We start from the raw sequence: 125058 nt of genomic DNA, 5'->3' as shown, positions 1-125058 counted from the left end.
GATCATGTAAAAAAAAAATAAAAAAATAATAGTAATTTAAATAGGGGAAATGTGACCTTGTATTAAAAATAAAATAAAATATAAAATAATTCATATTTAATGACCAATACTGACCAATAATCAAATATGATATACTTTGCAGGCCTAAGAAAATGTCTAGGCTTTCATCAAACCTTTGAAAATTTTATACTGAGATTTCAAAGGGGTATTTCCATTAACACAGCTGTGTATGAATGCTGTCCCCTTACAAAAGCATGTGACACACTCACTCAGCACTCTTTGATGGCAAAGTGTTTTAGCTGAAAAAAGCCACTTGTTGAGGATAGGACTTCAGGGACAAATGAAAGTCCAATCTATGGAAATGTGGAAGCATTAGCAGATGTAGCGCCAATCTAAGACCTTGTGTGTGAGAGAGACAACAAGCTTCTTATCAAATCAAACCAGCTGGGATTTCCCTAACACAGGCAGAGATCTGCACATTACAGGCCCTGTGCTTGTAGAAGTGGGAATACACTGAAAGAAAAAAGGAATGTCTGGCTTCATTTCCGAGTGATACCTGACCCTCCGGTGGGATCCGCAGAGCGTGAATGAAACAGGCAGATGGATTTCAATAAAGTCAGAGAGCCAGAGGTGGCCTTTTACTCAGACTGAAAAGACTGCTCAAGTCATTCTTCGCATGTCCCACTGATGATGACTGACACATCGAATGGGAAAGGGTCACTACTGAGAAGAATTTTGAAAAGATAAAAGGTAAAAGCAGTGGACTCCTGCTTGCATTGTTTAGTGAATAGAAGCATAGGTAAAACTAAACTGAGAGAAGATGTCACTCAAATCAAAGTAACTTGACTTTTTGTTTTTTAGCTGTAAAATGAACTATAGTGTCCTTCACCCACTAGTAAAAAAATATATCAAATATTATATCTGGTGTCTGAATAATTTTTGGTTTGACTGTACTTAATAAACAGTTCACCCAAAATTTAAAGTTATTATAACTCATAATTTGCTCATCTTTATGATGTCTCAAACCTGTATGACTTTCTTTATTGTCTGTACTGGTCACTCTTTTCCATGCAGTTACAATGAACAATGATTTCAAGCTTCAGAAAGGATGCAAAACTGCCATAAAAGTATTATAAAATTACCATTACAGTAGTTTATACAACTCATACGCTATATTCAAAGTCATCTGAAATCATAAGATAGATTTGTGTGATAAGAGTTATTTACTGAAAATTTTCCACTTTTGTGAGCTGTCAACAACAGAGCAAGCTGAGCATGAGAACTGATTCAGTCTGATTCATGAATTAATCATTCTAACCGGTTCTGAGAACTGGATCAACTGGATCATTCATTGAAAAGACCTGAGTCAAGAGAATGATTCATTCACAAACCAGACATCACTGCTTCTCAGTGTTATTTTAGTATTATTTATATACTATTCAAATATTTATTAAAGCTACAGTATGTAACTTTTGGCTCCTTATAGTGGCTAATAAATAAAACTGTATGCTTATTTTTGAAGAACATAGGACAAAAACACGATTTGGAAGATTTTTTTTATACTTTTTATTTTTTATTTTTTACAAAACATTAATACTGCAGCTTTAATATTTTGAATTGCTTTAATTTATATGTGTTCAGTTTTCATATTAAATTTAGTTAATTTTATTATGCACTTTTGTAAATTTTTTTTTTTTTTTTGTATTTTAGCTTTATTTTTATACAGTACTTCAGCTTGTTTCATCATATTAAGTTAAGATTTTATTTTTTTCCAATTAACATTCTATTTAATTTTCAGTTACTGAAAACAATTATTGCTGATTTTAGTTTTAGTTAAAAATAATTCTCCTTCTCTCATCAACTTTCAGCAACATGCCAAGGAGAGCTAGGATGGATGTCAGTGAATTTTTTTTTTGTTGTGAAAAATGACTTCCATTTCATTCTGTTTCTCAAACAAAACTATCGTATGGAATCAGAAGACTTAACATATTCATCAAATGAACCACTGTCACTGAGCTTTTTCATATCAGTCCTTATCCACTTTCATTATTTTTCAGTAAAACTGCATAATCCTCAAACCTTCACCATTTGAGTTCTGTTGTGGGTTTGGAGAAACACGAGGGTGACTAAATACTGAAAGAATTCCTTTTAACCCTGAATGAGGATACCGTATCAGACTCCATATTTAAAACATATTCCTCCTCCTCACACCCTGAGACAACAATGTGAGGGATGTGGAGTAGGATTTACTTGAAAAAACTTTGCTAATTTTTTTCACTCAGAAAAGGCTAGTAAATTTACAAACATTTGCCAAGTAAAAGCCTAAACATAATTATTAGTAGGTTTAATTAGACATATTTAAGTTAAATTTACTTGGAAATTCCCAGTTAATTTTGTTGACTCTTTGTTTGTAAATTTTACATCATGTAATGCTTATCACTGTAAAAAAGTGTACAAATTTTTCCTTCTTTTGCACTCATATATTTTAAGTAAAACTCAAACATTGAATTAAATAAAATCTGCAAGTTTATACAATTTACTTTAACAAGGCAACACTTGAAAACCACCATTCTACTACAGCATGTAATTCACTTGCAAACATGCAAGTAAGCATGTAGACAGGCTGTTATCCTTTTAAGATAATATGCCTACTCAATAAAATGAATAGTCAAATGAACACAGAGACCTCAAAACCTTGGTACAACACACACAATGACGGTAACAATCAGTGAATAGTGTTTGAGTATGAATGGGTCATTTTGAGTAGAAAATGAACTCCAGGTCTCACAAAAACAGTATGTTACTAAAACAAACAACAACTAACAACTAAACTAAACAAACTAACACACAAAGCAACCATAAAACAGTGTACATTTTTAATTATTTATGCCCCACTGCATGATGGGGAAATATGGGATCATAACTTTGATATTTACTTAAAGAATCCTTGTAAACATAACAAACGGTTCTAAGTAAAATATACTTGAGTTTTTTAACTTTAATTTCTACTTAGGCAGTTCCATTTGAATTTACTTATGTATTTAAGTAAAATAAATAAAAACGAAACCTCAAGTAGCTTATTGAATTAAACGTTATATTTGGAAGTAAAAAGACAAAATAGTATTTGTTTGTAAAATTTACTTAACTGATGCTATCTTTATTTACAAGTTCAAAAAATCACTTTTTACAGTGAAGCTTCAGAATTAAACTGTACCTTTTTAGCCTATCCTCTGTATTAAAATATCTCCCCATCCAGATCTGCGCTCTGCACCAAGGCACCCCATAACATTTGAGCGAAGATATTATGGCGCTCAGAACAGTAAGCAGCTGGTGTCTGTGTAGTCATGTCATGGGTGAGTGCCTGTGACCTTTTTATCCAATATGGTAGAAAAGCACCACAAGGTGACCACGACTCATCCAGCGAGCATCAAACACGACAGAGCTGCAAATTACCCGTGGCACAGAACCAGCCCCTGTCATGCCATGAAAGCTGCTGTCATTTCTTTCTGACTTCTCTCATATCATTACTAATCTATGAGCTAAACACTGCTGACACAGAGAAATGATTTATTGGTTGCTTGATGCGTTTAATAGCTTCCTTATTAAGATTTACGACACCTGTCAGGCCTATGATTCATTAGTTTGAACTGCTCTTCTAAGCACAACTTGGACTAACTCACAGATCTTAGAGTGGGAAGTGTCTGTCGAGACTTTTTTAAATATATATATATTTTTTTTGAGTTGGTCTAAACTTCACATTTACTTTACATGCTCTGATATCACAGGGCACATTTCTTTCTCTTTGTTCCAGTGCATTTTTGCCATATTGCCGGCAGTGAGCGAATGAACGGTGAGGCTCAAGTTCTGGAGGGTCTTTATGGAGTCAGGGGTCAGTGCCAGACTCCTGATGCGTGGCATAATAATGAGCTGCCTCTTCACTCACCCTGTCAGGATGCATTAGCGCTGGAACACCTCACACTCTTTACTGCACTCTCTGCCTCACTCTCTCTCTTCGGTTAGCACCTACAGGGTCCCATTTTAGCCAGCCAAAGCCAGTTGGCTGGCTTGGCATCATACTGGTTTGTATCAAAGATTAATTGGCTGTTAAATGAGTGAATTATGACTAATCCCTGCTATATGATCTATGTGGCATTTCTCCCTAATCCCAGAAATGTACTAGTAATCCACAGTGCAGTAAACATGGGGAGGTGAATTAATTGTCCAGGCCTGTATTTGAGGGTGGCCTGGGGAGCCTGGACATTGTCAGGTCGCTATCATTCCGTGCAAGGGTTGTTTTAAAGGGTTTTACTCTCTCACGATAAGTAAAGAGCAGGGTTATTGTTGTAAATTACTGCATAACTAAGAGACAACTAAAGGCATTTTTAATAAGCTGAAATACAACAATTAATGCAGTACTTTTAGACCAACAAATGGGAAGGTGAAATGGAACAAAACAATAAAAAACAACAAAAATAAATTACTTAAATCATATAACAAAATTATAAAATATTATTTATTATATATTTTTTCATATATAAAACTAATACAATATAACAAAAATAAAAATACAAATAAATAAAATAAAATAAAATAAAAAATTAAAATTAAAATGTAAAGTACATTTTAAAATAACATTAAAAGGATAAATGCATACAGTGCATATTCACTGTAAAAAAAAAGATTTCTCGAAATTGCAAATAAAAGATTATTGGAGTACGTTTTAAAACATAATATTTCAGTTTTTCGACTTTAAAATTTCATGTTTAATTCAATGTGTCACTTGCCTTTTCTACTTTTTTGATATTTGCTACTTTTATTCATCACTGACGCAATAAAATGATCAAAATTAATAGTAAAACATTTATAATTTTTATAAGATTTATACTTAAAAATGCTGTTACATTCTTTCTATTCATCATAGTATCCTAAATAAAATGTATTACTTTTTCCACAAAAAAATTTAAGCACTGAATATTACATTTTCAATATTGATAATAACAGAAAATATATCTCACCAAAATCAGCATATTAGAATGATTTCTGGAGGATCATGTGACACTAAAGGCTGGAATAACAGCTGCTCAAAATTCAGCTTTGCAACACAGGAATAAATTGCATTTTAAATTATATAAAAAAAAAGAAAAAAAAAAAGTGATTTTAACGTAATATTTCATGATATTATTGTTTTTACTATATTTTGACCAAATAAATGCAGTATTTTTGAGTATGAATTGTATGTGCAGAAAATTAGATTTTTATTTGATTTTTTTAGCCAAAGGCAGGGGAAAAAAAACTGTTCACATATGGGAAGGCGATGGTAAGTGAGTGCTGACCTAATGCATCAAACATGCTCAGCTCAGCGGGGAGAAAAAAAAAATCACCTTAAGTTGCACAGGTGACAGTTTAACTCACCCAAAGCAAACAACTACACCATGTGTGTGCCAAATACTTTCACTTATATACATATTGCATATATGATCTAAAGCAAACACACATATACTTCCACAAACACACCTTGAGCTCACTTTCATACTGTAAACCAGTTTACGAGCACCGGCCGTGCAGCAGGCGAGTTTTAGTAGCGGTGAAATGGTCATTCTCCATCTGTGGTCCCAAGATACCTTCCAACAGAGCTGGAAAGAAGGTGTTTTTTTAAGTGCAGTGCTTTTCTTCAAGCGGTAACTGCAGAAATGTGCTCTGTGGGATTATAGAGACATTCTAATGAGACCAGGGGGCCGACACTGGATCACATCAAGGGCCCCTCTCACTTCACAATCCCATTTTTTTTGTGGAAACAACTGCGGTCAGAAAAATGGCTTTGATATGGAAGTAATGCATGTTGAATCTGGTGGTTAAAAGGTAGAGGAAAAGAAAGGGTTACTGTGATTAGTGCAGGAGATGAGATTTATGGTCTCCAGAGACCTGTCCATAATGATATGTGAGAGGAAGAGCACCTCATTACAATGCAACACACCACCAGTCTGGTCTAGCTCCACCATCTTTCACAAATCCAATAACAGCCCAGAAGTGAAGGCACCAGGTTTTACTTGCTGTATGCGAACATGAGTGGAAGAATAAAAACTGTGAATTGCATTGCACGAAAAAATTATTACAGGAGCTGAATTCAAAGAAATCACAGGCGAATGAAAGATGGGTATGATTAAAAGAAAATAAGCATGCATTAAACAAACAGATGTTATCAGAGATGCAGGAGCGGTTCTTTGAATAGCTTGAATTTCTGAGCCAAAAGCAACATTCGATTCCAATATTAGATCTAGAAAGGAAATGAGAAGGTAATCTAGATCTAATCAAACTAAACAGATCTCTGAAATGGAGTGTGATTCTGTTTTATAGAGGACCAAGGAACTGTAAATGAAAAAATGAAAACAATAAAAAATTTAATTTACTAGTGTAATGAATGAAAACAGCATTGTTTAAAGCACTGCATTACGTAACATAAAACTACAAGTGGTTAAGTTTAAATACATTCATCTGATTTCCCCAAAGAAAGTTTTCATAATAATGGAAGATTTTGTCAATCAACAGACAAAACAATAAATAGCTAATCATTTCCAAAAAGTTTATTGTGAATATCAAAAAAAAATAAAAAATAAAATGAAATAAAATAAAACTATTTGGTGACATTTGGAAATTCAGATTATTATTATGCTAAACAATGGAATTAATATATTTCTATAATCGACTTTTTTATGTGAAAAAAAATTATTTTAGCTATTACAAAATACTTAAGGTAAACTAAATTGTTGATTATTTTAATTAATTATTGATTTTAATTATTATTTTGAGTATTTTGGTCCTCCATACCCTTTACCTTTTGGAATGTGTGTGTGGAAGGAGTAAATCTTTCAGAATGAGCAGGATATGGACAAACAGACAAGGTCAGGAGCTCTGATGAACCATCACTAAGAGGAAATCACTGGAAATATTCACATAGTGTGAATAAGAATCACATTCAATGGACTCTGGCGATGCACAGTTTATGATTGCACTCAATCTACCCCATTTACTCTTTATGAATACGCTGTTCTTTCCCATTGCAAATGTGATCCAATGAATAAATTATAGCAATTTATGAAGATTGTTTGGCCCAACAAGCTGACAAAAGGCTTACAATTCCAACTGGCAATTGTATAAATTTGCCAAATATTAACAAAGCAATTACAAATGTGCTTTTAAATGTTCTCTTGTAATAAAAAAAAATGCCAGAAAAAGTTTGAAGGGAGGTCATGGTAAGTTATTTATTTTTATCGTGACAGAGATGTTATAACGTTAATGCAAAAATAGCCTTTTAATGCAATGGTTATTTCTTCTCTGTGTTATTGTGGTTTTGTTAAAGCCCCATTGGCAAGCAGGGCAAATAGCAAACATCTAAAGACAAATATCTATCATCTTGAATAACAATGAATGACAGATCCTCATGTGGACGACCAAGGCAAGAAACAGATAATAAACCCCTGATAACTGATTATAAAAAAGAACAACCAGTCAGGTAACTAAAAGCATGCATTTGTTCTTAATAAAGAAGACTGAGACATCTTTTGAAGCAATTTCACAGTTCAGATGTCTCACAGCCAGTCAGTATGAAAGGAACCCCATGCCCTTTACCATTCAGAAATGACCCAGTACTATTTGCCCACTTGGCACAGCGATGACCCCGGTGGCATTTACCCCCCATCCCATCGAGAGCAGCGGCTGCCATTTAGCACCACCATAATGACCATGGTATTTACCCAGGGTTGTAGGATTTTATAATGGCTGCAAGCTGTTTATTGGGCAAGATGGATAAGAGACTGGCTGCAGGCCGTCGTGATGTCATGGCCTCCCCCGAGAGGAGAGACAATTATTTGTTAAAGGGACGTTCGAGTCAAGCTGAGCATGTAAGGCAGGAAAAAAATGCTCCCTGGCACCCAAGCTTTGAGTGATGGACAGTTTCCCCTGCCTCCCTGAGGTCCCTGATGGATGTGGATTGGTTTAATGAGCCTTTACAGACGAATCCGATTCATGGCCACATATTTTATTCACATACCCGGCGCTTTCTCTGATTCATTCGTCACAATCCACAGTGCACCTTGGCATGGACGCATGTGCTTTAAGAGGGGGAGCAGAAAAAAAGAAATAACGCACCAGATAATGCATGGAAAATACATTTGAGTTCATAGAATTTTCTCATCTTCGCTTTGAGCTTTGGTGTCAGGGACACACATTCTCCATTCAACTGGGCTCCTCTGAACTACTCCTGCACCAGATTGGCAGATGAAACATCTCAATGATTACAATAATATGCGTCTTAGTCTGGAACAATGAGATTGGGCCTTGAGTAAAGACACTCTTCGCGATCAATATCGCCCCTTTGTTAAAAAATGATCGTATTGATCTTGGCTACCTCAAGCTGTTTTACACATTGAGTCTGAACAAATCTTCAAGTGTTGAAGATCCAGGCTGAATATTGAAAACTTTTTGCACTTATTTCCAGAGCGCAGCACGCAACGGGGGCTCCTGTTGTTTTTGTCCCTGTAAAAAAAAGAGGATTTATTTGACAGTTATTTGAAGTGTGGCGCTCAGCCAAGTTGTGGAAAAAACTGATATATCACAAGCAGACAGGGGTTATAAAGCCATCCATTGAGTGACATGCTTGTTAAACATCCATTACTCGTCTACTCAGGAGAATAACATTTCATTTACCTTCAGCTCGGCAGAGATGCAGCTATGGAAATAGGAACTCCACAATTCAGATATTTGTTAGTGTTTTTTATGACAGTCGAACCACGTTGAACATGTGTATAATGACAGAAAGCACACACAGCAGGCTAAAGGATAATATGTAGAAATTAATTTGGTTAATTGGATAGTATAGGGACTTTAACACATTTTAGGATCTTCAAGTCGATGTGTGTGTTTGTGTTTAAGTCTACGGGTGCTCATTACTGCCGGCGAAGAGAGACAATTCTCCAAACTGACACTTGAAACAAGGTGCAAAACAAAGAGCTCGCTCTCTCTTTCTCTTGTAATTAGAGTGTGAGAGAGCAGTGAGCAGAAACAACATGTCACAGGTATGCTTCATTTAGCAGGCTGTCCTCTAATTAACAGGCCATCACGGTACTCCAGCCAAATCTCACCACAAGGCAATTAAACATTCCGTCTGATATTCTCCAGAGTTTAATCCTGAGATCTGTTTGACCTGTTGATTTCACACAGTGACCTAATCAGTTCAGGTATTTATGTAGCATGACAGCAATACGGCACCAATAACTTCTCTGTTTGCCTCTCTGTAAAAACAAGTCAGAGGTTTTGATAAGTAAAACTTACTATGGAGTATATTGAAATACTATGCAATACTTTACATTTTCATATCTTAAAATTTTGGAAAAAAATAAATAAACATCTATCTTTAAAGATTTGCACAATTAATTAAAATGGGTGTAAATTTTGAATAATTTCACTACTTTGGTTTCTAATATGAAAAACTGGTAATTTATAAAGAAATAGTCCACAAATATTATATTTTCCTTTGTTTAATCAAAACAGAACTGTGAAATCTATGAGAAACATAAAGAAATAGGTATGATAATAATTTTTTTTTTTTTAAATCACAATTTTTATTGGTCTCAGTTCTTCATTGAACAATGAATTTTGCTCTTTATTTTCAACTGGTTAAGCATCCTGTTCATTTTATTATTATGGATGAACCAATATTAATATTCTGGCCAATGCCGAGCTGATAATTTTTTTCAAGCTAAGGTTGATTTATGCTAAATGGCTAAATACAATACTATTTTGTCTTAATAAATTAAAAAGTTTTATGTTAAATTATTTTATATGGTATAATTTAATGTTATTTTTTCTTGATAAGTTTGATTTATGCTAAATGGTTAGGGCATTTTTCTGATGAGTCTATGTATGCTATTTTATATACATACCTGAAATAAAATACAATCTTATTAATACTGGCAAGTAAAAGGAGTATATATATATATATATATATATATATATATATATATATATATACTTTGTTTGTAATCACGAGTGTATCTGTTCCCATGGGCAAAATTATCTGAATGTCCCGCTGACCAAATGTGTGTGTGTGCATGACTAAGCATTGGCATTAGCTCATATCTGACCCGAAACTCATGTTCTGGATGTGACGGTTGGAGCCAGGCTGCTATTTCATAATCGCTGTGTGAAGCAACTACAGATCTCTCAAACAGAAAAAGCCTTCTTATTCTAAAATGTCCTTTTTCTCTCCAGTCATATGCTTCTGGAGCTTCCGGACTGTACAAAAAGCACAGTGATTAGATTTGCATGATCTTTAATTTAATGATAAGATCTGATTACCTGCATCACTATTACCAGACATCATTTGGAAGTGAAGTATGCCAGTCAATGACTACATCTGCCCCGGTCACTCTGTTCAGTCAAATGAAACTCGTTCCCATGAGACATTGCATCTTGCACAGAACCGGCGATATAAATAAAGCTGTCATGTTGGAGAGAAATACAGGAGAATATTCTCAGTGATAAAACATGCGTCTCCCTAATCTGTGCGCAGTCCGAATTCATTCGTCTGCTGTCTGCCCAGAGTAGATGCTCTGACTGATAACATTCACGCCGAGGAGGGTTGGATTAAACAAACTCACCTCATTCGCTCACCAACCTGAGGTGTGAGGGTACAAGGGTCACAGCTGAATCCACAGATTAGTTCACTGCTCTCCGTTAGGTAAAACTGATCATTCTTAACCCCTGAAAAGGGAGGCAATTCATCATAGGCGCCTATAAATCACACAGGCTTGACCCACTGAACACATTCCACAGCCTCAGGTCCCCAAACCTGTTTATCTTACAACTCAAACAATCTATAATACTCCAGGAGGGCAAATTAAAGGCTGCATTCTGTGTAGAGAGTCATTTTGTGTCTAGTAAAACAATTATTGTAGCACAAATTGCAGGGACAAAAAAAGGAAGAGATCCATAAATGGGGGCTATAAATGAGTAAGAATGTCTACCCGCGTCCCCCACCGAAGGGCAATAGAGGCGAGCGGTCACTGTGGGTTTTCTCAAAGCATGGCTAATTTAGATAAGCTAAGCTAACATACTTCAGGCAGTGGTGCTTTACTGCCTCAGACAGCGGAAGAATGTAAACAGAGAGCTAGTGCTGAGGCCCCGTTCAAAGCAGAGACCCTCGGACTCTGAGCACCTGCGTGACTGCAGGAGACGCTCTGTTCATGCTAAGCATTTAATAACTGACTTTAATTGGACTATCCATACTGACCACAGACGCGCTGACAGAGAACGGAGTTACTATCCATGATCTTATTTCATTAGCCGGCTTCTCAATGACACACAGCTTCCTGCAGAGTAGGGGAAAAACAAAGGTTGAGTAAAAGAGGGAGGAGAGAAAATGACAGTGCTATAGGAACATGTCATATATTTACTCAACCTGTATGACATTCTTTCATCTGTGAAACACAAAAGAAGACATTTTGAAGAATGTTGGTAACTAAATAGTTTCAGTTTCCATTGACTTGCATTGTGTGGATAAAAAATGCAATTGAAGTCAATGGGAACCAAAACTGTTTGGTTACCAGCATTCTTCAAAATGTCTTCTTTTGTCACACATACTGTTTTGGGTAAGTAAATAATGACAGCCTTTTTAATTTTTGGGAGGACTAATTCTTTGAGAGGAAAAATGTAAATTTTTGACTAGCTTACTTATGAAGTTGACTTATAATACAAGTACTTCTTAAGGAAATCTTAAAATTATTCACCTTATTTTTGTCCCGTAGGAGCGGATAAAGTCATTTGTAAATTTAATGTGTCTGGCTTCCGGATCTTTTCAGCTATACAAAAAATCTTGTTTGCTGCTTGATATTGCAAATTGGTGTTTCTTACCATATTATTTTAATGTATTGTCTTAATTATAAACACACTGGTTTGTAGTGCAAACAGTTTTATCGTTTATTGCACTTTGTTATTCTTTTTGTTATTTCCCTATAGTAGCTAATGAATCGAAAGCCTCACACACTGACAGAAAACAGCTTACTTCCGCATTGAAAAATAAGGTGAATACAGCTATTAACATTTTTTTTTAAGTAGCTTTTTTTAAGGCCTTGAATCAATTTTCAAATGTGCATGAGTTTGTTTGTTTTTATTTTTTGCATTCCTCTTAAGTTTTCTTACTATGAAACACATTTGGGAATACAAAATATTATTAACTTTTCAAGTTAAATCAGTAGTTTTCTTACGAATGTTTTGTGAACCCAGCCCCTGGAGAAAGGTCCATTCCTTCCTTTCTTTGTCATCCTCAGTGTAATTTACATTTATGGACTGCTGTATGTGTTTACAAGTGAGTCTGTTCTCTCAGCACTTAAGCTGTAGTTGAGTCAAATTGAACATGTGTACTGAAGTCTTATTGGTAGCTGAAGCATATTCTAATTAGCCAAATATTTAATTAATAAATGAATAGGCAAGGGCTTGTGATTGATGGGTGTTTTAAAATCTGCCGAGCTTTTTGTGGGTGGCAGGCGCAAATTCCATATGAGTCTGGTGGGTGGAAGAGTTAAAGGTGGGGGCAGGGAAGGAAAAGCAGGATCCAGGGATTGTAAAGGAATCCTGCTTCATTTCAGTTTGTATACAGCTCTGTCCAGGATGTCCTATATCACTGTATACTGAGTTAATGCTAATGTGCCTGCAATGCATGGGAAAAGGTTACAGACTCCAGACGCATGACATCATACACACCATGATGTTTTGACAGCATCTTACACAGAACAGAGCGTCCCCTTGTGGAGAACAGAGACTGTGAAGATCAAGCCTTTTTTTGGTAAAACTATGTCAAATCAATGACATGTTTTTGAGTGTGAAGATCAAGCCTTTTTTTGGTAAAACTATGTCAAATCAATGACATGATTGATTGGAATGTCTAATTATATCTACTGATATTTGTATGTCTGGTCGACTGATATGTGTTTTACAATGATGTATGGAAGCCTTTGGTGTATTTCTGCCTTAGAGTAAAAAATAAAAAAGGCAATTGTGAAATAGATTAAAATAAATAGATTATGAATTATAGGCATAAATTGCAGTTATGAAATATGAAGTTGCAATTGTGAGATGTGAAGTGCGATTACCAGAAAGAAAGTCCTGATTATGAGAAGTTGCAATTAGAAAAAAATCAGAAGTTTGAGAATTTAAGCTGCACTTACTATACAAAGTTATAAATGTGAGAAATAAAACTGCACTTAAAAGAAAAAGTCACAAATGTGAGAAATAGTTGCAATTATAAGCAATAAAACCGTGATTATGAGATAAACCTAATTAATAATCAAGTTGCAATTACAATTACGAGTAAAAGTCAACAATTGTCACAACTGTGACTCTCATAATTTAAACTGTTTCTCATATTTTTTTTTTCATGATTACAACCTAATTATGAGAAATAAAGTGGCAACTGAGAGGTACAGATGCAATTACAAAATATATATCTAGCAATTTTGCTATTTTTCATTGCATTGTTCCTTTCCACAAACAAATACACTTTCTATTACAGACACTGTATGTAAATCTCAAAGCAGGTTTCTAAATTTGCAAAATGTGTGCGCTGGAGTGATAAAAGCAGGCATAATTATCTTCTCTGAACAAAGTGATAATAAAACTGCACATTCCTCATTGTTGGAGCCCTATGGCGAAACCAAATGGGGGTCTTATTAGCAGCAACCCTCTCACTAACAGCTCTTAATACTCAAAGAGACAGCATGGCCCCTTGAATCACAGGGCCAAAGGTCTGAACCTCCATCTTTTTGGTAATGTGTAGAGACACTGTGTCTTTATGAGCTTCCAGTGATTTAGCCCCAGCCAAGCTTTCCTCCCTCAAAAGACTTCTTTTAATCCTCTGCTCTAGTTCAGTTTATCCAACCCTGACACCCCACTCCTCTCACCCTGAATGGGAATGACGCTTCCGTCTGCATCCAGGGTTGAGACCACCGCTTGGCGTTTCAGCTTGAGCACTCACCATTAAACTCATTTCGGAGTAGACAGCAGACGTGCAGGTGGAGCCGTGTACAGGAGGACTTTGTGTTACGAGATGTTACGAGATGGAAGACTTGGAAAAGGGGTGCCAACAAGAACATAGTCAAAGCCAAAAAACATCTGTAAGCATATGCTAAAATGGTGATGATTGCAGGGTGTATAAGTCATGTTAAGCCCACATACATATATTAAAAAGTTCCCTGTTGTTACAATAACACAGAGGGGTTAGAGATATAGAGGAAGAATAGAGCGAGACTATTCAGCAAATAAAAAATGCTTGACTTTTTATAAGTAATGCCAACATTCTTTAAGCATTTTGTTTTTGTCTCCACAGCTTGAGAGTAATGCACTAATGTTGTTTAAAATGCAGAGAGCCAATGTTATTAAGGACGTGCTAATACAGAATGCATATGTTCACTCAGATAGGCAAATGCAATTAAAATGGTTAAGTGGTTGAAAGATAAAAATTCTTCATTCTTTCATTTCAAATCATAATCAAAGTTCTTCTTGTCATATGTTTCTATTTTCGAAATTTGGATTTACAAGTGCTCTGCGTCACAATTTTCCTACTAGTGGGGCCCTGACCCTAAGTGTGATTCCTTCATGCCAATATGAGGCAATTATATGTTAAATTTGCCTATTTAGAACAATTCTGCAAAATGTATGGCAAATAGGAGCCGCATTAAATTAACACAAGAATCACAACCACTGAAAACAATAGTCTGCTTGCTCATATATTGAATTGTGTTTTAATTTTTACAGAATGGTTATGACATCACGTGGAGGACAGAACCCTAGAACAATAAACAGAACAACAGACAGACCTGCAGAGCAACAGATAGAAAGACAGATAGAAGGACCAAGATTCACAGTACGCCACTGAATTTCCCATAAATAGCCTAAAACCCGAAAAAGTACATCGTATTACTAGAGGTTACCAAGCATTTGCCTCATAAGAGCCTGCATTAAAAGCTCCTCGTAAATTTCCTGCCAAGATGTTTAGTGCTGTAAAAGCACCTGAAAGATGCAGCTGTGTAAGCTGAAGCTCGGAGGAGTGGTAACAGAAAAAAATAATCGTTCTGTCAGCCTTTAAAGCAAAGCTTACCATTAAAGATCACCAGCAGTGGATCAAAGCATGGGTCAGAGCCTCTGAAACCAGCCCAAGCTCCACACAATCCACAGCAGCCCACTCAGGTCTGCCAAGCCTTAGTGTGCATAGCATGATAAAAGAGCACACAGAAACCTCTGATGGAAAGTACGCTCACACAGTTAACACAGCAACAGAGCAGAGGTATGAAAGATTAAAAGGAAATATCCAGATCTGAAGAATATTGCCACTTAGAGGCATCAAAACTTTATGAATAGAGAGCATATGTGGTAAAATCATAGACTATCTCAGAATGTGAGACAGACCCTATTGGCTGACATGCACCTACTTTTCTAAGGGGACATCAGTGGCAGCTAACAACTTAGTAGTTCACTGCATACTATTAGTCTAGTGTTTTTATTTATCAGCAAAAGTTCAAAACTTGAACTAATCTTTATTAATTAACACATTTATGTTTTTTTTTTTTGTTTTTTTTTTTTTTTTTTTTTTACAAATGCAACAGAGTTTTTTTTGTTTTTTTTTTACAAATGCAACAGAGTAAAAAAATCAATAAATAAAATTACAAGTTAATGGTGACCTTTTTATTCATTGGTGAATGGCAGTGTGCAAGATACAATAATTTGTGTGTGTGTGTATATGACATCACAAACCCAGACAAACCCCGCCCCCGGGAATATGTAACAAAGGGGGCGAGGCCATTTAGCATTTACAAATAACAGCGTATCTAAAAGTATGAGACAACAACAAACAAACAAAACATACAATTAAGAGCCGTGCTTGCACAGGTTCTGCGCAATCCTCTTCAGTAATATCCTCTGCGTCTTAATCAGGCTCAAATTGATAAGCAATATAGACAATGCCATTGTTTACATACAACCGGAGCACATGCCGCTGAGGTGAGGAGCGGGACATTTAGAAGCGCACTAGAGGTGGTTTAGCCAATAACAACACACTGGACTAGCTAAGCAATCAGAGCCCGTTGCGTATTTCTGAGGGAGGGGCTTCATAAAAGCAGGAAATGATCAGCATGTTTATAGGAGAAGGGACAGAGCTGTGTGGAATAAAGTTAAATTATGTGAAAAATAATGTGTTTTTTAAAAAATGAAGCATTGACACATATTAGACTGCACCCCATAAACAGAATCAAGCCTAGAGAAAAAAGACAGTCAACCACCCCTTTAAATAAACGTCAAAATCCATGAGGGTAAAAGTAGGCATTTGAATGTTTGAATGGGAATGACCCGTTGGTAAATATTTTTGATGATAAGCAGACAGACATGGCCTGTTGAAGGCATTATTTCTCAGGGGCAAAGCTAAATATTCACATGATGTAAATGTCAGTGTGAGTCCAGAGGTTAAAAGGTCACCATGGTCCAATGACTGCAGAACAGGTCAGCGGGTTAACATGTCAGCAGATTCAGATGGCTGTACATCATCTCAAAACCAGCCCTCATTAGTGTCAAGGGAATTATAAGTTCAACACAATCTATTGTCCTACTGAAGTAAAGAATAACGCATTGAACCACATTGGAAAGATCCATTTTAAACTTGGGAAAGGGTGCTACTAGTTCTGTTGTGAAAGGAAAAAAAAACATGCCAAAGACATGTCAAAATACTGTGGGAATGGGTGCTTGAAATTCAAAGGGAGGCAACAGGATGGATGCAAAAACAAATGAGGAAGCTCTTGAATGGGCTCCTCTAATGCATCCAGCACATTAACTACTGGTGGATCCACCATGAAATTGCAGCAGTCCATAATTTTTCTACAAAAGTGGGACTTCAGCAGAGCTTCCAAACACTCAAGTCCTCCCACTCATCCTTCACTCTGCTCTTTCTCTATCACCCCCAGTCTAATACAAACATCTCCCCATCGCCTGGCGGCTAAGAGTCTGAGGAGAGAGTCATTTTTTCCTTTGCTTCTCTTTTGAGTTGCTCTTAAATCTCAGGCGCTGCTCTTTGTACTGCTGAGTATCGCCGATGTACTCCTTCTCAAGGTTCCCTCACTCTTATCCCCAGGCTTCGGTCATGGATTCGGGGACATTCACATAAGCAGGCCGTGTAATTCTGGATTTGCTGGAAGGATATTCCACCATAATCAGTTCAGAGGGATGAAGCTGACGGACACTGCTAGCCACTGCTGGAGTTGGGTGTACCACAGAATCATTTGAGGAAAGCTGTGGTTGGATCTTTGGCTCTTTCTTTAGTATCTCAAATGCTGATGTACAGAAGGGGATCAGAGGGGACATTTGTAATCAGCTTGATCACCAAGGAATTAATGTTTACTTTTTATTGATGACTGAATATTGCAAATATGGTGCCCCTATTTAGTGAAAAATGTAATCAAAATAGTGGAATCACTGAAATCAAATAGTGAAGTCAAGCCAAAATATGAAGGAGCATAAGATCCCTATATATAATTATCAAAGATAATAAGCTAACACATGTATTTAAAGTATAAAATTATCAAAGATAAACGCACAATAAGTTTAGTTGGTCCAATCACTTTGAACAAATCAGTTGCACAAGTTTCTTTAAAAGCACCTTTTTCACATTGAACACAGAAGTAGTTATCAAAATGTCAGTGTTGTTTAATGTTTATTGGGTTTAGTTGTAATTTGTTTTTTATTTTTTTATTTTTTTTTTTTTAATTTAATTTCTATTTAAAACAATGGTTAAAATTATTTAAAAAAATAAAAATGAATACATTTAAAATTAATGTAATAATTAATAAGATAAATCTGGCTTTTTTTGTACATCAAGCAAAAACTGTATTGCATGACAGACATTTCTAACACTAATTTAAAACTACTAAGCAGTTAAAAAAAAAAACTATTTGGTCTTGTTTAGGAAAATAGGTGGCCTAAGGAAAAAAAAATTTACACGACCCTAAAATGGGTTTGTTCTAAGAAGGTTGAAGACAGAATTAAAACAAAAAAATTAAATGCTGTATGCAATACCAGAATGGAATTAACCATATAATCATGCAGAGTTAAACATGTTAATAATTTTGAAAATTGTTCGGCCCATTAAGTTCATGATAATATTAAGAAAACTAAATGTTTAATATTAAGAACATTTTTGTGCAGTGCTGTGTTGGGTAACCACTTGATGTCTAATGTAAAATCTCAGTCCTGAAGCAAAATTAATTGAGAACCTCTGTTCAGTGGCAGGTTTTAGAGTTTCAATGGTATTTCAGAGTTGCTTGAAAGATTATACATCTGCTTTCTGCTTTTCAGCGTCTCTCTCTCTTTTTCTCGCTCTCAGGTGCTGAATGATCGAGAGTTCTCTCTTTGAGTGTTTACTCTCATTTGAAACACTAACAGGGAATGAATGTGTCCCATTTGCACAGTGTCAGGACTGATGCGGTCATGGCGCCTGCACCCACAACACATGATAGAGCACCTGCCGTCTGTATCTATCACACACGCACAGTGCATGCACTCCCTCAGTGACACTTAGTTAATGAATATGAGCCATAACCGCAAAAACACCCTTTCAACCAAGTGCCAGTGTGTGGGTTTCTTTGCCCATGACCTCACGCTAACAGGCAGACCGCATGACACATCGAGCAAATAATAAAACCAGGGCCCCACTCGCTGCATATATGATTCAATTATAAACAAATATACAGATGCCGCATCACCAAATGATCATTATGAATTCCAATGACCCCATCTATGCCAGTGCACGAGCTTGTTAATGTGTTTACCTCAGTTATAAAGAATGAGAGTTCATCTCCACCTCGTTTGTCTTCCCAGGAGGATCATGGGAAGTGTGATGGGTGTGTGCTGGGAGCAGCAGGGGTGTGCGCTTACCTGCGCAATAGGTCAGATTTAAGGTCAGCTATGCCCTTGAGCCACTATCTGCAACTCTGCAAGCGATTTTAAAATAGAAAATCAGCAAAGATTTGTGCTCTGCATTAAAATTAAAAGCACAAAGCATGTGTTTTTTTAAGAAATTAATACTTTTATTTATCAAGGATGCAATAAATTGATCAAAAGTGACAGTAAAGACATTTATAAAGACATTTATTTCAAATAAATCAAATATGCATTAAAAGAATCCTGAAAAAAGTATCACTGTTTTTAACATTGATAATAAGAAGAAATGTTTCATGAGCACCAAATCAGCATATTAGAATGATTATTAGAAGGATCATGTGACACTGAAGCCTGGAGTAATAACAGCTTTGCCATCACATGAATAAATTTCATTTTAAAATATATTAAAATAGAAAAAAAAGTTTAAATTTTAAATTTTTGTAACTGTGAATAGAGGTGTAAATTCAGTCCGTCTCACAAAGCTATTGTAAGGCTTCAAAAGACTTGAAAAGTAGAACAAGCCATATGAACTATTTTTAATAATACTACCTTTTTTTTGACACTATGAAATATCATTGTACGACAAGACTCTGTGTTGCGTTAAAATATAACACTGTTACTAATGAAACAATGTCAATTTTTGGGGTGAACTGCCTCTTTAAGGTTTAGTTTTATAGCATAAATAACTTCATATACAAATGATTAATATAATAATAATCACCACTATGAAGAGCTCAAAATGGCTCTGGTTTTAAAAAGAGCACTTTTTAAAAATATCTCAAATTCGCCCCATATTTAGAACAGATGGTTTAAGGTGAACGTAATGACATGGTTTGATCAGCTTCACATTCTCTCATATAAAAGCTTCTCCAATTTGCTCTCTCTCCCTCCTCTTCTCTCATTTGGTCTGTTTTGTCTCATTTCACCCTCTCTCTCTCTGCTCTGTTAATCATTGTGAGCAGGAGACAATCAAACACAGCACAGGAAACCAGGCAGCTTGTTATTACTGGCAGCTAATGCCACACTAGTGTTTTAATATTTATTCACTAAGCCCCTCGTAGCACATAAATCATAAACTGAGGTGCAGTACCAACTTTTATACTCCATAGACTCTAAAAGCCTTTGACTGTTTCAGGAGGTAAATACTTTAAATGAAGCTGTAGGGTTAATGCTATCTGCGCTGCCAGGAAAATCTGGTCAGCAAATCAAGAGTAAGTGAAGAAATGAGCAGCCTCTGAGGAAAAGAAAATGTTTTGGCTTACTTACAACATTTCAAAATGACACAAAATGCAGAGCTGAGAGTCTGAACAGCTTATTTCAAATGCCTTCCTGCTAGAAGCTGTAATAGATTTCTATAGGCTTTCATGAAACGGAATATCCTCTCGCTATTACAAAATTTTTACTAAATGGGAGGGTATGATTTTTAATAGACTCAGTGTATTTAACTAATATAAGTTCAGCACACTTTTCTGCAAGTATTGCGTGTCCTTGTGTGCCGATTTAAATGTAAGCTATTTCAGAGGAATGAGGTGTGGTGAGAGGGTGAAATTTAGCCCGCTGTGTGAGAACTAACAGCTCACATCTCTCTCCCCATCTCCCAAAGATGAAGTTACTGTGGGAACATGCCTTAAGGGATCATTCACATTCATTCCTTTGTGAAACACAAAAGGACATATTTTGTATATTGTGTGGGTCACTCTTTTCCTGTGCTAGGTAATTACATGACACTGACGCATTCAAGCTTAAAAAAGGACACAAATCAACCATAAAAGTATCATACAGGTGGTCCATATGACTTGTGTGCTATATTTGAAGTCTGCTGAAGTCATACAATATTTTTGTTTAAAGAGAAAAAGGAAATTATCCTCTGATAATCCATTTTAGTAGGCTGATAACTGTTGTGACCGAACGAGTTAATTGGTTAAACTCAATAACAGGATCTGTCCAATTCCGTTTGTTTACAATTTTTTCCAAATAATTAGATCTGTTATGAATATTAGTTGTTTGGTTTATATTGAATATCCAGCAGATAACTTTTTTTGCAATGAGGCACAACAACAACAACAAACATCTAAAATCGGACTGTTTCTACATTTCATTGGGTTTTTTTAAAAAAAAAATAAGATTTTTTTTTTACTGGTATTAGATATGTGATCCCAAGGATTCATATTTTGTACTGCAGGTAAGTGAAGCTACAAACCAAGACTCTGATATGTATCACTGGTAGCTTCGTTGCAACATTAACACACGTGTAAATAATGAATGATGTTTTGCATCGCCCTGTGCAATATCCCCAGTGTTGATAAGTGTTAACAGAGGCCACATATGTGTGGCAGATGGGTGCTGTAAATCATTTATATCCTTTAATGTTTGGTTTTGTTATATCAGCTTGAGCCTCCTTTATCAAAGTGCCGGGCATAACCTCAGCATATGCGGATCAATGCTTCAACAGCGTGTGAGAGGGTGTGAACATATTTGATGTAGTGAAAGAGGACAGCCTACAGAGATGCATTACCTCAAACCTCAGGCCACACTGTTTCACCCTGTTATTCAGCTAGAGGAATGGACAGATACACAGAATTCTCCTAAAACCCATCAGGGGCAGATGGAGTGTGATGAGAAGCAAGGCAGAAAATTAGACGTCTCTATTATATGATGGTGAGATGTAATCCCTTTAAACCTGGGAATAGCAGCCACAGAGAAATGAGGTAAACACTCAAAACCACAGCTCAGTACCTGTGCATGAAAGAAGGACAATGCAGCCCTGTAGGGCTGTCCTTACACACACAATCAGTCTCATTACATGAAAAGAGTGCTGGGCTTTTGTGTGGAAAAACAGACATGTTGTATTATTGTGCTCAGTATAATTGACATGTTCAGTTTGGGGTCTAAGAGACCACAAGGCTATTTAATAGTTTTAAAAAATATACTTAACACTTACTTTTTCTAATCTTATGAAAATTTTTCTTGCCCTAACCAAAAAATATTACATTCAGTTTGAGGTCTCAGACATCCCAGATATTAAACATGAATAAATGCACTACAATTTCACATGTTAACATTAGTGTACACAATGTACAGGTATACTCCTAACAGCTATTTATTGTGATTTTTTATTGTATTTTTCTACTCTCTGTTTTTACTGGGGGTCAAATTGAACTCAAACAGAAACAACGTCACTAGAATAGATAGCATGTACACTTCTGAAAAAAAAGACTACTTTGTGATAAAATACAAGGTTAAAGCTTTAATAATATTTACCAACTTATTTGATTATGTAAGATGAATGTATTAAAATTGTCTAAAGGGAAGCTAATTTCAAAATTAATATTTTTAAAGTAACTCGTACATCATTGGGGTCTTTGGGACCTCCAAAAAAAAAAGAAAAAAACTGAAAATGATGGATATGAATTGATATTATTCTTGCATTTTCTACATTTATAAAGGTTTACAGTTAAACAGGCTAAATGTTCAGATTTACTAGCTTGATTTTTATTATGCGGCTTATTCAACATAAATTGTTTTCTTTAAAACCTAAATTAATGATGTTCTTCAAACCTACATATACTTCTGAATCAACCTGCAGCCAAGAGAGCTGGCACCATTATGGGCGATTGTTCTGTATAAATGCATTTTTGATTTGGCACTGTTATGGGCGATTGTTCTGTATAAATGCAGGAGGTTTAGAGGAGAGAGAGCCGTGGAGAGGAGAGGGGAGAATTTTTGATTAAGAAAAAAGAGAATTTTTGATTAAAGATCGTCAGAGATCTATATGAACTCACACATCCCGCTACACATGGGCACACATGTACAAGGACGAATGCTCTGACAGGCAGCCAAAGTTTTGGGGAGATGAGAAAAGGACAGCAGAGAGGAGGGAAACACATGAGACAGCCCATGTCAATAAAAAGACTAGAAAAGGGATCACTCATGGGTGGTCACAGGCACCATAAAGGTACAAAGACATGCCATTCAGGTACACTGACAGCGCTACTGCAGTCCAAACACACAGAAGATGAAGGATATGTGGGTCAATGACAAACAGAGAAAAGAGTCCAATGAAGAAAAGGATAAATCTTTTTAAAAAGAATTTGTTACATGAATGTGCCTTACATTCATGTTGGTTTTATACGGTTTTGAAAAAAAAACAAAAACATTTAATAACTCTAAAAATGTCATGCATGTATGAATTGCATTTTTTAATTTTTAATACATTAATATATCTAGATCGTCATGTCATGGACCCACACTGCATTCAAATATGTCTTTTAATTGCTCTAAATGTTTTTAAAATCATTCTGTGCTTTTGTAGAATTTTATTGTTCCTGAAATCTGCTTACAGTGTTTAAAAATATGTAATTTATATTCACATAACCATTTACCACTCTTTAAACCTAGAACATTATTAATACCATTAATATGTCACACAAAAATGAAAATTTGCTGAAAATAATATGCACAGATCAAGCACAGTTTACAAACGAAATAAGTCTTATTTATTACAAACACACAACTTTTTGGTTCAAAAGACATTAACTGAAGGACTGGAGTCATGTGGATTACTTGTGGATTACTGTGATGTTAATTTGGACTCTTATTCTGATGGCACCCATTCATTGCAGAGGATCAATGGTGAGCAAATGATTTAATGTTAGATTTCCCAAAATCTGTTCTGATGACGAAACAAACTTATCCACATCTTGGATGCCTGAGGGTAGTTAATGTCATACAAATTTTTATTTTTGGGTGAACTATACTTAATATAAACAACCTCTTGAATGATTGGCTCACATGTTAACATCAACTAGAAGGCATACTATACTATGTAGACGAACAGCTATAAGGTATATATCTACATAGGACAATTTTACAGTAAAAGCAAAGAAATAAAAATAAAATAAAAAATAAAAAAACATGAAAAACCATTGAAAGCTCTTCAAATTCTAAAGCAGGAACTCCATTAGATTCTATGAGCTTGTCAGGGGAACAAATATAATCCAAAGTGAAATCACTAAAACAAAGCCAGGTCAATGTTGTGTTTAAAGAATCTCCAGCTACGACCTCCCATTTACAGAACACACTGACAGAATATGCTGTATTGATCTGGTCCCTCTCAAATCTCTCTTCTCTCCTGTCTGCAGGAAACTCTTTAATGAAATAATGCTATGGAAAGGGTTCAAGGACAACCAAGCTCTAACTATCACAATGTCTCTGTAACAGGAAGAAAAAAGATCTCAGTATAGACTTGCATCAGTTAAAAGAAAGAGAAAAACAGAGGAGAGATGGAGAGCGCATTCTTGTGGGCAGCACAGCATAATTCATAAAATCTGTTTGATAGTTTGCTGTCGGAAGATTGAAGACAATGCATTAGAGAAGTCACAGTAGGTGCATCAGCACTCAATCTTATTGCAGTGAGAGTCACTATCACATTCTGTGTGATCTTCCCTCCATTACGACACTGGCAGAGATGACAAACATTATGAGGACAATGGTTACTCATTTGAACTTGTGCTCATCCTTTCTCTGTGAATGGTGCCGTCACTATCCTTCGTGAAACTAAAACTGAGTAGTCAGGCTTCAGGCAATCTGGCTACATCTTTTTGTGCCCTTTAATGGGTCTCTGAAACCGTTCCCATGCCAACAAAAATACTCTAAAAGCTACTGTGGGGATTGAGCGGCATTGCAGAGATAAACAAATGTTGAACTGCCTCGGCTCTATGTTAGGGAAGCAATAGACCTATTACGGACTCACATGGAGATATGAAAAAGACTGGACATTGGAAAAAGTCAAAAATCGAACTGGGCTTTTAGTATTTTCTGCACCATTTTATTGTGCTGATTTCTTTGCACAATGTCCCCATCCGTATTTTCATCAGTGCTCACAGTAATAAAACCTCAAAAGTCCCATGTTCATTTTGTTCAAGACAATGCAGTGGTTTTCAATTAGTGTCTGAAAAGACTCACAATAGTAGGTCAAGGGAGCCGAGACATGGCAGAATACAAAATGATAAAAAGAAAACTGAGACAGTATGCTGACTTGAATAACACTGCGTCTGATTCACAACCAGGGCAAGGGCAGCCTTTTCTTCAACTTGCATAGGGGACTAAGGTCTGAAGGACAAAATTACTTTATAAAGACTCCAATTAAGACTTAATTTCAAAATGCAATCAAAAATTAAGCTCCACAATGAGTTTTGGAATCTTAAAAGCTGTACATGTAATTTATGAACTAAATGGTGAACTATATTTGTTTACAAAAATAAACGTACTTAAAGCAACTGCATGTAAGTATTTTACCTTTAAAGATGAGATTCAAAATCATTCTGATGGTACACTGACTTATAATATAGCCACAAAACGTACCTAATATAAAGATAAAATATAAATTCAAGCACTTACCGTGTCTGTGTAAAGTTATAGTTCAAGCTAGATTATATATTGTGATTATATAGTAATTGTGAAACACCAACCATCTATAATAAATAATGCTGTGTTGGTCTGGCAGGCATTTTCCACACATTCCGAGCAGCTCTGCCTGTAAAACTGACAGCTAGTCATTAGTATCAAATTTCAAATAAAAGAATATTTTGTTTGCAGGTCAGACCTGGGCTGTGATGAGAATTATGAACAGTCTATTCTGCATCCAGATTTAGTGGTGCTGCTTGGCAATTGAAGAAATTAACCACCAGCGAGACAGCATCAACAAACCAGCAGATAAGACAGCATTTTCTGTACAGTCTCTTTCTATACAATTCCGACAGGGCCAGATTGATTTATAAGCTATTCGTGATAGTATTAACAGTATGAGCTGGTGTAGCTGTATTACTCCTGTGAGAAATTAATCATTGAATATTTCCTGTTTGCAAGCTGTGTTTTCCTCCAGCCATTTCACAGCCCATGCAGGGACCTTAATGTAGTCTGCCGTATTTACTATCATTGTGTTTCTCTGCAGTCAAGCAATCATTCGCTTAGTCTTACACCCCAAGGCCTCATATGGACCTAGTCCAATCTCCTCCACCACAGCTGTGAGAGGGAGTGGACCAGCAGATGATGGCAAAGCCACTGAGCATCCACCAGACTAACACCTGCGCTCACCATGCAACAGTGCACACCGGATCCATGTGCAATCACAGCGGCATTACAGCACTCAGAGCTGCTCCAGTGACGGAACCATCCTCTGCACATCACTGGTGACATACACATAATTGCAAAGGGGTTGATTCATGGAACAGAGTGACTCTTCTAGCTTGTGCAACCTAAGAAACATGTTAACCCATACAGGGAGGAACAAAAGACTGTGGGATTGTGGGCGAGTATCAGATACCTCTGGGCTTCTCTTGAGAGTTTCCTCAATGAGCCTGCAGCAACCAATTGAGGGAACATGAAAATTCTTGAAAAAGGAGTGCTGCTGGTGAACAGATGCGGACTATAAAACCGTGTCTTAAGACTCCTGTGGCCCACTTTAGAGTTGATATGTTGACCGTCTGCAGTTTTCTGGAAGAGCTCATAAGATGTTGCTGCTCAATGACTCTTTGACTCAGCACCATTGAGAATTTGGGATGACATTATTTGTCTTTGTACCTCAGAATTTGTCAGCTTGTTAGAGACAGATGACCCATTAAGGGGACATGCTCAAATGAGTTATATAGCACTATTTTAAACAAAAAATAAATGTGATATGTCTTCTAGACACATGGTCCTCAACTTGGTTTCAGAGCAGACTTTTGAACTATTTTGCCTTCAAAACAACATACAGTCACAGGGGAGATGCTAGGTTATTATAACTTAAATTTTTTATTATAAGTTTAAAAAGTTATAAAAGGTTATTTTTTTACCTTGTACCACCAAAACCCTCTAGTTTAAATTAAAAAGTTTTAGCAAAATTCACCAAGAATAATTAAGTACTTTGTGTGTGTGTGTGTGTGTGTGTGTGTGTGTGTGTGTGTGGTGTGTTTGTGTGTGTGTGTGTGTGTGTGTGTGTGTGTGTGTCTGTGTGTATGTGTGTGTGTGTACATTTCATTTGAAGTGATTTAGAGTAATTGAGAGCCTAATTTCTTTTGTTGTTTTCACAAAGAGACAACTTTACTTGCTGTTGCACACTGTTTAATTATTGTTACAGTAGGTGTATAATATAATACATAATATATCTGAATATTAATATAAAAATCTATTATATAAATATAAATAAAATATACTACTTAAAAGTTGCATTTGAGGCTATTTAGTTCAAATGAGAGCCTAATTTCTTTTGTGTTTTCGTAAAGTTTCACAGAGACAACTGTATGCTGTTTAATTATAGTGTCATTGATTTCAGATTTAAACTTCAAGAAATCTGGGTTTAAAATTAGATTTGAATGGATAGTTGATCCAAAAATGAGCATTCTGTCATCATTTACCCTCATGTCATTCCAAATCTGGATGACTTCAAGATGATACTTTGAAAAATGTTGGGGTCAATGAGGTCCAACTTTCTTCAAATCTGTCTTCATTCGTATTTCACAGAAAAATAAAACTTTTGGAATGATATGGCAATAATTTTGTACTACACAACCTCATTTCCTTAGCATCTACCCTGACTCAGATCTATTTGTGGTAAGATTTCACCAAGCATATTCACCAACACCAATTTCCATTCTTGTATTTGATGTACAGTTACTATTTTTGAATCCACATTCTACACAAGCATCTCAGCTATTTGGGAAATAATCTCAATGATGACCTTCTCGCTGATATTTCTTTCTGACAGTTATTTTTGTCCTGTCACATTGTTTTTATGTGCTGGCAAGGTACCCAGGTGTGCCGTCTGAAGAGCCCAGCTGTGAGTGCTCAAGCTTCAGTGTTTTTAATCAGAGAAAAACCTCCCACTGTCACAGTCTGTCACAGCCCACAGGACCTTCAGCAAGGCGTGCAAGAGAAGCGCACTCCTCGGCATGCAACACTGCTGCAGACTGGGATATGAATGCTGAGCCTCTCGCAGAAAAGTTTCCAGGCTCCGGCCCACTTCGGTCAAAGCTTTTATGTGAGATTCTGCATCTAGGCACAAAGCATCGTGGTCGGAATTTCATGTTAGGTCTGTACCACTAGAATTTGTTTTATAAACGATGCCGGTCAATCCTGATGTACACTTCATAGGCCGTGTGCCACAGAGGCTTTTGTTCCATGGCTCTTAATAATGAAGCCAGTGACCGGAACAGTGACGGTTCTATGTGGTCTCCTACTCAGCCTTTTAAACTCATATGCCCCTACAGTATATCTCTCCTCTTTCCCATTCTCTCTCGCTCTATCTCTCCCCTGCCCTCCTCCTCTGTGTGCTCAGCATTCATAGAGCTCAGTGGTGCGAAAATGGAAATACATTTGAAATTCAGCCTCTGCACTCCATGTTGTGTTGGAATGACCCATTATTTCACACTAGGGCAAACTGTGCGAATTCATAAATATAAATAAGCAGCTTCACACCCCTGCCTCTCAAAGCAGCATGCCGCACACAAAGCAGGCCTGATGAATTCAATCACAGAGAGAAAAATACTAGGGCAATTATACAGAGAGGGCTGTAACTCAGTTCACCCGCCAGACCTGTGGGGTGAAAGTTAGAACCGGATATTTTATTCAGATTTATGCATTCTGAAATCATATCAGGTGTGGGTTTCTTCTTATCAGCGAGAGTTTGAAGTCGATTAGGAGGGTATTATGTCTCCTGGTGTTAAGCTTTAGCTTTGTTACGGTGTAGAGGAATACTATCAGAAAAAGCATGAAATGTCATTGTGGTTTAAAAATAGCTGTTTTTGTGCATTACAAGATACCTGTAGCATTGATGGAGCGGAGACAATTAGTCAGAGTAATTTCAGAAGTGCATGCTACATCAAATCATTCATTCCATCAGGCATCATGACAACATCAGTATTTTAAATTGACGCATATGTCTGAGCCCAAAATTCATCACTCACCCTGATGGCAGCAGTATGGCCATTTGATTTGTCACTCAGGGCATTTGAATAAGGTACAATCAGTAATTATGGAGGGGAAAATCCATTAGTGAAATATGCCAATCTAATTATGCGCAAGGATTGCGAATTAGCAGGTTGTCTTGGAAGCAGATTGCTGCATGTGGAGACGCAGCTTGACTCATCATATTACACATTAAATCTGAAGTGATGTAACTTACAAAGGTCAAGCTGTTTTGCCAGATAACACTCATATTCTGCACATCAATTATAGTGCTCAGTGGCCAAAACAATTATGAGTCTTTTGCTTTCAGCCCTACCTCAGTTAATGTGTGTGTGGGTGTGTTTTCACAGTGGCCAAGCACAGATCAAACAATGTGTTAAAACAGTGTGTTAAGTGTTAAACACACCCACAGCCGAATGCTGTACCGATACAGTTCTTCACAATGACATTTGAATATTGTTATTAATGTGCTAACGCAGTGTTTACCGTTTTTTCTTTGTCACGTGAACCCCCACAGCATCTTCAATTAAGCTGAAGTGTCCTTTCATTGACACCAAACAAGAAATGTGTCAACAGAAACACATCAGTCACATATGTGATATTAAGAAATCTGGAGACATGAAATATACTATCTAGGCTAGTTTAAAGTATAATATTAATTAACTTCTTAATTTATTTTAAAAATGTTGATAACACTTTAAAATAAGTTTCCATTAGTTAATGTTAGTTAATGTATGAACTAAGATTAATAATAAGTTTCCATTAGTTAATGTTAGTTAATGTATGAACTAAGATTAATATAATTAGTAATTAAAATTTTTAAAGTAATTAAAAAATTAATTTTAAATAATGAAACTTACTGTAAAGCGTCACCCAAATTTCTTTTAAAAACCATGTGCAAATTCACCAGTCAACAGCATTACTGAGCATTTTTTGCCTTGAAACTGCAGTGTAAACCAGTGTACCAAAAGTGTACCAAAGAAAGTCTCAAAAATGTGGTTTGAAACAACCTGTTTCCTACCATCAAACATATAACCAATACTGTCAACTTGTGAGGTGGTGTTTCTACCTAAAGATGTTGATCTTTAGAAGGTAGCTGCCATAATTATATAAAGTTTCCATTAGTTAATGTTAGTTAATGTATGAACTAAGATTAATATAATTTTGACTATCAAAAATGAGTTTTATGGGATAAAATTAGTTGCTGCAGGGTGAGTTAAACATATTGAAACAAGACTTTTACTTTAGCAGAGAGGCCAAGTAAATGCCTCAAAACCTGTTCATGAAACAATCGGCACAGCCGTCCAGCCAGACCAAAACAAGCATTTCGGCAGAGCAGCATGGAAGAGGGCCGGGTCAATGGGAAATTGATTTTCTGTGCTGTATCTACAGAAATGCCAACCCTCTTCAAAGAGTCAGTCTGTGGAGGAGTGGGTTTGCATTGTCTGTTCATCACAGAAAGCCTCAGGAGAAGCCATAGAGGTGATAGACGGCAGTACAGAAAAGAAAGAAAACCAGTCACTAGAGCCAAATAAAACATTAAAAACCCAAGCGTCCTGGGCTCTCACCTTTTTCATTGCTGAGCATTACATTATTCTATGTTGTTGAATTTTCCGTGCTGACTTTCAGTGTTGGTGAATAACTGACCAAACTACTTAACTAGATTTTCAGTTAACTTTGTCATCTGAATGGTCTTCTCTCACGTACTGTATGCTACTACAGCTCCAAAAGTCCAAATGCATTCTAGTGAATCAGTTCATTAGATGATATATTTAAATGAACAGATGCACAAAAATTATTCACCAACTCCAGTCCCTGTACTTTGTACCTTGATTTTGATTCAGTTATGTAAATTAGGGTGTTTTGTTGTACTTTGTATAAATTTACTATCATAAAGAAATTTAGCATTACACCTTTTGCTAACCAATCTTCTGCAGTGAATGGGTGCCGTCAGAATGAGAGTCCAAACAGCTGATAAAAACATCACAATAATTCATTAGTGACCCACACAACTCCAGTCCATTAATAAATGCCTTGTGAAGTGAAAAGCTAATTGTAATAGTTTATTCATTCAAATCCTCTCATTTTTGAACAAGCAAAAGTACTCGCATTCAATTATAACATTTTAGCATCAAATAGTATAATTATAAGACACAACGTTTCAGTTTAGCTACTTTTTGTTTGTAGCTATAGCTATGAATTAAGATTAGTTTGTAGCCTGGCAAAGTAGTTTCCTTAACACTGGTAAGTCCTAGTATAGTTTGGGTAAACTCAACTCTTGGACATCATGGACAGGAAAGTGTACAAGTCTTCTCTCTGAATAAAGCTTTGTCAGGACGCCTGTGGCTCTTCATCGATTTATCAGCAAGCTGTATGAGAGCACACAGCACTCTCCGAGGAGCACGACAGGTCAGAAATTACTTGAAAAGAGTTTAAAGGATGTAGAGGAATGTTTCTGAGACTGAATACCAATTCCCATAACCAAGAGCTGTCTTTTCTTTGTTTTATAATGAGCATTGATTGAATGTGGCGGAGAAAAAAGAAAGGGTAAAAACAAGAGAAGAAAAATCATTTTTCAATTTTCTCTGTGTGACGGAATGAAATTAGACTGTGTGTGAGAAAGACAATATTATAATATTCATCAGGAATGATTAATTTGAAATATGAAGCATGATTCATTTGAAGTCGTTCCCAATTAACGGCCCCTCCGGGGGATAGGGATTTATATACAAACTTGTGCTGTTTCTGACAGACAAATAGATGAAGAAAGAAAACATATGCTGAATTTGTTATTGTAATTACATATAAGAGATGCCACAGGCATTTGTAGATCAGAAAAATGCCTCAGGCGCACCTCACAACTACAACTAGTCAGTAAAAGCATGTTCTTCTCTCTGACAGCATAAGCTACTTAATGTTCCTTAACTTTTTTCTGCATTCTCCCATCCAGCCACTGAATATGATCTTTGAATCAAGAGCTCTGAACCAAATTCAAATTTGCGGCCACCTTTCATCCCGGGTGACATACTGTGAAGAAATGTTTCCAGCTGCTCATGAATTCATTACAGACTCTTAAAAACCTCCTCCAGGTGCTGCAGAGATATCAGCACTCGTTAACATTCTGAAGCCAGTGTGCGCCATCTATCCAGTAGACCTTCCAGCAGCTTGCCAAGGGACTTCATATGATAGGTCTACTAAGGATGGGTAAGAAGCGCTGGGTTGGTTCACTCACCTTGTTATAACCTGACCAGGGGGCATGGGTTCCTCCTGGGAGTTTTGAGCCCCTGTCACATGCACTATGAAAACTATAAATGCAGAAGGCCGGATGTGTTGGTGAGAAAAGGCTTGCTGAATGGTATGGGATTATTAGAGAGCACAGGGAAGGTCACACAGCAGACATGTTCAGTGAGAATGAGACAAGGGGTCTATGGAGGACTGAGGATTCATGTCGATATTGTACTGGGATGAAATGTTGACATGTTGCACACATGTCAAGAAGGAAAAAAATTCATAGCATATAGAATGACAATGCACACACACACACACACACACACACACGGAAGATATTTGCCAGAAGCACCATACTCATGTGTGCCTGATTTCAGAGTCAAATGACTTTCAAAAACAAGTGTATTTTTGATCATTAATTTGCATAACTGTTGCTAGTAAAGGTACATGTAAAAATTTAATAAATAAATAAAATTCCTTTTGATACAATGAACAGTTGTTATTGGAATAAATACATTAGTAAGTAAATTAATAAATAAAAAAATACATATTTTTGACAATTACTGTTGGCAAAAATATAATTGCTAAAGAAAACCAGTTAACATGAAAACATGAATGTAAATAAATTAAATGTAAAATATCTTTAAAAAGTGTGGAAAATAAATAATATATATTCATTTACGCTATATATATATATAAATATAAATATATATATATATACAAATTAGACCTACTAAAAGCTACTAGGTTGTTTAAAAAATCCCTTTTGGTCATGTTTTATCTCACCTAGAGCAGTAAGTGAGCCAGGACCAGCATTAGTGCATGACGGCTCCGATCTCTGCCTCACACCTACGTCAACTGCACTCAACCCCAGACACACTTATTCCTTTTTATCAGTGGATTATATGGACATATTGCTCCATTATATGATACTATTTAAATCCTTCTAATACATATGAATTTTTCATTTTACCGTGATTTATGAGTACTCGCACTGAAAACATATTAGAGCTTTTTGACTGGCACCGGCATTTTATTTTTATTACACTGTCAAAATGTCTGATGACTCAAATGTTTTATGAGGTTCCTATCTAGAGGATATGCATTCATATAACAGATCATTTCATTTAAACATTTAAAGTCCATTATTTGTACTTTCAGCAGAACATTCATTCCACCTTTCAGCTCTGAAAGATTCATTGGTCAACATTATGACAAGCGAATGGTTAACTGTCAGCTAGGATATGGGTATAATCATGTATCATGGAAATCATGGAATAAAGGTGATTTTCAATTGCATTTTCCTTTGACGTTAATGAGTATTTCTTAAACTATGGGAACTTTTATGTCCCACGGCCTGATTTTTATTAAAATAAACTTTCTTTCTTTGTATTATATGAAGATCACATTATTTGAAAGTCTTGGAAACTTTTTACCATCCACTATTTTTGCCATTTTTCATTGCCTTTTCTTTGCATACATTTTATGTTACTCTTTGTCCTAGATCTAGACTTTTAATCTTAAAATATGAAAATACATCCCAAGAAAATGTATATTATTTATTTGTTTTATAAGCTATGATAATTTAACACAAAATGAAGCCATAATAAACCTTTTCAATTTCATTGTGAGAATTTATATAATTTTTACACAAATTACCACAGTCCCTCAATTGAGGCATAATTTCCACAGCCAATAACTTTGTCACAAATAAAGTTTTATTAAAACCTGCAACAGTGAAGAACATGCATGAGATGAAATATGAGAGTAAATCAGTGTTTTAGTATCACTGATGTTATTTAGATTAAAGCTTTTATTAATATTTTAAACAATTTTAAATATTTATATTTTACCTTTATTAGTTGTATTTTTTGTAAAAGTTTAAGAAACTTTGTTGCATACATAATTATATATATAGTAATATTTGTTTCTAGTAAAATTATATATAATAATTTTTTATTTGCAGTATTATTTTATTTTTAGTTATTTTAGTATATCAAGTTAAACTAAATAAAAATGAGAAGTGATGCCTTGGCAACTAACTAAAAGTTTATATATATATATATATATATATATACACATAATATACACATTATATATATATATATATATATACATACACACATGCACATACATATATGTAAAGAATCATCCTTTTTATTCCAGAAATATTAACAATGTCATTTCCACCACTGAAATGTAATGATGTTGTGGTTGAAAACATGTATAAGAGCCAAAAGCTGAAGCAACACCCTCCTATTATAGAGTGTCATCTGTCAGCGTGTAGACTGATAATGCAGTTTTGCTGCTCTCCTCAATTCAAAATACATTCAGCTTTTACTGTGTCATTTCCTCTGGCTATTTGCCTCTAGACTCTCAGCAACAAACAGAAGAAATGGGTATGAATGAGCTCAGTGTCTCTGTGGGTGCCGGCAGAAGGAAGCAGCACAGACGAGGTGGATGGCCAACAGCAGGGTGGAGCTGCTTTGAAACCCCTCTAGACTCTGTGTTTTCGGGTGCGGTGCTGCACTCATGAGGTGTTTCTGGACAGTGACAACAGTCTGGAGCTCATGCAGGAACATATCCATAAGCAATCATTTATATGAAGCCTGTTGCCAGGCTGCAATGTTCCAGTGGTAGGTTATGGTTTTTAGCAGCAGTGCCCTGGCTCCCAGAGTTAAATTATCCCTTCTGGATATTAACAGTATATTCAGGTTTCATGAGCTTTAATAAATATCTTTCTCAAGGTTAGTGCATTTTGTATTTTATTCATGCTGCTCCAACCTGTGACCTCTGTATTCAACGTCTCTCCAAGGACCAATGAAAAACTGAACTCTGTTTTCAAATAGATTTATAGCAAAGAAGAAGACCATTAAGGAAAGTTATATTCCTGAAAGATTTCAAAAGTTAAAAAGTTCATTTCAGGACTGCTATTAGCACTTCAGTTCAGTTGTCTGGGAGAAAAGTCATTTGTTTAACATATGAATAGGGAGCAATGTGTGAAGGACCCGCGGAGCACATAGCCTATCTCTGTGTGATGATAAGAAAACACCCAGTAGGGTTTCGAATCAGTGCTATGAGCAGCCCCAGGTCTCAGGGCCCAAATCTCCCTCTGAATGAAGTCCATTTTTCATCACAACACAGAGCTTTTGACATTAAATCAGTTCCTAGTTGACACTGTAAGTACAATATAAGACAGATGAATGATTAAATATTGTCAGTCAAGTTCATCTGTTTTTTAAAGGGATAGGTCAATTAAAAATTTTAATTCTCATCATTTACTCAGTTTATGATGCTATATTTACACCAAATATTTTATTCAATCTTTTTATCAACTTGTTTCTTTAAATTAGTACAGGTTTTGTATTTCTTTTTCTTTCTTTTTTTAAATTGATTTATTGTAGATCAGAGCTAAAAAAAAAAAAAAGAAAGCAATGAGACCTACGATCAATCAGAGAGAAAAAGCATTTTTGTGGATAATTTTGGCAATATTCACTCAAAAACTGAGGTGCATAAACTCAGATCAATGAGACCTTTGTTCAGTTCCAAAAATAAATAAAAAACCTGTACTACTTGAAAGAAAACAAGTTGATAAAAAAAAGATTGAATCCTAAATTTGGTAATAATATATATGTCAGTAGAGTGATAACACAGCATTTTCAGGAAAAAGAAAATCCTGTCTCGGTCAGAATGATGGAAAACAACACGAGGGATTAAAAAAAATATTACTTAGTTAAAATAATATCAATAAGATAAACTATCAAAAAAATAACTTTTTTTTATTTTTATTAATTTTCAAATGTACATTTTATTTTAAAATTGTAGTTTTGATTACTAAAATTTGGTAGAAATACAACATATTTCAACTGCAAACATTAGCAGCTTCAGATTTGGAATATAGTGTATAATAAGTCTTAGGGACTTTTATTATCTTTTTGATTTCTTCTTCTTTTTTTAACACACACACACACACACACACACACACACACACACACACACACACACACACACACACTCATACATATACATATACATATACATAGGGAAAAAAAGTGGCCAGTATCAGGGTTGTGACTGTATGATGGTGAGAAAATAATCAAAAAATTTTCAGTTTTGGTAAATTATTCCTGTCCGAGCTAGAAACTCAAGTCACCTTCTTCCTTCCACAAGGCTTGTTTGTCCTGCTGGCTAGCTGTCTTCATGTCACAAAAAAGAATCCACCAAGCAGCCAGGCTGAGATGCCCATGCTTTATCAAACTGACAGGACAAGATGGAACTCACAAGGAGGGAAGCACAACCCAGAACCTTTCAGACTGATATACAGACCTTATATCCAGTTTCTGCACTCCCATCACAAGCATCTGATTACTTCCATTCTCTATTAGGTCACAGAAATCCTTTTCCTACTTGAGGAGAGCAGGAGCCTGTACGTCCTCATTATATTCTCTGTTTCTTCTTAAAACTCTCCACGTGTGGTCTAATCGTATTACCAGCTCCTTATTACCGGTGGTATTAGACAGAACATCAGTTCTGATGTAGGGCTTAGAGCTTAGCTCTGTTTCTCAGCATTAGTGCTGAATAACAGGGGGTCTCTTCCACTACACCACGGTTGATATGCTTGATATAACTTAAAAGTTATTTGCTATTTTCTGTATTACACTTCATGTAACCCAGTAGGGCTTCAGTCCTTAAAACACACTGTTGTTTCTGTGTGTTACACAACCTTTCTGCAGTTCTTAACACTTGTGTCACTGTTTTAGAGCAGTAAGCCGGTGCTGTGAAAGACAGACACACACACACACACACACACACACAAACAAAATGCAAATGTTTTATGTTACACATAAAAATGAAATTCTGGTACTGACTATTTTTTTTAAATAATAAATGTGTTATATATTATAATATAATGTATAATAATAATAATAATAATACAACATTGCACTTCCTGTGTCCCCATAAACCAAAAGGCTTAAAAAAACATACTAAACTGTGTTTTATGAAATTAAAAAACAATGCTAAATTTAAAAAGATAAACTTAAATTGCCCCATGTCACCATGCATTCATGTAAAACATTTGCAGAAAGAAGCAAATTTAACACAGCGTCATTTAAAAATACGACGAACCTGACAGAGAGCTGACAGCAGCAAGCCAAGAGACTAGATACTTCAGCACAAATCCAAAGGCACAATGGACTGGCAATTTAATGAAATAATGAAAAATTAATAGAAGTCGCTTCAGGTTATCATGCCTGAGCTCAAGCGGCTGTACGATGAGGTGAGTTTCCAGAACGGCTGATGGAGTCTGTACCTGACTACAGGGGGAAAAGTGAGACGATAAGCAAAATTAAACTAATAGAGCCGCTTTGCTGTGAGCAGAAACCTGCTGCTGTTTTCTTACTGCCACATTAATTAGTCTGACCTTCTATTCATTACTGCCAGTGTGTTTCAGCTAAAGCAGCATTAAAGAGCCCCTCAGCAAGTATGCATAATATAACTTCCCACTTACTTTCCTGCTTGCAAATGGGGGAAGGGCATTTTAACCAAAACAAGTTATGGCACATTAAATTAAATAGTGCAGAAATAAGAGACTAAAGCATACAGTGGAATATTCCTGTCATCATAAAACTGTCTCTTAAAACACCAACACTCCTCATAATTAAGATGCTCATCAGATGTTCACAAAGCAGATTGTCCAGGATATAACACAGACAGCTTATCAATAAGTTGACCGATGAACCCATCATTGAGCCTTCATATAAGCTCCTGAATGAAATCACTGGTGAATTAAAAATGATGTCAAACATGACATCCTTACCATTGAATGCTTGACAAGAGCGACCAGCTCAGTCATAAGAGAAATATATTTCTTGCTAAATTGAAGCCAAAGTCATTGCTTGCCAACGTGATCTCATTAGTAATTAGAGGTATTTGCATGCAAAGCCTGGTTTTAACACACATACACTTTCACGAACTGAAGTGTAGCTTATCAACATATTAAAAGCATCTGAAACAAACATTGTTGTATAGGAACAGAGAGACGTGTAAATGTTTGTTAGAATTAATACATTGATTTTACTGTTATCTTCAACTAAATCAACCATATTGATTTTACTTTTATCTTCAGCTAGGCTATATCAACTATATCTACTGATATATTCACTGTTAATCTTTAATTAACATACAACAACATCAAAAAGAAAAAAAATAGAATTTACTATTTCAAATAGGGTCAGTGAGATTTTTAATGTTTTTGAAAAACGTTTCTTTTGTCAAGGCTGCATTTATTTGATCTACAATACAGTTCAAACTATAGTTTTGTGAAAAGTTAAAAATAACAGTTTTCTATTCTAATATAACAAAGCTGAAATTTCAAGTCTTCAGTGTCAAATGATTCTATAGAAATCATTTTAATATGCTGATTTGGTGCTAAAGAAGTATGTCTTATTATTTCCAATATTGATGAGAGTTGTGCTGCTTAACATTTTTGTAATAAAAATGGCATTTTTTTTCAGGACTAATTTTTAACAGATTTTTTGTTTTTGTTGGGTCAGTCATTTTTGATCAAATTAATGTCCTTGATAAATTAAAGGACCCCACACAAAGAGTACAAATATATATTTATACAAATATACATAAATATTCATATATTAGAAAATATAAGGGATTTGTAGAGATTTTAACTTTTTTTAAGTTATGCATATGTACTATAAATACTTTCAAGTTATAGATGCTGTCAGTACAAAATTGCTAAATATTGTATATTTCATAGTATTTGAAAATGTATGAGTAAGTTTTACATATTCTACCTTAAAATACTAATGAGATCAGGCTGTTTTTTGCAACTTTTATTAATACAGTAAGACAATGGAAAGATGGCTGAACCGTAGAGAGGGAAATGACACAACATACAAGCGCCACAGTGCAACGCACACACCACCCTTCCAGCTCTCCGACGAGACATTGTTTTCAAAGATTGCTATTGATTATTGCAGGGTGAAACCACCAGTTTGTCAGACTGATTTAATAAAGATGTGAGCGTTCAGCGCTCTCTAAACACTCTTAAAAATGTAAAATATGATGTTTTGAGTTCAATCAGATTTTTATCAAACATAAACTGCAGTAGAATTGATGCATTTTCTGTTTATATTGAAAACCACAAATTAGCAGACAGAAAAACAGGACTCAGACGGCATAAAAAAACAGCATGAAAGATCTGTGGAGACATATTATAACTTCAGAGCATGCACACTTTATGATGTGTTTTTATAACATACAAACCTTGTGAGGCAGGATGTCTCTGCACTCAGAGTATCAGAGCCCGAGTTCACTAATGTTAACAAACCTCGACCGACAACACAGCGGGGATGCAGGAGTCAGCCAGCGAACAGGCCAAACATCATATTACCATACCATAAAGATTAGCCAGAAAGCAGACGGATGTGTTTTTTGAATCCCAGCCTCTGTCATAACAGCACCCACATGGAGAGATTCAATCATGTCTCGTTCTGTTAATGTGAGAGCAGCCAGAGCTGATCCTGATTACCTCTCCAAACAAATCACCTGAGCTCCACATCCATGACGGCTGACTTGTGCATGAATTCACTTACATACTACACCTCGTAAACCTTTCATAGTATATTACGAGGTAGTCATAACTGTGGCAATCATCCCTCCGGAGGACGTTAACCTCTCCAACTGGAACGTTTCTGATAACACAAAGTAATTTGACTGGCATTTCAGAGTGTGTCCATAGCTGTTCATTACACGGCAGGCAAATGACTTCAAATACACTTAATCTTCAGCACATTTATGTTCTCTATAATACAATTTAAATGGAGTGATACACACTCTGAAGCACTTTTCGGATGGGAATTTTAGGTTTCTGCATAATGTTTTAGTTATAAATATTAACAGGATAAATCTGTGATTTCATAATTTCATAGTAAATCAAACAAAAGTGGGATCTGTTTGGATGCATCAGAAAACAAGACTTTAATTATGACGATATAAATGAGATATTAATTAAGGTAAGGATCATACCTGACATGATCAGACTCTTTTTATTGATTTTAATTTTTAATTGGAAGGGATGCCAGCAGTACTTTAATTTTTATCTGGAAAGTGGCTAAATCCACATACATACACACACACATATATATATATACAGTTTATATAGTTAACTTTTATTTCAAGTAACTACACTTTTTTAGGGTTTTAGTTTTAATTTTAGTTTCGGTAATGATAATAAACCTGATCCAGACAGGATTCAAGAAAAAAAAAAATTAAGTATCGTGCCCAACTGCATGTGTGTCGCAAAAATATAATGGTGCACAGCAGCACGAATATAATGGAGATACCTTAAAAATTATTAATTCACGCCTAATTCTCATGAAATATTGCCAATCTATAGGGAAAATTTATAGACAAGTGATTAAGATAGAAATCTGTCGAACAGACATTTTAAATGCCATTGCATAATAAGACAAGGACTTGACACAACCAGCCTGAGAAATGAGGCTCCTCATTAGCAAAATAAAAGAGCTGACATGATGAAGTGTTATATTAAAATAATGGTTTTATTGTTCCATTTTTACAACTGGACTGACATTTATTAAAATGTCACAGACAAAAGTGAAATACTGAGATGTTCAAGGACAGTCAGAGGACTAGGAGAGTTCAATAATTGCTTGAAATGTTTTAGTCTCGCCAGCAAACCGCAACTGTACAACCACAACAAATGTCACACAAAGTCTCTCTTCATATTTAATCTCCTTTGGCCTCTCTCACACGCCAGTTCTGGACGATGGCAATGAGCTGTTTGCCACGAAATTCTGTAATGACCAGAGACAGTCAACAGCACTTACAGACCCAGAGGCATCCTAACAAGTCTGTGCATTGTTATCATCTGTTTGCCGAAAAGACCCAATGTGCGGCTCTGTCAAAAGATAAACCCTAATTACTTTGGCTATCAGTCTTCTTCTGTTTGTCCACATTCTCCTGGGTTTTTCTATTCAATCTAATTGAACAAAAGCACCACATGTAAAGGCCATAAACATGTCCTCTGATACATGCTCAGGCCTAATGGTGAGCGAAACGGCTCCCTTGTAGCTCATTAAGTTCTTAACAGCCAAAACCGGAATATAATGAGAATAAAGGATGCCTTCAATCTAAATTGAGAGCACTTTAAATGTTGAGATGCATCTCTGCTGTAACTCACTGCCCAGTTCAGTTGCATGGCCAAACAATTGCGGTTATGTGCGATGTAATAGTCCATCCAGAGAAACTACTCTGTAATTCTTGTTGTAAAATAGGGCCTGGCAGATAGTGATGATTTTACGTGTTAATTATTAAATGAATAAATCCCTATTCAGCGATATTTCAAGTAATTACAATGTAACCAAGCTGAAAGTCACTAAATGAATGTCTAATTTCTCTCAATCAGCATAGCATCAATACCCCTGCTAAAAATAGCTGAAATGGCCTCAGCAGGTTTGTTGGATTAAAAGGGGTCTTGAGCACTAGTCAGCCGGTCAGACTGGAAAACCAGCTTTTCTTTTCTATTTATTTTCTTCAGAAAGAACATAAATATGTCACGTAAAATTGTCAGACTGAACAAGAAACGATGGTCCTCAAATTGCTGTACAAAGTACCTCCAAGATGATATGTGTAAAGCGCTATACAAATGAATGTTAATTTAATTTATTTAAATTTGCGGCACACCTTTGGAAATTTGGGGAATTTATATATATATATATATAGAGAGAGAGAGAGAGAGAGAGAGAGAGATTTATTATGATGAAATCAGAGATACGCTCTTTATAATTCACAGAATCATCCAACCACACTATACAGAACAACATGTCACCGGTGTATCCTTCAGGAAGGAGTTACAGTGACCATACTAGTGGTGATAAGCTTTCATTAATGCTGAGCAGTTCAGCAGGGATTGTCAAGCAGGGGATAAAAAGCGATCAGATGCAATTAGGCATCAGGAGAGCTCTGGTAATTGTATCATTTTTATCGTCATTTTCATGCTTTATTGCCCCATGTCTCTGAAAAGCAAGAGTCTGCAAATTACTGCATTAGAGCCGGTACTCATCTCATGGCCTGCATACTGCTTGCTTATTAAAGTACCTTCAGTGCAGCCACTCATCAGGCAGAGTTGATGAATCACCAGCTAATCACCTCCCTTTGCCCTGCTCCATCATCTCCATACAGACTCCATCTCCTTCCCTAAACAATCCAGCTGTTTCTGTCTTTTACCCTCAAGCATCCTGTTCTCCACACGATACTGTACAGCATCAGGGGGCAAACAGCTCTACAACATGCAATAAACCGCTGTTTCTCCACAGGTCTAATGACCACCAACGGCAGTTGCTTTGCAAACTGAAATCTACTCACTTTAATATTTAAAAAAGGCAAAAAGTATCGATGGCTTGCAAGTATTCTGATTGGTTTTGTTGGAAAACAACCCAATATTTAAACCAATTTACAGTAAATCATGAGGCCGTTATTGCTATCCTGTGTGCAATCACAGTCCAATCCAGCAGGTAGAAAAAAAGTGCAATTATTTCTTTTTCTGGTGTTGTAATAGCAATTGCCAAACCGATTTAAAAGGTTTGTTTTGCCATCTATTGGACTAAAGTGTCCAATACAGTAAAATTGTTTAAATAATGGGTTGTTGTTCTCCAAAAGACTTTAGAAAAATTATCAACAGCATTTACTTCTTTGTTGCTAGTCTTGTAAGAAGCAAGATATTTTCTTCCATATTGCCACTTACATCTGAGTGCAACGGATTAACAAAAAAGAAAAAAGTAGAGCGGGACTTGGTTCTATCCACTGGATGTTAAGATGTGGATGTTGCACTCAAAAATTAATGCACCAGAGGATTGGAGTTGACATTTTGATTAAACATTAAGAGGTTAAAATACATGAACATGGATTAACTGTTCCCAACAAGAACAATAAATTGCATTTACAAAATAGATAGGGTGAATTTTCATTTTCATTTAGGTGATAAAGTGAGGCACTATGTGCTTGTATTATATTAAACTCACCAAAAAGGACATTTATTAAATTATCTACTTTTGTGTTCTGCAGAAGAAGAAAAAAGAACTATAAATCAAAGTGAATAAATGGTACATTTTAAGTGAACTATTCCCTTAAAAACTCTCCAAAAATAATCCATTACTACTAGAAAAAGATTTACTACTATAGTAAAATATAATAAATATATGCTACCTGCAACGAAAAAAAAAGACATTTAGTCAGAAGACATTCTGGGACCTGGAGGCAGCACTAACCAGCCAAATCTTGAGCCCTAATGACAGCAACTTTTCTGAGTACAATGTCGAGTTACATTGTATCTTGTGGCATATAATACATCTAATCCAGTCCTAAGGGATCAACCAAATGGTGTCCCCACAAGGGGGCGAGTGCACAAGAAACCCAGTCTGAACTGTGACTCATAACTTTATGAAAATAGGCAGCGGGGAGACCTGGGGAGAGGAAATGAGATTTCCTCAGTCTGTCACCGGATAGACAGGGTGGCTGAGAGGAGAGCAGGGTTATGTTTTATGAGCCTTTCTTTTTCTCCAGCTTTCATCGCTCATGTGTCACTGTTGAAAGAGTTCATAAGAGGTGCGGCTTCTGAGTCTGAGTCCCATATACTGCCCTCCGCTTCCAGTAATCCTTGGGTCATCTGTTCAAATCCAACCAAATGCAGAATCAGTCTTGGGTTTGTTTAACGTCTTTTTGAGCGATATAAACAATGGTACGGAAAGTCCCCTCCTTCTCTCACTGTTTTGTTTGTGCTGGCACAATTCAATGCAACAATGTGTTATTCATATTGACAGATTGAATAAGTGCACGGGGGAAAGCAAAATTCATCCCCCATAAAAACTGCCTGAATTCCCACCATATAAAACTGAGCTTTCATTTTGATTTCCATCTTGTCAGAGGAAAGAGCTATGATGTTGTTTCTACAGTCTACTTTTCCTTTGGATTTCTGTTTTGGATGAATAGCAAACTTTTTTCCGGTGAAATTATCTCAACGTGCAGTGGCTGCAGGTGCTGGCTCCTGCTGACAATGACAGGCCATTTCATCTTACGCACTCCCGCACGTTCCTTGCAGTGGATGAAAGCATCATTTTCGACGCCCATCCATTTGCTGCAAGCCCTGCATGGTAAGCACAGCACTAAAAGGCTCTTGAAAACACGGGAGCAAATCTGAATCAATCTGTTTGTTTACCCTGGGTATGACAAACATAAATTCTCGTTTCCAAGCAATGGGATATTTTTAAGTGTATTTGTCCTCAACAAATAACAATGTCATGGTTACCTGGAGGGAAGATTTCCCCCGAAAACATTATGAATAACCAAACAAAATTTCAGAGGGCAAGTAATTACACTGGCTTGACTATGAAGCCAACATTAATATAAAATGGCATATACTCTTCGAAATGTCAAATATTTAGAACTACAATGTCATTAAAATGTGCCTAGACGCTATAATGTCACAGATATGTTTTAATAATCATATAAATAATAAAGTAATTACATAATCCACCCATTGAAAAAGAGCCAGACTGTATACAGGCATATAAAGTGACCATAAGCTTACAAACATGTGATTAAGAACATTCTTTACACATTTTATATCTTGATCTTGCATTTGACCTTGTGTGAACATGCCACATGACAATAAAGCAGTGCATAACAAAATGTAGACATAATTAGTCAAGTCTACTTTAATGAATCTACAGTTTATAGTTTGTGCACAGTAATGTCAAACAAAAGAAAAAAACTTGATTTGACTTCGATTACTATAGGATTGAGCAAAAATCAACCGCAGCATAAACAGACCTACATCTGGTTTGCTTTGCTAAATACTATAAATAACAGGCTGAAATAACATAAAATCATCAGACATTAAAAGAAAATGACCAATTATGTGACCGCATAACTTCACACACAGAGAAGAAACAATCATGCGAAAGTCGAACCTGTTCTGTGATTTTTCTCATTTCAGCAAATGAATCATTCGTGCAGATGTTTTATGCCTATATTAATCTGCAGAATCTTTCTTCACAAGAACAATGCAAGTCAACAGACCTGAAACATCACTTTCATACATAATACACATTTGTTATGCAAATTGAAACAAGCTGTTTCTGATGGTCTCATAACAGAAGTTGTCTTCACTATGCACATATTCTCCATTCGCCATCAAGTGTCTCATAAATACTCTCATTCACTCTACAAACTGACAACTACCGGTCTCCAATCAAATATTGATTGTTCAGAGAACAACTGAATAATTTCACTAATAGAAAGATGCAAATAGTAGCAAGTAGTTACTTATATTCTTTTTCACTCCTTTGTTTACAACGTCCTTATATTAGGTGAAATATGAATAGCCCAGATTAGCATTTAATCAGTTACTCTGATTCATTCTACAAAATCACTTTATTCAGACAATTTAATGTAATGAACTGATTCAGAACAATAACCGAATAAACCACCATCTGAAACTAAATATCTTTTTTTTTTTTAAATGCAGCTTTTCATTAGTTTTTGACTTTGTAACATAAATTAGGTTTACATTTAATGATATCTAATAACTGAATACATTAAAAGCTAAAAAAAAAATAATATGGTTCAGATAATTAAATATTTTAAAATATACTTCAGTGTATTTTGCAACTTTTCAAACCAGGCTCATTGGAAAACATGCCTGTGATCATATTTCTGTAATATTACATTACATATTACAACTAATGAACTTCTGGCAACAGTATATTACGTTGGTTGCTGTACATATCATGTTAGTTCAGAAATGAAATATCTGGTGAATGGCATAGATTAATGGTGTTTGAAAATAACTTGCCAGCTACACTAAACCTAATTGATAGTGTTAGCAAAATCTAATGTGAGATTAAAACAAATTTGCTGAAGCAACAATGTCATTTTAGCTTGTCTTTGAGCTCTTTTATTGTGACTCGTGGACTCTGGAAACACTGGTATTCACATCCCTCAGGCCACAGCGGTCATACTTATGCATGCAAAACAAATAGTCCTTGACCTACAGCTCACAGATTGTTTGTTGCTAAAAATCACATCCTAAATGAAATATTCATAGCTGTCACATGCATACACATATCTTAATATTGCACAACACTGCTCATGCATAGTTAAATAAAGATGTACGTGGTTGCAAAAAGAGCCACTGGAGTTGCAGCTTAGTGAAGAACTAGCTCCATGCTAGTAGGAACAACCATCTCAACTCTCAAAGGATCCAAGAGGTCGGTGCCTGGTGATAAAAGTGGCATAGGTTATTTCTGACGGTAAACACATCAAGATAAAGCAAGTGTGCTGAAGGGCCTTCTGGGTGTCTACCGTGGAGAGTGTGAACTAATTAAACAGCTCTAGTGATGTGTTTGGACTGCGCTTCCATAACCTGTCAGGGTCGTGTTGTATCACACCACAGGGAGATCAGAAGTTGACTAAAAGAGAATCACCTGAAGGCATTTATCCACATTCAGTAGGCTGATATGGTTGGGCCCGGCTAGGTCAGATAACACACTGTCTGTGCCCTTAAACCTAAAGGAATACAGACAATCTCCAGTGACCTACCTGTGTTTTAATAAAAAAAAAAAAAAAACAAGAATACGTAATTTGCACATTTCAAACAGTCCTAAGCTGGTGGCCAACTCTGTGGTGCTGGAATACTAATATTTTGATTAGTCTTCTCTGGAAATGTTCCAGACAAAGTTAGTCATTTTCATCAGAATGACAGAGAAATGATAAGAATTTTAAATAATAATAATAATAATAATAATAATAATTCACATTTAAATGCAACCATGGAAACCAGAGCAGGAACATTGGTCACATTAAGACTAGAAAATAATCACTAATGCTGTCATATACATCCTGATTTTATACACGCTTAGAAAAAAAGGTTCTTTTGGGTTCTTTATAGAACCCTAGGGTTCTTTACTCAATTCCAAAGAACGCTTTATGCCAAAAAGGTTCTAAATAAGGAGAAAGAAACCTTTTTGGCACAAAAGGGTTCTTTGGGCTAAACCCTGCTTTATGTATTTTTACATATTAGGCTATTTAAAAAATATTATATTTGTGTTTTTATTTCAATTTTACTTGAAACACCTTTAACTTAAAACTTACATCTGCACTGTCAAGTTTAATAGAAAATAATTGCCACGTGATCCTGTACACTGAAAAAGTTTGAAGTTTTGAAGTTTCAGTGTTTCATTTAGATTCTAAAAGGCTCTTATACCTCATCCCTCCAAACAGATACATACAATAATCTTTGACATAAACGGCAAACAACTTGAATGAATATCTATGTACTGATCAGTTTTGTCCCGTCTGCACAGCGCCGTATTTCAGTCACGCTCCTGTCACGAGAGTGATCATTAATATGAATGAACGTTATACATACAGGAAAAGATGAAACAAAGATTCGGTCAAATCACCTTCAGACAGCCGTTACAAACATGTTTCCATTTTTTTTCTGGAGATAATTGTGAGTATTTGGTGTTTGCAGTTATAGTATAGTAAATCATTAGTTTTGCTTAAGTAATTGTATTTGGTTGTTGTAGATGTTCCTCCTATCAGAGAGCACTTTTAAAGTTTTTACCACCACCTTATCAGCTGCTGAAAAGTGGAAGTCAGAGGAAACACGACCAACTTGCTACAACACAACACAAAAGGTACATCATTTCTTTTTCCTCACAGTACCAACTTTGGGAAACTTGTCATTGAAGTTACTGATATCTTTTTTCTTCTACTTTCCACATTTTATAATTGCAGGTTCTTATGATTGGCTGATAAATAAATATATATTTTGCACTGTCACTGCAGGTCTGGACTATGGAGTGCAGCATTACTTGTCTGGTCATCTACATTCAGATGAAAACACCACACTCATCTCTAATTCAAATAAGTTGTAAGATTTGATTTAATTGTGAGAGATTCCTTTCTCTTTTTTAAAGTGACATGACGTGACATACAGCCAAGTATGGTGACCCATACTCAGAATTCGTGCTCTGCATTTAACCCATCCAAAGTGCACACACACAGCAGTGAACACACACACCGTGAACACACATCCGGAGCAGTGGGCAGCCATTTATGCTGCGGCGCCCGGGGAGCAGTTGGGGGTTCGGTGCCTTGCTCAAGGGCACCTCAGTTGTGGTATTGCCGTGTGGTGTTTCGAACCCACAACCTTAGGGTTAGGAGTCAAACTCTCTAACCATTAGGCCACGACTTCCTGTTGTACTGTACTCTCTTTCAAATAAATTTTCAAATCACCAGGATGTCAAGTCAAATCATTGCAAGTTAATTTCAATCAGCACTATTTAGCCCTTCCCAGAGCTCAAATCGTCATGGGCCATTTGTTTTTATTGTTTAAATGCTTATCTGAATGTAAAATGAACATTTAATGCTTATAAATTTAAAAACAATACTAGTTAGTCTTTTAGCTCCCTTTCAGAAACATGTGGTTCATCATCTCTTATGGGTTACAGAACTGGCAAAAGTTGCAGCATACAAAAAAAGTCGACTACTTGGTTTATAGGAGAATGTGGAGTAAATACTTGACATTTATTTAATGTAAAGGGTAATGACCTGGTGGTGAGATGACAAACTTTTCACATTCTCATTTTACGTATGTATTTATTATTTATTTCTTTTTGGAAGTTAACTTTCAATTTATTTATTTATTTGAGCAAGTTAACTTTCAATTGTTTTGTTTTTTTGTGGATTCTAGCAACCAATATATATTTGTGACTGACATGTTGGATGGGTGATAAGGTGAAGAGGGTTGAAAAACAGCATTTCTAAAATGGAGAGTGCTATTCTAGAGAGGTAAAAATAATAAAAAGTATGAATAAAGAAAAATGGATTTATGTTAATCCCTGTAACTGTTGCTCTGTGAATTGCTGTGTTATATATTGCTTGTCACTGTAAAAGCTAATAAGTGTCTTAAATGATCACACAACACATTGATGTGGTATGCTTAGTTATTTCAGTTTTTAGTGATAAAATAGCTATATGAGCTGTTTAAGTCTTAAAATTTTACTAAAATAAATTAAATCCAAAGAATGATCCCATGATAAGAACCCCTAAAGGGTTCTATATAGAACCTTTTTTCCTGGCTACAAAGAACCCTAAAGAGGTCTTCTGATTGAACCCTGATGAGCGGCTGATGGAACCTTTTAAGGTTCTATATAGAACCTTTTTTTTTACATAACTATAAATAGGTTTGCTTGAAGATGACAGCTAATTCAAACACAACATTTTGTTTTCATTGTTCTATTTTCATGTATTTTCACATATATTGGTAAGACGCTACAGGTGAACATCGGGTAAAAACAAATACAAATTCCTATGAAAAATTATTGCAGTAATTTTCTGTTACAAGTCACTTATATTTGAGTAATATCACACAAGCAAAATTATGTTCACAGCCTTACTTATAATTGGAAAACAGCACAATCGCAGCTAATCAGGTTTCAAATAAATAGGTTTAATTGTTTAATGGCTTACTCATAAAGACTGTCACTTGTAACCATGTTACCTGCAGAAAGAGTCATTAAAAAAAATCCCACCACTGATGCAGACTGACAAAAAATTTCAAAATTTACCTTTGTGGTAATAACCATCTTGATTATTCATATTTACATATTATAAGTTTGCTTAATGACAGTTGATTCAGCCACTAGTTTTATATATCATTGCCTGTGATTTCATTCAACTCTAAACCAGAAAAAAAAAAAAAAAAAAAAAAAAAAAAAAAAAAAAACTAAACCAGCACTGCATCTCAAACTGATTATTTAATGCCTATAATTCTATATACCTATAATATCTCATGCATGTTAATTACCCACAGTGGTGATGATATATTATCGTTGCTTGAATATATTTAACATAGTAGACCAAATCAATACCAAAAAGGCCAAACTGTGATGGATGCATTTTGTGCTGACACCGAGCTCTAAACTCAGTGGGATACAGAGCCAAGAGCTCTCATAGCTACTGAATTAATAATGAACATGGGTACTGCTGATTGGCCCCCTCTTTCCCTGCAGGGCAAAAGCAGTCCGTGTCTCTAAAGCCCTGATTGATTAGCTGCTTATCATTAATAGATATGGGTTAAGACTTTGATATGACTGGGCTGTTTGAAAACACACATCAAATGTGTATAAAAATAGTACATATATATGCATATTGCAGTATGTATAATCAGTTCAGTGCAAACAGAGTCAAGATTAAAGTTGGTGCAGTTTGCCTCGTAGTAAACAATTGTTCTGATGTGAAGTAGAATTTCTTTGTGTGAGAAGAATAAAATTGAGTCCCAAAAGTAGCATGTAGTTTATCAGACCCCATTTCCTTAGTCAAAAAGTCTCTGCAGTACATGCTATGCAGGATTCAAGGTTGCTAAAGGCTCTAGCCTTAAAGCCCTAATCAATATGTTGGGTTTGACTCTTTAAGCTCCACACTTACTTACCGTGGAGCACAACCTTGAGGCACCACAAAGAAAAGAGTGAGAGGGAATTTAGGCTTCTAGAGCGGTATGGAAAAAGCAAATCTTGGCGAATGTGATTTTGTATTCTTCTGATATTTTTAAATTGCAAAATGTAATAAACTAAAAATTTAGTTTTCACATACATACACACTGCATATATAAATATGAGACTGATTTTAAGATTTGAGAGAGACTGTGATATATTAAGTATTATTTATATCATTGTGTTATTACATTATATTTAACTATTAAATTTGTTTTTATGCATTATATTGATTTATTTTCTATGTTCTCTAAGGGGGGGGGGGGGGGGTCACCTGTTAAAGACACACTAAAAGTATTACACACACGAAAACTATAACAAATGATTCTGGGAAAAATCCACGCAACATCCATGACACATTAACACTATTTTTGCAGTACAAAATAAATGTAGACCTGTAACATCTGTAATTTATATTTTTGTCCATGTTTACAAAATGGTACAAGTAATCAGGATGCAAATGTTATATTAGATCATTATGTAATATCTTTCATAACATCGTTTAGAAACTATATGCAACTGTTTAGAAGTTTTAATTTCTGTGCCAAAGTGATAAAACTCATTTAGATTTAACACTGCTAATTAATACATACTTCAATATTGTAATATCTTTCATAACATCGTTTACAATATTATATATATATATATATATATATATATAGTATATAACCAGTGTAGATGACTAAAGAAAATTAGAATAAAACCAATTTGGTTTAAATTTTTGTCATTAGTCTCGTCACTTTATTTAGTACCAAAGTCCTGAATTCTCTACATGCAAAGAATTTTTTTAAACAGTCATATATTTCTCCAAACACTATGAATGTCAAAAAGAGAAGAAAAAAAGAAAAAAAAAAAAAAAAAACTTAAATTCCAAAATGTTTTTTTTTTCTCTGGGTCCCAGGGGGATAACAAACAAATCCAACACAGATGAAATAGAAGCAGGTCCAAGACTTTTAATGTCATCTCATTCAGATCATCTCATATTTACAGTATGATCAGCTTTTACTTACAGGACCAACTGCTCCACTGCATCCACAGCAATGCTAAACAAAAGGCTTTGTCAATGCAATTCAATAATCTGAAGGAAAACAAGATCTTGTTTAAGGTTTAGCCTAACATTTGTTCAAGAAAAATAAAGGTACAAATGCTTTTTTGGGGTTATACCAAATTCAACACCACACTGAATCAATCACTCTTTGGGTCCCGAGGCCAACAATCAATCACCATTTGTTTCTATCCCCCAATGGATCTATATTAATTCAAAACAGTTGACAGTTAATTACAGTCACACGCAGTTCATGATCTCCCCAACAGCCCTTAAATACAGAGAGAGAGAGTAAGGAAAAGAGCGGATGAGAAAACAGAGGCCAAGACAAAGAAAACTTTGCACTTGGGTGCAGAAAATATTGTGAACATATCCTTCTAGTATCACTGCTTTATCCATCTGGATTCACTCTGTCAGCTACAATGAGCTCATGCCTGTGTTTCACCAGATCAACACCATCCACAGAACAAAAAACAACTCTGAGAATGCAGAAAGAACACTTAAGCCTAACATTTACAATCACCTCAGTGTTAACACAGCCACGAGAATCCAGCCCAATCCCGCTAAAAAAAAAACCACCAGACTCTCTTCAAAGACTATAACAGGGTGTATCATATGACTACACCAAGACAAGACTCTTATAGCTCAAAGATAAGTGTCAGAGCAATCAGGAGGAACAGGGACGTTTAAGGAAAAATAAATAAATTTAGCAGATGTGAGGTTCTCTCACTACTGTTCTCTCTGAGGAATCTGATTCAGAATTCACTGCTGCTAGGCTTGCAGGACTGAGCTCTGTGGTTCTTTTCAGTGAGATTGGCAGTACCGTCTAGCAAACTGCCAAAATTTATAGTGATACATGGTGAGTTGAGGAAACAGCCCATTGTAAATGTAATTTCTCTTCACTGTATGACTAGTAGTGTGACATTCCATCACCAGCCAAAGCACTGTGAGCTTCAAGGAAACTTGTCAACCCACAAAAAATTAAAACCAGTATTTTTTCCCCTGATATCAGAACTTTGTTTTTTTTTTTTAGTAACATTTTTCAAACAGAGTATAGCAGCACTGAATGATCCAGTTTTACTTCAAGACTCGCCACAGCTCACAGGAACTAGCAGAAGTAGAACGGACATCCTACTGGCAGCCACAAGAATCCGATTTCACTTATTATCTGGGGTATTTCGCCCCCTGGTGGTGAAGCGAAGCACTGAACTAAACAAGCTGAGATCAAATGTTTAGACCCTTCAGGCATTATAGGTGAAGACTCTCTTGGCAAGAGGCGGTTGTAAAAAGTATTGGATAAAAGGGTATGATTAATTGTGACCAATATGTATTAGAGAAAAACCATTTCATAATGAGATTTCTCTCCCATTTTAAATTCTTATTCTCCAGTGAAAGGTTAGATTTGCTATAGGCAATTGTATATGGATACATACCCAACCAATCAGAAGTTTGGGGTCCATAAGATTATGTTTAATATTTTGAAAGGTTTATGCTCACCAACTTCTGTTCTTCGTTCTTTTTTTTTTTCTCTATTGCCTCAAATGAAAATGGTGAGATACACACAGCCCAGAGTTTGATTCATACTACAGAAAACTAAATTTCAGTTCAAAGTCACGGTCACCTTGCTTAATACCCCATAACTCTTCTGGTCAATCAAGTAATTGAAGAAATGCAAGTCTACATTATGATTTTAATGCTTAACAGTGTTCCCACAGCATTGATATGCCTTTAACAGCATGCTTTTAGATCAAACTATTGCTCCATCCTCTTAAAAATAGTACAAGTGCTGAAGTTTTGGAATGATACACAAGATGACAATTACAGTAACTGCAAAGAAACAACTTTGTGCATGCTTTATTTTTTGACCATTAAGTGCACATTGCCCATTTCAGAGTTACCAACATTGGTTGCAGAAGAGTTTTCACTCTCTACCTCCAGAGGAGCTCTAGGCCAGTGCAGGGAAATCTTCTGGATCATCTGGGTTTGGAGCCTTAGGAAACACAGAGACATAATTTAAGCCCAAACCACCACAGGTGCACTTTCTAATACAGCATGAACACCTATCTGGCTTGAAAAGAGCCTAACACCATGTCCTGACAAGACACAACAAGCAATTTGGCTGTCCACACCAGACGAGAATGCGACGCGACAGAATCACTCAAATATCGCAGCCATTCAGAAGAGAGAAGCGCACTGCAATCCCAACAAAATTGACAAGTTTATAATCTAATTCATAAATATTAAACCTTTTTAACATTCTTAAAACTACATACTGAGTGACTGATTCCATCTTTGTCATGGAAAACACTTCACAGAGTTTTGCTTTAATAAAAGATCTGAGGTAAACTCTGTTGCTGCTTTCAGTATGGCTATGAGTGCAATATTACATAATGACACTTTTAACATTGAATAAAGCACATAATCAGTACCCAAGATCATCATTGTCATAGTTTGTATGTCGCTCCTCCAGCCACTATGTCACAGAAATAGAAACAGTTTCTAAAATAGAAACTTTGCATGTCTCCGTCACAGCTGGTTAGGACAAAAACTCCAACTAACATGGAAAATACCCTCTTATTGCGTGTAGTCACGTGAAGTACACGGTGTTAAACTAAAAGTCTTGCATTTCTCAGGACTGTGTGGGCATGAGCAATTGATGATGCAACCAATACAACTAACTTACAGATTCAAGCTTTTGTGGAGATCTTAGGGATGGCATGGATGGAGCCCCACGGCCACGACCACCTCGTCCTCCTCTCCCACCACGAGAGGGCCGAGCCAGGCTGCCAAAGTTGATCTCAAGTTGACAAGTGATGTCATTGGCCGGGCGGCGAAAAACCACATCCTCTTCATCCAAGCCATTAGGATGTTTCTAAAATGAGAACAACAGTTATAAGAGTGAATCTGTATCCAACATTTAAGAAAAAGACTCCTCACCTGAAGGAATTTGGACTTGTGGATGACCACGGCCTTAGATGGCACAGAAGTGTCTGCCTTGCGGATATTCAACTCTACTTTGGGCCTGCTTTGCTCCTGTTGAGCTTTCCACTCATCCAGTGTCATCTCTAGGGCAAGCTCAATCACTTCCTCAGTCGGTCTGAAAGAGTAATAAGAGGAGCAATCGTACATTCACATCCATTCTGAATCATAAAAGGAAGATCAAGTTCATAAAGTCAGCAAATAATAAAATTCACTGTCAAGCACCATCTGTGTTAAAAGATATTTCCTGCAGCTGTGAGAAACGGACCTGTTTTCTCCATCAGTCTCAACTGCCTCTCGGGTCTCCTCACTTTCAACGACCTCTTCATTAGGTGACCCCTCTTCAATTTCACTACAGGACAGAAGGAAAATGTCAACCATTTTAAATGGGGGGGGGGGGGGATTATTTCAATCTGACATAAAATGTGAAACACCTCATATGGTCTCTCATCGAGCCCCAGTTGCGAGATCCACTGCCGCTGCGCTTCTCTTCAGATCGGACACTCCTGATTTTAAAGCAATGTCTCATTTATCAGCTGATTGTGCACATAAAATATTCTAAGCTCAAAGCGGTGATTTCAACCAGTAATTTTCAACCCAAAAACTGGTGCCAGATCAGTTCTGAAAGGGTGATGAAAAAAGGCAATGCAAAAACAACTGCAATTAAGTACGTAATCATTAACATCATCCATCACTTAAAATATCCTAAAGTATTATTTCTAAAAATAATACATTGAATTACTAAATTACATTTTTTATAGCATTCTATAAAATGTATTGTAAATATTATAAAGTAATTTAATTTATCGTACACTTTTGGCCACTCATTTATACAATTATTCAACTTAATATTCAAATAAAATGTTTTAATATTTCAGTGCCGCATTTACATCTGTATATTTGTTTAATTAGATTATTTGTACATAAATTATAAGTGACACCCAGTATAAAGTTTGGGCCCTAAATCAAACTCAGTCGGACCATGAATTAGACTCTTAACATGACAGTAATGGGTTACAGCTCACGTTCGGTCACTGCCACTGTGTCTCTCGAACTCTCTCTTTCCCCTCTGGTCAAATCCATCACTGGATCTTTGATATCCTGGGCCTCGGGCTCCTCGTCCTCTTTCTGTACCTCTTCCTCTGACAGGCCTGTCCAGCACATCCACAGGCCTGCACACAGATGAATACTGATTGCGTGGCATGCAAAATAAATTCAGGAAGATGAATAAAAAGTAAAAGACATTCATTAACACGTAATTATAGACGTTTACCTCTCAACAGAAAAGCTGAGGGGGGAGTCTGCATCGGTGGGTTTGCGCTCAAAAGTCACGCTTCTCATTATTCGCTCAACTTCTCCACAAGCAAGACGGATTTGGCCTAGAAATTCGAACCAAATACAAGCCACGCACAAAATGTAAACACTTTAAATGCCTAAAACCTCAGCAACCACATTTAAAGTCATGATATCTTCTATGGATTAAGTTAGAAGATAATTTATTAAAAGAAAGGCACGTTGCGTCGAATAAAATGAGGCCGTCCTTCACATACCTTGTCCATCCCCACCTGCCGGAAGTACTATTTTCCTGGCCCTTTGAGACTCTTTCTTTCCAGCTGTAGTTGTGGTTGAAGTTTTCTTTGGTTCATCTTTCTTCTTCTTCGGTTTCTTTTCCACCCCTGCCGCGTATAAGATGTCGAACGGGTCGGACTCATCGTCCAGCAGCCGGCCGAAACGATTCGCAACGGCGCATCCATATTCTTCATCAGGCATCTCCTCTCCTAACTCCTTCATCTTTATCCACTATTGCAGGGGAAATTAAACTATCGAGCTGCTCTCATCGAAGGACTACAAATACAGCAGAGCTAAGTTCTGTTTATCTCCCAAAGAGAAAAATAGAGGCGATAAACCGTGGCCAAAGATTTAGATCTAGTCTGCGAGCCCCAATCAACGTATCCATCAGATGTGACGTTCAGGTGATTGAATTCAGGTTCATTTATAAGCAATTAGTCTCCGCCCCGGAAGTCAACTTAGTTTTAGAATGCACTCACCAAATTTTTTTTTTTTTTCAAAATACTTTGGCACTCACTCAAACGTTCGACTGTTTGCTGTCATAGTATAGAAAATATATGTTGGGTTATTTTCGGCCTTTTTTATTGCCGATGTTTGTGACTGGAAATGTGAACAAGGCTAAAACTATAAATCTATTATCATTCTGTTAAAAGTGGGTACAATTTCTGTTTATACATTTTCCTCATCACTACGCATTTCGTTATATATCTGTCCCATATGCAAAACTATAATAACTCGAAAGTTACGTGAAATGAATATCAAGCAAACTTAGAGTTATTTCCAAGTAGAAATTAATAGTTGAATTTACTTGAGTGACCACTCAGTCTGTGAAGCACGCACAGGATTGTGGGACATCATAGGCACCAGAAAAATACTTTTCAAACATGACTAATAATAATTCTATGCCAATTCTTTAATAATATATTTAATGCAAAAAAAAAAAAGGTAAGAGGTGGTTCATGTTTTATTGCCATCACACTCAAGCATTGATTTCCAGTACTGGTTTGAAAATATAATTGTTTACACAATTAAAAATACAGAAGCATACAAACGATTTTCATTCAGCTTGCCAAATAAGAATACAGATCATCAGTTAGGAACATAATGCTATGCATTACATAAAACTATTACATAAAACAGCCCTGGAAAAAAAAGATGCAGTGTTTAACTCAGTGTAACCTTTCGTCTTGTAAATATGTAAGCATTTACATGGTGTATTTACATTTATGTTGTTTAAGATTTCTATGATCCACAAACTTCTTCCCACAGCTCTCACAACTGAATGACTTCAGACCGGTGTGCACTCGCTGATGGGTCCTCAGATGCACAGCCTGGTTGAACGTCTTACCACAAACATCACAACCAAAAGGTCTCTCCCCCGTATGGATTCTCATGTGCATCTGAATACTGCTCGAATATCCAAACCTCTTTCCACAAACCTCACAACTATACGGCTTTTCTTTGGTGTGAACCCTTTGGTGTACCGTAAGGGCGGCTTGTGAATAGAACTTCTTTTGACAATGATCGCAACTGAACTTCTTCAACAAAGGACTGACCAGCCGCTCGTGATGCTTCTCTCCTGTATGTACAAGCATGTGCTGATTAAGAGAACTGGGGAATATGAAGGCCTTATTACAGATCGAGCACACACAATCCCTCCTTCCTGCGTGAATGATTCGCTTGTGTCTTTTCATGTAGTCTGAACTGGTAAATCCCTTACCGCAAACGTCGCAAAGAAATGGTTTGCTTGAAGTGTGTTTGTGCATGTGCATCTTCAGGGCGTACGCTGTGGTGTACCTTTTCAAACATATCGGACAACCGTACAGCTTCACACCCGTGTGACCGGCTTTGTGTCTGTTGAGGTTTCCAGAGGTGGCAAACTTCTTATCGCATACCTCACAAGCGTATCGCTTTTCCCTCGTGTGCACGAGCATATGAGCTTGCAAATGTTTGCGAGCGCTGAACCTTTTGTCGCAGAGTTCGCATGGATAATCGTAGGTTTTCTCGATGTGACTCTTCTGGTGATTTTTCAGATATCGCTCGCAGCTATAAAAAGCACCACATATTTCGCAACAGTAGGGCTTCTCGCCAGTGTGCAGTGTTTGGTGATCGAGCATGTTTTGCTTAATTTTGAACTGCTTGTCACATACTGGACAGTTGTAGAGCGTTTCGACTGCTTTGCATCTGTGTCTGCCGAACGAACGCTTGCCAGGAAAGACCTTCTGACAGTTCGAGCAGGTAACCGTCTTTTCTGCCGTATGAAGATGCTTGTGCTTTTCCAGGGAGGCCTGAAATACAAAAGACTTGGAACATATATCACATTTGAATAGCTGAGCTCCAGTGTGCATCGCTGCGTGTCTGATGAGGCAGCTCCTCATAGTAAAGCGCTTCTCGCAATGCGAACATTTGTAATGTTTCACATGAGCCCGAACGTGGTTAATGAACTTCCACCTGAGTTCAAAACACTTCCCGCAAGTTTTGCATCGGAACAAGCCATCATTCGATTTCTTGATCATATCTGTGTTAGGTGTGGTGTTGGGCTGGTTGTCTGTGTTTTCGATGGTAATATTTAAACCTTGCACAAGAGATTCGGTCACATACTGACTGCTTTCCAAGACAGCACAAGATACGTCTTCATTGTCCAAGTTATTCTGGAGAATTTCTGTGAGGAGAAGAACACAAGAGTATGTTTAAGAGAAACAACCTGAAAAAATGTCAATTAAATATTTATACGTTTTTTATATAAAATATTGGTCATTAAGGGTGCAGTCAGTAATTTTTCACTCACTGTGTTTTACATAAATAAAAAATATGAATTAACGTCTTTAAAGAAATAACACTCACCTGACATGGATATATGAGAGTTTTACATTCACTACTGTTTACAAGTTTGGAGTCAATACGTTTTTTATTTATACTTTTATTCAACAAGCAGACAATTAATTGACTGGATAAAGTGGCAATGAATACATTGATATTGTTACAAGAAATTCTATTTCAAATAAACACTGTTCTTTTGAACACCAAAAAAATCCTGAAAAAACTGATCATGATTTCCACAAAAGTATTAAGCAGCACAACCCATTTTTTTAAAATAATAATAGAAACAAAAACATTCTTAAACACCAAATCATGACAAAAAATTAAACCATATGCTGCATTTACAGTACACAGTCCAAGATGACTCCCATACTGTGCAGGGAAACATATTTCTAAACAGAACTTTAAAGGGATAGTTTACCCAAAAACTAAAATTACCCCTGATTTACTCACCCTCAGACCATCCAAAGTGTATATGACTATCTTCTTTCAGACGAGTACAATTGGACTTGTAGTTATAAATGTCTCGGCTCTTCCAAGCTTTATAATGGCAGTGAATGGGTGGTATTATTCAATAGTCCAATAGAAGTCCAATAAAGTGCGTCAATCCATCATAAAAAGTGTCCCACACTCTGGGGGCCAATTAAGGCCTCCTGAAGCGAATCGATACATTTTTATAAGAAAAATATGCATATTTTAAACTTTAGAAACCATAATCTTGTAAAACAAAAAACATGTTCACAATAGAATGCTGTTCTGGCAGATGATGTTCTGGAAGTGCTTGGAAGAGCCAGCACATTTTTTTAAAGTGAAGTGGGAGTCAAACTCTCTAACCATTAGGCCACGACTTCGCCTTAAAGGTGCTGTATGTAAGATTTTGACTCTATTAAAACATAAAAATGTCATAATATGTTTCCAGATATTTAAGAAACCTGCTAAGTTAACATACTTGTTTATCTGAAAAACAATGCTACAGTCAGTTATTCTCATTTGAAAATGTGCGTTCCGGGCCAGAATGTCGGTCTCTGTTTTGGTTTGTGAAACCCGCCCACTGCCAGTTTACCCAATTATATTTCGGCACCCCGGGTTGTCAGTTGGTGAAAACACAGCATATTTCATTTCATTCATCATTAAGTGCGCTCGTTTCTGTTTGTTTCATCAATCTGGCAACCTGTGTGTGGGTGTAGTCTGAGGAGGAGGAGCCGGGTGAAAAAAACCCTCTCCAATATTTTGAATTTGGACTGCAATACCTAGTTTAACCACTCGGTGTCAATCCTACACACAGCACCTCTAATATAACTCCGATTGGATTTGTCTGAAAGAAAAAAGTCATATACACCTAGGATGCCTTGAGGGTGAGTAAATCATGGGGTAATTTTCATTTTTGGGTGAACTATCCCTTTAAGCTGCATTTGAATTCATGTCTTACCTTGAGTGGTGACCTCTAGTGTTTCCAGTGATGTATTGACAGTGTCACAGGTTTCAAGCTGCACAATGAATTCTTCTTCATTCAGAGTGGCTTCGAACTCAATACTCAAATCCGGAGTCATGTGAAATCTCTGGTGTTTCATCAAGCATTTCATCATTTTGAAAGTATTCCCACATGTCAAACAATTGAAAGGTCTTTCTTTGTGTAAAGCATTGTGAATGTTTAACAGGGCCATGTCACTGAACGATACTCCACAGGACTCACAAATTAAAGGCTCCTGTCTCTCCTCAGCAGCTATGTTCATGCTTGTGGATGGCTGGCTTTCACTCAAACTTAAACTGCCTGCCAGAATATCTGTGGGTGCAGATGACAGCTGTTGGTACTGATTTGCTGCTTGTCCAGAGTTTTCATGATGTTCTGATTCCATTTCATAATCCTTGTTCTGTTCAGACTCAAGAAGCACATTATTTTCAGACTCCGATGTGGCTGCTTGACCCTCTGTGAGAATACAATAAGAGAAGAAAAAAAAAATGTTTTGTTTGTTTTTGAAATACCACACTGAAAATCTTAAATTCACAATACAAATACATAACATTTAATAAGTATTATTATTGACTGTACAAGCTGGATTTATTTAAGTAGTGATTTTTTAAATTTGATTTGGCATATTAATCAGATTTAAAGTGAAAGGGTTTTTTCTTTTTATTCTGATTTGGGGTCTTAAACAGATTTACAGAGCAAGGGTTTCTGCCTGGTCATCTTTTTTTGTTTTGGTTATTTTATTCTAGAGTACACTAGAATACGGAAATAACTTTCTGATCAGGCTGCAAAAATGTTAATACTTCCTCAGTATTTTTGACTTGCTTTCCAGAGCAAATGTCTAAAGATACATTTAATTGACATAAGATAAGAAGTCTTGTTTTCTGTCAAATCGATCAAAATGAAAGGAGTTTAATTTTAAAAGAAGAAAAAAATATCTGCCACATTATTAAAAATATCTTCTTTTGTGTTCAGCCAAAGAAAGAAACTCATACAACTTAAGGGTGAGTAAATAATATAGCCAAGACAAACACTGAATATTTGAGTGTAGCCCAGGTTTGTGATTAAGTATGAAGATGTACCATTTAGTTTGTCTTGTTTTGAGAGCTGAGACTTTGCTGTAGCTTCTGGTACTTGAGCTGAGATGTGATCATGAATCAGTTTCACCATCGTCTCTACTGTGGCTTTACTCAACATCTCCATGAAATCAGCAAACTCCTTCTGAAACACAAAAGAGATCATTGGAGATTTAGTTCATTGCATACAATTATTACAATTTCCTGCATGTAAAAAAAAAAAAAAACAGGTTTGATTATAATCAAATTCACTTATATTGTCTTAATAATCTTGTGCTCTATCAGAACTTAAGACCTACGATCATTACTTTGTACACACAAAATATTTGACTTCTTCAGACAACATATGACAAGTTATCTGCACTAATAAAATGTTTTACTAATGTCAAAATACCAAACATGGTGGAGCCAATAATGATTGTTGTGACAAAAATTAAAACCTTGCCGAGCACATACTGCAAGGTCATGTTTTTTTTTTATTATTATTATTATTATTTAACTTAAATCAGGTGTGTGTGTGTGTGTGTGTGTGTATATATATATATATATATATATATATATATATATATATATATATATATATATATATATATATACACCTGGTTTGTGAACTTAAATTTATGAACAGAACTTATTTGAACAGAACTTGTTTCGTATATTTATAACATAATTACATTCAATATGGACTTGTAAATAAATAGAAGTTGTAAATACAGCTGGTAACCAACATTCAGAAGCCTATTATGAACAGGAATGGACACCACAATCGTTCATCTACTCTAGAACTTACAGTTTTGGCTTGATTCGCCTGTTTAATTCTGTTTTTGTTCACTGCCGTCCCCTTATTGCGCTTCCACTCCTCAGATAAGACAGTCGTGAAGTCAGAGAGATGTTTGCTCAACTCCGACACGACACTTTCAACTAATACCCCCATAACGGAGGACAGTAACTCGTGAATTACTGCCGTCATGCTCAAGGATGATTATTCGGCACCTTCCTTCCAAAAAATATGCTTACTAACTCATCACATATACAATTGTGCCTTAAAAAGTACCCCAGCTAGCCATTTGCTTGTTAGTGGCGGGTGAACAACAAACGGAAGGGTTTTTTCTGCCACTAAAATTCCGTATAGAGTGTGTTTTGTTAAAGCAGGACTGCCGCCTAGAGGTTTGGAGTGATTAGTACAAGTATCAACGTCACTTGTGATCGGAGGGGATTTATTTATTTATTTATTTATTTATTTATTTATTTTTATTTATTTTTTTTGCTTCTGTACTGGAATCGAAATGGATGAGATTCTTGTTAAATAGATCAGTTTTGATATTTGCTTATTTTTCACTCCTACAAAAATGTTTTTGTGAATTTGTTAGATAATTGCATGCAACTATTTTTAATTATTTTATGCATGTTTGTTGGGACACAAAAACTAAAACCTTGCTGAAGAAAATATATATATTTTTTATGTACAAATATTTCTTTAAATTTTCAAAAATATCTAATGTGTGGACAGAAAGTAGGTATATTTTATTTTAGATTTTAAAAATGTTTTGTTAAAGCATCAATATGGATGAGATTCATATTAAAGAACTTAGTTCATGATTAATGCTGATTTTTTTTTTTTTACACCAAGAAAACAAATGGTTTTATGAATTTGTGAGATGCATGCAATTCTTTGCAACTATTCTTAATAATTTAATGCAAGCAACAATTCTTAAGAAATTGTAAAGACAAAAATGGAAGACGCATTTATTAAATAAATACAAATTAATATATTTACCAATTGAATAATATTTTGTGTAAATCTTGCAAATAAACATGGTAGCCATTCCAAACCCCAACCCACATTTTTTTTAGTTTATTAGAATACAAATTAATTTTTTCTCTCTGTTTTTACATCTTTTTGAAATGTACCAAAAATGTAACAATTTAACAAAACAAATTGAATTGAAGTATCTGACTTCTCTTCTGAATCGTAATTCAATAAACAAAATGTTAATACAATTCCACAAGGTAGGACCAATAATGATCTTTCACAAATTTGATTCTTTTACAATTTTGTAAGTTCAAGCTGTAAATGAATGTCACAGAGTCATTTGTTCAGTTGTGGGATATATAGTAGAGGCGAAACTCAATTATCCGTAGCCTCTGCCTCAGCTCCTTGGCTCTCAGGTTGAGGTTGAGGGCTCTGAGGAACAGGACTTTTCACAGCAGGAGTGTATGTAATGGGAATCACTCTCTCGTTGCTCACAGCATTGGCTTCTTTGGGTGCTTGTATCTGTAGCTGACCATCATTTATAGAGCAGGTCACCATCTCAGGATTCACACCTTCAGGAAGGTCAAACTCCTGCCTGAATTCTTGGCATCTGTACGAGAATGATCCTTTCCCATCGTCTTGCTTCTTCTCTGTCTTGCCGCTCACCCGCAACTTCCTGCCCACTTGTTTAACGGACAGCTCCTCTGGGCTGAAATCCTTTGTATCTAGCGTCAGTGCATAGAGGCTTCCTTCCTTTCCGAGCTGGAATGAGATGGGTTTGAAAGTCGTCATGGGTGAAACATGGTCAATCTCGTCGAAAATCCTTTGGTGCAAGCGTTCCATGAACTCCAGGTTGTGTCTCATCTCCTGCATGTGTCTCATCATTTCTTTCTCCATCTGAAAGAACAGAGGTCTGGTCTCCGGCCACAGACTGCGCACTGGCCAGTGGAAGTCCATGAATGGGCTGAGGTGAGGCTGAAATGTGCTTGGGCAAAGCATTTTTGGTGGATTTTCGGTGCTGTTTTGAGCTGGTTGAGTTCTTCTGTGCTTCTGTCCCAATGAACAAGAGCTGAGGCTTTTATATACTGTCTTGGAACATTCCAGTAACACTCCTCTATTAGTGCTATGGTGTGTGTCAGCCTGTCGAAGAGCTGCTATGACTGAGCACTTGCTGTCATGTTCCAAAACAAGTCGGCTGTATTTTTGTGATCCATCTGTTAAATACCAGAGAAGTACATCATTGTTCTATTTCCACTGACCACTCTGGTGCTCTAATGGGTCTGCATAACTTTCTATTAAGGGAAGAGGTTAATGCAAGAGGATGATACAAGGTTTATTTAACATACATTGACACATATATTAAATATAATAACTAATCAGGGTTACTGTGAGAAATAGTTCCGTGTCACATCAGGGCATATATTTTGTGTGTGTCATAACTTACTTCATATTCTCTCAGTTGTGTTTAAATTTATCTTACAAGCGTTCCAACATGCTTTCTAATCCTGCAGGTTTCTGAACCTGACACCTGTGTCGGCAGTGCCTCTGGTGAGGTCACCTCCTGAAATAGATTCAAAAGGAAGGAACAACTTTAACTCAGGTGGAGACATAGTGTACTCTAATGTTTAATCTGTGGCTATACCATCACTATGAGACTGATTTCAAGTATCTATTTAGGAAGTAGGCTTTAATGGAATTCATCTTTATAACTATAACCTGTCTTATCTAAGATTTTGTAATTATAGTTTTTTCAAAGGTTTACACAATTTGTCTTTGAATGACAAGGCATGATACATCAAAACTGATTTCTTTCTAAATCTTATCCACTGCTACTACTAAATAAATAAATACCCTATATTAATTGAGAGACCGTATGAAATATTTATACATAGATTAAAAAACTTTTTTTTTTTTTTTTTTACAGTGTAAGACTAAGTCAACTGGTTGTTAAAATTATAAGCAACAATACTACTACTACTACTACTACTACTACTACTACTATAATAATAAAAGGCCTAACAAATGAATGAATGAATGAATGAATACCCTATATTAACTGAGAGACTATATTAAGTGAACATCTAAAAAGGTTTAAAAGTATTATCATTATTGTTTTTTATTTAAAAATTTGGTGAAAAATAGGCAAAAAGCTGATGGACATAAAGGCTACAGTGTGACAGCAAGCAGAGCGCAGCGACTTCCTCCTCTCTCTGCTGAAGAGATCCGCTCGAAGTCAAACATGGTTCCTCCCGTGCAGGTCTCCCCGCTTATTAAGGTATACCTTCTCTTAGGAATATGACTCTCAAATTGTGTTTTATATTCAGTAACATCTAGTTTTTATAGTTAATATCAGCGACCTTCATTTATCCTCAGCAAATAGTGTGCTATACATAGCCAACGCTACTGTGTTAGCTTTAGCCGGTGGATAAGCTAATCGTGTTAGCCAGTTAGCAGCCTAACCACAGCACTGCAAGGTCACTAATGCTATCTAATGGGCACCATGACGTGTTGCTAAGAAAACCGCGAAGGAACGTGTCAAATGTGAATAGGGGTAAAGACTAAACTTAAGAGAGCGATAAGGTGAATTTATAAAAGTATAGATATTCCCTGTAACGTTAGTCTCTAAATTAATATGGTCATACGAAGTGTATACTTAATATTAACATATCTGTATATTTTAAAACTGTTTTTATTAATAGCTGACTATATTAATTATTAGCGTGCCGCACCAAAGGACATTGCTGAATGTCAAGTGCTCATTAACAAACTGTGATTTGCATGCTGTTGTCCTAAAGTTCGAGTACAACATCATTGAAACTCTATTTTCTCAAAGTGAATGTTCAGTTTTAGTCGTATTCAATAAAGAAATGGATTTGTAAAATATAAGAGTGGCCTGTGAAGTCCTTCCAAAGCTCACCAGTAAACAAACCAGCAGTTTTCGTTCTCTGATTTCAGACTGCAAGATGGTCAGCCTTGCTAATTGGATTAATTTATGGGAAGCAGAGATATGGTAAGTGTTTGTGTTTTTGGTATTTTGAAACAGGCTTTTGTGTTGTCTTTTCTGTCTCTGTCTTTCTATGTTGTTTTTTTAATCGATTTTCTCACCAGATTATCTGAAGCCCATTGCTGCTGAAGAAAGGAGGATTGAGGAGGAAGAGAAGAAACTCAGGGAAGAGCAAGAACGCATTTACAAACAGCTGTCTGAAGGTCTGTAACACTCTCTCTCTCTCTGTATGTATACACACACACACACACTTTTATACTACAATATAACAAGAATAAAATATAGCAAAATATATCGATGATGTTACAAAAAGTGTATTTTTTGTGGTGGTTTTTAACCCTGGCCCACCTGTTAGTTTCTAATCTTTGTGTTTTTAGTGAATGCGGATTTTTTACATTAACCAGCCTTATGTAGAGGGGAGATACAGTAATGTTGAAATGGTGTTTTTGATGAAAGAAATGAGCCCTTTTTTGATTTTGTGATACATTAACAGTGTCTCATTATGTAGCGTGCCAGTTTTCACCTACTTGAAAATTAAGTTTGGGTTCAAAGTTATTCATTGAAAATATTCAGTGAATCAAATGCAAAGTAGCACTGTTCATGGACAGGAATTTCAGGGGATGTATTTCTTCTCACAGGCTACAGGGTGTTAACTTGACCACAGATAATAAAAAATATTAAAATATCTTAATTTCTTTCTTTCTTTTTTTTTTATCTCCACAGCAAACTCTGACACCATTCTGAAGTAAATCTCCATGATGTATCCATTCCAGCACCAAATGATATGAATCACAATGAACCTAATTTTTATTTTCAATAAAGACAGAAGGTAAAAATATTCTTGTATGTTTTCTTTTTCCTCATTGCCATTATTCAGGTAATTCTGATTATATGCATCATAAGGGCGTCTGCAAACCTTTTCAGCAAGATAAGAACATTTTTAATTTGGTTGGATTATTTATATTTATATGCATGACAAACCAAGATCATTCTCTGAGAATGTGTTGAGGACTGTTTTGTCTTTTCTGCACTGCTCTGGTGACATTTATAGAGGGAGGACAGTTGTATAACCTGACCATGGTTTAGCATAAATCCCAGGATTTAGGTCAAGCCAATACACCACAAGTGCTGAATTTGCACAAATGCTTCACAGCTACTTACCTGGGGTGCTACACTTCATTTACTATTTATAAAAGCGAAATAAATATTTGTTTAGAAACTGCTTTCCTTCATTTATAAACACCATTTATTCTAAATTTATCTAAAAACCCAAAACTGCCATGACTTTAACAGAGACAAAAATATTGGAAGTTTTGTAAGAATATTGTTAGAGGATTTATTGGGAAATGGAATGTGTAGGGAGGGATGTTCAGATAACCTTTGCAGATGACACTTAGTTATCTAGGAAGGGAAGGCTGTAAACTGCTGATAGTTCTCATGTGATAAGAGGCTTTCTTTTTGAGTGACTCATAGCATAGTCTCAAATTAATATTGTTATTGCTTTAATACACTACCGGTCTGTAAGTTTTGTTCATGTTTCTGAAATAAGGCTCTTCTGCTCACCAAGGCTGCATTTAATTGATAAATAATACAGTAATATTGTGAAATAGTGCAGTGTAAAATAGCTGTTTATTTATTTTTATATATTTTAAAATGTAATTTATTCCTGTGATGACAAAGCTAAATTTTCAGCAGTCATTATTCCAGTCTCACAAGATCCTTCTGAAATCATTCTAATATGCTGCTTTGGTGCTTAAGAAGCATTTCCTGTTGTAACGTGATACATTTTTCCCCAGTATTCTTTGATAAATAGAAAGAAAATCATTTATTTGAAAAAGCCAATCTAAGTACTAAGAAAAAACACAAAGTTCATAAAAATATATGCTTTAATTGTCGTGGTATTGAGCATACAGAAGTGAAGTTTTAATGTTTTTTACCAATTTAATTGGAACCATCCATATTTGATGGTTTGCGAGCATCATATTTGAAGATGAATCAAAATAATCAAATTCATGTCAAAAATGATTAAACTTGCTCTGCAAGTAATACACACTAATGTCAAATTCAAAAAGACACAAGTCTTATTATGGGGCCCTCGCTGTCAGATCTGACACACTGATTTAAACATCAATTTTCATTGCTACTGTCTGATTCTTCCCTACTTAAATTAAACCTTTATGATATGTGAAACAGAAGCAGCAGCTTTGTATAATAAGCTTGTAAAATTCATTAAGTGCACTAAAACACACCTTTGCAATATTTACTTTTTAACAGTATGTAAAGTCGTACCTCATAAAATTTAAAAAATACATTTTGTATATTTACACAATTGATGTTTTTATGATGTTTTATAGACAACTAGTGAAAGAGAAATTGGATTCCTACAAAAAAAAAAAAAAAAAAGTCAGACACAAGAAGAAAAAAATTGCCTGAATTTGAATACCTTCATGAATTTAATCACAGACTTCTCAAGGTTTAGTGTGATGACAGGTCAGCTGAAAACAGATGAATGAAATCAAGGCCACTGGAATTAGTTTTCTCTGTGAACGCATGTCCCAACAGCGGAGACACTGAGTAACGGGACATTGCTCAGTAAAACACACCCAAGACAGCACTTGATGTAAATAAGTTTGAAGGATAATTGCGCATTACCTGTCGGCTTAGGTGAAAAAAAAAAAAAATGCAAACTATAAAAACAACTATAACTTTAAACCCAATCTTTATACATGCTGATCACCACTGTACCAGAAGCTATATTTTATTGCGCACTAAGGTCTGTCACCTACCTTCTCACATTTAGCAACCTGCAACGTTAGCTTCCATCTGTACAATGTGATTACTTTTAGAGGGAATAAATGGCAGAAAAAATACATATCACTCATATAATGGCCTTTGTTTTCTGATATTCAGTGAAAGTAGCAGGTGCCAACAAATTAGACATTACAATTACAAAACGGAGGAAAAGTTATCTTGGAATTACAAGAACTTTCTGTACATATTTTTTTCATTTCTTGATTGAACTTGTTGTGGACCTGCTTGATATTAAATAGCAGTTGATAAATTAAAACCTATCCATACAAGTAATTTATAGATGATGCTAATATCTCTTATATTAAATAGCAGTTGATAAATTATTTTTTTTCCATACAAGTAATTTTTCAATATTTACCTCTGAAATTTCCTGTAGTACATTTAAGTCTGCATTGTGATGAACTGAAACCAATTATCATCCTATGAAAATGCTTGAACACTATGACCCAAAGGAAACACAATGGAACAGTAATGCTAACTGTAGGCAAGATCCGATGTGTGTTTTGGTTAGCAGGTGGTCTTGTGGCTTGCTGATAGCATACAATGCATTGATAGTGTTTTCCCACTCACTCTTGATCAGATCCTTGGGGATCCTAAGGGTGATGTTGATCTGTGTGATGTACTGTAGAGGCTAGGTTGCATCTCAAACTGCCTTGCCCTCTGTAACGTTGTCTTTTCTCTAGCAGATAGAGCAGGTCTTGGATCCTGATCCACTGGTGCTGTTGGAATTTGCAGCTGTAGAGAAACCACACAGAAACAAACACAAGGAATCCGAATGAAAGAAATGTATCATATCATACAATATATGGCCAACAGGATCTGGACACTCTTTTGTTACTGGCTATTCTAGTTCAGGTCAGGTTTTTGATGGCCAATTAAGTTACTTCGAGATGAATGAAGTTCTTGATGTTTAATTACATGTTCTTCAGGTTAGCTTTTTGTGTCTGGGTTCTTTTGTGGAAGTCAAGGTGGTTTTTTTTTTCATGTTAAAAGACTGCAAAACCCTTTTTATAGCAGTAAAGTGAGGACTATTTTGCCTATTAATCTGTATATCTGTATAGGTGTGGATTTTGGGTGTTTACATACTGTTGGACATGTAGCATGTCAGTGTACACCACAGTACCTTTCAAATGTTTGGGGTCATTCATTTTATTTAATTTTTTAGGCTTTTATTCTAATGCGAGGATAATTTAAATTAAATTGACAGTAAAGTAATTTATAATGTTAAAATAAAATCATACTTCAAATAAATATGGTATAATAAAAAAAATGTTTCTTAAACACCAAATCAGCATATTAGAATGAAGGATCATGTGACACTGAAGGGGCCGTTCACATATCGTGTCTTTTGTGCGCTCAAGTTAATTATTTCAAATGTAGGCGCGCTCATTTTGGAAGCGATGTGGTTGTGAAGCGCACGTTGTGCAACTCGCTCATTTTTTCCAGGTGCGTCCACGCCGCATCAAGATAAAAACATTTCAACTTTTCAGAATGCCGCAAGCGCACCGCTGGTCATGTGACAAGAACCAACCAATCAGCTTCATCCTTTCCCGTAACAACATTGAAAGCTCAGCCAAGTTGAAGGAACAGCCGATAATAGCTGTACAGGGATAGCCAGTTTTAAATAAATTTAGTAGCAGAGCTACTGCAAGCGATTTTTTGTGCTGCAAATCCTTTTATTCTTTGCTGAAACTTCTGCTCTTCATGGAGAGCGCTGGTCATGGTTGCTTAGCAACGGCAGACGCCTCCAGAGCGCAAGCGCTTTGTTTTTAACGCACTGGAAAAAAAACACAGAAAGCGGCGCGCCTACCGTTTTCCACACGTTTTTAGGCGCGACATGTGAACGGTCCCTAAGAGGGTCTGAATGTAGGGTCTTTCTTATTTAGTAGAAATACAGTGAACAAAGGATATAGATAAATAAAAAAAAATCTTAAGCAAAAGATTAAAATTCAAACCATTTTTAGCAGCTTCTTCCTGTCTGGCCTTAACTGCCTCCTCCATTGCCTTTAGTTTTGCCTCATATTCATCCTGCCTCTCTTTCCAATGCTTCCGGTTGTTCAGAATGCCATCATACATTGGCTGGATCTCGTGGTGAAAACGAGAGAACTCCTATGGAAAACAAAGAGGGAGGGGTTGCTAATTAATCTTATCTAATGTTAAAAACAAAATTAGAATGATTTTGTCATTAATTTCTTGAAACAAACAACAACAAAAAAGATCAATTCCCTTTATTCATAAAGGTACCTTGTAAACAAAAGTACAGACAAAGTCGATAAAACCACACTGAAGCTTTGGCAGCTCTGCGGCTTTGTTCCTGTCCATCATGGGCTAGATTAAAAGACAAATACCACGTGATTGTTCTTTTTTCCAACAATGGTTTCCAAGATAGTATCTTTCCTAGCAGCCCAACCACCAATATTAGATTCAGGTACTCACGATAGGTTGTTGCTCAAGAACAGTCCTCTCAAGATCACCCTGCTCCCAGAATTCAGCTGCTACAGAGAGGGCGACCTAGGATGGGAGAAATTACACTTTGTATATTGCTGAGATGCAAAACTAGTTATTCTTCATTTGACATCTCTTACCTTGCTCTGCACCTCCCATGGTTTTGCGATAGCTGAGAGGTCACATGCTGTCATCATCATGGCCCTGGCCAATTATTAAAAATATAAAAACATGCAAAGCACAAATTGATTATTTCTAAGAGATGTATTATGCTAAAATGCCTAGCGTAAGTTGTAAATGGACACACTTACATTACAATTTCTTTCCTTGTTGTTTCAAGAGACATGAAGTCCACCCATTTCTTCTGATCTTCATATGTTTCAGAGAGATCCACAATTTTCTGGAACATTGTTCTCTTTCTTTAAGGTAGAAAAAGTTCATATTTTAAAACTTTTTATTGTCTCATTTTAGCTTTACATTTCGTTTCACTTCTTTAAATGAACAGTAACGGTCACTATACAAACAGCTGAAGAAAAACTAACTGTATATGAGTTTGAAACCACATATTGACAAGAAAATAATGCATTTTCATTGTTGAGTGAAAAATGCCTTTAACTGAATTTTATTCAAGAGACTTTAAAACATACTACTATGATATATTGTCAAACCTTACTTGAAGTACAATGCAAGATCAGTTGCAATAATGGCAATGTCAATGAGATGGAAGACATGCTCCGTCTGTCTTCTGTTGAGGTTCTGGAATATGTTTAATGACTAAGAAAAAAAAAACTTATGTTAGGAGGATCAAATCAAATCAACACGAAGGCTCACATTCTGGACAGTTTGCTCATACCTCGTCGCCTAACAAGAATTTGCCAAAGTCCAAGTGATGCCTCTCTAGAATGGAGGATCCATGCAGCTTGGCTAGAGGATTTTGGGACCTTATCACAAAACATACAAATGTGATGATGATTAACATTTTATAAGAAGCAATAATAGTACAAGTACTAGCAGAAATAGTAGTAGTATTTACTGACTTCACTTGGTAGAGATTATTTGTGCCTCTGTGGTCAATATCATGCAGGAAGCCTGCAGTGATCATGGCCATCACCTCCAAATCTGTGTAATACCGCTTCAGTTTGCCTGTCTGGCTCCATAAAAAAAAAAAAAAACATTTTCATTATGATATTTTTTTTTTACATTTTTAGTATGTGTATCAAACGTGTCATGAACAACAAAGATGCAAAAATCTGCTTGTCTAAATCTTTTTTTTTTTTTTTAATGTGTCTATATATGATAATATAAATTTAAATGATCAAATCATCTTATACATTTAGTTTGGACCCTAAACAAGTAATCCTAAGTAAAGGTAAGCTGGGCAGGTCATACCGTGAGTAAAGTGAACATGGTTTGCCCAACATTGAAGCCATGGCGCCAGTTGTGGTAGGTGATTTTCCTGTAGCCTTTGCTCACTGAGTACATGAATCTTACCAAAACCTAACAAGAAAATAGCAGCCAATTTTATGGAATTCCATGATGCCTCATGACACAAATCAGGTGTCTTCATCATTATAAACAATCATATTTACCTCCTGAGGGACCTGAAACTTTTTAACCACTCCAACTTCATAGTACATCTGAATCGCACACATTACAAGTTCCAGTTCAGTGCAGTCAAAGTCTGAAAAGTGGAATGCGTAGATCTCAAACTTATTTGGACCTGGCAGCTCTTTTTTCTGCATGGAAAATATAAAAACAAAAGTCAGACGGTCTTTTTAAAAACAAACCAATGCGAAAGGAAAAAATAAGCAAAGTATTTTGACTAATAGCTGAAACAGTATATCTTAAACTTAATACTAGTGGGTATCCTAATGGGTTCCTAATAAAGGCGACTTTATCTTATCTATCTGAGAAGATTAATATCAGACTGTAATTTTTTAAATCTTTAATTAATAAGCAGTTCAGCTTACCAGAATTTCCAAAAACTCGTCCTCCTCACAGTCTCTTGGTTCTTTGTCAAAATATTCTCTTGTTTTCTAGTATAGAAATACCAAAGAGAACAAAAATAAATAGTAATAAAATAAAATAATAAAATAAAAGTATAAACTTACAAGGATGTTTTGAATCTCATCATCTCGACATTTGACATGGTACAGCACCATGTCCTGGGCAATGTCCTTCCTGTTCTCCAGCTTATTCATTTTGTCATAGGTGTCTGTGTTGAGGACCGACCAGCCCAGAAACTGTGTCAAAGCCTGTCGAGACAGCAACGCATTGTTCCGTGAGTCAACAAGTCAGTGGTTTTTGAGTTCAGTCAGTAAATGACCATTCTCAGTAATGCTACCAATCAATCTATCAATTTTACCTCCATGAGTTGTTCATCATGGTCATCAAATGGTTTCCCGTCCTTCCTGTTGTAGAAAGTTGCAACGCCAACAATTTCTTCTTTTTTGTTGACAATTGGCAGGGACAGCACATTCTTGATGGTCCATCCACTGTCATCCAAAGCTTCCGTCTACAGAAACCCAAAGTGTTATTACTGCAAGCCAAGGGAACTTCAACCACTAAACATGTTTCAGACCAGGGCTCCTCAAATCTTGCCCTGGAGGGCCAATGCCCTGCAGAGTTTAGCTTCAACCCTAATCAAACACACCTGAGTGAGCTCATCAAGGTCTTCAGGATCCATAAAAAAATCACAGGTAAGTGAGTTTGATCAGGGTTTGAGCTAAACTCTGTCTGCAGGGCAGATTTGAGGATCCATGTTTTAGACAGTAAAAAAATAAAAATACCTGAAAGTTGAACATTTCATCTGCTGCTGCATTCATGATGTTGCAAATCTTGAATACACAACAGAAATTAACAAATGAATACTGTATGTAATTACATACTTAACCTTTCAAAAATCAACCATACTTTATTCCCGAAGTAATAAAGAAGTCACTTACAAATCCACTCTCTGCAACATATGTAGGTAATCCGCTAACCAAAGCCCAATGATCCGCAGGTGGATTTCTGTGGAAAAAGAAAATTGTGTTTTTATAATGCTTTATAATTTTATAATTCACACTCTGGCTATAACACGTTGGTTACTAGAAGAAAAACAGGAAAACGTACGGTATGACCTTGATGTCCTCTTTTCCATGCAAAATATAATCAATAACTTTGTAGAAAATAATTTCCTAAGTAAAAGGAAAGATAAAAGTTTGATTTTATAAGCATTTTAGAGACCTTAAAGGTATAGTTCTCCCAAAAAATTAATATTCTATCAACATTTATTATGCCGTTCCAAATCTATATGACTTTCTTTCACAAAAAATAAGTAATGTCCAAACTGCTCAAGCTGCTCACTTATATATAACAAAAGTGGATGTCACTGTTTGGAAAATAAGCTCCAAATTGGGACTCAAGAAAGTCAAATGGATTTGTAATGACATAAGAGTGAGTAAATGTTAAAACAATTTTGATTTTGGGTTAAATTGAATTGTACAAAATGCAGCTTACCCTTCCATCTGGAGTAACAGGGCCAGAATAAGGTGGCTGCTCTCCCATCAACACAGGCCAAATATCAAAGAACTCCTGCAAGAGAATAAAACCACCGGGCCAGTCTTAGAAAGAGACAAGAGAACCTCTAAATCAAGCATGAAGTCTCTGTTCCTTTCAGCAATTATAGTGACTGAAGTACCTTTTCCTTGGTCATGTCCAGCAGGCCCACAGAGTACCTGTCACAGTTGAGATAGGCTCGTACTGTGTACAAAGCTTTGTGAAACTGTCGTTCAATGTCTGTAAGCTCTTCAAACACCTTGTTAGCGGACCACAACAGCAGCTATGCATGAGATATATGAAAAATGCATTCATTTATATATTGTTCAATTCATTTTTTACAATTTCATCACCTATAGCTAGTTTTTGCAAGCTTGTGCAGACTGACCTGTCCTTTTCGTGTTTCACAGTTATGAAGGTAGCTCAGATGAAAAATCTTCAGGTTCAGAGAGCCAACTTTCAGATACTTTAAAAAAAGTTTTGGAAAAAGAGATTTAGATTTTTAAAAAAAGGAAGAAAATAACAATGTCATGTATGCTTTACTGTCTCAGTATATGCAAGTATGTCTTTACTCTCTCATTTCAATATTTTATAAAACAAGTAACTCTTAATTTTGTAACTCATTTAGGCATTATTGCCAGTTAAAATGTGGTAAATACTTGTCTTAATTTTGTTTACTCATTTAAAATGTGTTATTTTTAACTGTGTCCAAATTCTTTTTGAGTCCACTGTAGATTGTGTTAATAATAGTGGTGGACACAAACAGCAGACAGACACTTACATCCTCATCTTCATCTGTGAAATGGGGACCAGTAGTCTTGTTGACTGCCATAATGATGGCTACTACATCTTTGCCATTCATGATTGGTGCAGCCAAGATGTTGCGTGTGGTGTATTCAGTAAGTTCATCAACGAATGAGCTGAAGTGACTATCCTACAGTGAAAGCAAGGTCAGTTTTGTCATGCACATTACACACTGTCCCTACACATTTATACTAACTCGCACATTTATCTGACAGTATTGCTAATGGACTAATTAGACATTAGAATGGATATAAGACAGTAGATAAAAGTTTTTTTTAGTAACACTTAATAAGTTATCGTTAGTTAATGCATTGATAAATGCATTTGTTACAGTATTTATAAAACTTTGTTAATGTTAGTTAATAATAGCTATTCATTATTCCAAACTATTCATATTCCAAGTCCAATAAATAATATTAACATTTTAATAATGTATTAGTAAAGGTTAACTAATAATAATAAATGCATTAGAAAATCTTTTTTTTTTTTTTTTCATATTGTTTTGTGTTTTAGTGTGTAGGTGTTTCTTCGTGACGTGTATTGGGTAGTATTAATGAACTCCATGTACTTCCTACTGTATATGGCTAAGGTTAGGATGAGGGTTTGGTTTAGGGTTAGTTGCATGCAATTATGCATAATTTATTGTTATAACTGTAGTAAGTACATGTAATGTGTAACAAGGACACTATAAAATAAAGTAAATTTTGTAAAACCCACAACCTATTGTACAAATGATTTAATAAATAAACAATCTGTTCTAAGTTTTTGTGTGATTCAACTACTGAGAGGAGATTTGGTCACTGCATAAATGCCACATGTGAAATCCTTCATGCTGGACATGGGTCATGGCATACTGAAATAAATGGATTATGTCCAGAGGATTTGCCAAGTCTCAAAATATGACCATACCTGCAGTCTAATTATGTATAATAGTGTCATTAGTCTCTTTCAATCACGTTTTAAAGTTTGTCTGATCTGTGTACAGATGTTTTAAAAGCAATGTTTTCTTTTGTACCTGTGTAACATCCTTCACATTGATGGGCTTCTTGGTTTGAGCCACATATCCTACTATACCGATGTCCAGAGGGAAGACGATCTCAGAGTCTGGAGGCACCACACAGTCATCAAGCTCAGAATTTTCATTAACGTTGAAGAGACGAGTAGCCAGCTCAGCGATGCCGTTCCGCTGTCGATACATGAACAAGCTACATCGGTCGGCGTGAATCAGAGCACTGATCCGCTTCAGAATCTTAAAAATCACCTTCTCCATATTGACGTTCTCCTGCATGTCTGTAATGAGATCGTAGAATATCATTCCTTCCTCTACTGAACATATGTCCTTAAAACTGTCCATATCCACTTTAGACTCTGGTATTCGCATGATCGAGGCCACAGCACCAGGTTTGAGCTTTTTGTCAAAATAGCTCCTGGCAAAATCTGGATTTCCATCCAGGAACTTCTCCACATCTTCTTTTTTGACACTCATCTTGGGATCTTCTGCCCCAATCCCAGTATTGGCAGGTGATGGCCAAGTATTGAGAGCTCAAATAAGTTTTCAGGACAAAAACTGAATATTTACAGCATAAAAACCTCAAATGGTTGAGAAAACGAAGAATCGTGAAGCAAGCAGGGGCAACCCGTGTCCAATCTAACTGTCATCAGCAAGGTGTTTTCCTAATAGTGTTGAAGGTGAATCAGGATCTGCTCTAGGAAAACTGATCAGGTGACCTGCATCAAAGCCTGAGCCCAGAGCTGAAACGGACTGCTGTCCTCCTCTGAATGCTCTCTGTGTCCTGGGAAAGAGAAGAGATGCACTTAATGACCATTTCAGAGGAAACGCTATAGAATCATAAAGTATGTGAGTGGTAATGCACAATCATATGCTTTGTTCCTCTTTGTCTCCTCTCCCAGAAGCCTGGCCTTTGCGCTACAAGCTCTTTAAGTTCTTATTAAAAACACACTTCTCATTACTAAGCCCTATTTAACCAGGCCACTAGCTGATTATCTCAGCACCCCAGTTGTCTTCTTACTCAGTGGGACTGCAACCATGGGCGCAGTGAAAGGGCTTTCCTTAAAAAAAGGAAAAGAACATATGTACAGTGTATGTGAATATTAGTCATTAAAAAAGACCAAAAGATAGACCAGACATATTAATATTGTGCCTGAAAAACCTTTTTTAAAACCTGTTGGACTTGGTTCTGCTCCTGAACTACAAATTCTATATCAGATTTAAAGGTATATACACAAACAAAATAAAATAAACAAATGAAAAATTGTGTTAATAGTTAATAAATTAGATTTCAACATGTGACACTCTGTGTTTTTTATCTGAAAGAGACTGTGTTTGATGCTACATTTCAAGATTTTTGGTGCATTCTAAATAATCCTAATGAAAACTACTGAGGGATATGGGCCTAGATGGAATAACGATACAGATCTTATCATAAAATGCCTATAATCCTTTTGTTGAGGTAAAGTTCATTTCTATATAAAGGCCTCGTATCCATCTTAAGCAAAAGGTCATGAGGATAATCAGCATATTAATAGCTTCATACGTGCACAAAACAAGTGAGAGCTTTGGCTCCTGAGGGTAGGTCCTGTGTGCATCTGTGAGTGCTGATACATCTCTGTTGTTTCGGTGTACATTTAGAAGCTGTAAATGATGTATAGTCAAATGTATCCAGTTGTCAGTTAGTTGCCAATACACAAAGATTGCAACTAAATCAACCTGTTAGAAAAAGTGTAATATCTTTGGAGTAGCATGAGGAAATGGGAATCAACTCTACTAGGGTGTAAACCTCAAACTCTTTATTTGCACATCAGAACTATAACCAATACGATATCACTAAACAATGTTTTGATAAGAATAACGGATTTCTATGTGCAATTTTCCTTAATGTGCTAATGTTTGTTTAAACATTTAAATTGTAATATGTAAGACACTTTTATTCTTTAGCATGTCAACAAACATTTTACATAAAAGCAGAACTCAGAATCTGAATCCAGCCCAAGTGTTTTTGTGCCACCTGGTGATAAGAATCAGTCATTATTCTGCACTCTTAGAAAAAAAATATATACATTATGTAAATAGCCTAGAAAAGAAAATCACAATAAGTCCTTAGTGAGAGAAGCTGAAGTTGATTATTGTTCTTGATGTTGTAATAATGATTATTAATTTTGATTAATAAAAAGTTTTGTGTTTTTTTCTGGAGTGGGGAGGTATCTCATATTCATCTCATATTCTGGTTTGTGTTAAACAGAACTATACTTTGACATTTTGTTGTACAACATAAACTGCACACACTCACACCCCAATCATTCCTAATGACACAATCACATCACATGTGGGCCTCTGTAGGTAAAGTTGCAGTGTTGATGGCAATGTGTAATCTGAATGTGACCCTAAAGTGGCCCATGTGGTAAACAGTGATTATGGCCCAAATAGTGCCAACCAAATGTGGTACACATATGTTTCAGCAAATGTGGCCCTGGTACATTAAAACGTATCTGGGACAGTTTTGGCAAAGATATGGCACAGTGAGCATTGGCTAATGTAACTGTGAGCTTAAAGTGGCCCATATATGATGCCACAAATGTGGACCAGTTATCCTCAAATGTATCTGGGCCAGTTTTGGCATGGTAAGCACTGTATAATGTGGCTGTGTGTCTAAAGTGGCCCCGCATATCATGCCACAAATGTGGCCCAGTTATCCTAAAGCATTTTTTGGCCCAGTTATGGCAAAGATACGGCACAGTGAGCACTGGCTAATGTAGCTGTGAGCCTAAAGTGGCCCACATATGATGCCACAAAGGTGGCCCAGTTATCCTCAAACATATCTGGACCAGTTTTGGCAAAGATACGGCACAGTGAGCACTGGCTAATGTAGCTGTGAGCCTAAAGTGGCCCACATATAGTAATACCAATGTGGCCTAGTTATCCTACAGCATATCTGTGCCAGTTTTGGTAAAGATATGGCATGGTAAGCACTGGCTAATGTGGCTGTGAGCCTAAAGTGGGCCGCATATGATGCCACAAATGTGGCCCAGTTATCCTCAAACATATATGTGCCTGTTCTGGCAAAGATATGGAATGGTAAGCACTGACTAATATGTGGCTGTGAGTCAAAAGTGGGCCGCATATAATGCAACAACTGTGGCCCAGTTATCCTCAAACGTATCTGGGCCAGTTTTGGCAAAGATATGGCACAGTAAGCACTGGCTAATGTGGCTGTGAGCCTAAAGTGGCCCTTATATGATGCCACAAATGTGGCCCGCATATATAATTACAAATATTTCCCAAATAATTAATAATAATTCACAGCATTGGCTAATGTGTAAGCCAACTTGTCCCACATCTGACATGGCAAATATGCCCCATATATTATAAAACAAATGAGGACCACTTCTGGTTGTAACACTTGACAAGTAAAGGGCACTTCTTGGATATAACACTTGACACTGGCTAATTGAAATGGAAGCTTGAAATTGTAAATATGGCCTAATAGAATTTGGCTACTTTTATTTTTTCATATTTGTACTGTGCAGCATAAAAACAAAAGTGCACTATAATGATTGTACTCTTACTGTCATGGTTTCTGTTATTTTTTTTTTTCCTTTCGCACCATTTCCCTTGTTGTGCGGATTGTATTATTCTGTTCAGATGTGCCTAGTTAATTATCTTTGTTTGGTCTGAGTACTTAAGTTCCTGTATGTCCACTTTGAGTTTGTCTGGTCTGTACTACATTATGTTTGGATTTACCCTTGTTAAATTAAAGACTTATGCTATACAACCTTTCATCTTCGTTGTGCGCTCTTTAACACAATTAAAATCGATGTGGCCCAGATTTGGGCCAGTTCTGCTTTATTTGGTTTGTTCATGGCTGACATTGGGCTTTCTTTTGGCTTGCTTGTGGCCCAAACCTGGCAAACAAGAGCAGACCACCCAATTGCCAGCATTCCACACGGCATGTTGGCCAGATGAGAGTGTCAGATGAGAGTGCCAGATCAGGCCCACAGAATTTTGCTATCTGGGACACAGCAGAGTTTCGTTTCTGAATGAATCCATGTTTTGAATGAATTGTGTAAACCAATGATTCAAAGCCCCATTCATAAAGAGACTCGTTTACTTCATTCCTGAATGAATCAGCCATTTGAATATATAGAATAGATATGAATATTTGAGTAGATATTTTCCTCCATCTGCTGGCAGATTTAGTTCCTTATTAAGATTATCATTTAATTAAAATAATAATAATAATAATGATAAAAACAAAAACATTAAAGGGATAGTTCACCCCCCAAAAAATTAATTCTATCATCATTTGCTCACCCTCATGTAATTTCAAACCTTTCTTTTGTGGAACATAAAAGAAGGTATTTTGAAGACTGCTGCTAACAAAGCTCTTTTGGTTACCAATGTCTTTCATTGTATTAACAAAAAATACTGAGATGTTTCTCAAATTATCTTCTTTATGCTCCATAGTTTATGTGTGATGTTAGGCTGTTGTAGCCTAAATGTTTATGTGAAATAAGTATTTTTTTAATGACAGCTTATGTTGAATCAAATAAAATAGTTCTAAAGCTACAATTTTGTAATGTCTATACTTGATACTTTCTCATTTAACACAAAAATGGGTTTAAATAATCTTTTGTGGGTATTTTCACAGTCAAAATTTTTTTGTGATTAATTAGATTAATCAAAACATGTAATTAATTCAATTAAAAAATGTAATCGACTAACAGCCCTAGTTTTACAGATTATTTGAAATTTAAAATATATTAGAATGGATACACATCAGTTTGAATGCCCCATTTGTGTACAAACTGAAAAGGATATATTATTTTACACAGCTGATTTGCACTGATAACCAATGCCTAGAAGAACTGAATCAATATACAGTATAAATCACAAGGGACAAATACATTTATATTTTGGAAACATAACAGAGATTATGGGAAAAGTTAATGAGGGCTCGTGAGATCTAAAAAAAGGTTAAAATTGGACAGATGTTGTTTTGCCATAAGGAGATCAAGTTATCCACTTACTGTAATTTCTAGACTTCAGTGAGGATAATTCCTTTAAACTGACATTATTCAACTCTTGGTTCCAGGCAAATTAAAACACAAATGAAAATTAAATGCATTTTCAGAGAACAGAAGAATGTTATTGCTTACCATATAAGTATTTATATTATATGTTCTACTGTATACTATTATATGTGCATTTTCAGAGAACAGAAGAGTTTTATATGTGCATGTCTTAACAGATTCACAAGATTATAAGTATATGTTTTAAATGTTTAAAATAAATGTAGCTCAGATGAGCTTAAGAAGAATTTGACAAGAATATAAAAATATAATTAAATGTAATAATTAAGTGTAATTAAAATCAAAACAATCAGGAGTCAAATTTGTCTGAGGCTTAGAGGAACATTTCTAAGAATGTGCCCAATTATAAGAGAACAAAACTTAAGGATTTTCACAGTGATATAAATTAAATAAAGTTTATCAATAGATATTAGGCATAATGTTTTCAATGTTAATCGAGCAGTAACACAGTTAATTTACATCGTCAATGCAACAACCTTCAAAGATTCAAAGAAAAAATGTTGGACTAAGTGCAGTATGAGCTTATCCAGATCATTATTAAGTTGGGTCATCTGAGTTCTTGCCAGTTTATCTACAATAGGTTAATACCTTCTGAAAACTGTTCTTGTTATGACTGCCGGTAAGTATTCTCATGCCAGCTGGTGTCTTGGAGACAAAACAGATTGAGTGTCTGTACTGAGCCAAGTCTCTGCTGGAGAAACAAAGGGTTAATGACATAAGGGGCTTTTAAAGCCTGACATTGTAGGTAAACAAGATGTAGAAAAGTCCAGACTCCAGACTGTGTGACACAGTTTTCTGAACTTGTACTGATAAATAATAATCAGAATTTAAAGAGGGAGAGATTTAAATGAAATCCAAATGTTTACATTTCAAAAACAGGGCTCCCTCTTTTGGTTATTTATAACCTGCATCATATATACATAACTGAAGTCACAGAAGTTCACTTAACCGGCGACATGCCCGTTTTTACAACATTGTGTAAAAGAAATGAGTAACCATAGTTAGTGTGATACCCAACCATTCATGAAAATGAACAAAGTGGCAGAATGTCAGCAAATATATAAGAACATACTGACTGTTTTTAAAAGATAATTAACTCAAGCTCATGCTTTGTTTGCTGGGGAAAAACAATAAGGTCATATGTAATGAGTCTTATATCAATAAAATAAGAACAAAGCAGCTAAGCAAACACTGAATATCCTTTGACGTTAGTATAACATATGTGATCTAGTACGCTGCCTCACATAAGCGTGCAGTCACGTAAGATATCGCCATCATCAATAAAATGTTCCCATGAAGTAACTGCAATGGCTAGCTTCGTTAGTTGAATCTGAGCTTATTTAAAGATTTCTGTTCAAACCTATTAGTCTTCTGTTGTAGAACTAAGTAAATTATTATTATTTTTTTCACATAATGGTTATATTCTTCATTGGATTGGAATAACAAATGTTGCACTATACAGTTGCAGAATTTTGAATGATAATTTTCACAAATAGATAGTAAATGTCATTTGCTGCATCATTACTGCTAAAAGTGACCATTTTCAAACAGGTTTTCTCATACACTCTGCCCAGCTGCCCTTGGTCAGACAAACAGGTAGTCACGCCCCAATCTCACACCATTGGCTGAGCTGTTGTCAGGCAGACCGGATGCTCAAACAAACAGAGCAATGTACTGACAGCAACACAGAGCCACAGGCACAAACAGTGCTACACTTTTAAGGGAAACAACCTACACGTTTTATATTAAAATGGGCTTCGACAATTAATAGAAAGCATTTTAACATTACAAAACACACACTTTAATACACACATTTAAAAATAGTATTTGCAAAGGTATATCTATATGTCTATATAGATTATCAGCAGATTTATGCTAGTCCGATTCAAACATAAAATCAAATTCTAGTGCAACTGTATAAAAAAGCAAATATAAATTTTTTCCGCATGTGGCTCATAGTGCACTACTCAGATGCTTTCAGCCACATACAAATTCAGTAATACTAAGTAGAGACTGTGGGTGGCACCGTTTCTATGGTGATCAGCCCACAGCCCACAGCCCACCCCCCCATCTCCATCTGTCTGATTGGTTGATGATGGTTAAGAAAGCGGAGCAACATCTTTACCCACAATCCTTTGCTCTTTTCAGACAGTCAAGCTAATGCGCACCGGGAAATTCAGCAGTGAAGGCATGGCACATGTATTCTCCATTCTATTCATCTACTCCTATGACAAGGGTGAGTCCCTGTTTCCCAAAATATTCAACCTCAGTCTTTATATGGTGGTGGGCTTCCTTTTATACAAAGCTTTTTTATATTAGTATGATATCACAAGAATATTTAATAGGAAATGTAGATAAAGCAACATGCCATTTGGCACATTCATGTAATTTATTTTCTGACATTATTTTAGGATTTTAGACACTTTAGAAATGATCATATGGCACTGAACTGGTATACAATTCATTTCTACATATTATCTAAACTCATACTGCCCTACTACTATTAAGCCATATCTTACATAAGACCTCAGTTGGCCAAGGATCATATTTGAAGGTCTGTTTGTCATTCACTCATATCACTAATAAAGTATGACTCATAACTGATGCATTTCATGTAAAGTGGGTCAAGATCTCTGTCTATACAACCTGCCAGACCTGATAACAACAACTGTACTGTATGTCTGCAGTTAGGAAAAAGGACATTATTCTTAACTACACACGTCATTATTTTACCAGATGCCTGAGGCTCACAGTTCATAGAATAAACTGAGAGATTGCCTCAACTGGCCCTTTGTTATTTATTGACACAATAATAATGTAAATGAATGGAAACACACACCCACATATACACACAGACAGCAATATGGGACAAATCATACTATAATACCCAGAAGAAAAAAGAAAAAAACAATACATATATGTATGTATATATAAGCTTGCACATCCACAAATATAATAAATATTACTTATACTATTAAATAATATAATAAAATTGTATAATACCACCATTGTCTGGTTTCAATGATGAAATCCTCCCATATGATCTACGTGTGGCACCCATCATGTGAGACGTTTTTTAAAAGCAGAACATTTATGACAAAAGAGTCTTTGCAGAAATGTGTGTAAATCATATTTCACACAATTTTCACAGTATAAATGCCATACATCCTGTAAGTAGCACAAACAACAGCAACTTTAAGTCAGTATTTAATTTGTGGACACTACATGCCATTATACATCTCTGCATTGCCAGCAGCAAACAAAGAGACAATTCTTAAACTCTTCTAATTCACAAAGCCAGTATATAACTCATTTATCTAGTTCAGATAAAACAGTGATTCTATTTTCTTTATCTTCGTGGAACGATCTGATGTGTGAAATGTTTTTGTTCAATTTGAGAAGAACCAGTAAAGATTGACTCTTTGCACCATGCCAGGTTGTCCTGCTATTGTTTTTTAATATCCATCTGTATAATATTACTTTTTAATATTTTATTAAAAATGGGCTACAATAATTTAAATAAAGCATTCACACCCTTTACAATTAAATTTAGTATATTTACTTCAATGCATATAACTTAAAACAAGTATTATGTCAGTCTTATGTTGTGGTACACTGTAAATAAAATATAAAAATTCCAGTGCAATTCAAGTGCAAAAAGTATAACAAAGCAAATGTCTTCTCATTTCTTCTCATGCGGCTCTTGTTGCACGTCTAGTCTAGAATTTAGTAGTGCAGATGAAACTTATTTTCATTGTATTTCGTAGCATGAACTAATGTGTGAACTGGTTTTGCTCCATCTATAAGAACAAGTAAAAGATTGACTCTTACGCCTTATTATCCGGATGCCCTGCTATTGCTCAATTCAGAGAATTACAACTAGCATATGTTTAACCCAGGAGGGACACAACACTTACGCCTTCTGTTCTTACAGCCTATGAAAACTTATGTCAGAAAGGGGGACTGCCTGAAGGTTTTTGCATACTGAAGCATGGACTTACACCATTGCATTTCATTTAGATGCTGGGAGGCGGTGTGTAGAGAGGTTAGTGAATAAATTAAGCAGTTTTGTTCATTTTATAGCTTGTCCCTTTAAGAGATCACTTATTCAGGTGAGTGTTGTATTTAATAGCTGCTCATTTAGATTGTTATTTCTGTCTTAATATTCAAAAAACACACTGAGCATACATCTACTTTAGCAGAAGGACAACTGAAGAAGAAAACAAAATAGTTTACTAATGTTAATGCCAGTTCAAATATAGACCTATAATCTTTATGAGACGCCATCATGGAAAACAGTCTCATATCTAAGCGGTGACTTTATGACCCTCCAATAAATAGGCAATTAGGAGATAAATAAAAAAAGCATGCATGTGTAGTTTGCTTTGATTGATGCAATGAAAGACCAATGTCTTTCATTGTCAAGGACAGGCACATCCAAACCTACAGCAGATGCCTGCCACATTGACATGAAGAGGAATTAATGGGACAAGGAATCAAAAAGAAATGTTTGGTGAGATTTTTCTGTGAACTAATTAGTAACTGGGCAGTTTTACTCAGGAATTGCTTTGAATAGCCCCACAGCTAAGCACACAGATGAGCATGTTGTGCCACATGCAGTACATCTGTACGTGTAATTTGCGGAGTTTTATTAATGATTATAAAACGTTGGGGACTTTAACATCATTGCCGTCATGTATAGCTGTATAAGTCTTATTAATAATAATGACCTGAGATGTAGGTGAGATGTAAGATCAAGCTTTTGTTTCCTGGTTTCTTTCTAGCTACAGATCAAACAGCTTTAAAGGCTGATAAGAGAAGTATGTGAGAATCATTTCTAATGATTGGTGAACGCTGTCCCTAAACCCTCTCAAACACCGATTGGTGTGTAACCTTTGATAATTGTGTTAACTTGCGTGACTAATTATTGACTTGTTCCCAGAGAACAGTTAAAAAAAAAAAAAAAAAAAAAGACAACACAGAAAGGGTTGTACATTCACATTTGCTGATTACACTTGCCATTAATCAGTTACCCCTGTTTAACAGACATCCAGATTGATATTTAAAGGAGATCACTGACTGATCAAAGGTCTTTGTCCCTTTTTCAGGAGCTGTCTTAAAAGCCCCATCAGTGCATGGGTCCCTCATCACTGGAAGTCATGGAGGACCTAAACTGTGTGACTGTGGGCACACTAAAGCGTAGAGTACGACAAAGGAAACGGATTCATGAGATTATCAGGACCAAATTGCAGCGAAACCTCTCCTGCTCAGGATCTAAAGTGAAGAGCACTCTAACAGGCTTCTTCCCCGTAGTGAAATGGCTACCCAAGTACAAGGTGAAGGACTATATATGGGGAGATCTGATGTCTGGGCTCATAATTGGCATTATATTGATCCCTCAAGCCATTGCGTACTGCCTGTTGGCGGGCTTGGATCCTATCTATGGCTTGTACACTTCATTTTTTTCAAACATCATATACTTCTTCATGGGGACGTCAAGACATGTTTCTGTGGGCATCTTCAGCCTCATGAGTCTGATGGTTGGACAAGTTGTGGACCGAGAGGTCTACCTTGCAGGCTTTGATTTGAATGAAGACAGTACGAAAAGCGCATTTGGGATAAATGGTACTGGGGACGCTAACAGTACTCTGGTCAACTTGAAGATCATGGCACTGGATATGGAATGTGGAAAGGAGTGCTATGCCATTGGCATTGCCACAGCAGTAACATTTCTTGCTGGAGTCTACCAGGTACGTACACATTGTTAAATCACATCTGAAAATCTCCACGCAAAGATGTAAGTGCTGTAACAAGTAAAATATTTTCATTTAAATAATGTGAGTGAGAGATTCAAAGGAATGAACGGTGTAGGGGACCAAAAAAATGTTCCTTGAAACACAATTGTACATTCCCTGAACTGTAACATTGTCACACAATTATACAAAGAATCATGGGACCGAGTGCCCATCAGTTGTATTCTCCAAAATCATTTCAAGGTGTCCTCTGAAGTAGCCCATTTTGAGCACTTTGGTTTGGAACAGCCCTTCAGTATAGCGGCCATGATTGTTTTTAATTCTAAGTGCCCTTTGGAGATGGATTTAACCCATTTGGAAGACAGCGAACGACATCCTCCAAATGAATTTTTTTATTATTACATTTTAACTTTAAGCCCCATAAAAATATCAACATGACTTTTAATAAAGAAACATGATCGTCATCAAAGGTGGACAGTAACTAGGTACATTTACTTGAGTACTGTACTTAAGTACACTTTTTGAGTATCTGTACTTTACTTGAGTATTATTTTTTTCTGGAAACTTATTACTTTAACTTCACTACATTTGAAAGAAAAATATCTTACTTTTTACTCCACTACATTTCTGTCAAGGTCCTTGAGTAGAAAGTAGTTTTGACGTCAAATCATTCTCTTTTTCAACCAAAATACTGTCCAACGCTGGAGATTAACGTCAATGTGAAGTTGGATTCTGACATCAACCAGATTTTCTAAATGTGTATTTTGTCATTGTTTTGGAGCATACTAGCTTTTAGGTAACAGTAAGGCTAACATATTCATACTAAAAGCCACAAAAAAAAAAAAAAAAAAAAATAGGGCACTATTTGAGGGAACCATTGTGGACTTTATTGAGTGCATTAATCTCACATTCAATCCCACTACTGGAACTGTGTTCTAGAAATATATCTGATATTTATATGAGGGAAGGCAGGCATAGATTCAGAGGCATATGGTACTGTAAGTATTACATACAACAATGTAACAATAATAAAACAATGCATTGACATTTACTTTTTACTTTTAATACTTAAGTACTTTTAAAAACAAGTACTTCTGTACTTTTACTTAAGTACAAATCGGTCCTTACAACTTTTACTTGTAACGGAGTAATATTTGACCAGTAGTATCTGTACTTTTACTCAAGTAAGGAAGTTGTGTACTTTTGTCCACCTCTGATCGTCATAAAAGTCATTTTACGTGCATTTTTTATATATTTCTAAATAAATACATAGTACAGAAAAAAATGAATGTCATGTCCTTGACTGAAAAATGTATTGTATGTTCTCCTCAGGTGCTGATGGCCGTTCTCAGGCTGGGGTTTGTCTCTGTTTATCTGTCTGCTCCTATGCTTGATGGCTTTGCCACTGGGGCATCTTGCACTATCCTCACTGTCCAAGCCAAGTACCTGCTTGGCCTTAAGATCCCTCGACACCAAGGCTACGGCACTGTGGTGTTCACTTGGATCAATATCTTTAAGAACATCCACAAAACCAACTTCTGTGATTTAATAACAAGTGCCATTTGCATCATAGTGCTGGTTGCAGGAAAAGAGATCCAGGATCGCTATAAGGACCGTTTGAAGATACCACTGCCCACAGAACTGGTGGTAGTGGCAGTTGCCACAATAGTCTCCCACTTTGCTGATCTAAACGGACAGTTTAGCTCCAGTATCTCAGGTGCCATTCCAACTGGTTTCATTCCTCCAAAGGTGCCCAGTATTGAACTGATGCCCCATGTAGCATTTGATGCCATTCCATTAGCTGTCATTAGTTTTGCTTTTACCGTTTCTCTGTCTGAGATGTTTGCTAAAAAGAATGGTTACACAGTTAGGCCCAATCAAGAAATGATAGCAATTGGGTTTTGCAATATAATTCCTTCATTTTTTCATTCTTTCACTACAAGTGCAGCCCTTGCGAAAACTATGGTGAAGGACTCAACAGGTTGCCAGACTCAGGTCTCCAGTATAGTGAGTGCCTTAGTGGTTCTTCTGGTCCTTCTTTTCTTTGCACCATTTTTCTACGCTCTCCAGAAATGTGTCCTCGCCTGCATCATCATCGTCAGTCTGCGGGGTGCCCTGCGCAAATTTCGAGACGTCCCTACGCAATGGCGTGAAAGCAAGATTGAGGCAATCGTCTGGTTGGTGACCATGAGCTCAACTGCTTTAATTAGCGTGGAGCTTGGATTGCTGATTGGTGTGGTCTTCTCTATGATCTGTGTGGTGGGCCAGACTCAGAATCCTAAAGTTTCGTTACTGGGACAAATTGAACAAACCAACGACTTTGAGGACATGGAAGAGTACGATAATCTTTCACCTGTTCCAAAAGTGAAGATCTTCCGTTTTCAGGCGCCTCTTTTCTATGCCAACAAAGACTTCTTTTTAAAATCTTTATATAAAGCAACTCATCTTGAGCCATTCCTTGAAATAACCCGCAGAAGAAAACTTGAGAAAAAAGCTAGAGAAAAGGCAGCGAAGAAGACAGATAGAGTAGATGAAACAAATGGAGATGTAACTCTAAACTTGATTTCAAAAAACATTGATTTTCATACCATCATTTTGGATTGCTCCTGCATTTCCATAATAGACACAACAGGAGTGAGCACCTTCAAAATGGTTTTAAAAGACTATAAAGAAGTTGGTGTGAATGTAATTCTAGCTTGCTGCAACACACCAGTAATAGATTCTTTAAGAAGAGGCTCTTTTTTTGGGGCTGGTGACAAAGACATGGAACAACTGTCATTTCATACTATCCACAGTGCTGTTTGTTTTGCTACTAGTATGACACAAACAGTTAATGACTCGTCTGTGTAATGTGTCCACAAACGGCTTCAAGAGCTGAAAAACATTTTCTATTAAAACATATGAAACAGGATGTTCAGCTCTTAGAAAATGATGAAAGTTGAATACATTTATGAAAATCAACATGATTGAAAAAAAATCCACTCCTGTTTGAGTTAGAACTGAATATGAATATTTTGAATAGTCTGCTGCTGTACAAACTCAGGGGTTATTATTATAAACACTGGAATACAAACCTGCATTTATGCCTCACATTAAGTTTTTTATTATTATTATTATTTAGCTACCAAAAAGTACTCAAGTACTCAAACAAATAACTACATAATTATGTTTTGTGACATATTTCTGACACACTAATCCTCAAAAATTAATTTAATACAATTTTAAATGTAAAATATACAAGAAGACAGATAATTTCCTGTGTGACTGGTGAACAGGACAATGAGAAGACAATACAGATCTGTGATAAGTTGCCTGTCATACTGCCTTGTAAATGTGAAAATGTTTTTATGGTGTTCTTGAGGAAATAAAAGTGAAGGGTGAATTTCACCTGGAGATGTGATTATATTTTAAACCGGTGTCAATAACTGCTATTTGGACTCCATGGATATACTTGTTGCCTTAAGGTTCATGCTTGTTTTCAGCTTCATATAGGCCTACATGATAATGTACAACCCACCATATTCATGTTTTACATAGCCTACTTGGTTATGACGATTACATTGCAAAAACATTTTAATTTTAGGCCTTTTATATAAACGTTAGCCATTTCTGTTTTTTTGGTTTCAGTTCACTTATTGTGTTTACAAAATAGTTTGAGATCAAACACTAATAGGTAAACCACCTGCAGACCTCCAGTTAAACCCCCTGTTGATAAGGAACAATTGTCCATGTTTTTGCCAAGAAAAACACACATGCAATGGTGGCATTACAGCTTACTGTACATTACCTTAGTTGAAGATACTCCACAGATTTTGTTGTTTGTATCTCCATGTTTCATCATTTGTGTCAGTTCTGCAACACAAGCGCTGATTCTTATCTTTTAAGTTTAGTGGAGCAAATTATTCCAATAATTTATCGCACTATCATCCTAAAGGATAACCGTCGTTATCTCAAAACACTGCGGAATGTGTTTGATTATGATAATGAAATTTCGCTCCGGGACGAGTAGTGGCGCTACAACAGTCTTTTTTCACGCTGCTTGTAGTGAAGAAGACGTCAGCTGCGATTCAAATTTAACCGCTCTAGGCTGCAGAGCCGGATAAACAGTATTTATTGTCAAACGTCATATTATATTTAGTTTATCGACGGAGTTGTGCGTTAGTAAGGTACAGCGATGTCTTGTCGCAGAAGGTAAGTGTGTATAGTTTAAGTGGAGACTGTTAAACTGCCAAACCAGCGCGAGATTAAATTATATCATAGCCGTGTCTCATTATCTTGTGTAACTTAACGTTATATCTTGGCTGGCAATACAAAACACATGCTAGTTATAACGTTGAATGACCTCTTTTTACTGACTCTGGTAATTTTAAATAGCCAAACGTACTCTATTACTCATGTCTAAAGTCTTGCTGATCTGTTTTGTTGTCATGAGCCTTATTTTTGTGTTCATATGATCATTGTTGGGGAGGAACTAGTTACATGTAACGGAATTACATTTCATTAAAAAAAATGTAACTGTAATCTATTACAGAGAAAAAAATTATAGTTACTTATGAAAATCTGAATACTTACACACACACACACGCATTTTATTGATTTATTTATTTATTTCGATTGTTTGATCTAATGTTTTATAATATGATGTTTTTCAGGAGTTGAGGACACAGAATAGGACACATGCAATAACATATTCAATAACTGTTTTATTTCCTATTTTGGTTTATGTATATGCTTTGCTTTTTAGGGTTAATGTTACCTGCCATAACTATGCAAGGATGTCAAAAACAGTATCATAGCTATTAAACTATATTTTGTTATGATTTAAAATCAGCATTTAACTTCAGAACGATCTCAAAGTAAAGTTTTTTTTTTTTTTTTTTTTTTTTTGGGGGGGCTGTGCTTTAAAATGTAATTTTTATCATCTTAATTCAAGTGATGAAGAATTTAGGAAGTCTGATAGTAATCAGTGTTGAGTGCTACTGTACGGTTAACCCTGCCTGCTTTAAATGTTTGAAAATAAATAACAGTTGAAAATATTCCTTAGAAATTTAGAAAGGTAATGAAATGTGATAAGTAACATTACTTTCTTAAAGTAATTGAAATAGTTACACTCCTTATAATATTTTAAATAGGATAACTTGTAATCTGTAACCTTTTACATTTCAGAAATAACCTTCCCAACACTGCATATGATTATATTAAAGGCATAGTTAAGCCAAAATAAATATTATAATAAAACATTCTGTCAAAATTTTGCTCACCCTCATGTTGGTCCAAAACTGTATGACTTTCTTTCAAAAGGAGATGTGTCTTAGTCACCATTCACTTTCATTGTATGGCAAAAAGATGCAGTGAAATTGAATGGAGGCTGACACTGTCAGTACAAACACCTCAAGATTCATCAGTATTTATTTAATCTCATTTATTTCCTTATGTTTTCATGATCAGTGAAGCTCTGGCATTCTCTCTGGTAACTGAGATCAATCAAGCCATGGCCAGGCTTGTGGACATATGGGACAGTATCGGCATCATGGAGGACCAGAGGGTAGAACGAATGCAAACTGTGAAAAAACATATAGATGTAAGTTATGCTTTTGCATGCATTGCATCTCTCACTATTTTCTGCTTGCTGCTTACTCTGAATTAAACATGTTCTCTAGGGGCTTTTGCATTCAATGATCAAGGAGGAAGAGGCCTTAAGAAACTGCATCAAAACCGGCATCATTACCTCCCAGAAACAACTGGATACACTGTGCTTGGAACTGGGACTGGAACCATACAAAGTAAGACCTGTGAAGTATTGTCTTTTAATGAACATTAGTGAAATACTGTGAAATTTTAATATAAAAATTGGTGCCCCAGATATGTTTTTAAAGTTACAAAAGATCTTTCAGAATACCTTTAAAAATCTTAGTTTATTTATTGAATATTTAGCTACCTAATTTAGTTTTGTTAAAATAACAACATTACACACATCAGGAATTTTAAACTAGTGGTGCTATTTTAAACTATTTTGTATTTTTCTAAGAATTTTAACCCTAATTATGGAAAGCTCCAGGCTCCAGTTTTTCTGATTGTTATCCTACAATCTTTTATAGTTGGAGGAAGACCTTACAGTCCTCCAGGTGGAGAAGAACCTGCGGTTCCGTGTTGAATCTCTTTTAAAAGAAAAGAATGAACGCTTAAGAGAGCTGAGTGATTTGAAGAAGCAGGATGAGGAGTTGTGCGTGACTTTGTGTGCTACGCCATATTACATCCCATCAGGAAGTGTGCCTTCTCGAACCCAGCTGCAGGAACTCCAGGAGCATGTTAAGAAACTCGGCAAAGAAAAAGTATCTATCCTTTTTCTTTTTGGAAGTGATCTGATCGTTCATGAGTTTCCGTCCTGGATGCTTTTGTGACTTAAGCTCTCTGTTTGTAGGAGAGCAGGGTGAAAGTGTTCTCTGGGCTCAGGGAGGACATCAGGAGCCTGATGGATGAGATGGGACATGAACCAGAGAGCAGCCTAGAACGAGAGTCTATCTGCCCTGACAGTGATATTTTTCTGCTCACGCATGATAATATCAAAGCCTTGAAACTGCTGCTCAGCCAGGTGCTAAACTTTAATCTTAAAAAAAAACCAGTAGTTTCAGTTTTGTAAATGTCATTGTTATTTCTGATTTTGTGGAAACCCCAGATATACATACATACATACATACATATTTTGTATTTTGTTTATCTTCCAAAGTTTATACAGATGCCTTTTGCACAGATAAGGTGTCTTCGAAAAGCATTGCATGAGCTAGCGATGCCATCTAGTGACTGTGTGTAGAACAAAATTAGCAACTCAACCAGGGTCCAAAATTAAATCTCACCAAGCACCAAATGTGAATAAAAGTTGGCTATACAAGTATATAAAAAAAGAGATAGTTGCCAGCTGGCTGATAGCCATTATTATCATTGTTGTACTGATAATATATATTTATACCACACAGCTTGAAATGAAAAAGGAATCCTTGATTTCAGCCCGAGACAAACTCAAGGAGCGAGCCACGAGCCTGTGGAATCGTCTGAGTTGTCCTGAGCCGGAAGGCGAGGCGTTCCGAGAGGCTGCCATGAGCACTCTTTCTGATGATATCAGACGGGTGAGAGCTTTTACTTGTAACCCACAGGATGTCCTATCAGGGATCTTAACTCTCCTTATAGTTTACTAATGACTGCTAACGGAGGGCATTTCCTCTTGCAGTGGCGGGGCTATGTGGAACATCTGGAGGAACTGCAGATGGCTCAGCTGGAGGAGGTTGTTGACAAGGTCCGACAGGAGCTTGTGGTTCTGTGGGATAAATGTATGCTTGGACCAGAACAGAAAGAGCTATTCAGTGTTCACTTCTGTGATGGTTAGTTGCCTGAACCTTGCTATTCAAAAAAGCAGTCAGGTAACATTATAATATTAAATTCATTCATAGCTTTTCTCAGCAAACACAGACATGTGGTCAAAGGAATAGTTTGATACCCAAAAATGAAAACTTATATCGTCTAAGATGTAGATGAATTTGTTTCTTCATCAGAACAAATCCATTCAGATGAAAAACATTCATCCATTGAAATATTTCTTTAATTATAGTAATTCAATCATAAATTAATCATAATAAATTGAGTAGATTTAAATATTGTATGGATTACCAGTCCTGTTTAAAACCATGAAACTCAAAAACAGATAAAAACTGATTCTTTGCTTATGGAAAGGGGCTTTAACTTCATTCTGGTTGAACAGATCACTACACTGAAGAGCTGCTGGCCCTCCATGACAACGAGCTGCTACGAATGAAGGCTTTCTATGAGGCAGCACAGCCCATACTGGAGGACCTGGAGAAATGGAAGAGGAACTGGGCTCTCTTTCAAGAGTTTGAGGTTCTCACAGGCATCTCCCAATCCCATGTTTAAAATAAATTTAAGCTTTGGTTTCACATGTGTCATTTTGTTCTATATGTTTCTCTTACCAGAGAAAGGCAGCGGATCCAAATCGCTTCAGTAACAGAGGAGGGTCTCTGCTCAAAGAGAGTAAGGACAGGGCCAAAGTGCAGAAACTGCTCCTAAAGGTAGTCACACATTTGCTGTTAGTTAAAGGATTTTTTTTTTTTTGATCTTGTAATTTTTAATCTTTGTATAATCATTTTATTTTTCGTTTAAACAACAGACCTCTCCAGTCATCTTTAGATTGGAAGAAAAAAAATGCTATTTTTGTGATATATTTTTATGTTTATTTATTTGTTGTTGTGGGTGTGGTTGTGAACGGCAAAACATTTATTTCTACACTAACAGGTGGAAGAGGAGTTAAGAAGCCGTGTTGAAGTTTGGGAAAAGAATCAGGGGACCTCTTTTCTTGTGCAAGGTCAGAGGATCATGGATTTCATTTCCAGCAAGTGGGAAGAGCATCGCTTGCAGAAAGACAAGGAGAAGAATGAACGGGTGAGATTCACATTGATCAGATGGTGTTTAAACACAAAAGAAGGCATTTTGTAGTATAGAGTGACTCGTATTTTACCTTGATTTATTTAAATAACATTGTTTCACTAACCTGTGCCTTTCAGATGACAAAGAAAACTGAAACCTCTCAGTTTAAAACTCCGACAAAGAGAGCCCTCGGATCGACACATACCACCCCCATCCCTAACAAAATTAAAAAGGTGTCTGTTTTCTCATTAAGCATGGTGTGCAAATACAAACATATTTTATCAAAACGCATTATAATCTTCCAGTTGTTTCAGATGCCCAATATGCCTGCACCTCGCACTGCCACCATGAGCAACACCAGTAGCGCCAGCAGCAGCGGCTCATCCACCACATTTGTGTGTGTGCCAGGAAGACCTCAACTCTCTGCCAAGGTTAAAACCATCTGCCTGGGCCATCCAAAAGCTTTTGGCTTGAGATCAGTCCAAAAAGGATTGTGGTTAGACACTAGTTCAGTGTTAAAATAGAGTAAAATATGTTCCAAAAGCTAACACTAGGTGACACTGTTGCATCAACAACAATCAGTACTCAGCACTCTGTAGGTCAAATCCTATCATCTGTACATTCTTGGTAGTGTCTTAATGCTTAAAATCAGTGATTTTTGTGTGTTTTTTGTCTTTGGTCTAACAGAGGAACAAGACTACAGAGGCCAGCTCTGGCCCACATGTGCCGCTGCAGGAGTTCAACAGTGACAAGAAACCAGTTCCAATAAGCTATTCGGCTTTTACCGTAAGCCCAATCACTCAGCATTAAACCACTTCCCCAGATGTATATGAACTCCAAATGGAGCGTCTTGTGATAAGAAGGATGCTCATTTGTGACTGCTAATTCCGCCGAGAGAGATCATTAACATTTTAAGGCCCACACATAATAATGATTCAGTGCTCAGTTAGTAAAGATGTGTTAACATGTTTTATCTTGTTTCCCATTACAGAGTGAGCTCTCCAGGAAAGCCAATACTGATGCTTTTCTCAATTCCACCGTTAAAGACATGCTTTGATTGGACTGCCAACATTTGGTGCTTTTTTATGGGGTTTAGGTCACAAGTAATAATGTCAGGATTGAGATTGTACAGGATACAACTATTCTCAGGTGTTTGACTTACCTTTGACCAATGCAGTGACTTTTCAAAGACACTTTTTTTGTTTGTTTGTTTGTTTTAAAGGGAATAATTTTATATATGTTTTTTATGTCATTGTTTACAGCTAGTCAGATTATGTGTATATTAGCTCATAAAAGGTCAGTCATTTCCTTGTGTATATACAGTACTTTTAATAAAATGCTTCTTAATACATTTCAAAATTGGCTTATTTTTTAAGACTGTGCAGGTCTTTAAATATCTCTACCCTGAATTACTAGGAATGGTGACTATACACTACTGCTCAAAGGTTTGGGGTCAGTAAAAATGTAATACCTTTATTCCACAAGGATGCATTAAAATTGACTAAAAGTGAGAATCTATTTCAAGTACATGCTGTTCTTTATAACTTTCAGTTCATCAAAGAATCCTGTAAAAATTTACTGCTGTTTCCACAAAATTCAGCGCAACATTTTTCAACATTGATTATGTAAGAAATGTTCACTGAGCATCAAATCAAGCATATTTAAATGCTTTCTGAAGGATGATGAGACACTGAAGACTGGATTAATGGCTGTTGAAAATGTAGCTTTGCCATCACAAATAAATTACATTTTCTAAATGGGTTATATTAGAAAACAGCTGTTTTGAATGGGAATAAAACTTCACAATAATACTGTTACTTTATTTAAACCGTATCTTGGTGGTCATAAGAGACCGTGTAAAAAAAAAAAAAAATAATCCTTTTACTGACTCCAGACTTTTGAATGGTAATGTGTATTGTGAGTGGGTGTCAAAGCAGTGCTTCGGAGATTTGGTTGATTGTCACTGGCAGAGCATAAACATCTGTTGTGTAGCTCATGATGGAATAGCTGCTTTAAAACTTTGTTTGAAATCATCTTCACATTTGTTTCACAAATGGCTAGTAATTTAGATCTTTGATGGTCGAGTCTGAATTTTTGAGTGGCACTCGATGCCTCGACATTTAATTGGCTCATTTGGGCAAAACAATGTAATGGCATGATCAAGCTAATGCTTTCAAGGCCATATGAAGCATTACAAAATTAAATATTTGATCATTTAGCTGTCTCCTAGGAACCTCTGTCTAGCTGTCTGGAGCACAATGGAAAGAACAATGACACATCAGTCAAACATCAGCTTGTATGCAATGGATGAGAAGTGCCAAACACATACAAATAACAATGTCGTTTTTATGTAGTTTTATCAAACTTTGACGTTTTTTTTTTTTTTTAGATTCATCGTCCAGATACACTGTACATTAAATTACGTTTGATTACACCATGATACAATAAAAGTACAAATGTCACACAGTGACAAGCCACTGCTTCTTTTCACAGAAGTCAAAACTGTACATGTACAACATAAATACACTGATGAATAAAGAGGGAGTCTCAACTCCTTAGTCTTAAAATCAGCGTTTAAGATTCAATGGATGCAAGAATAACTGCATGCTTAATTAACAAGGCGTTTGCACCTGTCTGCTGAGCAGTATACATTTGTCATTGTTAGCCTTTACAGCTGAAGCAGAAATGTTCCTCCTAACTTAAAAGATAAGAACGACTACAAAAGAGAAGCAGTACGTTGACAACTCCATACAGCTGCTGAAGAATAAGAAGAGCTTGTTTCTTCATCTGAACAGATTTGGAGAAATTTAGCATTACGTCACTTGCTCTCCAATGGGTGCCGTCAGAATGAGAGTTCAAACAGCTGATAAAAACATCGCAATAATCCACATGACTCCAGTCCATCAATTAACATCTTGTGAAGTGAAAAGCTCTGTGTTTGTAAGAAAGAAATCCATCTTTAAGATGTTTTTAACTTTAAACTGCTGTTTCTGGCTAAAACACGTGTCCTGCTTAATGTAGCTCCAACCAGCTTCAAAACACATGTCTGGAAGTTTCTAGTAATCCCCGAAGACCCTGATTAGCTGGTTCAAGTGTGTTTAGGGTTGGAGCTAAACTCAGAAGACCAATGGTCCTCCAAGAACTGAATTTGACACTCCTGGGCTAAAATACAAGTCCTCTATCCCAGGACTGTTTACTGATTATTATGGATGTTTTTGACTAAAAGCGATGATGATGATGGCTTTGTTTTTGTTTTTAAATCTTTGTGATTTGTTACTTATCATCAAAAGAAAACTGCAATGAAGTCTCTTGATTTGACACGTTTCCTATGTAGGCTGTTGTCTGTATGTTCTCATCAGGCTACATCTGTAGGCACTTGAACTCTTGGCTATGATGCACCTACAGACTCCTGAGATTCCAGCTCGCATGACAGAAATCGGTTGGAATTGTTGCTGTACCTTCGGTTTTGAAGAAATGACAATCTGAAGACAAAAAACAACAACATACATTTATATTCTGCTTTGTTGGAAAGAAGCTTTCTTGGGGGAAAAAGCAAATGCAGCTCAATGCACATTTCTTTCTCCTTTTATTGCTGTAGGTTTCCTAAGAAAAAGAATATATACTGTTAATGCCAATGCACAGTGAATAAAAACAGATGAGCAGGATAATACAAATCAAAAGAAAAGACAGAACCAGACCAGACACAATCGGAGCAACAGATTCTTTGAACATATATAGCCTTATGGATTGTTTATTGACTGACTTTGGACATGCACTCTCTAAATATCCCTGTTATGATTGCTTAGAAACATCAAGTTATTCCTTAATGGGTTCAATTCATCAGTACACCTTTTAGCTGTTATTAGATTGGTTTCAGTTATTCCTTAATGGGTTCTATTAATGGTTTTTATATTTTAGCTGTTGTTAGATTTGTTTGTGATTTAGAGAGAATTTGATTAAATTTAGACATCCATTAACATCTAATTAAACCAAGTTAAAGAGTATTTGCACAATTATGGTGCACATCCATTAATCCATTAAGAGAGACAAAAAGAAAACTTTCACAATGCTCAGTTCTGTGTTACATTTATCATTTAGATGACATCTGTGACTAATTATTAATTTTTGAATAAATGTAGCTTTCATCCAAAACTCCTAATAGGGTTGATTTACCTGAATTTTTAATGTTTTGCTAAAATGGAATACATACAATACTGCTCAAAAGTTTTAATGTTTTTTCTTATTTATTTGAATAAAACAGTAAAATTGTGATCTGTTATTACAATTTAAAATAATTGTTTTCTATTTTTATGTTTAAATGTAATTTACTCCTGTAATGGCAAACCTGAATTTTCAGTGTCACATGATCCTTCAGAAATCATTAAATATGTCCATTTGGTGCTCAAGAAACATTTCTTATTACTATCAGTGCTGAAAACAGTTGTGCTGCTTAATTATTATTATTATTATTATTATTATTATTTTATTTTTTATTTTTTTGGAAACTCATATGTTTTCAGGATTTTCTGATGAATAAAAAAAAAAAACATTTTTTTTTAATAGAAATCTTTTGAAACAAAAATAAATATCTTTACTGTCATTTTTATATCAATTTAATGTGTCCTTGCTGAATAAATGTTAATGTTAAAAAAGAAACCATAATCATGGAGGAGCAGAATGTGGGGCAGAAACTCTAAAACTAGCACTTGTTCTGCATTATCTCAGCACTACAGCAGGTTTTGGTGAACCTAAGCTCGTTGCAGATCTTCTTAGGATGAAACTTCACACTTTTTGCACATCTACCCAGTCACACATTATCATGCATTTAAGCTGAGCACTACAAAACTCCTCAACACGGACAGCTTAAGTGTCACATCCCGTGTGTCTTGCATGAATAGGGCTCTACATGGTTCTGTCCTCAGCATGTTGTTCATTTAACCATGATACAGCACAACAACAGCTGTTTGGTGGAGTGAAACAGCTGAAAGAATGTGTCTTGGGTTCAAGTATGCCGGGGGAGTATGGTGTGATTGACTCATGTGAGTTGCACTCGAGCGAATCTTGGCAGAGGGTCGGCAGGGTAAGACTGAGGAATTCTCAGCCTGACTGTCACACAAGCCACAAACTCATGAAGTTCCTCATCATTTTCTCATCTCTCCGACTGGCTTTCCTTCCCTCTTAAAATTTGACACAAGGCTTGACCTCTCAGTTTATTGCAAGTAAATGCAAATTTTGTTAAAGGGATAGTTCACCCAAAAATTTTAATTCTGTCATTGTTTATGTTGTTCCTATGCTATTTTTTCCACTGTAAACAACAGGACAAATGAATAATTTGAATAATTTTATACAGGGCTTTTTCATGTATACAAATATAGTTTATAGTGAACACATCTGTCAAGCACCAATAAGGTCCATACAACTCAAAATTCTGCCCTTTTTCTTGTAATTTGGAAGGGAAAAAAAGTAATGCTAGAGATAAACTCATAATAAAGTCCCAATTACCTTTTTTATTTTTTATCCAATAGTGCAAACAAGCTTCCAAAAACAACAAAATGTAAAAATGTATTCTGAGAATTGTGAGAAAAAAGTCTGAATCATGATATAAAAAGTCACAATTACCTATTTTATTTTTATTTTTTATTTTATTCCATAAATACCAGATCAATTGGATTCGTACATGTTTTGAACAATATGACAGTGAGTCTTTTTTTTTTTTTTTTGATAGGGGCTATTTGCAGTGTAAGCGATAGAGGCTATTTACATTAAGTGGATATTTACATAAAGAGCATATTTTCTTAGTGATAGATGCTATTTACACTATGTTAAAATAGCAGGATTTTCTGCTAATTATACTACTTTTTACATAAACATGCTACACCTCACACTAGTACTTTTCAAAACATATGCATAATAACTTATCTGCTAATTATAATTTTAATTAAAATTATTAAATGGATGCACCTTAGTGGCATGCCACCTTATTGGGACGATAAAGCCCTCCCTACACCTACACGATACTTTATTTTCAACCTTTTGATTATTTCCTTGATTTTCATTGAAATTGATTTTTGTTTATGATGTGATTTGTTTTTTATGTGATTTGAAATTTGAAAAGGGAGAAAAAAAAGTTAGGTACGAAACACGTTTCATCATCTGCGCCACTGTAGCCATTATAAATATCTGTTCTTTTATAGACTATGCCAATAAATATAACTACACAGTCTGAATAATGTGAGACTGGTGTGTAGTACATGTATCTAAAAATACACATTTCATAATCATGTGGTTTAACAAAGTAACAAAGTTTTACAATGCAACTAGCAAATTAACTTGGGTAGAATGGAAATGTTATTCTTCACTGATACATTTGATTTGTAAATGAATGCTGATTTATAATAAGTAAATCTGTGCGTGTCTGCTGCCCAGAATAAAATGAGATTAACCTTGAATGTCAGAGTAAAATCTGATTAAATTATTGTTATCAAATCAACTGTCAAAAATGAAAACCTTGTTAGCTTTACTCACAGAATGCCTTGCAACTGTATGCAGCAGGATTGTTATTTGTCAGTTGTACATTATGTACATTAATGTGGTGGGTAATATATTAAAATAGGAACTTTTCTAAGGTCTTCAAAATTTTAGGAAGTTGTCGAGACATACAGTGACTTTTTAAAGACACAGATCACCCAAAAAGTGAAAATTTACTCAGCCTAACGTTGCTCCAGACCTTTAGGAATGGCTTCTGTTGAACACAAAAGATGATAGTTTGAAGAATGTTGGTAACCAAACAGCTGCTGTGCTCCATTAAAGGGATAGTTCACCCAAAAATGAAAATTTGATGTTTATCTGCTTACCCCCAGGGCATCCAAGATGTAGGTGACTTTGTTTCTTCAGTAGAACACAAATTATGATTTTTTTTTTTTTAACTTTTGAAGTTTCTGTGTATTAGAGTTATTGTGATTGTTAATGGTATCTGTGAGAGAAAAAAAAACATGCACAGAAAAATCCAAATTAAACCCTGCGGCTTGTGACGATACATTGATGTGTAAAGACACAAAACGATCGGTCTTTGCAAGAAACTGAACAGTATTTATATCGGGTTATATAGTTTTTTTACCTCTGATTCACGCAATGTCCGAACTGTTAGAACTCTTGTGAACACGCTTCACAGCAGCCTGCATCATCAGATCGCAGACTAATAAGTGCATTACCGCCACCTATCTCTCAAGTGGAGAATTGACACTCCCGATTGATATTGTAGATAGAGTGTTAATGGTCCACTTGAGAGATAGGTGGCGGTAATGCACTTATTAGTCTGCAATCTGCCATAAACCCAGAAGAAGATGATGAAGCAGGCTGCTGTGAAGCACGTTCACAAGTGTTATTACAGTTCAGACATTGCGTGAATCAGAGGTAAAAAAAACGATATAAATACTGTTCAGTTTCTTGCACACACCGTTCGTTTTGTGTCTTTACACATCAATGTATCGTCACGAGCCATAGGGTTTAATTTATATTTTTTTGTGCATGTTTTTTTTTTTCTCTCATAGTTTCTGTGACCATTGACAAGCATTGTAGACTGTGAGACTGCAGCAGCTGAAGTTAAAAAAATCAAATTTGTGTTCTACTGAAGACACAAAGTCACCTACATCTCGGATGCCCTGGGGGTAAGCAGATAAACAACAAATTTTTATTTTTGGGTGAACTATCGCTTTAACTTGAATAGTATATTTTTCCCCATACTATGGAAATCAGTGGATACCAGCAACTGGTTACCAGAATCCTTCAAAATATCTTATTGTATGTTTACCCAAAGAAATAAATTCATACAGGTCTGGAACAACTTGAGGGTAAGTAAATTTTCATTTTTGGGTGAACTATCCCTTTAAGTTGCATTGCTGACCAGATGTTCAAATTTTCACTAAGCTCCAATTAAAAATAATCTTTAAATAATTTTGCAGTTAGCAATCAGTTCAAACTATTATTAATCTCCCAAAAGAAAAGAGGAACCCTTTGGGTCGACAGACATGCCTTGAAACCTTTTTCAGGCCGTTCTCATGAACTGTTCTATAATAAGACTGAGATTGATAAGATCAGTAATCCAGTTCAGATGAGTTCCCCGCTTTATGAGCTACATTATACTCCTAATGTCCAATAATTCTCTCCATATGCCAAAACAGATTCCTACTACAGGCCAGGCAGACTTTGAGCTTTGAAAACTTTGTAAAAAGAGCAGCCTCTCTGCCTCAAAGCTTTCTTTTTTCACTGATCTCTGTCCTCTTCTCGTTTCTGGCCTTAGCTATAAGCTATAGAAAAATCTTTTAACATGCCCAGAGATGAACAGAAAAGAAAGATGAGGGTGAAAAGAGAAAATAAAAAATAAGTGAAGAAAAATATACTTGTATTTAAGCTGGAATATTCTTTTCTGATTGGTCATTGCGCCATCCAGCCATGTCTGCTCTTCCAGGTAAAATTCACATTTGTGAAACTTATACAAAATTGTTTTTGTCCATTCTTCACTGTCAATAGTGTAGTGATGGATTAAGCACCGTGACCAGGTCCAAACTAATCAGCTTAATATTGGTCAGTGTGACGAAACTTGCAAATCTAACGCAAAATCTGCACAGGGATCTCGTCCCTCAAATTTCCAATCGAGGGGATTCTTATTGAGACTGCATTTCACTGTGCAAATGTGCCTTTAGGGTGTGGCCATATTTAATATCGCTCAGCGAAATTTAGAAATTTTGCCCACAAAATGTTGCTGAAATTTCGCAAATGTTACTGTACCCTAACTGAAATCAGTAATACTTTAATATACTCATTTCATAACAGCGTAACTAGCTTCTCATTTATCAATTATAGACAAAATGACCTCAGATGACTTCAGTTCTAATTACAGTAAGATTGTTGCAGTGTTTGTCTTCTCACAAGTCCAGTTGTTTCGTAAGTGTAATGGACTATTTTTCTTCTCTTAGCTGAAGCTAGGCGATTCTCTGGTTAACTCAAATTAATATTTCATGTCTTCCATTCCTCTTCTGTGTCCTTATTACCCCATCAGGGTTTATTTTGCGATAATGACCGGCTGACTGTACATTAACAGAGAAACACCGTCCTCTATTATTTGCAGATATTGATTGGAAACAGAATCAAATGGGCATATAAAATCCAACAAGTAACTGCACAGACCAATTAATGCCAGAGAAGAGGAACAATCCGTGAACATCACCCACCCTTCTGCTCTTAACGTAATTAAGTCTGAGTGCAGTAATTAGTCTATCTCAGTCATCTGTGACTGCATCTCACATATAAATTACACATTGAACATTATCCGCTGGTTATTTCCTCTGCACTTCTTCATGAATAGGTTTTTATTTTTTTGTTTTGTTTTTTTATTCATGACCAATTTCCATTTTGGTATACAGTAATAATAAAAGTGTGACTTGAAACTGAGCACACAAGTTTACTTTCACAGCAAACCGCGCTGTGCTTACTGTGAACTTTCCTAAAGATAAAACAGACAGTACGGGTGGTCAAAAACAAGAATGGTCCAGAGAATGTGTGCAGATATATCTAACCAAACAAACCTTCATTTTGATATCGAAGTAGTATGATCACTTAAAAACATCCCAGACATCTGTAACAAATCAGTCCACAAGAGGATACAGATTCCTCGCTTGTATCTATCAAGCCGCATTTCTAGTAATCCGTGCATATTCTGCGTGAGAAAAGAAATGATACAAAACAAAACATTTTCAAAGTTGTCGGTGAAAATTAAAAAGAGGCCATAAACTGAAATTCCACCTGGCCATATATCTGTTGTACTCCTATGTTTAAATAATCATTCCTGACAAATCTGGCCCTGCCTTTACATTGGATCCATATGTTCACACGGACACCAGGGGAACAAACCCTCTAGACATCTGAACAATCTGCCATTGGCATGAAAACAAGAAATACAAAACAATGTTAAAACTGTCTTTTCATGCTGACTGGAGATATATTTTGACTTATTTTGAATTATCTGACAATTTAATCAGAATTTAGATTTAGCACTTCGAAATCTAAAATAAACAACATTTCTAAAATGCTCAGGATTATAAAATAAGGCCCAAAAAAAACTAACAAGGATTGCGAAATGTTTTGAAAAAAGTGACAGGGCTATAAATAAGGAGTGTAATAATCAATGTGACTCCCTGTGAACCTTTTTTAAAACCATGGGGGCAATGATTTAAAATAGATACGCATGTAAGGCCCTATCCATTAGTCTGATGACCAGCTCATAGCCTGACCTGACATTAACCTGAAACACAAGGATTTGGTGCAGCTGAGAGTGAAACTGGTGCAGTTTTGACCAAACATGGAAACATCCTCTTTAGCAGTGGGTTATATCGGATACCCTTCAAATGCTCAGTCCGAACCTCACTTAGACTCACAAGAGAAACGGTAGAGATACAATGTGTTCAGGTTACTGCCTAGGTACCAGTGATTATCTAACTGTTTTCAATTTAAGCTGTTTAATAGCTATCAAAGAAATTATTAAATGAATAAGGGGTCTTTAAGAATGCTGATATTTAAATGTATAGTTTGAAATAGTATTCACTCACCATCATGTTATTTCAAACCTGTGTGACTTACTTTCTTCCATGGAAAACAAAAGTAAACATTTAGCAGGATGTTCATACTGTTTTCTTAATGACCAAGGGCTTCAAGCTCCAAATACGACAAAAAGTACCATATAATATAGGCAATCTAGTCCAAGTCTTTAGAAGCCATACAATAGTTTGTGTGAAAAACACATGATTTTTTTTTTTTTTTGGCACAGATCAAGGTGTGCCAAAAATTCATATATGCATATGCATATTCAAATCACACAACCGCAATGATACTTTCGTGGTCCTTCTTTAGTAATTTGTTGGAGGCTGTCAGCCCCTGGCCACCATTTACTTTCGTGGTCTATGGAACAGTGTTATTTTAGTATTATTTATATACTATTATAGTAGTACTAATTAATATCGTTTTAGGATTTATTAATAGTTATCATTCATATTTTTTATTATTTTAATTAGCTTTTATTTTTATATTTTCATTAAGTTTGAGTAATTTTGTTATGTGCTTTTTAATTCGTTTTTTTTTTCATATGTCTATAAAGCTTTAAATCAATTTTATTTCAGTTCTAGTAGTTTTAGTACTTATTTGAGTTAGTTGCCCAAACAACATTTCAATTTTTTAAAGATTTTCATGTAATATTAATATTTTATTTCCATTTTATTTAAATGACCAAAGACTATTTTTAACCATTTTAGTTTTGTAGTTAACAACAACAACTCTACATAAAACTCTACCTTTTAAGATATGCTATGTATAATTGAATAGTTTATCATCTCAAGATAATTAATAATAATAACTATATATTTGATAGTTATGCCTTCTTTTAGACACAGCGAGGAGGTTTGCTCATCACTCGCACTATTTGTATAGTGGGTTGCAAAAAATAGTGCCACTTCTAAAATCAATTTGAGCTAATAACTGCTTCAGCAAGGAGAGAAAGCTAGTAAAGTACATTGTAAAATCAATCGGACACATTAACCCATTGCACGTGTTAACCCACTCTAACTGTCTGAGATCTTAATGGCAAAAACTAAAACTACACAGTTATTACAGCCGACACCCTAAAACATCACAATCAATATTTAAGGCCTTTACTGCAGTGTCCAATTCATCACAAGGCAGAGTAAGTGTCAAAATGGCTTCAATCACAGGTTGGACCCTTTTTTAAAAATGTGTTAAGACAGGTTTGTCCGTCTCTGAATAAAAGTGATGTCAGGGTGCAGGGCTGCTGCATCACATTTAATTTAATCTCTCTCTAACGGGACGTTTTTATAGCCTGCAATAACAACAAAGTCCTTAATCTAAGATAGGGCCATAAAACATGTGACCACCTTCCTCTCAGCTTCTATTCAAGAAGTTATCAGCGAGAGAACACTATCAGGATGTTCTCATTCCTCTATCATGCTCCTTATTAGACTGAAGAGCAACAATAAAACATTCTCTCATATGTTTTGGTTTTATTTCTTGGCTTTGTGTTTCACGGCTGTGTGGAGGATTTGATTTGACCTTGGCTGAACCTGAAAGCTGAGACGTTTACCTTCAAACTTGTTAACATGTACATGTCTTTCTGAATAGGTTTTGGACACAGTCCTGCATTATTAGTTCTTGGAATGCCACAATCTTTTGCGGTACCTGGTTCTGATTGAGCCAAAGGTCCAAAGTTCCTCTCACAAACGTGAAGCTTTTTCAGTCACACCGAACAAAACGTGAGTCCGGCTGCCACTGAACAGATTCAGAAAGCTCAACTCAAAGCCCTCCGCATGAGTAGAGAGCGGACTTAAACCACATGGCTATAGCGCTAATCTGCCCAAATGTTCCTTGGTTGGGAAAACGTCACATTCCAGAGGTACCTCGGGAACATTCTAGGAAAAAAAATGTGTCGAATATGGAAATTGTGAAAGGCTGTGATTGATGGTTAAGATTTGCTGGATGGTGACCATTAGAGAAGTCTCTATGGAAACAGAACCAGAGAGAAATGTGTCTTTTGACACCTTTTCTGCATCGCCAATCATCAGTCTGATAATGAACAAAGAGGGAAAAATGCTGTGCTAAAATACTTCATGCGGGGATCAAGGCTGTAGCTTTTAGACACAAAACAAAAAAACACTTCTCGCTGTGTTTTCGCTCGTGTTGCACAAGGACAGATTCTGCAGCAACGAAAGGGACTAAGTGTAACTCTAAATCCTTATATTTATAGCATTTGAAAGCTGCTGTAAAACAAAACATTGCAATTAAGTGAGCTAAATGTTTACTATTAATTTGGATAGAATAATATCAACAGCGAAGTACATTTCAGTGGGGGGTAAATCTGAGAATCAACGATTATTTTAACTTCCTTGAGAAACATCATCTGAGATCATCTTTGGCACAAGCTGCCTCAGGAAAAGCAAAGATGAAATCAAGCCTTTAAAAAAAAACCACTGAAGTTAAACAGTAGCAGCTAAATATAGCAGGCTTTATTCAAAATATAATTTATTTAATGTTCACTACTGATGATAATTATATAGCCTATATATATTAAGACAATTTTCTTCAGAAATATTGTATTTTATCCATTAAGAAAACACGTACCATAATCTCACACATTTATTTTGTGTACCCTGTTTTTCAGTTTGCTTGAAATTGCATATATGTCATTTTACATTTTTTTAATTGATCAGTTTGGAGTTCAAAGTAATGAATCAAAAATGTTAGTCAAGATGATCTATACTGCTTTTATTTAATTTATCAAAATACCTTAGAAAAAAAATGTGATGTGATGTAATTTTTTTTTTTTTTTTTTTTTTTTTTTTCAGTGGATATTTTGAACACATTATTGGCTGTCATCTGTGTTGGGTAGATTGTTATAGACTGCACTATTTTTATGATTTTAATTCAAAATATGAGGTTAACCTGATCAAGAAAATGCCATTTGGTTGCCCAAATAATACCTGCCACTGCAATTATGAGTCAAAACATGTTATTTTTAAATTATCTCTGATCAAATTCATTATTTTCTCCAAAATGGTAGATGCTGGTTTATCAGATGCTTTTAGGTAAGCTGTTTTAGTGGCTCAGCTAATACAGTTCTACCATCAAATGCAGGAAAAACTATTAAAAATTTAATTATTATAATTACAAATAATATGTCAAAATGTCAAAAACAGTTAATTTGAGGATAAAGAATAATATACATCAAATTGAGACTTAAAATACATCAAATAAGATGCCACGTGGCTGGCCATGGGGTTTACACCACACTAAAACCTAAAAAAGAAGACTACTCATGCAAACCAAACATCATGGTTTGTCTAGAGCCACTTAACAGTAATAAAATGGGGAATAATTCCCCAAAACATCATTGTAACAAAGCAAATCATAAGGATACACCCATTATATTGGTGCATAAAACGACAAGTATTTTGCTAGGACGAGACTGCAAACCACTGAGCGTAGACACTCAGAGTACTGGCCTTAGTTATAAAAATCAGAAAGGTCAAAACATCAATGAAGTAATTCTTTCGCCTGGGGTGGAAAACACACAAATAATAGAAATGCACAAATAAAAGACGGGAAAATAAATAGTGGTGTATTTAAAATGCCTCTGTTGTTTTACGCAGATCATAAAGTTTCACAGCGATGAACATTGCATGGTCACAACCATGTGCTTTTGTTTTGATCAAGAGCCGCAATGATGTCATATATACTTGTGCAAAACCAGTGTGGGGGTAATTGCCTTTGTAATGGCAAAGCCCACTTAAAACAGTCTGAAACTATGAGGAGAAAAACAACTGGAAACGTGGAAAGACTTGTTGCTGAATATTCTACCAGCTCTTGCGGCTAAACGCAGCTTTTCACTTTCAAAGTTACTGAGCGTGTTCCAGCCGATTATGTCATTTTTAAGTGTCTTGTAAAAGCCTGTGTGGAATTAGCATGTTTCTAAATGGGTTTTATAAAGATAATTTTTATGATAATGTCTAAGATAGTCTAAAATTACAGTGACATTATCATTTCTAACATTTTTATCATCTTCAACATTTTTCGGACCAAGGATAGATAGAGAAGGAACAAGGACCCCCATTACATAATGTACATACTGTAACTGAGGGTTGCATTTTAAGCTGTACACTATGATACTTACATTGCAAAACCATTCAAATAATCATTATTGATTAGATATATTGGCATATTACATTTAAATTTTACATAATACTTTTTGTGAGTGGAATGATGAAACATTTAGCAGAACTTTAGCTCAATACTTTAGCTTTAGTTGACTTAATATTGTATTTTTTTACCACACACTCTCTCTTTTTCTATGAAAGTATGGAAAATTAAATATTAGTAAAAATACAGATTAGCCATGGATGCTTAATAGAAGATCACTGATACAGAAATTGTGAACTTACCTAATTTCAGAAATATTAAACATCAATAACATAAATGATATATATACTATCGTTCAAAAGATTGGAGTCAGTAATTTTAAAAAGAAATCAATACCTTTATTCAGCAAGGATGTATTAAATTAATCAAAAGTGATAAATACATTTATAATGTAACAAAAGACATTTATTTCAAATAATCAAAGAAACTTAAAAATGTGCAGTTTACACAAAATGTTTAAGCAGCACAACCATTTTTAACATTGATAATAATAAGATTTTTTTTTTTTTTTGAGTAGCAAGCATATTAGAATGATTATTAGAATGATTTCTGAAGGACCATGTGACACTGAATACTTGAGTAATGGCTGCTGAAAATTCAGCTTGGCCATCACTGGAATAAATTAAACCTTCATTATAAATTTTAATAGTATTTCACAATATTACTGACTCCAAAGTTTTGAACTCTGTATACAGTTTGAATAGATATATGCTTTGTGTATATATTTGTGTATATATATATATATAGTATATATTTGTGTGTATATATATATATATTTTTTTTTTTTATTTTGTATATATGTTTATGTATTTTATATATCAACTAAAGTAAAAAGGGTCTTAAAGGCATAGTTCACCTTCAGTTGCTGGTCCCCATTGACTTGCATAGTGTTTTTTGCATAGTGCAACTGAAGGTTAACTTTCCCTTTAATGGTGCAGTGTGTCCAACCAGAAATCTCCAACAAGAGCACTTTACCAACATTCTTACACGCACTTTTCATATATAAGGTTATCTTTCATCTCTTTTCTCCAAGAACTCATTTCTGAAAGCTCAGTTTGTTCAAGAGGGACTAACTGTACCTGAGAGAAATGGAGGTTCCGTTGACAGACTCTGAGTGCTGTCTGCTTGGACTAAAGCCCCCCCGCCGGGCATAGCGCTCATTTCCACAGCACAGGATCATAAGGAAGGCTCTCCGAAAAGCCCGGTTCAGAAAAGCATACAGGAACGGATTCAAACCCGAGTTGATGTAACCCAACCAGAGCCAAGCGGTCCACATCTGCCAGGGCACACTGTAACTGATGAAGGGATCCACCACATTGGTGATAAAGAAGGGTGCCCAGCACAGACAGAAGCAACCCATGATGACAGCCAGTGTCTTGGCCGCCTTAGTTTCGTTCTTAATGTGATTGGAACCATGTTGATCGTGGTTGGGGTAAGTCGAAGAAGGGGCCGAGCCGGCCCGATGCAGTAAGCCGATTCGCCGAGCGTGTCCCATAGCGGTGACATAGATTCTCTGATAGGCCAGAACCATCAGCACCAGCGGCACATAAAAGGCCACGGCCGAACACACCAGAGCATAGGGTCGGTTCACCATGAACACACAAGTTGAATTATGGGAAGAGTTGAACTTTCTTTCCTCGATCTGGGAAATAAAAATATAATAAAAAAACACACACAAAAAAATTTACATAATTAAGGATGCACTGATATTAAAATTCTGGCTGATACCAATAACTGAAAACTATTTTCATGTTATGGTCGATAACTGATAAATGGTTGATATTTCAATGCTATTGTATCTAAGTAAATTAAAAATAAAACACTAAAAACTTGCTACAAGTGAATATACAAGTGCAACATTGTAATGTAAATGGATTTTCATGTTGTGATTTGCTAAAGATTACATTTACTGGGGTTTTTGAAGACAAACCTATTAGATATTGTAAAAGGTCATCTAAGCATATATAAATATATAAATAATACATATAAAGTTGTTGAGTAGAATAAAATAATAAAATCACAAATATCTGTCAAACTGATACTATTGATAACCGATATGGTATGGATTCATCATCTGATATTGTGACCTTCTCAATTACATACAACAAACAAATTCATACAACATAACTTTATACAATAAATTTTCACATGCACTACTTTTTTGTCTTGTTTTTGAAAGAAGTGTCTTATGCTCACCAAGTCTGCATTTATTTGATCAAAAATATAGTAAAAACATTTAACATTTAAAATAACTGTTGTCTATTTATACTGTGTGTATTGTTAAATCCTTTATAAAATCATTTTAATTTATTCCTTATATACACTATGCAGTCTTCATTTTCACATTTCTTTCAGAAAGTACAAAATTTTATTTTTTGTAGCAATATAATTGCCTTTACCATCACTTAAAACTAACTGAATGCATCCTTTCTGAATGCAAAAAAACCCTCAATTTTGAGCAGTTTTGTAATCAGTTGAATTCATATTAAATTAATTTTGTAATCTATATTTTTAATAACGGCTTTATTTACCAAAAATGTAACATTCCTTAAAATGGTAACACCCAAGAAGTGGCATCATTTAGACCCTTTCTACAGTGTAGCCAAAGTAAATAACATCATTCCTTTTTAAATTTTTCTGTACCTTGTATTTGTGGCAAGTGCTATTTTATTTTATTTTATTTCCAAAAAACTGGTTTTAAAATGCATCCTACACAGATCTAGCGGAGAGTAATTAGTTACAAAATTTAACACATCAGCATAGCAAGAAGAATTCATCCAACAACAACTCCTCACTTACAAAGCTCTCGATTCCAATGGTATTCCAACTTTGCATGATGGGAAGAAAAGAGATAAAAATGGGGATGACCCAGCATCCAACCAGCATCAGTGAGACTCTCACAGGCGTCATCTTGTTATTGTAGACCAGAGGCTGACAGCAAATCGCATAGTACCTGCCCAAGACAGGAAGTGCAAATATCTCAAGAATGATACATGGATGCTCTCAGGCAGCAGAATGTCTTTAGTATTCAATGTGTCCCAACATACTCTACTTTCATTTACCCAGATGATTCTGAATCTGTCCTTGAAAGGCTAATGCTATGAAAAATATGTGCTCACGAGAGACTGTAGAGGCAAAGACATCATGAGTCATGGGAAGCATATGGATGGAGAAAGGACTTGGTGACACAGATAGATAAACAGAATTTGTTGTTTGAAAGAGAGAGAGGCTTTGAGAGACTAAGAATGAGTCATGTTACTGCCATATGGACCAGGTGCAGTGCATAAATCACAGCTGCTCTCAAAGGCCAAGAGAGCTGCAGTCTTCCCAATGGGTGAACATGAGAAAATCTGCATATGTAATGCAGCAAATTACACATAATTAGCTGCCATTCTGACAAACCCCAGGAGTTAGTGTCAAGACATTAACTAATCATTTCTTTTTTTATGCGTACGTTTTTGAATGTACAGTTCACTGTGAGTGAATCGTTGTACATAAAGCACATCTTTACAATCAAAGTAACAGAGAAATTAAGAATCAGACAAAATATAAATTAGACAACCATACAGGCCAGACATTATCTTTGTCTATAGCACAGCAGGGTAGCAGAAAAGCGCTGTAGCACACTGTAATTGGGTTACACATGATTACAGGGCTTAAACCTTTTAGTGTGCTTCTGGATGCCAAAATTTAAATCCTGCAGTTTAGAGAGAAATAAATAAATAAGGCTGCATTTATTTGATAAAAAAATCCAGTAATATTGTGAAATATTATTAAAATTAACAGGAAAAAAACTGTAATATTGTGAAACATTATTATGATATTAAATAATAGTTCTCTATTTTAATATATTTTCTCTATTTTTCCTATTTAAATTTTTATTTTAAAATGTGATTTATTCCTGTGATGGCGAAGCTGAATATTTAGCATTGTATATCTTATATCGCTGTTTTTGCTGTATTTTTGATCAAATAAATGCAGTCTTGGTGAGCTTAAAAGACTTCCTAAAAATAAAATAAAAACTTGGAAAAAATCGAATTATTACAATTATTTGACCGATAGGTTTTATATATGTATATATATATATATATATATATATATATATATATATATATATATATATATATATATATATATGTGTGTGTGTGTGTAGATAGTGTATATATATAGATATAGATAGATATATATATATATATATATATATATATAATGATATAAAAAATATGACACTGCATGCAGTGACCCAAAATACTTTTAGAGAAAAAAATATGATCAAATCTAGTATAGAAAACTGCTGCCCCAATACTATTAAGTGCATGATAACATGTTCTAATTTAAGACCTCTTTTCTTAATATTACCATGGCAACGCAAGGAGTTACTTGTGTAGAACAGCGTTGCGTTATTCATTTATGTTTCTATGTCAGCCTCATAAACGCACTCACCTGTCTAGTGCAATGCAGCACAGATGCAGTATAGATACAGTGGTCAGCAGCACGTCCAGTGAGGTTCGGACCAAGCAGAACGTCTCTCCATAGCTCCACTGACCGGTGACCAACTCTATGGCTGCCAGGGGCATCACAACAAGGGCAACTAGAAAGTCTGCAAATGCCAGTGATACGATGAAGAAATTGGTCTTCTTCTTCCTATATATAGAGCAGTAAATTAACAAAAGATAACATTGATAAACATTAGTTCACTACAGAAAATATTCTACCGTCTACCCATAGAAAATACTCATCTATGTTATGCTATGTTATGAAACACTACAGAACCATAGTGATACCTGTTTGGGGGGAATCAACCTACAAATTGCTTACTTTTAGATATCTTGCACATTAAATATAATTTACATGTATTTTAGCATCAAAAATGCACACTGACACAGCTAATTTAAATGTAGATATGAAGCAGATTTACCTTAGATGTCTGTCTTTACAGAGAGCCACCATCACAAGCAAGTTACCAAGTGCAGTCAGTATAATGATGGTCACCAGGACAATACACAGTGTTATCTTCGAAGTCTGTTTGGACACAACTTCATCCACTGAACTGCAGACAAAAATATGCAGCCAATTATATATGAATACATAAGATAAATACTTATCTATATAGTAAAATATTTTGAAGTGGTTCTTACTCATCCGCTGAGTCTGATGCTGTGGCCATGACTGGTCATCTGTATGGAAGTGATCAGATGGGGATTCGTTCACACAAGACACTGCAGACCCTCTCCTGTGGGACAAACCCAACTGTTTTGCGTTCTCACATCCCAAATTCAATCATATTCTTTCAGCAGGAGTTTCAAAGTGAGAGCACTGAGACTAAACCATCAGCACATTTAAAATAAAACACAGGCTTGTGGGATATAACAAGTAAATATGAGCCAGCCATGATGAGCGTCTGACCATCTTCCTTTCTAAGCAAAACTACAGGCTCACAAGAACTAACCATTGCATGCTGTCAATCAGCATTTTGTTGGCTAAATCAGTCATTTGAGATTGGCTTTGTCACATCTGTAAAACAGAAATCAGAAAATGTAAATTTTCCTAATAAACTATGTGCACTGCAATATGTCTAAAATGTGCAAATTTGAGTGGACGTGAATGTTTGCTATATTAGCAGTATTAATTAAATGAAGCCATTGTAAAATGACTTAGAAAGTGACTTTTTTTCTTCTTCTTCTAGTTGTCTAATAAACCTTGCATATTACAATTATTAAACTTGTATCTAAATAAATAGGATAATAAAATAATTTTATGGATGATCAAATAATTATCCATATAAATATAAAAATAAATAAATATTATTAAATACTAATATGGATGATGATTTTACTAGCCTATTTGTGTGTGTGTGTGTGTGTGTGTGTGTGTGTGTGTGTGTGTGTGTGTGTGTGTGTGTTTTTTTTTTTTTTTTTTTTTTTTTTGTGTGTTTTTTTTTATATTTCTTTACACTTGATTTGATTGATTTGTTATTTTTTCTTTGAAATTTATGGTCTGATGTTAAAGAAATACTTGAGCCTTTCTGATGGTACTGTGGGGGCACATAAAACAAAAAAGGTTAGGAAACCCTGGCCTGAATTGAAGTCATATGTCTTATTATGCCCTCCAAAATACATCAAATATTGAAGGCAAGATACTGAAGATAGATAAACCTCAACACAAAGTGCATGCACTCCATCATCACACTGTTAATACCCACAGTGGCCAAATCGCACCCTGTGCCTGTGGCGCTGGATCCATAACTCACGCAGAAGTGAAGAGAGCTCTCACAGAGTAAACACTGGAAGCGTGTGATGTATTTGCCCAGCTGGGAGGCTCAAGTGGGCATTACAGAGACAGCTTGGATACTTCTTTCCTGTCCTGTTGCTTTCGTTTGAGTTTCAAATGAGCCACATGATTATTATAGCCCTGTATCAAACACACTGAACAAAACAGGCTATTCTAAACAGCTACGCAGAGAGGACACATGATTTCTTTTGTAGGACAGAGTAAAAGGGTCATTTTACAAAACAGGTGCCACCTGTGTCCCTGATATGCATATGTGCAAATAAATTAAATTTAATGAATATCTGAAGGCAGATTTTACTATGTGTCAACACAGAACATTGTGGAACATGGTGATGGAAAAGAATATGAGATTGAGATATATATATGAGACAAAAATTGACTTCAACGCTTTTTTGTTTCCCAGAGAAACTTTTGCATTTGCGAACAAACACAAAAATTCTCAGAGAATACATTTGAATTATTATTTTTACTCATTATAGTTTTCCTGCTTCCTTTGCACAAGACTTGTCAAATTAAACTGTAACTGTCAACTCTGTTACATTTCATACATGCTTTAATTTGGCTTGCAATACCACAATGCAGTTAGTTGACTCTTAAACACATTATTTATCTGATACAATGTTTAAAATCTAGTGAAACTGAACTTTCAAAATCAAACTGGGAAAGGCCCCCGTTTCATCAAATGATCCAAAAAGAAAGCAGGGCTGAAGTACAAACGCTGATGCCATGTGACATGACACTAACTTTCAGTAATCTTGTCTCATAAGATCTAAAAGCTCACTATTCCCTTCAGCTCAAGGGATTTCAAACATGGTTAACTGTCTTAAGCATACAGATCATTCCTGATAAAGAACTTCTGGAATCTGAACATTCCAGTTTTTATAAAAGCATTAAATAACTGGTTAGTACAAAATGAACTACAAACTCAATTAAACAAATGTGATGCATCACAACCTGAATGCTTAACTATTGAACAATCTACAATAACACTAAAACTAAACTACTAAACACTAACTAAACACTAAATTATATTAAACAAAATATTTAACTTAAATATTCCGAAGAAATAGGCAGCTCTAGGTTTCAAACAGGATCTACTTCAGCAAACACCCATAACCCTTGACAAGTTGTTGTCACTGTAATCTATTGGCAATACTCAGTTTCTCTGATTTTATTTTTGGTTTTTTTTTTAGGAGGAAAACAGGTTTACGTTGAAGGATTTGAATTATTGAAGAGTATATACTGTGAAAAACTCTTTTTTTTTGTTTTATTTAGATTCCTTCACAAAATACATTTTTTTTCTTTAGTGCCACCAGGAAACTGAGTGGCATTTGCTTTAAAGGGATAAATCACAGTCTGTGATGACAAGAAAGCATAAGCCTCACACAAGTTATGAGAGTGACATTTTCACACAATCATAAATTGAGTGACACACTGATCATAGTGGGATCTACATGTCTATATAATACAACAATAACCAGCTGTGAAATAGGTTTGGTGACAAAAACATACAATATAAAAGGTAAGAATTTCTTATCAAATACATTAAACTAATAATAATAATAATAATAATATCTATTATTTTTATTTAAATATTTTAAAACAGACATTACCTGTACTTTATGGTGTTTATAATGACCTGTTGCACACTTGAAGGCACTTAAATGCGAGGCAGCCTCATTCAGATAACTTTACTCACCCAGGGGCTCTGTGTTTCAGACGTCTTTGGGAATCCACACGTGCTTCTATAAACTGTCATATTCCATCACAGTTAGTCGGAGACTGAAGTGCTCTTCTCTGCCCTGTGCCACAGACAAACAACTGCAGCAAGCAGCAGATCATCTGTTGATGTAAAGTGGACCGGCGCTCTGAGTCTCTGCTGAACAACGCACGAGTCTGAAACAAACCAAAACAGAGCAACAGCGCCACCCGGTGTTTCAACGCACATTACTACAGGTCCAAAGAATGTACAAATAATTTTTTTTTTTTACAAAAATGAGCTGATTGTATTACATATGTTATACTATGCAATTATATATGAAATATATGCATATATTATTTTATTTGCAATATTCGTTCAGAATAAAAGGTGCAAAGCTGTCACTGGGAGGTAACCCAATGTACAAAAGCTAAAAGGTACATCTTTGGATCTTACTTACCCAAAAATGGTACATAATAGTAGTTCAAAAGAACATATTACCGTTTTTCTGAATTGCTAAAACAGATTTCTTGAAACCATCACCCCCTTTTTTTTAAACCTTAAACACAAAGCCAAATACTCAAACTAAATTCACCAAACCTCTGACTCTTCCATCAAAATCAATCACTGCAAAACCATTTCACTTGCACTCAAAATCAAACGGTGCTCTCAGATCACACACACATGAGTCAATAAAGAAAACATTACAGAGCATGCATAAGACACTACAGAGAAAAATGGAGGACACAACATCCAGAACATTACCGAAAAAAAAGTATACTGTATTGAGTGAACAATTTTGTAATTCTGTAAAAAAGTATAGTAATTGCAACTGAGTAAGGTGAATATATTGCATAGGCCTGTTGTCTGTAATATCATGTTGAATATTGAATAGTACTCAATGTTTGTAAATATTCAGCACTTGGATACTGCAAAAATACTGTGATTGGTCAAATATTCTCTCATGAATAGCTCACTCTCAGACACCAAATGTCAGAAATCAGGGCGATCTGAGAATCATTCTGCTGTGTGTGAAATGGCAAAATAAAACTAAATGACTATTTTTATCCTAGCATGTCATACAGTACACTCAAATGCACTGGAGGTACAGTTGGTTTGATCAGTAACATTTTGAATCATTTTGTTGACAACTGCGCTTTCATTTGGGTTGGTTTTTGACTTTTGCTTGTAAAAACCATCACCCAGTGTTTTTTTGGGTAGAAACGACACAGTAAGAATCATAAATGCCACTCAAAAATGGAAACGAGGATAGCTGATGCTATGGATCGACCAACATCATGTCAGAGAAAAAATGGAAGGATCACAATGGCGCAAGAACCATATATTCCTGCGCCCCTATCGTATACTCTCCAATTTTGTTAATTGCATTTGAGCCAATGCAATATAATGCAACGAGTAAATATGAAATATATAATAATATAATATGTCTGTAATAATCATCTTTATAATTTTGAATATAAATCATGTTTGTAAATATTTCAGCAATATAACTGCAGAAAAACATTGATTTTTTTCAGTAGAAAACAACCCTCCATGCAATATAGACATGTAATTGTGCAGTCTACGCACCTGGCGCCGCCCATAAATTTTCCTTCCATAGCGCTGTTATCTTTTTCATGTTTGTCACACATCATGAATTGCTGTTTTGTGCAATTGTAAAATCAGGGTCGATTAGAGATTCATTCTGTCTCAGCATCATGTCTTTGTGCTTGAATCCAGCCTGAAGACTTTGTCCACATCACAACTAATGTTGTCTTTTTTGCTAGACAAAGAGAAAAATCCCTCTGGTCTGACAGATCCAGCCTTGATAACGCTCTCTAAACCTTACTCTTTCTCTCCTCATCCTCCACTTCTTACATGTCCTCTTCTCAGATTGTTTCCATATATTGTTCGTATCATGATTCAGTCACCTGTGCCACTTGTGCACTCTGAACTGGCTCATATTTTGTACAGTTGGTTTGATCACATCATTAGAAACAAGTGTGAACAATTTTGAATCGTTTTGTGGCAACTGACAGCTGTGCTTTAGTTGTGTTTAACTTTTGCCGCTTGTGTTTAGCATTTTGCAGCACAAATGCATCACAGTGTGATAAGTGTTTAAGTGAATGAGAATGTGTTTAGAGAGTGCATTTGCAAATAGGGCCTAACTGCCTAAACATGTTTAAAGTTGAGCAGTTGTTACATTAAGCAAAATAGGCCTAGTACCGTGTCAAAAATGGAAATGGAGGATAGCTGATTATGAATTTACTGGTTAGGAAATAGTAATCTGATTTGAGACCACGTTCCTTGAATATCCTCAGTCTGAGAATTCTCTGTATCACTAGATGGCGCAAGACCACCATATATCCTGCATCCTATCGCCTATTGCATCCATATTCTCCATATTTGGTTATCTTTGCATTTGTCAAAAAGAGCCATAGCAATATAATATAATATAATATAATATAATATAATATAATATAATATATATAATATAATATAATAATATAATAATATAATATAATATTTATATATATTATTCAATATAATATAATATAATATCATATAAATATATAAATATAATATAATATATTAAAACATACGATATAATTTATAAGATTTTTTTTAATTTATAAATATAAGTAGATAAATATAACAAACAAGTTGCAATTTTTTTTCAGTAGATATAATATAATATAATTAAAACATTATTTTTTTCAGTAGAAAACAACAAACATGCAGAGTTTTGTGTGTGTGTGTGTGTGTGTGTGTGTGTGTGTGAATGAGTAAAGAACAACGCACAGTGCTTACACAGTAGCTACAGAGACTGCATTTATATGATAATCATTACCTCTTTTCATGTTTCTGTCACACAGTGAATCTCTTATTTACATCGTCCCTATGTTTTGTTTGTTATAATGAGTGGTTTATATACATATATACATTTTTAAATAAAATGTACTCTGTACTCATGCAATGTACTCTATACCACATATCAGACTCTTTCAGCATAAAGGTGGTCTTTAAGATGCAGAAGGCCCAAAGATAAGCTGATAAATGAATTTAAAGACAGACTAGCTTATGAACAGATGTGGTAAAATAACCTGGAAAGGACATTGAAAAGTAGGTTTTTCATGCTCTACAAAAACTTGTCATCCTTGTTAAAACTGGTCATAATAAGTAAAAATTATTTACTGAATAGAGGATAACGAAATATATTAAAAAAATATATATAAAATAAAATTGTTGCACTTTTGTCTTCCAATAAGAAATTATTCAGCAAACAAGGATTAACCTTGATTAACATTCATCGTGTTGAGAAAAGAATAAAGATCTTCTATTTATGGACACCTCATGTCTTCAGCTTTAGTCTGCTAAATTAAATGAAATATAGCTTGCATTCAGTGTTCTTACATGACAATATCCTGTGGGTTATTGATGTTACTGGCATTTATTGAGCTGTTCTGCCTCTTAACAGTTACATGAAGGTCAGTTCCTTTACAGCTGATGCTAATTCAGCTCAATAGCAAGCAAGAGAAAGCAATAAGTTTAGTAATTTTATTTATATTATTTGATACAGAGCAAAAACAAGACACAAACATTGCTGTTTATCAAGATACATGTGATAAATGAACAATGGACAGATTTCAATACTGACGGCAGAGAAAATCAGAATTATTTTGCTGAATTATTTTATTGTAGTAACAGAAATCCCACACATACTTTTTGTAGAACATACTGAACTTTAGGGAGAAGAAAAAGTGTTGTAACAAAATTGCATTTTGGTCAGCTGTAACATATTAAAGAGAAATAAAACAAAAACTACTACTGTCAGTATTTTACAACTATAACATATAATCGGAAAACTCATGAAAATAAAATTAAAATAATACCAAAAGCGATTATGCTACTTCCAATAATTTAAAACTACAACATTATCATTGAAAACTCATAATATAAAAATACAATAAAATAACAACCATTATTGTCAATATTTTACAGTTATAACATATTATTCTTGAAAACTCATAAAATGAAAAAAGAAATAAAGAAATAAAATAATTCATAAATAACCCCCCCACCAAAAAAAAAATTATACTATGAAATGTTATTACTGAAAACTCGTCAAATTAAATAACATTTAAACAAACAAACAAAAAAAAACATAAATTCTATAACATGTTATTGAAAATTCATAAAATTAAAAAATAGAATTAAAGAAAATAATTTAAAATGAAATTACAATGAAAAATGTATTGGCTATGTTTGTCTTAATGTCTAGTTTTGATGTATTTTAATGCCTAGGTTGGTTGTCACTTTTAAATCAGACCTATATATCATCATGGAAAATAATAAATGATGTTGATGAGTTTGGCAGATGCAGGATCGAGTTTTTCTTAAATGGTTTACTGGGCAGCGTGTGCTTTTTCTCAGGCACGTGCCTCACAGACTTGCTGGCTGAAAATAATGATTTGCAAGACTCTTGTTCAGTCTGTGGTTATTGATTTTCTCTTAAGCAGTTTGTTATGAAACAGAGTCGGACATGTTCCCAGCACAAGTGTGAGCGATGATTGAGGGTAAAAGAGAATAAATATACTCCTACACCATAGTTTTTTTGTTCCAACTTTCTGTTTAATCACTGTGGTTACACAGAAGTGTCACTGTAGATTGGTAACAGTGATGTGTGTTAAATATTCATGATTTGTGTGTAGGGGCTTTCATTGCTTGCCCTTGTCCCTCAGCTGAATAATGCATAGGTCAGAGCTTGCACTAACTCTTGGGTTATGATTAGAAATTGATTGTTATGTGCAATCTGTTTGAGTGAGAGGACCTGGGGTCAGGGACTGAGGTCATCGTGCCACATCCTCCTTTGAGCCATAAATCAAAACACACATCCGGAGTGCAGGGGTAAAGCAAGACACACCACTTGCACTTTGGAGCCTGCGCATGCAACCTTAGGGTGCTTTATAATTCCCCGGCTGTTTGGAAATGAGTGAATAATCTGGGCAAATGGAGCGGCGTGTGTGCCTAGGCATTTTCAGCATCCTGTGTCCACACTGCCAGAGTGTATTATTAACCTCGGTGAGGTCAGCGAGTCAGGCCCTTCTCTGAAAAGAAGCAGAGCAAGTTTCCACTGAACCTGCTGTGGAATTCATCACACAGAAATGATCAGTCTAGCTGGCACAAGAGTTTATATTCAAACCACTCAGAGGATCTGAAAATGAATTATTTGGGAATATATTGTGAAAGCTATACAAATACATTTATGTATGGTCAAGGCTAATTCATACTTTTTTGATTAATGAATGAACTAAGATCTGTTGTTGACATTATTTGAAAAGGCTTTCAAGCTTGGCTCTAACCATTCACTACTGTTTAAAAGTTTGGAGTCAGTGAGATGTTTTATTTATTTTTAAATTTTTTTTTTTTTAAAGAATATTTTTTTTAAAGAGCAACCCATTTGAAATGGAAAAAAAAGTCTTTACTGTCACTTTTTTTTAAAGATATAAAAGATTTCCATTTCAAATCGGTGTTGCTCTTTTATTTTTTTTAATCTTTAAAAAAATCCTGAAAAAATTATTGCTGTTTCCACAAACATATTAAACTTTTTCAGCTTTGTGATTTTTCAATTAAAAAATTCAGCTTTACATAAATTATAAAATAAAAATTCTAAAATAAATTATTATATCTATAATTTTAAACATATTAATATGTAAAATATATTAAAATAAATGTAATATAATATAAGAAATAAATTTTAATAATATTTCACATATATATTCCATAATATTACACAACAATACTATATAATATTATATCACAAATACACTTTTTTTGTTCAAATAAATAGTCTCTGATCACAATATTTTTAAAAATATAAAAAATCTTATGTAAATTACACAGACCTCAGACCAGTGTTATTTTAATATTATTGAGATACATTAGTTTTTATTAACAAATTTAA

At 35.5% G+C, this 125058-nt stretch overlaps 7 protein-coding genes and 1 long non-coding RNA gene across 16 annotated transcripts; 3 read left to right on the top strand and 5 right to left on the bottom strand.

Moving 5' to 3' along the window:
* Positions 1–53604: 53604 nt before the first annotated feature.
* LOC109046302 (plasminogen activator inhibitor 1 RNA-binding protein) lies at positions 53605–56741 on the bottom strand. The gene is made up of 8 exons (XM_042778946.1): positions 56316–56741; positions 56039–56144; positions 55791–55937; positions 55200–55271; positions 55034–55117; positions 54724–54883; positions 54470–54658; positions 53605–53776 (listed from the first exon to the last, which is right to left on the bottom strand). The coding sequence occupies exons 1-8, from the start codon at positions 56554–56556 to the stop codon at positions 53732–53734; spliced, it is 1044 nt and encodes a 347-aa protein (XP_042634880.1). The 5' UTR covers positions 56557–56741; the 3' UTR covers positions 53605–53731.
* Positions 56742–57280: 539 nt separating this feature from the next.
* Positions 57281–62823, bottom strand: LOC109046076 (zinc finger protein 708-like). Of its 2 annotated transcripts, none has more exons than XM_042778945.1 (4): positions 62489–62823; positions 61705–61840; positions 60584–61081; positions 57281–58996 (listed from the first exon to the last, which is right to left on the bottom strand). In XM_042778945.1, the coding sequence occupies exons 1-4, from the start codon at positions 62666–62668 to the stop codon at positions 57540–57542; spliced, it is 2271 nt and encodes a 756-aa protein (XP_042634879.1). In that variant the 5' UTR covers positions 62669–62823; the 3' UTR covers positions 57281–57539. The 2 variants fall into 2 exon arrangements, with proteins under 2 accessions (XP_042634879.1, XP_042634878.1); XM_042778944.1 differs by having other exon boundaries at positions 61705–61843; positions 62489–62822.
* Positions 62824–63430: 607 nt separating this feature from the next.
* On the bottom strand, positions 63431–66424 carry LOC109046077 (heat shock protein beta-11). The gene is made up of 3 exons (XM_019063875.2): positions 66369–66424; positions 64896–65012; positions 63431–64665 (listed from the first exon to the last, which is right to left on the bottom strand). The coding sequence occupies exon 3, from the start codon at positions 64448–64450 to the stop codon at positions 63827–63829; it is 624 nt and encodes a 207-aa protein (XP_018919420.2). The 5' UTR covers positions 64451–64665; positions 64896–65012; positions 66369–66424; the 3' UTR covers positions 63431–63826.
* LOC109046379 lies at positions 65575–67293 on the top strand. Its single transcript, XR_002010536.2, has 4 exons — positions 65575–65726; positions 66407–66461; positions 66560–66658; positions 67179–67293. It is a non-coding gene; the product is annotated as an uncharacterized LOC109046379 (long non-coding RNA).
* A 2316-nt stretch (positions 67294–69609) lies between these two features.
* Positions 69610–91905, bottom strand: LOC109046078 (rod cGMP-specific 3',5'-cyclic phosphodiesterase subunit beta-like). Of its 5 annotated transcripts, XM_042778937.1 has the most exons (25): positions 91704–91905; positions 82752–82854; positions 77317–77848; positions 77071–77241; positions 76033–76185; positions 75640–75729; positions 75394–75534; positions 75213–75287; positions 74826–74890; positions 74657–74723; positions 74501–74548; positions 74077–74226; positions 73823–73966; positions 73682–73747; positions 73301–73447; positions 73101–73208; positions 72749–72858; positions 72565–72652; positions 72385–72485; positions 72023–72130; positions 71852–71915; positions 71703–71777; positions 71511–71594; positions 71222–71375; positions 69610–70001 (listed from the first exon to the last, which is right to left on the bottom strand). In XM_042778937.1, exons 3-25 carry the CDS (start codon positions 77539–77541, stop codon positions 69946–69948), a joined length of 2490 nt encoding a protein of 829 aa, XP_042634871.1. In that variant the 5' UTR covers positions 77542–77848; positions 82752–82854; positions 91704–91905; the 3' UTR covers positions 69610–69945. The 5 variants fall into 5 exon arrangements, with proteins under 5 accessions (XP_042634871.1, XP_042634867.1, XP_042634868.1 ...); XM_042778933.1 differs by having other exon boundaries at positions 77071–77848; positions 91704–91904; XM_042778934.1 differs by having other exon boundaries at positions 77071–77848; positions 82752–82851; positions 91704–91904.
* On the top strand, positions 84305–91303 carry LOC109080581 (sulfate anion transporter 1-like). 4 transcript variants are annotated; one of them, XM_042778938.1, is made up of 5 exons: positions 84309–84399; positions 86098–86208; positions 86590–86676; positions 87272–87913; positions 89249–91303. In XM_042778938.1, exons 4-5 carry the CDS (start codon positions 87299–87301, stop codon positions 90764–90766), a joined length of 2133 nt encoding a protein of 710 aa, XP_042634872.1. In that variant the 5' UTR covers positions 84309–84399; positions 86098–86208; positions 86590–86676; positions 87272–87298; the 3' UTR covers positions 90767–91303. The 4 variants fall into 4 exon arrangements, with proteins under 4 accessions (XP_042634873.1, XP_042634872.1, XP_042634874.1 ...); XM_042778940.1 differs by lacking the exon at positions 86590–86676; XM_042778939.1 differs by lacking the exons at positions 86098–86208; positions 86590–86676 and having other exon boundaries at positions 84305–84399.
* Positions 91906–91945: 40 nt separating the features above from the next.
* Positions 91946–97708, top strand: LOC109080580 (protein regulator of cytokinesis 1-like). Its single transcript, XM_042778943.1, has 14 exons — positions 91946–92107; positions 93365–93497; positions 93577–93699; positions 94015–94248; positions 94338–94508; positions 94891–95040; positions 95142–95292; positions 95670–95806; positions 95899–95994; positions 96218–96364; positions 96487–96582; positions 96664–96780; positions 97037–97135; positions 97341–97708. The coding sequence occupies exons 1-14, from the start codon at positions 92091–92093 to the stop codon at positions 97404–97406; spliced, it is 1737 nt and encodes a 578-aa protein (XP_042634877.1). The 5' UTR covers positions 91946–92090; the 3' UTR covers positions 97407–97708.
* A 573-nt stretch (positions 97709–98281) lies between these two features.
* LOC109067320 (5-hydroxytryptamine receptor 4-like) lies at positions 98282–119309 on the bottom strand. The gene is made up of 7 exons (XM_042778932.1): positions 119094–119309; positions 116242–116336; positions 116022–116153; positions 115547–115747; positions 113903–114056; positions 112183–112745; positions 98282–99831 (listed from the first exon to the last, which is right to left on the bottom strand). The coding sequence occupies exons 2-7, from the start codon at positions 116268–116270 to the stop codon at positions 99738–99740; spliced, it is 1173 nt and encodes a 390-aa protein (XP_042634866.1). The 5' UTR covers positions 116271–116336; positions 119094–119309; the 3' UTR covers positions 98282–99737.
* Positions 119310–125058: the final 5749 nt, after the last annotated feature.

This window comes from Cyprinus carpio, chromosome A21, assembly GCF_018340385.1.
Source record: "Cyprinus carpio isolate SPL01 chromosome A21, ASM1834038v1, whole genome shotgun sequence".
In the NCBI taxonomy this organism is placed as follows: Eukaryota; Metazoa; Chordata; class Actinopteri; order Cypriniformes; family Cyprinidae; genus Cyprinus; species Cyprinus carpio.
This window is presented reverse-complemented; position numbering and strand designations above follow the sequence as displayed.

Coding starts and splice junctions, on each gene's coding strand:
- LOC109046302 (XM_042778946.1), bottom strand. CDS start 56,556: ATGAAGGAGTTAGGAGAGGAGATGCCTGATGAAGAATATGGATGCGCC. Junction 55,938..56,038: donor CTCAGCTTTTCTGTTGAGAG/GTAAACGTCTAT, acceptor ATCTGTGTGCAG/GCCTGTGGATGTGCTGGACA. Junction 54,884..55,033: donor GAGACTGATGGAGAAAACAG/GTCCGTTTCTCA, acceptor TTACTCTTTCAG/ACCGACTGAGGAAGTGATTG.
- LOC109046076 (XM_042778944.1), bottom strand. CDS start 62,668: ATGACGGCAGTAATTCACGAGTTACTGTCCTCCGTTATGGGGGTATTA. Junction 61,844..62,488: donor AGGCGAATCAAGCCAAAACT/GTAAGTTCTAGA, acceptor TTTGTGTTTCAG/AAGGAGTTTGCTGATTTCAT. Junction 58,997..60,583: donor ACTAGAGGTCACCACTCAAG/GTAAGACATGAA, acceptor TTCTCCTCACAG/AAATTCTCCAGAATAACTTG.
- LOC109046077 (XM_019063875.2), bottom strand. CDS start 64,450: ATGCTTTGCCCAAGCACATTTCAGCCTCACCTCAGCCCATTCATGGAC.
- LOC109046078 (XM_042778933.1), bottom strand. CDS start 77,541: ATGAGTGTCAAAAAAGAAGATGTGGAGAAGTTCCTGGATGGAAATCCA. Junction 74,891..75,212: donor CTGTTACTCCAGATGGAAGG/GTAAGCTGCATT, acceptor CCTTTTACTTAG/GAAATTATTTTCTACAAAGT. Junction 74,549..74,656: donor ATGTTGCAGAGAGTGGATTT/GTAAGTGACTTC, acceptor TGTGTATTCAAG/ATTTGCAACATCATGAATGC.
- LOC109080581 (XM_042778939.1), top strand. CDS start 87,299: ATGGGTCCCTCATCACTGGAAGTCATGGAGGACCTAAACTGTGTGACT. Junction 87,914..89,248: donor TTCTTGCTGGAGTCTACCAG/GTACGTACACAT, acceptor TGTTCTCCTCAG/GTGCTGATGGCCGTTCTCAG.
- LOC109080580 (XM_042778943.1), top strand. Junction 93,498..93,576: donor CTGTGAAAAAACATATAGAT/GTAAGTTATGCT, acceptor CATGTTCTCTAG/GGGCTTTTGCATTCAATGAT. Junction 95,995..96,217: donor TGCAGAAACTGCTCCTAAAG/GTAGTCACACAT, acceptor CTACACTAACAG/GTGGAAGAGGAGTTAAGAAG.
- LOC109067320 (XM_042778932.1), bottom strand. CDS start 116,270: ATGGCCACAGCATCAGACTCAGCGGATGA. Junction 114,057..115,546: donor TGCTGCATTGCACTAGACAG/GTGAGTGCGTTT, acceptor TGTCTTGGGCAG/GTACTATGCGATTTGCTGTC. Junction 99,832..112,182: donor GGAACCTCCATTTCTCTCAG/GTACAGTTAGTC, acceptor TTTTGTCTTCAG/ATTGTCATTTCTTCAAAACC.